The sequence below is a fragment of the Gymnoscopelus braueri genome (assembly GCF_963280865.1).
Source record: "Gymnoscopelus braueri genome assembly, chromosome: 18".
Taxonomy (NCBI): domain Eukaryota; kingdom Metazoa; phylum Chordata; class Actinopteri; order Myctophiformes; family Myctophidae; genus Gymnoscopelus; species Gymnoscopelus braueri.
The window spans coordinates 23963158-24107336 of NC_137618.1; the positions used below are offsets into that span (position 1 = coordinate 23963158).

General features: G+C 42.8%; 6 protein-coding genes across 29 annotated transcripts; 4 read left to right on the forward strand and 2 right to left on the reverse strand.

Moving 5' to 3' along the window:
- Positions 1–7180: 7180 nt before the first annotated feature.
- On the forward strand, positions 7181–89729 carry mycbp2 (MYC binding protein 2). 24 transcript variants are annotated; one of them, XM_080413074.1, is made up of 83 exons: positions 7181–7924; positions 12049–12124; positions 19657–19872; positions 22473–22626; positions 22788–22984; positions 25049–25291; positions 25744–25815; positions 26288–26384; positions 26523–26596; positions 29641–29779; positions 30039–30115; positions 33129–33333; positions 33949–34113; positions 35147–35305; positions 35619–35823; positions 35919–36064; positions 37689–37799; positions 38208–38312; positions 40226–40345; positions 40607–40688; positions 40827–40944; positions 41120–41478; positions 41662–41834; positions 42199–42324; positions 43118–43245; positions 43603–43694; positions 44113–44247; positions 44377–44460; positions 44683–44779; positions 44887–45079; positions 45369–45643; positions 46317–46538; positions 46879–47070; positions 51608–51814; positions 52271–52408; positions 52571–52749; positions 52834–52976; positions 53102–53202; positions 53327–53545; positions 53795–54017; positions 54844–54962; positions 56007–56094; positions 56688–56737; positions 56853–57025; positions 57425–57569; positions 57798–58001; positions 58701–58756; positions 58857–58972; positions 59117–59214; positions 60198–60314; positions 61039–61179; positions 63930–64154; positions 65284–65416; positions 67039–67164; positions 68559–68738; positions 70669–72357; positions 72482–72651; positions 73874–74118; positions 74713–74880; positions 75034–75191; positions 75992–76191; positions 76442–76600; positions 76721–76881; positions 77873–78050; positions 78176–78400; positions 78571–78636; positions 80779–81018; positions 81411–81500; positions 81759–81839; positions 82633–82899; positions 83561–83844; positions 84057–84153; positions 84313–84432; positions 84528–84629; positions 84762–84890; positions 84994–85126; positions 85576–85679; positions 85852–86040; positions 86189–86296; positions 86922–87131; positions 87527–87634; positions 87755–87920; positions 88359–89729. In XM_080413074.1, exons 1-83 carry the CDS (start codon positions 7623–7625, stop codon positions 88472–88474), a joined length of 14283 nt encoding a protein of 4760 aa, XP_080269200.1. In that variant the 5' UTR covers positions 7181–7622; the 3' UTR covers positions 88475–89729. The 24 variants fall into 24 exon arrangements, with proteins under 24 accessions (XP_080269200.1, XP_080269213.1, XP_080269219.1 ...); XM_080413087.1 differs by having other exon boundaries at positions 76442–76591; positions 77873–78029; XM_080413093.1 differs by having other exon boundaries at positions 63930–64046.
- An 850-nt stretch (positions 89730–90579) lies between these two features.
- On the forward strand, positions 90580–98755 carry fbxl3a (F-box and leucine-rich repeat protein 3a). Its single transcript, XM_080456896.1, has 5 exons — positions 90580–90834; positions 92576–92954; positions 93212–93334; positions 94899–95070; positions 95520–98755. The coding sequence occupies exons 2-5, from the start codon at positions 92577–92579 to the stop codon at positions 96158–96160; spliced, it is 1314 nt and encodes a 437-aa protein (XP_080313022.1). The 5' UTR covers positions 90580–90834; position 92576; the 3' UTR covers positions 96161–98755.
- An 831-nt stretch (positions 98756–99586) lies between these two features.
- On the reverse strand, positions 99587–102953 carry cln5 (CLN5 lysosomal BMP synthase). Its single transcript, XM_080456897.1, has 4 exons — positions 102756–102953; positions 101591–101765; positions 101265–101490; positions 99587–100762 (listed from the first exon to the last, which is right to left on the reverse strand). The coding sequence occupies exons 1-4, from the start codon at positions 102866–102868 to the stop codon at positions 100275–100277; spliced, it is 1002 nt and encodes a 333-aa protein (XP_080313023.1). The 5' UTR covers positions 102869–102953; the 3' UTR covers positions 99587–100274.
- A 794-nt stretch (positions 102954–103747) lies between these two features.
- On the forward strand, positions 103748–106271 carry LOC308105863 (glutamine amidotransferase-like class 1 domain-containing protein 3, mitochondrial). Its single transcript, XM_080456788.1, has 4 exons — positions 103748–103983; positions 104615–104786; positions 105162–105360; positions 105480–106271. Exons 1-4 carry the CDS (start codon positions 103876–103878, stop codon positions 105673–105675), a joined length of 675 nt encoding a protein of 224 aa, XP_080312914.1. The 5' UTR covers positions 103748–103875; the 3' UTR covers positions 105676–106271.
- A 654-nt stretch (positions 106272–106925) lies between these two features.
- acod1 (aconitate decarboxylase 1) lies at positions 106926–109266 on the reverse strand. The gene is made up of 5 exons (XM_080457133.1): positions 109233–109266; positions 108888–109049; positions 108599–108688; positions 108222–108421; positions 106926–108062 (listed from the first exon to the last, which is right to left on the reverse strand). Exons 1-5 carry the CDS (start codon positions 109242–109244, stop codon positions 107033–107035), a joined length of 1494 nt encoding a protein of 497 aa, XP_080313259.1. The 5' UTR covers positions 109245–109266; the 3' UTR covers positions 106926–107032.
- A 3165-nt stretch (positions 109267–112431) lies between these two features.
- kctd12.1 (potassium channel tetramerisation domain containing 12.1) lies at positions 112432–113820 on the forward strand. The gene has a single exon (XM_080457134.1). The coding sequence runs from the start codon at positions 112470–112472 to the stop codon at positions 113337–113339; it is 870 nt and encodes a 289-aa protein (XP_080313260.1). The 5' UTR covers positions 112432–112469; the 3' UTR covers positions 113340–113820.
- The last annotated feature ends 30359 nt before the right edge of the window (positions 113821–144179 follow it).

A 144179-nucleotide genomic window follows, 5' to 3' on the forward strand; every position in this document is an offset into this window, starting at 1 on the left:
CATTTAACTCATATAAGTGTGTAGGCTACAAATGGAACCAAATGGACCAGTAGGTTTGCTTACATTGTACACTCTTCAGAGTTAAATTAACATTGAGGATTTTACATTGTATATGGCCATAAATGCATCTCTGCTTGGCACTTGGAGATGAATTGGTCCTATACAGTTCATTATCTATGGCATTAACAAAGCTAGGATTATGGATTTTTCCCCCATATACTGTAGAATGCTTATACAGGATATGTATGAACTCATGGTAATGTAAGGCGCTCTGAATAAAGATAATAGTATCCACCAAATGACACATATTCTATATTAATATTGATTTGGGGTAAGCCCTCACCAGACTGGCATCTTGTCCATGGGAGGTGTATTTGTACAACTAATCTGCTTCAGGACACGTATACAGGATTGGGGATTGTGAATATAATAAGGATGACTTAATAGAATAAATTGCATGTTACTTGGTGAAGACACTTTTATTGGTAGTAGAGGTAGATGAAAAACAGGGTTGAACTGTACACAAACAGTTCTCATGATTGTATGGACATTTTTGGGAGTGTCTGAATGTGCCAGACTGAAACTATGAAAGGTGCATAGCATGCAAGGGTGTGACAGAAGAATAGATCAATATGCCACCCCTCCTAACTCCTTAGGAATGCAGGCATTACACAATTAAGTTGTCCGTGTTGAGTGTACAAATGGACAAATGAACACTGAGGATTTGACTGTGTACTGACAACTGTACCACAGTCAAAATATCACTACATTAAAAAGATTCAACTGAGGGAAACCGAATAGGGAAATATTTCTAAGCCAAGAAGACTTTTGTGAATGACTTTCGTGAATGAACATTTAACTTACAGGGTCCATTGCCAACGCTCAGTTTGTGGCTACCTTCAAGCAATTGGACATCCATATGAGAAATGTATTAATTTGACAGTCTGGAATTATGTCTAACATAAAAGAAATGGTACAAGTAGTAATAATAATACTGTGTTTCAGTGTTTAGTAGGAATAAGCAACACTAGGGGGCACCAGTGTCAGCTAAATCAAAATACAATTTATGCAAGAATATATAGAAAACATTAAAATCCCCTTGTCTAACCAAGAGAGGGGAAATGAAGACAAATGTTATATTGTGTTATACTGTGACCACTAAAAGAGGCAGTATTGAGTATATAAATATGATACCACTCCTCTGATGCCATGGAAACAGGGCTTCCTGAACTCAGCATCTGTATTTCATTTCCACATTAATGCATGTTGTCACATTAATTTCACACCCACTTATGGACATCACTAGCACAACTATATTACACATTAGGATACTAGAATCGCAACAACACAAACAATCCTGTGGATCAATGTCATATACACAGTACAGTACTGTATATATGTGTGTGTGTGTGTGTGTGTGTGTGTGTGTGTGTGTGTGTGTGTGTGTGTGTGTGTGTGTGTGTGTGTGTGTGTGTGTGTGTGTGTGTGTGTGTGTGTGTTTGTATATACACACACACACACACACGCACGCACGCACACACACACACACACACACACACACACACACACACACACACACACACACACACACACACACACACACACACACACACACACACACACACACACACACACACACACACACACACACACACATTATATATATGTGCACATATATATAATATATCTCTCTCAAAGCTTTATGCAGTCCCAGTTCCTGAATGTGTGGACAATGGACAGTAACTGGATACCATCTCTGCAATCCTAGCTCATCATTTTGACACTCTTGACTGACCTGTGCTGTCCTCTTGACAGAGAGGGGGCTATCTGCCCCCCAATCCCTCCATTATCTCATCTTAGTTTCAACCATGGAACAGTTATAGGATAACAGGAGATGTCGAGCAGCCTTTGCTCCATTTGCAACAATTTGATGCCAGTTCCCTCTCACTCTATAACCTTCATACCCAGAAGTGTACTGTATTGCATGACAGTAATTTATGACTCAGGGTGTATAGTACAGTACATGTATGGCACTGCCTCCTTGGACTGCCGTTTGTGGTGCCAGATTTTTGTGTTTGCTGTAACTTAATTCAATCATTATTCACATTTGAATCATTCTAACAATTCTATATGCCACCATCAATCACTATTTAAATACATTAATGTTGTGCTTTATAACATGAGAATGCTTCCTGGGTTGCTAAGAGAAGAGACTGCAGACCTACCCCTCTTTCCTCATTGGGCCACAGCAATTCCTAACAACCAATAAAGCACCACTATGGGCTATGTAAACCTAAATTTCTCTCTCTCTCTCTCCCTCTCGAACACACACGCACATGCCATGCACACACTCTCTCTCGCCCGCGCGCGCACACACACACACACACACACACACACACACACACACACACACACACACACACACACACACACACACACACACACACACACACACACACACACACACACACACACACACACACACACACACACACACACACACACACACACACACACACACACACACATACACACACTATTTGTTACACTATGGAAAGTTTACCTTGAATTTAAGTAGACTGACAGAACAGGCAAGCAACCTGGGCACAATTTGGATCTGGAAGTGCAAAGAATGTCAATAAAGATGTGTGTGCTTGTAGTAGGGACATGGGTCAAGTTATTTCACTACTACACCATAGTCTGTTACTGTTTTGAGTTCTGATGTGTAAAGTATGTATAAGTTCTGATGAGTAAAGCCATCTTTCCCAGCAGTGCCTTACACCCACCACATGTGCCATCTCTGTCAGATTTCAGTGTCATCATGTTGTTACACTGTAGGCTACAACATCCATCCATCCATCCATCTTCAACCGCTTATCCGGAGTCGGGTCGCGGGGGCAACAGTTCCAGCAGAGAGCTCCAGACCTTCCTCTCCTGAGCAACATTAGCAACTTCCTCCTGGGGGATCCCGAGGCGTTCCCAGGCCAGTGTGGAGATGTAATCCGCCCATCTGGTCCTTGGTCTGCCCCGGGGTCTCCTCCCAGTGGGACGTGCAGCGAGGACCTCCCTAGGGAGACGCTCGGGAGGCATCCGTACTAGATGCCCGAACCACCTAAGCTGGCTCCTTTCCAAGCGAAGGAGCAGCGACTCTACTCCGAGTCTCTCCCGGGTGACCGAACTTCTCACCCTATCTCTAAGGGAGATGCCAGCCACCCGTCTGAGAAAACTCATTTCGGCCGCTTGTACCCGCGACCTTATTCTTTCGGTCATGACCCACACTTCATGACCATAGGTGAGAGTAGGAACGAAGATTGCTCGGAAGACCGAGAGCTTTGCCTTCTGGCTCAGCTCTCTTTTCGTCACCACAGTGCGGTACAGCGACTGCAATACCGCTCCTGCTGCTCCGATTCTCCGGCTGATCTCCTGCTCCGTCCTCCCCTCACTCGTGAACAAGACCCCGAGATACTTAAACTCCTTCACCTGGGGCAAAGCCTCATTCCCTACCCGGACTGCACAATCCACCGGTTTCCTGCTGAGAACCATGGCCTCAGATTTGGAGATGCTGATTTTCATCCCAGCCGACGCACACTCGACTGCGAACCGATCCAGTGAGAGCTGAAGGTCCCGGACCGATGGTGCCATCAGGACCACATCATCCGCAAAAAGCAGTGACGCAACCCTTAGCTCACCGAACCGTATACCCTCTCCGCCACGACTTCGCCTCGAGATCCTGTCCATGAAAATCACAAACAGGATAGGTGACAAGGCGCAGCCCTGTCTGAGACCAACCCCCACTGGAAAATAATCCGACTTACTGCCGAGCACACGGACACAGCTCTCGCTTTGGGCGTACAGAGATTGGATGGCCCTCAACAAGGTCCCCCTCACCCCATATTCCCGCAGCACCTCCCACAGAAACTCCCGGGGGACCCGGTCATATGCCTTCTCCAAATCCACAAAACACATGTAGACCGGATATGCATACTCCCAGGCCCTCTCCAGGATCCCTGCCAGAGTAAAGAGTTGGTCAGTTGTTCCACGACCAGGACGGAAACCACATTGCTCCTCTTGAATCTGAGGTTCGACTATCGGCCGGACCCTCCTTTCCAGTACCTTGGCATAAACTTTCCCAGGGAGGCTGAGTAATGTGATACCTCTGTAATTGGCACACAACCTCTGGTCCCCCTTTTTGAAAAGTGGGACCACCACCCCAGTCTGCCACTCCCTCGGTACTGTCCCAGACTTCCACGCGATGTTGCAAAGACGTATCAACCAAGACAGCCCCTCAACACCCAGAGCCTTCAGCATTTCTGGACGAATCTCATCAACCCCCGGAGCTTTGCCACTGTGGAGTTGTTTAACTACCTCAGTGACTTCCTTCCGGGAGATTGACGCCGATCCCCCATCATCCTCAGGCTCTGCTCCTGTCAGGGAGGGTGGGTCTGATGTCATTGGGTTTAGGAGTTCCTCAAAGTGTTCCTTCCACCTCCCTACGACTTCCTCACTTGAAGTCAGCAGAGCCCCATCCTTGCTGTATACAGCTTGGATGGTTCCCCGCTTTCCCCTCCTGAGGTGCCGTATGGTCGTCCAGAACAACTTTGGTGCCGCCCGAAAGTCCTTCTCCATGGATTCCCCGAACTCCTCCCACACCCGCTGCTTAGCCTCCGTCACAGCTGTGGCTGCCGCCCTTCGGGCCTGTCGGTACCTTGCAACTGCCTCTGGAGTCCCCTGGGATATCATACCCCGATAGGCCTCCTTCTTCAGTCGGACGGCTTCCCTGACCACCGCTGTCCACCAGGGTGTTCGAGGGTTACCGCCCCTTGAGGCACCTAAGACCTTCTGACCACAGCTCACAGCCGCAGCTTTAGCAATAGAGGCTTTGAACATTGCCCATTCCTGTTCAATGCCCCCAACCTCCACAGGGATGCCAGAGAAGTCCCGCCGGAGGTGGGAGTTAAATTCCTTCCGAACAGAGGTCTCCTCCAAACGTTCCCAGTTCACCCGCACTACACGCTTGGGTTTGCCAGGTCTGTCCAGAGGCTTCCCCCGCCATCTGAACCAACTCACCACCAGATGGTGATCAGTTGACAGTTCCGCCCCTCTCTTCACCCGAGTGTCCAGAACATGCGGCCTCAGATCAGCTGATACGATTACAAAATCGATCATTGATCTTTGGCCTAGGGTACTCTGGTACCAAGTACACTTATGAGCATCCTTATGTTTGAACATGGTGTTTGTTATTGTCAGTCCATGACTAGCACAGAAATCCAATAACAAGCCACCACTCAGGTTCAGATCAGGGAGACCGTTCCTCCCAATCACGCCAGTCCAAGTATCCCCGTCATTGCCCACGTGTGCGTTGAAGTCCCCCAGCAAGACTATGGAATCCCCCACCGGAGCCCCATGCAGGACCCCATGCAGGGTATCCAAAAAGGCCGAATACTCTGAACTCTTGTTTGGCGCGTACGCACAGACAACAGTCAGAGTTTTCCCCCCATCAACCCTTAGGCGGAGGGAGGCGACTCTCTTGTCCACCGGGGTGAACCCCAACGTGATGGCACTCAGCCGGGGGCTTGTGAGTATCCCCACACCCGCCTGAGACCTCACACCCTGAGCAACTCCAGAATAAAACAAGGTCCACCCCTTGTCCAGGAGTTTGGTTCCAGAGTCCTTGCTATGTGTGGAGGCAAGCCCCACCAGGTCTAACCGGTAGCGCTCTGCCTCCCGCACCAGCTCAGGCTCCTTCCCCACCAGCGTAGTTACGTTCCACGTCCCAAAAGTCAGCCTCTGCTGCCCCTGATTGGTCCGTCTGGAACCTCTGCTGTCACTGCCACCCATCTGACAGTGCACCCGACCCCACTGGTTCCGATCGCGGGTGGTGGGCCCACGTGGCGGCGAAGATCTGCCCACGTTCCTTCTTCGGGCTGTGCCCGGCCGGGCTCCGTGGTTAGCCCGGCCACCAGGCGCTCGCTGACGAGCCCTTCCTCCGGGCCTGGCTCCAGAGGAGGGCCCCGGGCTTCCTCCGGGCCGGGTCGCATCACTTCGTCTTGAATTGTCCATGAAGTGTTTGGTGAACCATTCTTAGTCTGGCCCCTCCCCCGAGACCACTTTGCCATGGGAGACCCTACCAGGAGCACTAGGCTCCCGACAACACAGCTCCCAGGTTCATTGGGGCACACAAACCTCTCCACCACGGTAAGGTGATGATTCATTGGAGAGGTTGACATCACATTCATTGGAGAGGTTGACAGAAAGGCTACAACATATTCTTATATATTCATACGCACCATTATGACACCTCTTTCTGTATGTTGAAGTGAAAAACAAAGGAAGTAACATCCCCTTGGACTTGTGTGACATCTTCTTCTATGTCAAGCCTTTTTGGCAACTGCAATGGCCTGCACAGTGAAAACAATAAGGCTTGATCATTATAACAAGGAGGTTAATGTGGCTGTGCAATCCCTGTATCTTGCGTTCAGTCAAGATACACGGATTCAGTGCATGGCTAGTCATTAATTAATTGATAACTTTTCCTGGCTCAAGACCTAAACAGATAATGGCAATGGGAACCCACACTCACATCATCAATCAATTGCCATTGGTAAGATTAATGAAGAGAATGAAGAGAACAAATAAAACATAAATTGTGGTAGCAGCTCCGGGGATTTGCATTGTGCTTTTACCTTTATAAGTATTAAATTGTGATTTTCAGAGGCCTAAGACCTATATGTAGTAAGAAACGCGTCCTCCTCTGTTCGTCATGATAAATTAATGATATACTTAGATGTATGAGCTGTCAGTTTGATTACAGTTAGTTGAAAAAAAAAGTACAGTTCCATACAAAAGGATGCTAAAAGGATGAACCCAAGAAAGCACTATGGCTTGTTTTCATTGGGGTCCTGTGTATTCATTTTCTGTTTCATTATTATAAATAAAAAAATATTATCAATTCAACTATGCAACCTTTATTGTGATAAAAAAAAAGGATATTCAGCCTTATAGTCACAGAAATATGCAAGACATGTCAAAAGTGACATAGTAATAGGTAATATACAAGCGAAACTATTTTTATGTTTTTAATTTTGCAATTATAGTGGCGAATAAGCCTTTGGTACTTGGTTTAGCCACATGGAAATATCCCAGCATGCTTACAGCGAAACAAGCCTGAGCCAGGCAGGCAGGGGAGTGATGATGAAGCTAAGATGGCAGCCCAACTGAGGGTGCTGCCTCTCCGGGGTCAAGAAATATTCAAGGAACAAATGAAAACTGAAGACGACCGGGCGCGTTTTGGAAATTAAAAACGGTTGTTGACGCAAATGGGAATTTCGTTATGGCTTGAGAACGTGAACTCCCCCCGGAGATAAGGACCGTGTTGACGCTCGCATCGGATCGGATCGGAAGCCTCATCTAGTACAGTTGCACCACCAGTGGCTACAATTTACGCCGATAATTATTGGGACATACTGGATGCTAATCAATCAATTTCTGCGTTTTGTAACGGGACACATGGCGTGACTCGTGGCGTTTCCAGTGACTAAATGGGTTACAATTGTTGCCTGGTTATCATCTAACGTTAGTGGTCGTATCTTTGATGTGATATATATGCATTGTTCTCCAAAACGATGATGTGTGCTGCTGCGGCAGCGGCCGCCGCCGGTGGTGGTGGTGGTGGTGGGATCCTGCCCTCCTCCTCGTCGCCGTCAATGGGGCTGGGTGGGGGTGTCAGGGTCGGTTCTGGAGCCGGAGGAGCCGATTTCCCCACCATGGGTTCGGGATTGGGTTCGTGTCCGACGCCCGGAGGAGCCCAGTCCGACTGTCGGAGTCGGTACCAGCTCCTACTCTCAGGGCGAGCTTTGGCAGAACGATACAGAAGGATTTATACCACGGCTATCAGTGACAAAGAACAAGGGATCAATCAAGGAAGGTGAGTGGTTGAGGATTGTGTCAAATATAGCTTAGAATGGTTTGACAATAGCTAACGATCCGTTACAATACACAGCATTTTGAGCTGGAATGTTGACTTCCCTAGCTTGTCTTCAACTAGCTAAGCTAAAGCAGTGGTGGAAAGTAACTAAGTACATATACTCAAGTACTGTACTTAAGTACACTTTTGAGGTATTTTGACTTTACTGGAGTACTTCCAAATTTCAGTACATGTACTTCTACTCCACTACACCTCAGAGGCAAATATTATGCTTTTACTCCACTTCAATTATTTGAAAACTTATGTTACTTGTTACTTTGTAGATTTTGATTATTATTACAAAACATACAGTAACCACTTCAGCCCTATATACATTTCGGCCATTTGAAAATAGCCGATCTACAAGTTAATCTGCTATTTTCAAAATATTTTTATACAATTCATACATTTGAAAACTTGTGAAATGGGACATTCTGCATAATGAGTACTTTCTACTTTTGGTATTTAAAGTACAATTTGATACCAATGCTTTTGTACATTTTACTCAAGTAAATACTGAATTCCAGACTTTTACTTGTAACTGAGTATTTCTATATTGCAGTATTGATACTTTTACTTAAATACAATATGAGTACTTTTTCCACCACCGAGCTAAACTAGCTTTGACTCACGGGGCGAGTGGTTTGTTCACCCCAGTAGCCCGGGTGCGCTGAATTTCGCATTTCGTTGCATTGACGTAAGCGCCGAAAACCCTAACTCCGCCCACTCAGACCGTGGCGGAAGTAAAAACGAGGTCTCATTAAGCAACCCCTTTTAGACAAGGAGTGTATCGACACAAATGACGTTATTTCAACTGGAAAAGAGTGTCGACGCGAGTGGCGTCGACGCTTTCTTCAGTTTAATATTGTATTTTTGTAGAGCAAAAGGCTCATGTGACGAAGTAAGCCTCTTCAAAGCAAAGCTAACTGGCTAGCTGTCATGATGACAGCAAGCCGTATGATTTGTCTTGCGCTATTCTTTTTTTTTTTTTGGGTGGGTGGGGGGGGGGGGGTGCAGTGTACTAAAAGAATAAAACACAATCAATCTCAGACCCAAATATTGCTTTTCGTTTGTTGTTAAATTTATAAAAGCTATTGTTGATGATGTCAACAAATGCATTGATACTACATAACACTGTATTTACTAGGGCTGTCTAGGTGGGCCCAACCGCGTCATTCTGTCCAGTGTTGCCAGATTTTGCGAGAGAAATAAGCAACCAGGTCTATGAAAACAAGCCCAAAAGAAGCTATAAGCTTGTGACGCGTTGTGAGCTTGTAGATCTGGTATTTTCAAAAAAAAGGAAAGAATACTCCTGAAAATGAATATTTTCAGATGGGTGGGGGGGGGGGGTGGGGTCTGTGGACAAATACATATTAATTTGGGGGTCCTTGACATGAAAATGTTTAAGAACCACTGGTTTAAACAACATTAGGAAACCAGCCCAAATAAGCAACAGAAAAACAAGCCCCAAGTCGCTTATAATAAGCGGACATGGCAACCCTGATTCTGTCTCTACCAGTACCGACCAAGAGCATCAGGCTCTCAACGCAAATTGCTTGATTTGTCTGCCTTGGTGACGGTCTGTCTAAAAAACGCACAATGGCACAACATTATTACCCTCATGTGACCACACACCCTACTGCGTTAAGCATGAAATTATGCGTGTTTTTTGGACCAGGACTGTGTTGGGAAATGTGTGAACTCTGCTTTTCTGGCACAAGCGGGTATTAGACTGACGTCATCTAGCAAGTCAGGTTGTGGAATGAGAAGGTTGATCATTGCAGACAGTGTTGCCATATTTTGTGAGATAAATGAGAAGCCAGGTCTAGGAAAACAAGCTCAAAAGAAGCAACTAGGCCACATCATGAGCACTTTAAAACTATTATGCATCGGCTATTTGAAAATAGCCGATCTACTGAGCTTGTAGATGTGCCAACTCTTCCAATAAAATGTGGTATATTTTGAATATTTTCGAAACATTCTAACAACACAAATGCTCCCTGACACACAACATTTTCATGAAAATATTTCAGTAACCACTGGTTTTAATAATAATTAACCCAACTTTACAGAAAAAGAAGCCCACAGTCGCTTATAATAAGCCGACATGGCAACATTGATTGCAGAACCCGCCCTCATAGAACCGTGTTGTTTTTCTCATCCTCCATGTGCCTCAATGTATAGGCTGCCACTGCAGCCCCACAGCCAGTTTCATAACACATTTCAGCAAGAATTGTAAAATAATTGAATGCTGCTTAAACTATTAGTCCTACATTTGTGAATATGATTTTAAGTTGTTTTCAACAAGAGTGATTGATTGATTGATGTAGTTTATTTAGAAAGACATGAGAATAGTACATGACAGTACATGGAAGTACAAATTCACAATACAAGGTCTACTAAACTGGAAACCCTCATTAAGCACTAAGCTTGTTTAAGATGAGAACCCCATGCACACAAATCATGATGAGTGTTGCTGATATAATTTCTAAATATGATACCTGTATGAATTACACAAGCAGTGCCCAAAGAGACAAAACTGAAATAGGTTTTAGGCAATTGTTGGGGGAGGCTGTTTGTCACTCACTGACTTTGCTTGTGAATAAACAGACTGGATTTGGCTGGGATGTTGGTGAGAAATTTTAACACCCAGAATGTCATTGTATGCTTAGGATGACCACCATTTCTCAAGGCAGTGTTGGATTTCAAATAGTTTGTATGTTCATGAAAGTGGAATACTTTTTGGTTTGTATCTAGACTGCCCCAACGCTCCTGATTTCGTGTATAGAGGGGCGGGTGTAAAGAGCCGGCGAGAGATTGCGGCTGATCCCATTGGTTCACCGATCTGTCCGTCAACCCCCGCCCCGTTAACACAACATTACAAGCGACGCCCACTGCACTCTGGTTGGTTGGGAAGTGAAACACTTCCTCATACCGAGTACACCGACGCGCTGGGCCAGGCTTTTATTTTTTAGCAACACTAAACAATAAAAGCCTGGAGATCGAGGCTAGTTTGTATCAGGTCAGCACATGGTGTAAAGAATTAACACTGATGGTGATTAGTTCCAAAGAAGCGCCCAGGGTGGTTATCCTTGCAGTGCCTGCATTGTAAATCTATAATTATAAGTAGATGTCTCTAGTCTACATGAAACAATATCATTGTCAAAAGCTTAAGAAAGGGAATTCAGTTGACCACTAATACTAATTTATGTGTTTAGGGCCATGTCAAGATGTTCAGCCTCTAAGCTGTGACCACTGTAAGCTTTGTGATCTATCTCAGTATACTGTATTTAAAACATATAGTCTACTGAAAACTGTGACACTTGACAAAAACATAGGCCAGCTTATAAGGTGAAATTGTAGAATGATACGATAGTAGGGTGTTCTTTTATTAGTTTTTTGTTAGTAACTTGTGTTGATTCCCATGGAGAGATTCTTTGTCTAAATTTGACCCAATCCTAACTATTAAGAGCAGTGGACGTCCTAGCTTCTCTGGGAGGGATCAGAGGTTCAGCGTTTTGCTCAAGGACACTTTGACACAAAAGCAGGAAGAGCTGGGGATCGAACTGCGGACCTTCTGGTCATCCTCCACTGTTGGGCCACTGTTGTAAATGTAGTTGTGGCTACATGTAATTTTTCAACAGACATAATGGTCATACGATGCAGGATAGTTTCCTTTTTATGCCTAGCCTGAAGTTAGGGTTGAGGCGATATGGACAAATTAAAATATCACTGCATTTTTGACCAAATACCTCGATCGATATTGTGACGATAATATCGTATTGTGACGATAATATAATAAAAACAATGTTTAAATAGATCTACAAGCTCACAACGTGCCATGATGTAATGTGTTTGTATGCTTGCCTTGTAGATCTGCTATTTAGCTATTTTTGAAAACCTTTGAAAGTATGAAATAAGACTTACGTGATTAAAACCAGAAAAAGACAACTTTTTTGCCTTATGATATTACGATATCCAAAGTCTCATATCCCAATAGAATGGTATTAACCTTGGGTTGTGGCTTTATCCTATGCAATACTTATTTCAATAATACTAATATGCTGATCTTTATTTACTTTCAGGGGAAAAAAGGCTTTGAGTAAGAAGAAGCTGAAAAGACGACAGAAGGTCAAGTCAAAAGTCAAAGCAAGAACAAAGGTAAGATCCCTAGACTCCCACACTTGATATCAGTATTAAACTGCTCCTGTGTATTGTCACTTGTCACGACATCTTGAAAAATTGGTTAAACGACCCTTCGCTAAGTATGTATTAAAATGTATTTTAAATCTAGTCAACAAGGCCTGCAGTAGCCTATGCACTGGAAAAATGTGCATGATATTACTATTCCAACAACTAAACACAGGGAAATGTTAGAGGGAGAAACAGCATCTAACTAATATCAATCAACTAGTTTAACTTCATTATCAACAGACAAGAGAGTTTGGTATTCCGCACGGTAAGTAAGACTACAAATAGTAGCAGTTAATAGACAAAAAAATGAATGAATACTTACACTGTGATTCTGGTGTGGTATTCCTATTCTTGCAATTCATGTTTTAAATGTATGTGTGTGTGGACGATTTAACATTGACAGCTATGATAGGTGACAGAAGAGTGCCAGGCCATTTGCCATTTTAGCAAAGGTTGCTAAGCTAGCATTGGACAATCGCTTAGCGAAGGATACATTTAGCTATACTAAATTTAATCTATTTGTTTTTATGCTGCTGTTCTATCCTGTGACATTCAGTGAAAGGGTTGCATATTTTTAAGGGTTGGATATAAAATAACTGGATTATTTGTAACTCTACCAAAACCTTTGTGAAGTGCTTGTTAATACGAACAAGCAGTTGACTGCACAATGTGGGCTAGGGCTGTCCCCGACTCAGGATTTAGAGTCGACTCAGAGTTGCAGGTTTAATGCAGAGTCGATGGAATCGTTTTATAAGATCACAAAAAAATCTTGTGTTAGTGCTAGCTGCTTTAAAGAGTAAACACTGGACTTTTTTAGGGTCTGTGTCCTTCATAACCTCGAAATGCTTCCAAACTTGTTGTTTTCACTTTCGTTTTCACTTTCGCTTTCACTGTCACTTTTCACCTGCGATATAACCACTCCTCCTCCACTTTTTGCAACACTGCTTCTCCTTTTTTTTGTTTTTTTGACGGCTCGACTCAAGGAATGCGAGTCGACATCAGGCTCCTCGCCCGACGCGACAGCCCTAATGTGGGCTATTGTTAACGGCACTGTTTTACGGTTACAGCTTCACCAGTAGATCCACATTTTCTTAACAGCGTTAATTAGGGCTGTGATAGTATGACTCTTCTTTCTTACCATGTTGTCCCGGCAGTTTGGTGGTTTTTCCAACACAATACTTGAACAAAATGGTCCATGGTGGTAGGCTTTTTTAAGTGTAATATTTCTTCCTCTTCTTCCTGAGTCTGGCAAACACCACTGGGTGGTTAATTCTACGATGCGATCTTTTGCGCTATTTTCCCCGCCACAATTGCAGTATAATTCGGCAGCTTCGTCTTGTCATCCGGCCCAAAGCTAAAATGTGCCTAAATAGGTGACCTAACACTTGGCTTACAAAATTAGTGTAACAACATGGCCATTGTTGAATAGAATAATATCAACTGGCTAGCATCAACTGAATGGGTATTACCACAGATTGCAAATGCTTATTGCAAACACATTTCTCTTAAGTCCAAATCTTTATTTTATGTGTCTGTCTTTTGTCTGTGTAAATTGTGTGTGTGTATATTCAGTTCAATGTTATAAGTTGATATCAAGTACACGTACCAAAGAGAGAATTAATAGACACACAAAATAAAGTCCCCATAATGTTTAATAATGGTCTGTCCCCTTGCGTGAAGCTGAATTGAGGAGCAACGTCATTTCAACCCAAGGCTCACACCGCCATTGACGAGTCACTCGTCATGTGGTGTTTTCAGTGGTTTACTGTTCCGCAGCCTGTGAATCATGATGATGATGAAGAGTACAGCCAAAGACCACATGATCACAATAAAATCAAGATGGTTTAGTTACCGTGTATAGGATTTTTTTATTTTTTATTATTCTCTGCTTTCTGTTGCTTTTTGGCGAAAACAAGCTACATTCAACTGCCAATAACTATGGAATTGATTATCGCGGCGGCACATTTTTTCCTCTGATTCTACGAGACCCCCCTACGTCTTTTAAAGCGATCGGCGGGTGGATCTTTGTGAAGAAGAATATTCTATGATTTCAAAAGGTTAGTGAAAGCGCTCGGAATCGCTGGCAAGGGCAGCCATAGACGATGTTTTAACTCGGGCAGTCAATGAGTTAAGATGCCTTTGAACATAGTACGACATTCCTTTTTTTTGCTGTGATGACGGTTATGAGCTCAACCCTGCGGTATGCAACACATAACCGAGGTAATACGGTTATTGTACCAATCCAAGACTTATTCACTGACAAAATTGGACTAAATACTATGTCTTTATGTTATATAATTAAAGATTATACATTTGAGGTATTTATGATAATAAAACACAAAACAAATTCTCAGGAAAATTTAATTTGCACAAACACATTTGCATATGCTGTCCTGGGTTTAGCTGTGCATGGTCAGGACCTTGCTTGCGAGTTTCACTCCCCAACAAAAGAACTCAGCAGATTGATGATAACAACATTAATGGATTAGGTTCCCCCCGCAATCTTTAAGTTGATTGCCAGGAACATGGTTTTAATTGGCCAGGGCTGATCAGGTGCCAGTGAGCGAGAGACAGAAGGATGGAGAGAAAGGACGAGAGGCAGTGCTGGGAGTGGTGCTGGCTTGGGCATGATGGCCTGTTGCTGAGCGACCTAATGTGTGCCACGTCTCCATGGCAACGGTTGCCTGCCTTCATCTCCATCCAAAGCATCAGATGTGTGTCTGTCTGTATGCCTGTAGATTACATATGTAGAGTGTGTGTGTTAACTAGCTGCCTACCAAACTCTGTCAACAAACATAATCCCCTCTTCTGTCACTGGATCATTCCCTTCTCCTCTTTCCGTTAAGACTGGTTGGCTGTGTGGTATTGCACATTTGTTTTCGGATTAACTTCATTGCTCCATTTGGTTTCCCCCTTGTGCTTAGACTAGAGCAGTGTGCTGGCAGAGGGTAGAGATTAATGTGATTGCCTTAGAGAAGGTCATAGACACAATACAGCCATAATCTCCTGTCCCCCTGTACCCCAAACGCTCGCTAGGCAGGCAAACCAGAGGGTTGTTTTATTGTAGCAGGAGTCCTTCAGTGAGTTTTAGGTCTCCGTACATTGAATAGAATATAACCTGGCATTTATTCTTATTCTTATTCTTATTAACCTATAGAGGCAGAGCCACGAGGAGTGAGTGGTGGAGTTAGCTGGCTGGCAAGTGGGTAGTCACACGGGCAGTCATGCTGTGTTTGGATGGGTTGTGCTCACTCTTTGGCTTTGTCACGCCTCTAACTCTGACACAGTCACAGCGTGGTTTAAAAGGACCTCGTCTCCGTCTTTGTCTGCCCCTGTGCTTGCAAACATGCTGGGGTGGAGTCGGGGCAAAGAGACGGCCTATAATTCCAACGAGGAGAATGAAGTAATGTCTTTTTCCTCTGCAGACAGGATGTGTGTCTAAATGTGCCTGTTTCAAAAGCTACTGTATCATTTAATGCTTCTAAGCGCACCACAGTGGTATCAAATTACAGAATATTATCAGCCTTGCTATAGAATTCATAAGGTCTAGAGCTGAAAACTACAGATTATTCAGGCTAGTTTTAGCATAGAGCTAAATCTTTGAAATATTTATGGCAAATCCATGGATGATAGGTTTGTCCATGAAGTTAGATGTGACCAACATTATTGACCCAAGATCATTAATCTTGATGATGTTGGATTCTCCTGTCGATCAACTGTAGTAGATTGACTAATTTGGAAATTCTTGCTGCTGTTCACTGTTTTGGAAAAGCACACATGCATCATCAGTTTTCAGTAAAGGTTGGGTTTGGCTGGTTTAATTAAAGTCATCATTTTGAAGGTGCAAGGTTGTGATTCTGCAAGTGCCGTTAGTGCTTGCGCTCATGCTCTCCTTTAGCCCTTTCCTAAGAACAATGATGTCTATTACATCATTCATTATGTGAAGACAAGACTGAATGGATAGCATCAGATGATGCAAGGGTGGCTCAATGTTTTTGTTAGTCAACGTCAGGCTCTTCATGGATTTTGCTTCTTTTAGCTGTCAGGGTGTTGAAAGATTCAGGGTGCAAAGGTTTCATTGTACCGAAAAATGTAATAATTGACTTATGTGAAAGTAGACGCATTAAACTCACTTATCATTGCCTCCAGGGAACACAACCGCTATCCGCTTCTACTTAAAACCAAAGTCTGTCTGTCAGTCCCGCGGCCCTGACGTGTGTGTGTGTCTGTGTCTGTGTCTGCGTGCTGAGCTGAGAGGTGAGAGGCGCTCAGTCGTTTTATGCTGTCATACAATACTACACGGTGTATAAATGATTATTAAGCATAAGAAGTTCACAACTGCGCAATTTGTGCTGTAAGTATAAAAAATTACTCGTCTCGTTGGTAGGTGGTGGTGTTGTTTTGTAGATGTGAGTGAGACACAGAGAGAAAGGGGAGAGATGGAGAAACGCACACACAGGCTGGCTGGCCGTGTGTGTGTGTGTGTGTGTGTGTGAGAGAGAGAGAGAGAGAGAGACAGGCTGTTGTGTAGCGTATCATATATATCTGCAATTACTCCTCATCATACTGTAACCACCATATCCTCAACGCAGGACACCCTTTACTTCTTTGTCTTTATTTATCATTTATTTAGGTGCTATTTAGCCTACTTTACTAGAATGTTCTACAATATAGTTTTCTTTTGCAAATACATTTGTCACATTTAGGATCCCCCCACCCCAGATACATTTTCAACATACATGAATATAACCATAATTCTAACCATATATGATCAAACACGAGTTATACACAGCATTTGTCAAAAACGAGAATTTCTCTGACACTCATCCCCTGGGCCACCCGTGAGTCCTGGAATGCAATACATTGAAAACCTAGCAATCACTGCCTCCCCCTCTCCCTCTCTCTTGCTAATCGAGCTCTGGTCCAACGTCATTGCGTGGGTGAAATAGGCTTGTGAGCTTATATAGATCAATTATTTCCACCGTATTTGAAATGGAGCTAAAGTGATGAATTCATAATGTTTTTTTGTAAGTTTTGGGTCCTAGCCAGGGAAACACAAACTTTATCTTTTGGGTCTTGAGCTGAAATGTTTAGTAACCCCTGGACTAGATCGACTAAATGACAGACAGCCAACTTGAACTTTATATAGTAGATAGGGGTGTGTGCAATTTTGGGCAGGATCTCCTTGTTTATCAACAGGAGTGCACTGAGGACTCTAGCTGGAGCACCATTATGACTATGCTTCACCTCATGGTTCACTGTCCCCCGTGTCCCTAAAAACAAAACTGCAGGCACCATTTAATAGACTAGTCAACTAGCCGTGCAGGTGTTTATGTATGTAACATCTCAGTTCATTTGTATAGCACATTTCAGCAACAAGGCAATTCATTGTGCTTTACATAAAAGAATAAGCAAAAGAAACGCGTTATAACAGGACATTTGAATTCCGTACAAATTAAGAAAGATTTAAAAAGAAAGGTTAAATGCCTTAATAGGAAACACCTATTCAGGACACGTGCATAAGATAAGGCCTATCATCTAGATAATTTGTGGTTGTATTGTACTGTAGGATTTGATTTGTATGTCACTAAATGTTTCTTAATTGTTGAGCCACAGAACTGGTTATCTAGTGAAATGTGGAGGACAGGCTAACTGCTGTTTCATGAAATGTCTGTATTGCTCTGCATCTTTACAGCTGATGAAATATCAGTGGATTTGCAGAGCTGATACAATTTAAGCAGAAGCGTCAATTTGCATACAAATTTCCTTTTAGCATAGTGGGATGACGTACAGAGCTGGATCATCTTAGCCAGCTTCTACATTCTACAGTTCCATGATGAATGACTGTCAGCAACTCTTGCCTTGAGTCTTCTTAGAGAGTGCTTGGACAATTGTTTAAATAAAAAAAATCCAGTTAATGCCAGAAGTTAGCGCTTTGGATTTTTAAAAATAGCTTGTTTAATAGGCTAACTTTCAGAAGAAACTTGAGAATTATGTATAGTAGAAGTTGCACTTTATTGACTAGTTGATGATTTTGTAGGGCTGACATTGGATATTATAAACTGAATAATCAACAGACTTATTGTTAATTGAGGCACTGTTATTTAGGCTATGTGATCCTCTCTATCCCCTCTCCCCTCTTTCATCCCCTTGTCTTACTTTACACTTTTCTCAAGCATGAAAAAAGCACAAATGACAAATTAATCTAAATTGATATAAAAAAAAGAAAGTTATGCACTGACTAGTGTGTCAAAATCCACCTGCTTATCGCTAGTGTCTAGATTCAACACAACACATAAATATGTTGTTGTTTTTTTCACCCTTGCATTGTGTGTTTTTTCTCCCAAGAAACCCCATTTTCTCTCAGTCCCCAATGCGCTTGGGCCATTATTACATTGCTATGTGGTAAATGGTTTTAAGTGCTCTTTCCAGGCAGTGTGGTCCTTGCTGAATGCTGTAGCTGGAAGTGCTGCCCTTGGCAGGGGGGGGGGGACAGGATCAGAGGAGTCATACAGTAGATGAGAGGAGATGTCTCCTCCCCAATTGGTGTGAGCTGAAAATGAATGACCTCTATCCCCAAATAGATGACATCACCCTCTGCCATTGCAATGCCAAAAATGCAATGCAAAAAACTTCACATGATGCAAAAGGCTCAATCAATAATAATATTGCTGTGGGCCGCTTGGTATGGGTTGGAACTTGGAAGTGGTCATCAATTATTACTTTCTGAGTAGAATTTTATTGTGATTCTAAGCAGGGGCCAAAGCTATGACATACTACAGATAGGTTCAATCTTTATCTCAATTATGTCTTGAGTTATCACCCCACCTCAATGTTTCAGACAATCAAGAACGAGCACACCATTCAAAGTAATAGGGCGACAGAAAAGAACATGGCGTCCGCGTCCATTGAAGTTCAATGGAGAAGTGGCGCCCTGTTATTATTCGGTTCCTCAAGAAGATTGAGGATTGTGCCATGTGTCTTTAAAATTAGGCCTAGTGCTTACTGTATGTGTAGTCTATTCTTGTCTTTTTTCTCTTTTTTCTCATAAATCATATAAATAATATGAAACAAAATAAATGCATTTAAAAAAGATATATATCATGATATTGCCTAGGGCTGCCCTAGTGCAGCGGTTAGAGCATATGCCGTTGATGCATGTTTGAACCCTACTCGGGGTCGACGTCAGCAAGGGCATGCAGTCGCAATGGGTCCCTAACGCCAAATCAAATGGGTTCAGATCTGAACCAAGTCTTCTGCAGGAGGCGCGTCCGAAGCCTGTCCTGGACGGGAGTCTCCAGACATAAAAACACATAGGATATATCATGATATTGTCTATCATCACGTACACATCTTGCCATAGTTACTGTACCTCTTTAGAAAGAAAAGTATTGATGGATATACCACTGGTTAGTTTGATGTGTAGCACAATGTCGCTGACCACCTGCCTCTGTTCTCTGACACACCCCCTGACCCCATCCCCACCCTTCCTACCACAGACAGAGACTCTGGATGGAGCGTTTTGCGTGCCGGACATCAAGCTGCACAGCAACCCTTCGGCGTTCAACGTCTACTGCAATGTGCGGCACTGCGTGCTGGACTGGCAGCAACGTGAGGCCTCCCTGGCGCTGGCCTCCAGGAGCTCGGTACAGAGCGGCGACTCGGACAGCGAGGAAGAAGAGGAGTACAGAGAGCCCGTCGTCAAGCTTCCCAAGGTACAAAATGGTCAGAGTATCGTGGCAGAATGAGACGATTCCGAGCTGTTACCACCGCTGCATGATGGTGGTAATAATAATATACCACCAACTGTATACCGAGATACTAGGCTTCACCTGGTGGTGCTAGACCATTGTAGCTGTCCGTAGCTGTCTTTTCAGAGTGCGTGCATTTATGTCTGACAATCAGTATTTAAAGCACCATTAATTTACCCTTAGTAAAGAAGACAGACTTTGGGTTTTGGCTTGGTGGAGCTCTTTTCCTTTTGTGTGACATACTCTGTAATATGATAAAAGACAGGTGTTCATTAATACACACTGGGAAAGGAATGGAGCTGCTTTTTATTGGCTATATCAATATGTGATATTTATTGAGACCATTATTATTAACCCATGTGATAACTTGTGTGCCCCTTTATCCTTTATTATGTTGTAACGATTAAGATGGCGTCCCCTATTAAGCGAGCCTGATGAAATTCGTATCCTGTATATTTTACAGCACTGCGTTCTGTCTATGCCTGCTCTGTCGCACCAGATCTGCGAGTGGCAATGTGATGCGTTGTTAGCTTGTAGATGTGTTCTTTTTTTGGCAAGGAACAACACTGGAGTCCATTTGAGACTTTACCAGGGAGGTATAAAGGGCTTTACCATCGTCATATATCTGCATGCTCCAGTCCAACTTTGACGATAATTTTCCCACATTTTCAAATCGAACGAACGTCTCTACCCTAAATAACCAGATTGTTCATTTTACAGTGCTGACAATCTTAACATTGCGTTCAACTCAACCAAACTGCGTTGGGTGCCTGGTATGCGAAATAACAAGACACAATGTCTTGACGTACGGTATACATGTAGACTTTTTTGCAGAACAAGCATGACAAACTCTATTCTTAGTCGACCGGAGTCCCCCAGCGCTCTATACTTGATCCTACAATTCTTTCCCTCTACATCAAATCCCTTTGCCAAATGTAGCCGCTGCTATTTTCGGCGAATGTTCGCCCCCAGAACAGGAATGTTAGGTTTCATTTCAGGTTAAAACAACATGGTTTTGGTCATTTAGAAATCGAAAGTGAAAGCAGTCTGACAGCAACATATAATATCTGCAATGTGAGTGTCTCTAGGGGCGTCAAGCTTACCCACATTGGTTGATAATGAATTGGTTAATACCATGCAGCTGTAATGAAATATTGAAACGGTAGGCAAATTAGCAGAAAGAAATCTTGACCAGGACATTATTATTACTAATATTGGTCAGACACACAGACCATTTACAATTTTAACACATTAAATCCGTGAACGCATCTACAAATGTCTTCTACATCCTAACAGTTTTCTTAAACACGTACTGTATGTTGCTATAATATCAGTGGTTCTCAAACTTTTTCATGTCAAGGACCCCCAACATTATATGTATTTGGCCGTGGACCCCCATCTCAAAATATTTAGTTCCAGGGACCCCCAGAAGCAAAGATTTGAGTTGCAAATGTTCGCTTTGAAAAATAAATATTAAAAGATTTGCACACATTTTCATAATTTTTCAAAAAATAGCAGATCAACAAGTATCTTGTATATCTGCTATTTTTTGAATAGTCAAAGTATAAAATAATGGTTAAAGTGGTTCAAATCTAAAATGACAGATACTTTCCCGGTCTTAACTCTTTCATTGCCACACTTATTTCAGACTGTCGTCCCAGTGCCAGGAAAAAGGTGCATTTTTCCTCCCTTTGTTTTTTAACATTGAAGTGAATGGAGCAGCAATTTTTTGGATAGCGTTATCTCCTAGTTCCTTTGAGATAAACAAAAAAAAACAAGACCACAAATTTAAAATTTCTTTTTTTTAATTAAAAAAATATATTAATTTCGTCATTTCCGTCCGTGGCCATGAGAGCCATAGAGCCATCGGACGGGAATTCCCGTTTTTGGCAATAAAAGAGTTAATGGGTTAAACCGTGTAAAGAAGAATCCTAGTTGTGCTTTTGTTGTAATGCTACAAAACAAACTCTTTACTAACAAGCTATCGGAGGCAGACTTTTCCAGGCCAAACTCTAATGGCGTCCCCTCGCCAAGTTGGGATTGGTCATTATACAGTTTGAGGGTTGTAAGTGGATGTTAAACTCGGTAACGATGACATATACGTAGACTACTGAGGACACTTAAGTTAACAGACAAGCATATTGTCACTCTCTTGTTGTATGGCGATGAGGGTGTGGAAAACATTCTCTCCAATACGTCCTGCTGTTGGCAAATCTCTTCCCTGGTCATGGGAGGAAGAAGAAGCCTCAAATGTCTTTTTGAAGGCAGAGATGATGACTTGAAACCAACCTCCCAAATCTGTGCATTATTAGAGTTGCGTATGGGTTTCTGTTGATGATGTGGTCCTTTTTTATCTTGTGTCAGTGGCACCAAAACCACCAAAGCACAATGTCAACAAAAGATAAATTTCTGTACTGTATTTTGGCAGTTAAAGTGATTGTGACTCTGTAATGCCGGTAAGATGTAGTTTCCATTAGCGTCTTATTCTCTGGCTGGGTGACAGTGCTGCGCTGATAGTGCCCTAACTGTGGTGTGTGTGTGCTCCTCCCCATGTGTGTCCATAGATCATTGGTATCGGACTGTGTGGGGTGTTTGAGCTGATAAAGGAGACACGGTTCTCTCACCCCTCGCTGTGCCTGCGCAGCCTGCAGGCCCTGCTGGACATGTTGCAGGGACAACAGCCTGAAGGCTTCCAGACCGAGCCACCCGATGTGCTAGGTAAACCAGTAATATACTGTACATAAATGCAAGGCGAATCGTACACACAACAAGCTCACACTGAACACACGTGCAGAAACACACAAAACACACACACACAGTCTCATCACCGGCTTGCATGAACCGCTCTGACCTCCCCCTCTACCCTCGTGTTTTCTCAGAGTCTTTGTTCCAGCTGCTCCTGGAGACCACGGTGCGGAGCACGGGGCCCAACGACCCCACAGGTCAGGCCCTCACTGCCCTGTCTTGTGCCTGTCTCTTCAGCCTAGTGGTGTCCTGGGGGGACACTGGCAAGACCCTCCAGGCTGTCTCTGCTATTCTCACCAACAACGGCAGCCATGCATGCCAGACCATACAGGTGAGACCCAATCACCCCCCCCCCCCCTGTACTGTTCAAAAGCTTGACTGTAGGGGAGGGGGAGTTTTAATTTGATGTCTTTGCATAGGACTTTTTAACACACACACACACACACACACACACACATTTGAAATATTTATTTATGTCCACATAAACAGATTCTGTCATGCCTACTTATGTAGAGTCCCCTGTATACATGGCACCCATTTAAGATGTGGGACATGGTTTCAGCTATTTGTTCATGACCATGATGTATACAGTGAGGAGCATGGTTGCCTGGAAACCAGATGGAGAGGTTAAGTTTAGATGGTAAAACCTGCAACCTCGCTTTCAGAGTAAAGACACACACACACACACACAGACAGACAGACAGACAGACAGACAGACAGACAGACAGACAGAATACTGTGCTTTCTTTTGTGGAGGATGTTCTTCTGGATTAACATGAAAACTTCAGTTGGCGGCAGAGTTAGATGAGGCTCCAGTAACCTCTGGCTCCTCCGTGCATCAGAGCAGCGGCTGAAGCACCCAAATTGAATTGGGGAAATGTCAAGCCTCTTTGAGTCTCCTGTCTTATTATGTTACCCTGCCTGCATTCTTCCGCCAATTACTGTAGCCAGCCCTCCTCTCCTATTTGCCTTTGATCTCCGTCTCTCTCTCTTTATCTCTCTCTTTCTCTCACGTGTCTCCTTTTTTTCCTCTCTCTTCCACGTTCTTCCTCTCAATTTGCATTAGCTGTTTGGCAGTGTTCTTCGTATGAATATCTTGTGTAGGTTTTATGGAATAACTTGTTTTTGGCTTCATACGAACTTCTCTGCAAATTTTTTGGCATCGCCTGGTCAGTCAGCACTTTCAGCACTTTCATTTAGTGGGCTACCATTGTCCACTTGACCGCACCCACATGCAGAATTAATGCTTCTACTTTTATGTAATTGTGCTGAGGTGACTTGTAATACCCACACACACACCATTATCACTGTGTGAGTCTAGCAGCCGATTTACCCCGGGATATTAACATGGGAGATATTTGAATTGATGAAGTAGGGGGGTCTCCCCTGCTGTCTTATGTTAATATCCTGCAGTGCTGCTAGGGTGGCCGTAGCTGAGTGGGTAGAGAGAGGCTGACTGGGAAACAGAAAGTCCCTGGTTAGCATCCTGGTCTATGTGTTGGATGTGTCTCTGAGCAAGACACTTAACCACTAACTGCTCCCTGTGCACTGTACTAATAACACTCACTGCTCCTAATATTGTTATAGGATGGGTAAATGCAGAGGGCAAATTTCACGTATGTGCAAATATACAGTGACAAAAAATACCCCAAAGGAGTAGGGTAGTAGGAGTAAAATTATAATATTATAATTTCTTTTTTTTGTTCAGTGCCATGTTCTTTGGCTCTGTGCAGCAGGAAACTGCTGAGCGTTCTTATAACATGGGAAGCAAGTTGATTGTCCAGGCCACAGAGGCTGGACCATAATTCTCCTCTGGATCTTCAGCCACCAGGCACTGACTGTAGTATGAGTCATCACAATGGCAGGCAGGCAGTCGGGAAGTGTGTGCTTTAGTGTTGTACTTACATGTGTGCATTTTTGGGTGCGCAAACAAGCATGTGTGAATGCTGAGCTCAACAGAGTGTGTAATCGCTGCCAGCAAGTGATGGAGTGTGTGTAAAACTAGTCAGGCGGAGAAAGAAAAATAGCTGGCTAGCTTTCCAGTGATACTAGAATTGTATTGTGTTAACCCATTTAGACCTGAGGCCGATTCTAAAAACGTCAAATGAGAATGTAAAATAAATCATAAAATAGCCTCTATGATTTCACAGGCCAAATCCCAGTCTAATATTGGAGGTGTTTATAGTCAAAGTGACCCCAGAACTAGTGACATAGTGAACAGAATCACATTTATTAAGAGTTATAAAAATAAATAACCGCAAATAACCACCAAAAACTCTGAAATATCCGCCCAAAACCGCGACTTCGCACAGGGCCCCGCATTTCTCCCAGACGGCTCTGCATCAGAGAGAACCTCCCTCCTCCACTCACTGCCTCTTGAACTCTCCTCCCCTAGGTACCCACCATCCTGAACGCACTGCAGAGGAGCGTCCAGGCCGTGCTGGTGGGCAAGATCCAGATCCAGGATTGGTTCGGGAACGGCATCAAGCGGGCAGCGCTGATGAACAAGTGGGTCCTCAAGGAGGTGTCCATCGACGAGGATGAGCGCTGCCTGCTACAGACCGACGGCTCCTTCCTCTACCTGCTGTGCAAGGACGGACTCTACAAAGTGGGCTCTGGATACAGCGGAACCGTCAGGGTACACCTCATAGCCCTTATGTTTGTGTGTGTGTGTATGTCTTTCTGTAGCGCAGTGGTTCTCAACCTGTGGGTCGGGATCCCCAGGGGGGTCCCCACATAATTTTGGGGGGTCCCCAGATGACAGTGAAGTGACAATTTAAGGACCTTTAAGTTACTGCATCAAAAGTAATCAACAAATTATACTATAAAAACTGGTCAAACATTGGCCAAATTGTCAAATAATATTAGAAAGAGGGAAACATTTTGAAAATGGCAATCTACAAGCTCACAACGCCTCGCAAGTGAGCTTGTAGACGTGCTATTTTCACAATGTTGTTTTAATCCTACCTGCAAGAGAATTGTTCCCGAAGTACCTCTATAAGTTCTGCCATTCCTTTTGATGTTTTTGCCAACACTCATTTGAGGTTTGTGTTTGCGTTTGTGTGCTGACATAAGATCCATGTTCTATAGGGTCACGTGTACAACTCCACGTCTCGCATCAGGAATCGGAAGGAGAAGAGATCATGGTTGGGCTTTGCTCAGGTGCAGTCTTAATCCTTTGCTTTTAGATTTTTTTTCATTTTCTTTAATTACAACACCTGTATTTTAAATTGTAATTGAATCTCAATTGTAATTTACATTTTAAATGTTGTTCAACCACGATGATGTGGTATTTGCTCGCTTCATTGATCTAATTTGAACCAGTTTGACACTAAAAACAAGGCCGGTAATTTGGGGGCCTTGGGTCAATAGTTCTTGGGATGTACTGTAGCTATGCCCTCTGGGAGAATAGGACGTATGCTTAATCATCACACCGTATCTCTTTAAAAATGGTGTGTTATTTTCAAAGGAGCTAAAAGTCTCGTGGTCAAGAACTCACTGACTAAATTGACCAATGAAATATATGCTGAGGATGAGAAATGTTTATCAAGCTACTGTCACTCCCAGTTAAAAAAAAATACATTTCATGTATCCCTTTGGGGGATTTTAATGGCATCTTTTTTCACGTCCTCAGGGCTTCCTGTTGTATCGGGACGCAAGTAATCATAGTATGTCAGCCGTCAAGATCAACCCGGAGACCCTGGAGCATGAGGGGACCGTCACCATGCCAGGTACAGGGAAAACGCCATCTAGATACCCGTGGTTTGACAAGCCCTGCAGAGGCGGAGCCCCTTAACTTACATAAATGCAAGCGCACCTTGAATATTAGATGCAATTTAAGCCAACTGTGTTCCTGTTCTCCTTGCCAGGTCAACACGCGGACGGACAGAACATTGTCTTCACCGACGGAGAGTACATCAACCAGATCGCGGCATGCAAAGACGTACGTTAACGTGCTCTCACAATTCACCATTGTCACCGTAATTGCTGTCATTGCCTTCAGCCCTGCTCCTTAAATAAGAAGAGAGGCTTAGGCAGGACATCTTAATTTGAATGAATACGTCCCCAGAGCTCCGACGACCCCCTCCCCCGCCCGTCATCCTGTATTATTGAATCTAATAAGAATCCTAGCATTGTCACGCTAGCCCCCGTCTGCCGCAGACATCATGGGAGGAGGACTGATTTTATTATTATGCCTGGTGCTCGAATGGCTCCACAATCTCTGCAGATGGAAACGCTGTTCACTTGCCTGCATCTTGAGAGCGTGCTTGCTACACACACACACACACATGCACCCTTATTGACACGCGGCACGTATCTCTGTGTGTGCCGATGCAGTGAGGTCTTTGACAGCTTTGTGATGGTGCTTTGTTTTACTGAGAACGGAGGACAGATGAGGTGTATGTTTGTTGGGGTTTCATGATCTTGCTCCTGTAAAAGTTGTTTATGCTTACTAGCAGACCTTAAACGTGTCCCACTTCACGTTTAGTAGCCTGTCACTGCTATTCTGCCCATAACGGCTGAGCCTGACTCTATAGAGGAAGGACCCTCTGAGCGAGCGCCAGCTGTGCCACAGAAGGGTAGTGGAGTGTGTCTGAGCCTGTGTGTGGGAGTGGCGATGTAAGGGTGTGAGTGTAGGGGGGTGGAACTGCATGTGGCCGTTCTCCAGAGGCTTAATCTTGCATGCAAGATATCTGCATAAGTACTAGTGGGGGGGAGGGGAGGATGTGAAATTCATACATCTACCGCCACAGCCACAGTCTTCCTCCCGGGTAGCAGCCCCTGGGCTAAATGAGGGAGCTGGATGCAGAGAGAGAGAAAGTGGGCTAAACTCCTCAGCAACCCAGCAGCATTACGTATTGGTTTGTGCAGTCAGCCAGTGCACCCGCCACACAGACCTCCTGCAGAGGTGAAAGAGGGAGAAAGAGAGAGGATGATGTGAGTGGATAAAAAGACGAGGGGACGGCAACTGCTGGGAAGAAAGGATGATGTGGATAAACAATATGAGGCGAAGGGAAAGAGAGGAGAGGAAAGGGAATGGAATAGATCCAAGGCAGCCGAGCTGATAAGAAAGAGAAGAACACGTTCTGTGCTACAGTAGTCAAAGTGCAACAGACGAAATCTGTTATCATGACCCCATGAGAGTGGCCGAGCCCTCAACGCTACCTCTCTACTATTCCCCTTCTGCCTCTTCTTTTCCCTCGTTATTCTGCTCGCAGAACCCGAACTCTCCCCTATAAATCTTCCTTCTCAGCCACGCCTCCTCCTCCAGCAGTCTGCCAAAAGCACATCCCTGCTTGGCTGTCATGGGCTGTGCTGCGTCAGTTCATGTCCAGTCAATATACTGAGCTACTACAGTTTGAGGGATATGGCTACAGTTCCCATATGCACTCTAATATATTCACTAATTGTGCTGTAGTGCACTTACTAAAAAAGAAGAATGGTTGCGGTACCAAAAGGAACATTGATAGACCTTCACCAAAATTAGAACCCGACCGATATATCTGTTTGGCTGATGTATCAACTATTATTTGACTGGTTTGATGTCCAAGGTACAGGCAAGAGTTGTGAGCTCATAGATCTGCCATTTTTGAAATTCTTTAATTGGGCTTAAGTGGTTAAAGCTCCACTAAGTAACTTTCCTGTTCTACCTCGTATTTGAACCCGGGTCTCCTGCACAAGTGCTGACATTTTTACCACTGAGCTAATGGAGCATGCCTGCTTGCTATGGGGAGAATTTGAATTGTGTCAAACCAGAAACAGGATAGTGTCAAATGTCGTGTCCAACCTAGACACAGGATCTAAATGTCTCAATAGAAGAGCAGGGAGACGAAATACAACCAACCCCAAATGTATTATATTGTATACTCTAACATACAGATTTAACAAAATAACAATGTATTCACTAAGAAAATTACATAATGGAGCTTTAAATAAAATATTATTTTTGTGTGTGTATTTAACACTTGCTTGCCTGTTCATTATATAATTATTAAAGTAAAATGTTTTATTTATTAACGTTCTTTAATTAAATCAGAGATGTTCACATTGATTACAATATTCTCCAAAATTGCGATCAGCATTGGACCCAAAGATCTGGCGTTGGTTGGGCTCTAGTAATTAGTGTAGACCCAGCCCATCTGTCTGTACATAGTCCCAGCCACGTCACCAGTGAATAGACCCTACCACCATAACCCCATCCAATTCCATGGTATAATAATTTTTTTCAGAGCCTCTCGCTACTGAAAACCACATCTCTAATCCTCACCACAGGCTGGGTCTAGCACATTAGATGTGTGCGTGTGGCATTGTAGTCCATAGGGAGAATGTGGGGTGTGTGGTATGTGCTGGCCCTGTGCTATAACTTTGGGCGTGCCCCCATGTACTGATCTCACTCGCATGCACGCACGCACGCACGCACGCACCCCACGCACACACAAAGTTCATCTGTGTTCTATAGTCTAGCAGCTAGCCAGTGCTGAGGGTTTACAGTCTGATGTCATTTTCGATGTAAGAGACCTAACATCAAAAGTCCAAACTGTCTCCCTGAGGCAAATCTAACGAGCTCTAACGCAATTTAAGCCACCACGTTCAGGCAGGTGAGCTAGAGGTTAGGTTTTGTATTCAATTCCATATCAAAGTAACTCTTTGACTTTAAAAGTGGGAAGATGTCAATGTTTCAAGATTCAATATTTCATTTGTTATATCCCTTTGTTTTGGTGAATTAATGTGTCGCACAAAAGTAGTGAAAATAGCCGATCTACAAGCTCGCACATCGCCACGTTGTGAGCTTGTAGATCGTCTATTTTCACTATTTTAATGTTTTTAAAATAAGAATAAAAAAGAGCGGTTTGGGACATGCAAGGATTCCACCCGACAACAACGATATACTGTACAGGTACACAAGTACGATTTGGCTCTTCGACATTGTAGCAACAATATAATTGTTGTGGAACTAAACAAGCCCTGTTGTCCTCGTGCCCTCAGGACGGATTTGTGGTGCGGATCTACGCTACAAGCTCGGACCCGGCCCTGCAGCAGGAACTGCAGCTGAAGCTGGCAAGGAAATGTCTGCACGCTTGTGGCATCTCTCTGTTCGACCTGGAGAAGGATTTGCACATTATTAGTATGTCACGCATTGCTTTGTTTTTGGCTGTCATTCTGAGGTCATGGGACTCGATTTGCTATTGGATTGTGCATGTGTGTGAGCTGATGTTCATACCCATGGCTGCATAACCGTTTGCTTCAAATAGTTGTAAACCGTCAATAACGATTTAAATTTGTGTTACGTAGCATATGGTTTATTAATCATGTCATCATCAATTATGTCATGTCTGTATGTTTTGTGTGTATGCTAGTGGTTCTAAACTGTGTCACTCTCTTAGGCACAGGGTTTGACGAAGAGGCAGCGCTGCTTGGAGCCGGGAGGGAGTTTGCTTTGATGAAAACTGCTTCTGGAAAGGTGAGTCAAAGCCTCTACTGTTGTGGAGTGTACATTTTCAGACAGAAAGATATGACAATGGGGCTGTGTGTGTCGTTGCAAACATTTGCTATTCCACGCATCTGCTTTTGATTTCTTCAATCTGCATTTCCTTCATCTTCCGTGGCTCTAAGCAGCTGTGCTTTCAGTGCTTTGGTCTCACTAATGACAGGGCTATGGCTTTAGAGGGTGCACCTGTGAAAAAAAAGTCTTTCACTTGATAGTTTTTCTACTCCCCTGCTGCCTTGTACCGCTAAACTAAAGTCTATCTGTCATAATTACCATTCTCCGATTTCACAACACCTGCTTACAGTTAACAGCACTGACTTACTTATTTTCTGTCCCAGGAGAAAGATATACAAAAGAAATACCCAGCAAAGGATTAAAAACTCCTTGTTTTAGTCAACCCTCTTACAGGCTAAATTGTCTTTAAATTACATCATTAACTTAATGTGTATTCATGTGATTTGTGTGTTGACAACACTTAAGTGAGCAGGCTTCATTGCGTGTGTTTATTAATACAGGACTGAGATAACTGTCTGCGTCCGTCGGTCCGTCCGTCCGTTGTGTCCCTCCCGATATCAGCCCTGCATTTATCTCTGGCATGTTTTGGGCACGTTGACCTGATCTTATATTAACATTCCTCTGGTCATTTATCAAGTTGTTGTTGTCCAACATTAAAGTATAAAAGAAATCTGTCATATATAATTTCATCGATATTGTATACGTGTATACTTAATTAATATTAATTTAGTTTGATTTGATAAACCTGAGAATACCCGTCCCTGTGCAAAAGATAAGTACTTGTGGAGTGTTGGTCAGACTATCCATTGGATTTGGGCTATCTTATGTGACACATGCACCGCTAACTCTGAATCCTGCCCTCACTTGTGATTGCAATTGTGGAGCGTTGGCACTGTGCTCTAGCTCCACAATGGGCTGCTCCCCCTCTGGCCAGGGGCTGTGAGCGTGCACTGAGCTCATGAAGGGACTTCTTTGCTTAAATAAGTGGAAGGGATTAGATTATTCCATCCATTTGAGCTAAGCAGCAGCTATGCCTATACAACATTGCTCAATACATATAAGACAAACCAGTAGCTGTCATCGTGAAAACACTGGCACTCAACATCAACTGGTACTTGGCTGGGAGGGAGGGGGTTGAACAGGATATATGGCAGAGGCGGGCCATCAGCGGGGGCTGGGGGTGCGGCTGTCCTCCGGCCTGGGACTCCAGTGGCTTGGCCCTCACATCACACAGACCTTTATTTTCTTAGGACTTGAGCGCACTTTACGGGCCCCGCCTCTTGGCATGTTGAACTGCATGCAGCAGGCCCATTTAAAGCATTATCATCATACCCTCAACTACTTTCATTTATTGTAAGCCTATGCAACATATCGTCGATTCCCCTTCAAATAGTGGAGTAGGCGTAGTAGCCTACTCACTGAACTAATGGGTCGCCATGCCAATTTTTCCTCAGCATTCTACCATTCTAATATATTGATAATTTAGCTGTTGCTTATTAGTTTTAAGTGGGTTCCAAAATGTCATGGTCGCTGTCCGTGGTGCTGAACTCAAATGCTTGTAAGCCCAGTAGTTGCGGCCATGTTTGTTGTAAAGCGATATAATTTATAATAACATTTAATTTAACTTCAAGCTTTAATTTATTATGTTGCCTTGCACCATAATGAAACGTTATTGTTCTTTTTCTGACTGGCTTGTCCACCGCGACAGGGCTGTGTATAATAGTTTGGAGGTGGGGGGGGGGCAGTCGGGGGGGGTCCCAATCATGCGCCCTGCCGACTGGGCCGCCTTTGAGTTGTTCCGTCACTCTCAACTAGGGCTTTCGTGAAGACGTTGCTGTAGGAATTTGTGCATATGGGTGTTATGGGAGGGGAATTATGTAATGTGTGTGTTTGTGTACATAAGGCTAGGGCATGGGGTTTCCTGTGTACACTACTCAACTATGTGTTGCACTGTGGGTTCTTTGTAATATGCCAAATCAGTCTGTGCACAGGGAGTTTGAAGAAATGTATTGCTTTGTTGAAAAAAAAAAATTGGCATACATTATGCATTAGCACGAAAGGCATGCTAGCTATGTAGGTGGTTAGGGTGTGAGTTGGGGTGTGCTGTTTGTGTTTGTCTGTTTGCTGATGATGTGGTGCTGGTAAGTGGGTGTGGTGCCCCTGTGCATCCTTAGCAGATATGTGTGCTGAGGCCTAATCTCACAGCAGGCCTTATCGGTAGATTACCCTCGCCAGACTGGCCCGACAAGTAAAAATAGGAGTAGCTGACCTGTGACTCGGCACAAAGTTCACTCTTTAGTCACCTGGACTAGAGACCTCGGCTCAGCAAGTCAGCCGTATCAAACCATGCCTGGGAGTGTGATGGCTAATGACAGAAGTCAAAGGCCTGCGATTCACTCTACTGTTTTATAGTCTCTAATCCTCTGCCATCACCATTACACCGTGTCATCAGGGATTATGTAATTTTGTGCGACAGAATGGTAGACTGTTCAGAGCAGCAATACCGCCAGCATCAGCCCTATAAAATGCATCATCACTGAGTGCCCCTGCGCTATTTCAATGAATGATTCTAATGACACACAGTGCGTTTGTGCGCTGACGGCAGTATATTGTTGCGATAATAATGATTGTGCCGTCGCACTTGTTCTCCTTCTCAGTGGTCCCTTGACTACAGAGGCTCTGCAGTTCTGAATTAGGCCCTGTAGCTGCAGGTTGTTAGATGCATCATTTTATTGCGAGCTGTCAGGCAGGGAGAGCTAGTGTCGACTGTTTACCCTCTCTTTACACTTTGTATTTTTGCCTATTTGTCACTCGGGGCTAATAAAGTGTAGCAAGTGTTGTGCGCGAGCTTATACCTCCAGTTATCAATAACAGCCACAGTAAGGGAAGGTATTGCGTAAGCCTCTCTGTGGTTTTCACTAACACCCACCCCCTGGCTTTCTTTCCATGTTTTTCTGTTCTCCTCTCCCAGATATACTACACTGGGAAGTACCAGAGCCTGGGCATAAAGCAGGGTGGCCCGTCGGCGGGTAAATGGGTAGAGCTGCCCGTCACCAAGTCCCCCAAGATCATCCAGTTCTCTGTGGGCCACGACGGTTCCCACGCCCTACTGGTGGCCGAAGACGGCAGCGTGTTCTTCACAGGTTCCGCCAGCAAGGGAGAGGATGGAGAATCCAGTAAGACATCAGCCGAACACAAAATATAGTATTGAGGCATATAGTTGATATTTATTCTCAATGGGAAGAGTTGGGGAATTTGATTCAACAACAAGCCAGCATGTCTTTCGGATTTCATAGCGATAAAGTTAATAATAATAATAATTTAGAGCTATTTGATCCCGCAGGGGAAATTCAGTTTGTAGCTTCAACCATCTGATCGCTGCCCAAGTGGTAAGACTTGAGCACGGGGAGGGGGGGGGGGGGGGGGGCGCAGTTAGGGGTAGCACTAGCGACACCTACAGGTTGGCCGGGGCGCTTGTTCAGCAGGAACTGGGAGGGATCGCATGTTCCTCTGTATGCGTTGCGCCCTCCTGGTGAAACTCCACAGTGTTAGCTGAAAATAAGTGGCTGGCGAATCTATGTGTGTCAGAGGAAATGTGGTTGTCTTGATCCTCCCCAAGACCAAACAGTACGTGTTGGCAATGATAGGGACTAATTTTCTAAACTAATGAATTGGGGAGATGTAAATGTAAAAGAGAAAAACCAACAATCAAAGACAAAAAAAAAGTGAAATCAGGGCCCATGCCGTAATAATTGTAATCTATTAATAAGTAATTCTTCTTCTTCTTTCAGCCAAGAGCCGCCGACAGCCAAAGCCCTACAAGCCTAAGAAGATGATCAAGCTGGAAACCAAAACCGCTGTGTACACAGCTTGCAACAATGGTAGCAGCAGTATTGTCACCAAGGACGGAGAGCTCTACATGTTTGGCAAAGATGCCATCTACAGCGACAGCACCTGTGAGTAGACTGGACCAGGGCCTAATTCAAATGCCCACTTCAAATATTTCTCCTCCCTTCCGCCTGTCTTCTGTTCTTTTTTTTATATAAATGTGTATATAAAATACATAGTGTGTGTGTGTGTATGTATGTATGTATGTATGTATATCTGTGTATATATATATATACTGTATGTATATATATCAAATTAATTAAATTGAATATTTCTGGCAAGCGTGATGGAGTAGATAAGTGATGCTTTATGAAACTACAATCTTGGGATCCACACAGGAACAGCACAGTGCATCTGTGTTAAAGTGTTTGAAAGAAGTGCTGCGCTACACAGGTGTATTAATCAGCTGGGTAGTGCATACGTGAACACGCACGTGACATTATCACATTATGGCCGATTAATTTAAGGTGTACAGTAGCTGGAAAAAGAGGATCTTGGCGGCCACGTTGACCGGCCAGGAAAATGGCTAGCGTAAACCGTGTGTGTGTGTGTGTGTGTGTGTGTGTGTGTGTATATATATATACATTTATATATGTATAATATATATATGTGTTACAGTATGATTGGAAAACCAGTCAGATTGAAAAAGGAGTGCTCGTTTTCTTTTAATTCACCCCCTGTCCCGTCAGCTTAGTGGTTTAGCTTGTGCCCCCCCCTGGCCTTCATTCCACATGATTATAAAGTTTAACGTTTTAATATAATTAATGTTTTTCCCCACACATGAATTAATTAATCACATAGCTGCTAATTTTGTTTGTTGTTGTCAGCTGTGAGCAGAGCACTCGGTTTGTACCGCGGGGACATCAAAGCCTCCCGCTTGCTCCGCCTCGCACCGAAAAACGAGTGCACCCTTTTCAATCTGACTGAGATCAATTGTTGTAATACTCTATATACAGTGTAATGCATACAGTATATGTGTTGTATATATTGAGGAAACATTTCTAATCTTTTAATATATTTTACATTTTTGTACATACATTTATGTGACATTAATTTATGATGATGGCAATTAAACTGCAACCTGCCTTCTCCCCTCTACAGGCCAGGTGACAGACCTGAAAGGTAACTTCGTATCTCAGGTGGCCATGGGGAAGGCTCACACCTGTGTCCTGACTAAGGGCGGGGAGGTGTGGACGTTTGGGGTCAACAACAAGGGACAGTGTGGCAGAGACACTGGATCCATGAGCCAGGCAGGGAAAGGTAAGATAATATCTAGTTTCTGTTTCTATCATCTCATACACACACACACACACACACACACACACACACACACACACACACACACACACACACACACACACACACACACACACACACACACACACACACACACACACACACCAAAGCATTGCATATTTAAGTAGCTTCTTATACTGTCGCAAGGAAACATCTGAAAGGTCGATGTTTAGGCAGTTAAAGCCTAAACGTAATTTCCAGTCCTGGATATCGGCTGGGTGCAGTCCTAACCGTTCCCTGTCTTCCTCATTGTGTTCTGTTCACATTCGCATCGCAGCATTTGGCGTGGAGAGCATGGCCACAGCCATGGATGAGGACCTGGAAGACGAGCTGGAGGAGAAGGAGGAGAAGAGCATGATGTGCCAGCCTGGAATGCACAAGTGGAAGCTGGACCAGTGCATGGTGTGCACCGTGTGCGGGGACTGCACCGGTTACGGGGCCAGCTGTGTCAGTAGTGGCCGACCAGACAGGGTGCCGGGAGGGTAAGTCGCACACAACTATTGTTTGCTATAATCTTGTCAGTTTTTGTGTATCCTATGTTGCACATCACTGGTATGGCTCTCTCATCCTCTACCAGTATCTGTGGCTGTGGGTCCGGGGAGTCGGGCTGCTCAGCGTGTGGCTGTTGCAAGGCCTGTGCAAGGGAGCTGGATGGCCAAGAGGCCAGACAGAGGGGCATCTTTGATGCTGTGAAAGAGATGATTCCATTGGACCTGCTGCTAGGTATTATCATGCTGTTCACTTCCTTGCAAGACCTTGTTTTCCCCAATGTTTTAGCTTGATATCTTGCCTCCATTACTTCTGGCATCTTCACTCTCTTGCATTGCTGCATTTTTGTTGTTGTCGCTGAAAACACTGGGCCAGATAAAGTATAACCCTAATTGTCTCCGCCAGGCGTTTTGCCGTCTATCCGTTTGTGAACGGCTAAGATCCGATCTATGTGAAACTGTGCACTCACACTCCCTGGATGCAAGAACAGAACCTCTTCCCCAATTTTTTCCGATTATTACCAGGCCTGTTATGTTACCAGGAGGCTGACTTTTACAAAACAAATATTTTGATATTACTCCGATTTTGTCCAAACATCATGCAAATCGGTACACAGTATCTCTATAGTCATGTGATCAAGAAGGATCTGTCCGATTTTTCGTATTCCATCCTGATTGGCTTCCAAAGTTAGCAGGAGTGTTCCGTTTTGAACAAAATGCCTCAAATCATGAACGCAGTGTGCGATTGCCTTGAAACTTTGCACGCACATTCCCACTAGGCCAAGGAAGAAATGTCACCCTACATTTTTCAATCCAGCCTCATGGTGGCGCTATAACAGGCCGATTCGCATTTTTACCTACAACTAGATCGATCAGTGTGAAACTTTGCACACACACTCCCTAGAGGCCAATCTTATGGCTAAGATTGGTATAACAAATTTGCAGGAGTGGCCCGTTTTGAACAAAATGCCTCAAATCATGAACACAGCGTCCGATTCCCGTGAAACTTTGCACTCACATTCCCACTAGGAAGAAATGCCAACCTTTTCACATTGTCCTGTTATAGCGCCTCCAGGAGGCTGATTTTTGCAAAAGGTCCTCCCTTATGCCAATTTTAATACAGGATTACTCCTACAGATTTTGTCTAAACATCACGCAAATCGGTACTTTATAGTCATTGATCAAGACGGATCTATCCGATTTTTCATATTCCATCCTGATTGGCTAAGATTGACATCCAATGTTTGCAGGAGTGGTTCGCTTTCCATCCAAAAATGTTCTGACTATAACACTATAACAAGCCACTTCACATTAATAACAATACAATTAACAGTAACTATTAATTAACAGATTGTAGAGCGATATTCTACACACCACAAATCAACATTGTGTCTATGCAATAACTTTAGCTCAACGTCAATCCCTCAACTTCTACAGATTCCACTCAACTCTATAATGACGCACAATTATGGCCCACAATAACCTACCTAACCTGACGGAGACCTGTGCTCCGAGGAGCACTTTTTCTAGTTAAAATTGTACCTATTTTGTCTTGGCCCTTCCTAAACCAGTGATTGGCAAACCGGCTGTATGTATTATTCGAGTCCATGCAAGCATGCCACTTGTGCCGTCACAGCACATTTAACATTTTGCTTTGATGCACTATTGTACACATGGTGCACTTCCTCATGCTTGGTTTTCGACCTGTTGTACAGAGTCATCGCTCCTCCATCATGTCTGCCCATCATTCATTCGTGTGTGTCTTGTCCTATTCCGCTCTGCCCCCCCACCTCCCGTCTCTCCTCTTGCCGCATCCTGTCTGGGTTGCCTCCCTCTACCTGGGGCCCTTTGTGTTTCAGCTGTCCCTGTCCCTCCCCCTCCAGGAGTGAATATCGAAGAGCACATCCAGATCCGGCAGGAGGAGAAGCGACAGAGGATCAACCGCCGGCACAGGCTGGAGGAGGGCCGAGGTACGGGGAGAGAGAGAGACAAGAGAAACAGAGCAGTGGGGGAAATGTTGAGGACTGGATATGTGCCCGTGTTGGCTTTTTGCTATGATAGAAGAGAATGTGGATACTTGGTAGAATTGGGAAGAACCCCTTTGGGACAGCGAGGGGGAAGGAAAAGGTAACCGACAAAGGCTGAGACCACAAAATGCCATCAAATGTGTTCTCCAGTTAGCATGTGATAAATCTCCACCCTCGGGTGCTGCCTTGAGTTTGGATGTTGTGCCTTGGTGACTTCCCTCTTGCTTTTGTGTTTTTCATAATTTTGCAGTGTGTGCGCGTGTAATGTTGTTGTGTTGTGTAGTATTGACATTGTGTTCTCTCCCATTTGTGAGCCTTGTGCATGCATGTGAAGGTTTCTTTCTCCCCCAGGCCCCCTTGTTTTCCCCGGCCCCATATTTATGAACCAGCGTGAGCAGGCCCTAGCCAGAATAAGACCCCTTCAGGCCCTAAGGCATAAACGGGACAAGCACAAAGGTACTATGGTCTTCACTATCTAACTCAACGGGTGCAAAGACACCTCTCCCCACCCCTCTGACTCACCTCCCAATGTGGCTGTCCCGCCCACCTCCTCTCTCACTCTCTGGAGACAAGAAGCTTATGCTGTCTTTACCACATCTTATGGTAAAGAACAGTGTAGCCTGTAGGCAGGATAGACTCACTCTGGACCAGTGCAGAGGGATGGGGAAATAGGATGAGTCTACAGGCCCAGGTTAAGACAGATCTCTTCAACGGGAGGGATTTCTTTACATTGTTGTGTATTTGAATGCTATTTGTTTAGTATGCTGTATTGACAATTATATTTCATTTGAAAAGATGCTAGTCTAGCATGAAATCACATTAATTACACATTAATCTCTCCCGGTGAAACTCCTCGCTGTTGGTGAAAAGAACTGGCTGACTCCATGTTTATCGGAGGAGATACATGGTAGTCTACATGCTCCCCAGACCAACAGTGGGGGGGTTGGCAGTGCCTGGGACTGCAGTACACATAGGGCAATTGGAAACAACTAAGCTGGGGAGAAAAAGGAGGGGGAAAAAATAGAAATCAATATATCAGTCTAACATAACCAGTAAGCAAATGATTTCTCACTTTTCTGGTCTGCTCTGCAGGATTAAAAGCAGATACATCATTGTGCATTGGGAGAGAACAGGCTTTTGGTAAATGACAATGGGACACATCTGACAGGAGTGTAGTTTGAGCTATTTTTAGGATGTGAGGAATTAATCGAACACGACTCATTTGAAACCACTTCCGAAAAAAAGTATAAATAGACATTTTTCCATTGTGTAACAGTTATATCTGAAAACAATGAAATAGATTTAAGAGCTACAGCAGTTTCCTTCCTATTGTCACTTTAGGGATTGATGCTGTACTGCTTTGCTAAATTATGATTCTTCCATGGGAGTTAAGTATTAAACGTAAAGGAGAGAAATTATATTAGGTTATCTGAAATTCTGCTGTTGAAAAGGCCATTTCAGTGGTGCTACCATTCTATGGAGCAACAGGAACAAGTGTTCCACATCCTCCCACCCTGCCACTTGACAGCATAGTGATACACTGGTATTCCCCACTGTAATGTCACCAAGGAAAAGTTAAGAGTGCCCGCAGTTTGTCAGTTAAAGGCAGTTTACTATTACTGATCGAGATCATGTCCAAGAGCTGGATCTTCAGCCCTCCTCTTCAGATTCTTGGGCCACGGACCAGCAAACAAACCTCTAGTCTTTCTATGCTTTTATGAATAAAGGGTCAACTCAGAGTAATTGAACCATAAATAGTATGAGTATATCAACTCATCAAGTCTTAATCCTAAAGGGCTGTTTGGGTAAGTCACCGATGTGAGCTGGTCCATGGCCCAAAAAGGGTGTTCAGAGACACTGTATGAGTAGCAATGCATGGGCCTGCCTCTACCTCCACTCTCCTCACGCACCACCACCATGACCTCTGAAACAGGGCTTGGGTTCAACCAGACTTTCTCATTGTTACTCATCCATCATATGAAATGGCACCTAACCAGATTCAACATACAGCAGTTGACAAATCTGTTTTTAAATCAACAAATGTAGCTATTTATCAGAGGATTTTTGTGCTTGCTATTTTAACACACGAGTGACGAGGTGCTGGTTGCCAAAAGTCTTTTTGTTTTAGACGTTTTACTTCCCTCTTTGTCTTTTTTGGCATGCCCTCCCACCTTCCTCCTATTCTTTGTTGATTCCACTCCTTCCAGCTCTCTTTTTCCCCCTCCCAGGACTGACTGTACAGAGACATCCACCTCTAGGCTCTGAAGTTGCAGCTTTATCCTTTGCTCTTCTCTTTCATGTGTTTACTGTCTCTCCCATCCCTCTCCTCTGCCACACCGCCATGTTCTGACTGAATGTTTGCCTTGTAGACGGCAGCAGCGAGCGAGGAGAAAAGGATGCCAGCAAAATCACCACCTATCCTCCGGGGGCCGTGAGATTTGACTGCGAGATGCGAGCCGTGCAGGTCAGCTGCGGTTTTCACCACTCCGGTAAGGTTGACCTCCTCAAAGCCACTTCCTGTTAGCCACTTCCTCTTCTATTTTTTTATGTCTTCCACTGTGGTGTTTAAGTATAGGATGGGACCACTTAACATGGATTAGTATTATCACTTCAGGGATTCTTTTCAAAGAAACAACAAAATCTAAACGGTTAAGAGTTATTGGCTTTACTGTAAATGGAATTATAAAAACATTTTTTCCGTTTAAAAAATGTTCTTTTTATTTATGGGACTCTTAACCTACCTCCTTTAGTGGTACTGATGGAGAATGGTGATGTCTACACATTTGGCTATGGCCAACATGGGCAGCTTGGACATGGAGACGTCAACTCCAGGTAAGTAGCTTGGATGAAATAACATGCATATACCTGTACATGTACAGTATATGCATGGGTGTAAGCACACACACCTAATACCACATGTATACTATTACTTACCCAACCCATGCCTGAATTGCTGTTTTCTGGATGTAGGGGCTCTCCCACTTTGGTGCAGGCCCTCCCGGGCCCCAGTGTCCAGGTAACTGCTGGCAGTAACCACACAGCTGTACTCCTCATGGATGGACAGGTCTTCACCTTCGGCAGCTTCTCGGTAGGAACTATGAGGGTTTTCAGTAGCATTTTTGTATGTATTTTTACAATGGTGTTGTGCTGTTTGCCCCAAGTTTTTCTAGATGTCTATGTGATTCATGGCTGCGTAATTAGCCTCTGCAATGTGATTGGCCACAGAGTGGTCTGGAAGCTGAATGCATCTGTTGGTGTTGCAGAAAGGACAGCTGGGCCGACCCATCCTGGACATGCCCTACTGGAATGCCAAGCCCTCCCCGATGCCTAACATCGGTGCCAAATATGGCCGAAAGGCCACCTGGATTGGCGCCAGTGGAGACCAGACCTTCCTGAGGATCGACGAGGCCCTCATAAACTCGCATGTCCTCGCCACATCCGAGATCTTTGCCAGTAAACACATCATAGGCCTGGTGCCCACCTCGGTCTCTGAGCCCCCTCCCTTCAAGTGCTTGCTCATCAACAAGATGGACGGGAGCTGCCGCACTTTCAATGATTCTGAGCAGGAGGATCTGCAGGGCTTTGGCCTGTGTCTTGACCCTGTCTATGATGTAATATGGAGGTACGTCACTTAATAGCGTAAGGATTTATCAAAGGATTGATTAATCGATATGGATGAATGACTTAATCCTGGTTTTCAAGATACAGAAACGAAGTATAACAAGAGTGCGTACAAACATAATGGTTTGTGTATTTGATACTCTTTTTTACCTACTTACCCTGCCACCTGTGTTGCTATCTTTAGGTTCTTGCCAGCCTCTAGGGAGATGTGGTGCTACAATGCAGTGATAGCTGACGCCAGGGTGCCGTCCGCACCAGACCTCCAGGCTCGCTGTAGCATCCTCAGCCCCGAGTTGGCACTTCCCTCCGGCACCAATGCCACCACCACACGCTCTCATGGAGCCCTGCACATCCTGGGTAATGAACATGGCTCCAACCAGTCTTTCAATACGTTTCCATAAACTTTTTTCAAAGTAAAATAACCCATTAAGGCCTGAGTCGGATTCTTAAAATGTTTTCTAAATCCTAACAGATTTTTGAAAAAAATATAAAAAATATTTTTTTACTAATTTAAAAAAATAGCAGATCTACAAGCTCATAGCGCGGCACTCGGTGCCGCGCTATGAGCTTGTAGATCTGCTATTTTTGAATAGCCAAAGAAACCTAAAGTGACACAGATGCGTTCCAGGTCTAAATGCATCCCTAATAGTAATGATGAGTGTACATACTTAATGTATGCAGTCATGTTGAGGAAGTATACTTGTGTGTGTGTCGTGATTAGGTTGCCTAGATACACTGGCGGCCATGCAGGAGTTGAAGATGGGCGTTGCCAGTGCAGAAGAGGAGACACAGGCTGTAATGAAAGTCTATTCCAAGGAAGACTACAGCGTGGTCAACCGCTTCGAAAGTGAGTAGACACGGTCTGTGTTGTACTGCACTTGTTGGGAAATGCACTGAAACGTGATTAGATTACATTTTACATTTTGTGACATTTTAAATCGTGTAAACTAGGGATGGGACGATATATGATATAATTTATTGCGATTAAAAAATGCAAAAAAAAAAACAGATTATCTAATAACACAGTTTTACAGTAGGCAGGCTCTATGCCGATGCGCCGGCTGTCTACGTTCAGAATAGCTTTCCATGGTGCAATTTTGTCCATTTACCATGGTGAAATTCTCAATAGACAAATGATGCAGCTACATTCAAATGATACAGATTTGTCTGCAATGGCATTTGCATTGTCACCATTGCAAAAAAAAAAATTGCCCTCGGCAGATTTGGTCTGGCACCGCTAAGTTGTGATTGGATTTCACTCCCTCCGAAGTAGTGAGTTGCCAATCAGGGCCAAATATGGGGCGGGTTTATCACCAGCGATTTTTTTTTAAATCCGCCCCTTAGAAATGCAGGTTCCACACAGAGATTCCAGACTAATATCTACTGATATATCTAATATCTAAAGTGATATTAGTCTGGCCATGCCAGTCTAGTTACATTCTGTGTGTGTGTGTGTGTGTGTGTGTGTGTGTGTGTGTGTGTGTGTGTGTGTGTGTGTGTGTGTGTGTGTGTGTGTGTGTGTGTGTGTGTGTGTGTGTGTGTGTGTGTGTGTGTGTGTGTGTGTGTGTGTGTGTGTGTGTGTGTGTGTGTGTGTGTGTGTGTGTGTGTGTGTGTGTGTGTGTGTGTGTGTGTTGCTCCAGGTCACGGTGGTGGCTGGGGTTACTCAGCCCACTCTGTGGAGGCCATCCGCTTCTGTGCAGATGCAGACATCCTACTGGGTGGGCTGGGCCTGTTTGGGGGTCGAGGTGAATACACTGCCAAGATCAAGGTGAGCATTCCTTCCTGACGTGTATCTTGTAAGGTCAAACACATGCTCCTTCCGACGTCGGAAAAAACGTATGTTTCGGACGAGCTTTCCGAACTAGTTGGGACAATCAGGACATCTGGGGGTGCAGGGGCATCCGAAAAAAAGCAGAAGTTCTGAATGTCGTCAAAATGTTCTCAACGTTCGGACATAAGGAGCATGTGTCTAATTCATACTCAATACTTGGTTTGTTTTTTCAGTTGAGAATGTTGTTTTCGTCATACAACACGGATGTTCATAGAAGCCTTTTGTGTTGTGATAGCTCTGCATTAGGCCAATATTTGCGGCGGCATTTGTTGACCGTTATTGTTACCCCTGTAGCTGTTTGAGCTGGGGCCTGACGGAGGAGATCACGAGACGGATGGGGATCTACTGGCGGAGACTGACGTGCTGGCCTATGACTGTGCTGCCAGGTACATTATCATACAGTGCAATATCAGCCTCTCATTTCCTTGCTGTCTGGCAGAAACCTTGTATCTTATATATTTTTTCGTAAGGTAATGCCCTACTTCGTCGTACAAGAGTGTTGCGCAAAAGTAGCGAATATAGCCGATCTGCAGCTATTTTTGGAATAAAAATGGAAAGGCTGTGTGTGGGTATTTAACCAAAAATATTAACAAGAGCTTGTGACAAAATAATGATATGCTGTGTCCATTCTTTTCCATTTCCTGAAAAGTAACTGTTTTGGAAGTTTTTGACCCGACAGCAACACTTTCAAATCTGCAGGCTTTTACTTTTTCCCTCTTGTTTTTGGTAATACAGCTTGGCACACAGAGGTTATGATGTAATGTTGATGTGACATTTGACCATGCATCTATTCTGTTGTCTTAGGGAGAAATATGCCATGATGTTTGATGAGCCAGTCCTGTTGCAGCTAGGCTGGTGGTATGTCGCATGGGCCAGAGTGTCCGGTCCCAGCAGTGACTGTGGTTCCCATGGCCAGGCTACCATCACTACTGATGACGGGTAACACAGTGGCCATACTGTATAAACCTATATAATGTGTCTTTTGTTCTTCTGCTTTTGATGTTCACATGTATTTAATGGACTTGTTCAGGCTTGATTTGTTGTCTTGTCTGTCCCCCCCTTCTTAAGTGTGGTGTTCCAGTTCAAGAGCTCCAAGAAGTCAAACAACGGTACTGATGTTAATGCAGGTCAAATACCTCAGCTACTGTACAGGTACGCATCTTGTTATCTCAGTTGCCTCATATTTAACCGCTTTCAACCTCCGTCCCTTTTATGGGCATGTCATTCTAGGCACTTTTTTTTTAAACAATCTCAATTATTATTTTAAATAGCAGATCTACAAGATGCAACAAGTTGTTAGCTTGTATTTCGGCTAGTTGATAACCACAGAGGCAATCTATTTGTTGGTTGATATTTATGTTCATTTAACACCAGGCTTCCATCAAATGACGGCAATGCATCTAAAGGGAAACAGCAGACTAGTGAACCAGTCCACATACTCAAGCGCTCGTTTGCTCGCACAGTCTCAGTGGTAAGTACCGTCTTACTTGTTTGCACAGTGATTACCCTCTGTCTGCCAAGGAGTGATTTTTGACAATATGCATGTCTCTCTCTCTCTCTCTCTCTCTCTCTATGCAGGAGTGTTTTGAGTCTCTTTTGAGTATTCTCCACTGGAGCTGGACCACCCTGGTTCTGGGGGTGGAGGAGCTGCGAGGCCTTAAGGGGTTCCAGTACACAGCCACCCTGCTGGACCTGGAGAGACTCCGCTTTGTGGGCACCTGCTGCCTCCGCCTGCTCAGGGTCTACATCTGTGAGATCTTCCCCATCTCTGGTAAGGATACATAATGGTTACTTCCTGGGGAGGGGGAAATATATATTTAAAATCTGCAGCGCTCCCATGCAAAATAATTCAAAACGTGAGATAACATATACAATAACAAAAGCTCTTGTTCAAGAGTTCCAGATATAAACACAGATTTACTAACACTGCTTTGATTGAAAATGTATTTGTAAGTAGCTCCCCAGCTCACCCAGACTATAATCTAATATCGTCTAATCTCTCTCAACTCTTTCTCTCTTTCTTTCGCTGTCTTCATCTCACTTTCTCATTTGGTCTCCAGCCAGCACCAAGGCTGTGGTGGAGGAGTCCAGTAAGCTGGCAGAGTGCGTAGGCAAGACACGCAGCCTGCTGAAGAAGGTCCTATCTGAGGGCATGGACAACTGCCTGACCAAGCTAGACAACGACCCCGAGGGCTACCTGTCGCAGCCACTCACCCTGCTGGAGGCCGTCCTGCAGGAGTGCCACAACACCTTCACCGCCTGCTTCCACTCCTTCTACCCCACACCGGCCCTGCAGTGGGCCTGCCTCTGTGACCTGCTCAACTGCCTGGACCAGGTCAGGCTCATTGTAATTTACTATTGATGGTTAAGATTAGACACCATAGACTCTTGTTGACATTTTTTCTGTTGCACACAACATGCTAGTGCTGGGCCTATACTGTACGTATAACATTTTTCAATATGAATGATATATTTTGATAAACGAAACAAAAAATGTAGTATCGAGGTATCAATACGGTTCCACAGATGTAAGAGTAAGTAATTAAATGATTCTGTTATTTAGGAATGTCATTAAATAGTGTGTATAAGACACAGAGGCACAGTCTTGTTTATTCACGTAAAGCAGGGGTTCTCAAACGGTGTGCCGTGAGTCAATTCAATGTGTGCCTTGGGATTTTGACCAGCACACATTATTACTGCATATGCAGTATACAACTATACAAAATGTTATGAATTCTTTTAATTTCCTTTATTAGTACTTTGTGCACCCTCATTTCCCAACACTAAGGCAAATTATGTACCCTAAAAAAAAATATATATATATATGAACTTTTTGAACCAACTGGTGTAAACGAGGCAAGTTGAGAAAAACTTAGCAACATCTTGGCAGCATATCATTTATAAATATTTCCTTTTCGTCCATAATATTATGTATCTCCCATCTCCCCCTAGCTCTACAGATGGACTAATTCTCTCTCTCACACCTCTCCTCCCCCCATATACTGCAGGACATCGCTGAGGCCAACTTCCGCACCTCCAGCAGCCGCCTGCTGGCGGCGGTGATGTCGGCCCTGTGCAACACCTCGGTTAAGCTGACCTCCATCCTGCCCATCGCCTATGACGGCGAGGTGCTGCTGCGCTCGCTGGTCAAGCAGGTGAGCACGGAAAACGACTCAGCCCTCGCTCACCGCTTCCCTCTGCTGGTGGCCCACATGGAGAAGCTCAGCCACGTGAGTGCATGGGCACGTTCGCGCGCACACTGACACACACACACACACACACACACACACACACACACACACACACACACACTCTCCTCATCAGGTATTCTCACTTCTAAATGCAGAGTCTAAGGCCGTCAGTGGAAAGCCCAGGAAAGATGGTCGTGTTAAAAGTGTTTTATGCCCTGTCAGAGATATTTTATGCAAAGGGGGTTTATTTATAATCCTGTCCATGTCCATGGCTGTTCCTGAAGTGCATTCTCGGAAATATGACAAGGTGTGATTTTGTTGTAGCGTGTAACAACACGAGATTTACACTTTTTCACTCCCCTTTGCCACGCCTGCCTAGACGGAGGAGAACCTGATGGGGATGACCAGTTTCCGGGAGGTTCTGGAGAAGATGCTGGTGATCGTGGTACTTCCAGTGAGGAAGAGCCTGAGGAAAGAGGTGGAGCTCTTCTCTCCCCACCTGGTCTCCAACACCTGCGGCCTGCTGGCCTCCATTGTCTCTGAGCTCACTGCCTCTGCTCTGGGATCCGAGGTTGGCTATCTTTTAAACTAACTAACGCACACACACACACACACTAAGGCTGTCAGAATTGGCCAAAATTACTTCAGATTATTCCTTTTAAAACACCACGTGGGTCCGAATTATTTTTTATATAAAATATTGTATGCTCAAACACAGCAAAAGTCTCTTCCTTTAATGTGCTGGCCACGGTTGGTGCTGAGAAACGTGCTCTCTTGCGAGATCAAATGAATGATTCATACTTTTTACTGTCTCCTGTACTATGTCTACTTGTCTTGTATTGTATTGATATGTCTGTTTTTGTATGGATAGTTTTATCACCACTTTTTATCAGCCTGCTCAGGGACTACATATGAAAATTAGCTTCTGGCTAACTGTGGCTCATTTACCTGGACGTGAAAACCGACATGTTGATTAATGTGCATATATACGGTGGCGGCGGGGCTGTGGAAAGGGGGTGTGTTTGGTAAAAAAGGCTCTGCAACGCGTCATGATTGGTTGCCATGTCTGCTTATTGTAAGCGACATTGCCCTTGTTTTTCTGTGAAGGTGCTTGTAAATACTGGTGGTTGCGGTTTGTCCCCGTTTCTAAAACGTTGTTGATATTTGGTATGAGTTATTGGTTGATATATTGATATATTTCACACACACACTCTCACATTGGATATGTTATCCAATTAATTATAGTTTTTTGTTTAAATCAAATTAAGGTAGGCTTCAAGACAGAGAAATGTGACATGGAGGGAGTTTTACCGTGAGGGACAATCCATACATAGTTTCTACATCGCGTTTTCGGTAGAGTATCGTTGTAAACTGTCTGCCATTACTACCAAATGAATCGCCTGTTTCAGCTTGACCTGTTAGCATTTTGAATCAATTAAACGTGTTTTCTTTCTAGTACCGAGCGAGTCAAGTTACTGTGTGTGTGTCTGCGGTGTGAAGTCTGTGTGTGTTCACAGCGAGGCAGCTGATTTATCCTTCATCGTATGATGCTGTCCCGTGGCAAACACAGCTAATCTACAACGCGTCGCATCAGCAAAGCATTGAGGACTTGTAGATCGGCTCACGTTCACGTTGTACGATGAAGTATAAACTGCTGCTTGCGGTCTCTCCGACTCTGTGATCTCGCGAGACCAGCTGCCGTTAGGTTACATGCTACATGCTATGTTACATGGAGTCTCGCAAGAACTCGCATGGCAGATATATATATATTTTTTTTAACCTTAATTTTTATCGTAGAACATTCTTTTTTATATTCAAAGGAATATTAAAATATAGAATATTTGTTGACAGCTTTAACACACACACACACACACACACACACACACACACACACACACACACACACACACACACACACACACACACACACACACTTTTGTTTTGCATGCACACAACTACCATCATATCTAATGTGCTCTATGCCTTACCTTTGTCCTAGACATTTACATTGTAATCACCCACCACCAACACACCCAATCAAATTCATTTCTATTCTTGGATCAGCCACGATCACAATTGAATCAGCCCCTGCCCCCTTTGCTGTGCCAATCAAATTAGAGTTGGCGCAGAGGTCTGTGTCGGAGAATGAGACCACTGATGATGAGACTGTCATTCAGAAAGCATCCATTTTCCTCTGTCTTCTCCCTTCCTCTCCCACCACAACAACAAACAAATGCACGCACGCACCCTCCAGTGGCTGCATTGTTGTTTATCAGCCTTTGCCGAAGGACAAGTCATGCTTTGCAGCTGGCACCGTCCTCATTGTTGCCAAATGTAGATAACAGAAAGATGGAGCACCGGTTTTGTTTTTCTGGGATGCTGAGTCACGAGGGGGCAGGGTGGGGCGTCAAAGTCTAGGCTAAGGCCCTGATCAGGCCCTGTGTTGGTGTTTGTCCCCCCCTCTGTCCCCTCGTTTGTTGATCACTCCCATCACCTTCCCTTCACCCACATTTACTGCATTATGAACTCTCGACTCCCGTTGCCACGGTAACCGTCATAGGCAGGTTGCATAGGCTGGGTGCCTTGACGACAGCCGTAGCCACGACTGTGTTTTTTGTGCCCCTCCTGTCTGTGTTGTCAGGGAAACGACTATTCTGCTCTAAAGCACCTGCATATTGTCTCCGTAAAAGTGGTTGTCTTTCCCTCGCTCTCTGTGGCCAGCAAGTTGTCATAAATAGAGATCATAATAGCAAACACTGACCACACATCCTGTGTTATTTTTAGTTAAAATTTACACTGCAGATATTCTTTCCATATTGCCTTTCTACGATCAAATTGAGAAAACTCTGTCCCTTCTTCTGTCTGCATGCATTTCTCTCATGCTCGTGATCATTGAGCATTGGCATAGGCAGGGACTGATGAAGCTGATTTTTCAATTTCCCCCAAAGCTGTTAATTAGCATTTTGCCATGTCTGTGTAGGTGGGTTGTTGGATCTGTAGTCCCTGTCCCATAGCCCAGACTGATGGCTGTGTGGTGGTTTTATTGGTTGTTGGTTAGTTGTCAGCAGGGAAACATCACAACCGATTGACGGATTGGCCCTGGGCCCTCGGGAATGAGAAAGAAAAAGTCAATGGCAATTATGTAATGCTTTGGTGAAGATCAGTTTACTCTGGTGTGGACATTTATATAGTTCTGTGGCATGGATGGAAAAACTGACCAAAATCCAAATAGTATTCACCTGTTTCCTAGGCTTTCCACTTCCTGTGTGTTTTCCACTTCCTGTCGATTTGATCCAATGAAATCCAATGAAACTGGTCAGATGACTAATGATATCCAATGAAATCCGACAGGAAGTGGAAAACACACAGCCTAGGAAACAGGTGAATACTCTACTGCTCTGGCAAAGATTTTTCAACTCTTCGAGTAGCACTAATGCATGCTTGTCAACACAATGACGTGACCCTGCAGTAAACGAATGGACGGTTGGAGGTTTCGCATCTCACAGCTTATCTTTGACCATGACATAACATTTCCGCATATTTCTCTCTCATGTGAAAATGTTGCAACGCTTTCCGTGTGATCTTGCCAAATTTTGTTAAAATTCACAGAATTAATGTTATCACGTTGAGCGCCTATATGGTTTGACTCGGAAGACGAGCATAAATGAGAACAAGACTATGTATTCTACCATTTCATTGAATGTTTGTCTTTTGCATGTTGTGGGCACTGGTGTCTGTGTGTGTTTAAAGGTATCATGACATTCATTTTCACTTTTTTTATTTTCAATGTTTTATTTGGGGTTTTATGACCTCAATTACACCCAAAAAACCTGAACTTAAAACATTCAGTGGATTTTCTGTGGTCTGGGGTTTTCTGAATAATTAGGCTGAAAAGTAATCTGAGCTTGGCCCTTCGACAGTGAGGTCACTGTCGAATAATCCCGCCCACTCGCCCCTCCCCTCCCCTATCCTTTCCTTTGGGGGGGGCGGAGCAGAGGCGATGATTGACAGGCAAGAGAGTATGTTTTACCCCCTGTCCGTCCGTCCGTCCGTCCGTTAGCAGCTAATCTCCGGCACCGTTGGCCCGGTCGCTCCGAAACTGTGCACACACACTCCCTGGATGCCAATTCAGAACCTCTGCCCCAAATGTTTCACATGGGCCTGTTATAGCGCCACCAGGAGGCCGATTTGTGCAAAACCCATTTCTTTATATTACTCCTACAGATTTTATCCAAACGTCATGCAAATCGGTACACAGTATCTCTACAGTCATGTGATCAACACAGATCTGTCCGATTTCCCATATTCCATCCTCATTGCCTAAGGTTGGCTTCCAAAGTTTGCAGGATTGGTCCTTTTTGAACAAAAAGCCTCAAACTATGCACGCAGCTTGCGATTTCCGTGAAATTTCACACGCACATTCCCACTATGCAGAGGAAGAAATGCCACCCTTTTCACATTGGTCTGTTATAGCGCCACCAGCAGGTCTAATTTAGCAAAACACATTTTTGGAACAAAATGCCTCAAATCATGAATTCAGTGTCTGATTGCTGTGAAAGACCTAACAATAAATGGCACCCTTTTCACATTGGCCTATTATAGCGCCACCAGGAAGCCAGAATAACGTACCTGACCTGGCTGAGACCTGTGCTCCGAGGAGCACTTTTTCTAGTTTTAAAAGTTATTGGCATTCGCCTTAGGGAACAATTCCGTTTTTGAGAATTTTAAGTTGTTTATTAATTAGCCAAGTCTGCACATATTTTGGGTGCACGCATACCCAGGTATGGCCTAGTTGTTGACATTGGCTAATTGACTTTGGCAGCAGTATTTTATGGATGAGATCCACTGCATTGTACAGCTATGCAGAAAACAGCCTGCTGAGTTGTTTAGGGTCCTCACTTATTCCACCTGGTGAATGATGTGGCAGTATCTTTTGTTTTTGGAAGAACTTTCTATCTGGAACATGGCTTCTAATTTGCAGTCAATGTGTGAAATATTTCATTACACTTCCCCCATGGGTTTCATCATGTTTCCAGTTGTCCCTCATATCCACATAATGTGCTTGATGTGTGTGGCATCTATAAGCTTGGTTTGTTGTCCCTCTCCAGGTGGACGGGCTGAACTCGCTCCACTCAGTGAAGGCCACTCCCAACCGCTTCACTAAAACCAGCCAGGGTCGGAGCTGGAACACGGGCAACGGCTCCCCTGATGCCATCTGTATGACAGTGGACAAGCCTGGTGTGGTGCTGGTGGGCTTCTGCGTCTACGGAGGAGGCGGCATTCATGAGTATGAACTGGAGGTGCTCGCCGATGATGTAAGAGACAACTGCACCTCTTGTGTTCTGCCATTCATTTACATTTTATTGTTTATTGTTTTCTACTTTTACCAGTGTTTACTGTTTTGTTACAACACCATTCTATTCTTCAAAAGTAGGAATGAAAAAAATCCTAAAAAGGCGGCACATCCAAAATTTCAAATAAATGGAGGACAAAGTACTCACATTTCCACTTTTTTTATTGGCACACACCAATAAACGAACGCTTACGCGCTTTGAAATGTGAGTACTTTGTACACCATTTATTTGAAATTTTGGATGTGCTACCTTTTTGGGGTTTTTTTTATTCCTACTTTTGATGTGTATACTGGATTTTGGGTCTAACACTCCACTGAGAAAACCCATTGTTGATGCGCAACCTCTTTTTCTTATTTACCATTTTATTATTCTGTGTTCTTTCTCACTTTTTAATTTCTTTTTTTTTATCTCCACTAGGCCCAGACGGAGCACCCAGGAGACTCAGCCCACACCCACAGATGGACGTCTCTGGAGCTGGTGAAAGGAACCTACAGCACCGATGACTCACCTAGTGACATTGCTGAGATCCGCCTAGACAAGGCCGTGCCACTCAAGGTACGCACAGGACATTGCGTGACAGGTCACATACCCACTTGACATGTAAACAATGGCTTTTCACAGGAAACTTATAGAACATGAAATAATAACAACAGAGCTGATAATGTAATTAGTAGATATGTTATGGTTGTTCTGATTAACATGTTTCCTTTGTCGCAGGAGGGGGTAAAGTATGCCGTCCGTTTACGAAACTACGGCAGTCGCACAGCCAATGGAGATGGTGGGATGACCACAGTTCAGTGCTCTGATGGCGTTGCATTCACGTTCAGCACCTGCAGCCTGAGTAGCAATGGAACAAACCAGACCAGGGGTCAGGTCCCTCAAATCCTCTACTACAGGTACACCCGCACACATGCACATACTATGTATTCTACCATTTCATTGAATGTTTGTCTGACCTTCCTGTGTCCTCTTGGCTGTAGGAGTGAGTATGATGGTGATCTCCAATCCCAGCTGCTAAGCAAAGCCAACGAGGAGGATAAGAACTGCAGCCGGGCTCTGTCAGTGGTCAGTGCTGTGGTCAGAGCTGCCAAGGACCTTCTGCACAGAGCTTTCGCTGTCGATGGTGAGAACATGATGACATGCTTACCCTTACACTTTGGTCTAGAGTCCTCTATAGACAATGAAGCCACTTTTGTTGAATCTGTTTTTTTCTTTTTTTTTAAATAAAATGTCCTTAATTGTCTTCAGCTGAAGACATTCCAGAGCTACTGAGCTCCTCCAGCCTGTTCTCCATGCTGCTGCCCCTTATCCTGGCATACATCGGCCCTGTGGCTGCCTCCGTACCCAAGGTAAGAATACAAGCCAGGAACAGGACCGGAAACTTTGTTCACCTATTGTCATGGTAGTATGAATTGTGGTACTTTTGATGTAATATAGTGGTTTAAATCTACTGTACCTTCCTCTCTCCTTCAGGCTGCTGTTGAGGTCTTTGGCCTAGTCCAAGAGCTGTTACCTGCTGTCTCTGCCCTCAACCAGAAGTATGCCCCACCCACCTTTAATCCTAACCAATCGACAGATAGCACTACCGGAAACCAGCCTGAGCAGGGCCTATCAGCTTGTACGACCTCTAGCCATTACTCTGTGATTGAGAGTGACCACCCATACAAGCAAGCTGGAGTCACCCAGTACAGAGTACGTTATACCTATCACCATAAAATATTTAAGCAGAAAGCTTACTTAAAAATAAGTCAAAAAAAATGTCCTGCTGTGATAGAAATTGTTTTATACTTGAGTACGTCAAGTTTCAATGGCTGACTTAATTCTTCGCTTAATTCGCTTAATTCTTTTGTGTGCAGTCACTGCCATTGAATGTGCGACACTTCCAGGAAGTCGCTGGAACACTGATTAACTGGTGTTCCATTTGCTCAATTGCCCTCTCAGGTTTCCTTCCCAGACTGTGTCCGTTGGACCACCATAGAGTTTGACCCTCAGTGTGGCACGGCCCAGCCTGAGGATGTCCTACGCCTGCTCATCCCCTGCCGCACATTCCACCTGTCCAGCCCGGGGGGCAAGCCTCTGGCCCATGACACCATCAACACCTGGACAGAGCTCAAGAAGTTCTCTGGTGCCACTGGCTGGCCCACCACTGTCCTAGTGCTACCAGGTACGAAAGGCCCTGCATTTGTAGCAGTTTGGTTTGCAGGCTCTCCCGTTGCTTGATGTGACTTATCCACTTAAACCCTATATACTACGTCGACCGGGTTCCCCCAGGGTTCTATACTTTTCCTCCTGCTTTTTCCCCTCTACACCAATTTCTTTTGCAGCATATAGCTGTTTTACAAGCTCTGATCTTGTTGATCCTGTTACTTTGACTGAATGTTCATCTATTTTTGCAGAATGTTCGCCTGTTATGAAGACACCCAGAATAGGGACACTAGGTTCATGTGGTTACATTTAACCCATTAATACCTGGGACGTATCTGTGTCATTCTAGATTTCTTTGGCTATTCAAAAATAGCAGATCTACAAGCTCATAGCGCGGCACCGAGTGCCGCGCTATGAGCTTGTAGATCTGCTATTTTTGAAAAATGGTGAAAAAATATTTTTAACATTATTTTCAAAAAACTGTTAGGATTTAGAAAACATTTTTAAGAATCGCCTCAGGTCTTAATGGGTTAAATACTATTTTTTTTGTTTTTACAATCTTCTGTAAGATTAAGGGAAATTGACATTTCTTGTATACTGGAATATGGATGACATGGGAGACCGATCTCAGGATGGCAGTGACTGCATCCTGCAGTTCCGTTTCAGTTCATTGATTTTCATTATATTCGCATGTGTGTATTAATGTCCTTAATGAACATTTTCTAAGACACTGTGCCCAGCTGGCTTTCTTTGGTTTACCCATGACCACCTGCAGCAGTCTGTCCGTCTGTCACTCTTCCTGTTGTGTCAAGGTCATGATTTTCCACCGTCTCCTCTCCTTTCAGGAAATGAAGTTCTGTTCTCGCTGGAAACGGCGTCTGATTATGTGAAAGATGAGAAGGCATGCTTCTATGGCTTCAAGTGTGTTGCTGTGGGATATGAATTCAACCCTGGGACTGATGAGGTAGGAGGCCTGTAATACATTCTGCTGTGAGGTCTATAACATTTCTATCTATGATTTATTATTTAGGTAATAAACTATAACTAAATTAGCTCAACATGTTTGTGTATATATAGCTATATATACACATGTGAATATGCAGTATTAGAACCACTGTTCTGTTCAAACAATATCCAATCTGTAAGACTGAACTAGTGTGACTCCCAATCGAGCAGTTGTCTTTTCATGTTTTTCTTTTTTGCTTAGTTTTTTGTGTCCTTTTGTTTAGTTTTTAGTTTTGGACTTTTTCTCTGTAACAAAAAAAAAAATACAACTTTTAAGTGACAATAAAAACAAAAACAATATCCAATCAAGATTGTTAAAAGCCATCCAGTCAGAATCACTGATACATAAGCATCCAACCATCCATCTACAATTGGTATCACTGTTACAAAGACATCCAGTCAGATTCACTGTTGCGCCTCAGTATGCTGTCACTAGGAAACGCATCACAATACAGAAGTTAAATACAGCTCCACAAAAAAAAAGCCATTACATAAATCACCCATGTACACGTATGTCGTTGCTGTCGGCCAGAAACCTCATATCTCCATATTTCAACTTTTTATGTTTTTTCATAAATTAATGTCCTACATTCATCATTCAAGAGTGTCACACAGCGGTGCAACGCTTTGTGAGCTTATTGCTATTTTCACTACCTTAACTGATTGACTGCCAGTCGCGTAGATCTACGTGAACTTATTTTTTTGCAATTTAACCCAAAGACCAAGGAGATATGATTTTTCGAAGATCTAGACTCCTATCCACTTCCTTGTTAACTTAAAACTGAAAAATTCGGTATCTCGGCTCCAGATGCTTTTTTTTTTTTCAATGAAAAATCTCTGGCACTGGACAGAAATATCCAGAAATACTTCTGGCAGTTAATGGGTTAAAATGAAAAATTTAAAAGCGTGTTTTGGACATAGAAGACAATGTGCTGATTGTGGTAGAAAATAAATAGTTCACCATTAAATAGTGTTTTGACAAAGTATTTTGTGTGTGTGTCAGGGTATCATCCAGCTAGAGAAGGAGCTGGCCTACCTGGGCAGTATGTGTGCTGCAGCTCTAATGAAGAAGGACCTGGCACTGCCTATAGGTAAGGAGGCCACTGGAGGTTAGGACATTTCTTCTGGCTCGTGTAGAATCGGATTGCCCCTTCAATGCCTCACCATTCTGCTCTGGTACTGTACACCAGTGGTTCTCAACCTGTGGGTCGGGGACAAATACAAATCATTGCGGGTGGTCCTTGACATGAAAAGATTTGAGAACCAATGATATATACATGTAGCAACATTATGTAAAAAAAACTTTAAAAAAAACTGTTAGGATTTAGAAGACATTTGTAGAATCCCCAGAAGCAAAGATTAGAGTTAAAATTCTTGCTTTAGATTTGCCCACATTTTCAAGATTTTTCAAAAATAGCAGATCTACCAGCTCGTAGCACGGCACTCGCTATGTGCTTGTATATCTGCTATTTTTGAATAGCCCAAAGTATAAAATAATGGTTATGGCAAAAAATCTGAAATGACACAGTATGCATTCTCGGATTGAATGGGTTAACAGCCGAACACTTTCGACTTTCGCGATTTTCAAGTAGGCCCAGATCCAGAAAAGGTTGAGGAACACTGCTGTACACAGTTGCTTGAATGTCAGGTCAATACATTTATTATTCTATTTAATTTTTTACAGGGAACGAATTAGAGGAAGATCTCGAGATTCTTGAGGAAGCCTCTCTCCAGGTACACATCATTAGCTGTGATCTGAGATAATTATAATAACCTCCTTCACAAATATTGTCCATGTCTTCAACCCTTTCCTCTTTGCATTCTGCTTTCATCGCCCTTTTATTACCAGGTGGTCAAGTCCCACTCAGGTATACTGGGGAAGGGTCTAGCCTTGTCTCACTCCCCCACCATCCTGGAGGCTCTAGAAGGGAATCTGCCTCTGCACCTCCAAACTAATGAACACTCCTTCCTGGAAGATTTCATCACCTGCGTGCAGAGCTCAAGCGGAGGACGCCTAGCTAGGTAAGAGTTTCTGATAAAAATGTATGCAAAAGTATTTAAGCATTTGATTTCAGCTGCTAAGTGATGTCTCACCTGCACAATATTCTATATCTATATATCTAAATATCTATATGTCTATAATCGTCGTTGGAAACCTTGTATGTCTAAACCGATTACTGTTCAAGAAATGGAAAAAATAACCTTTGTTCCAGTGGATGTAGTGATTATAAAGAATTATAAAATGATTATAATGTATTAAAACTATGAGAATTAACATGGGATGTACAGTATGCATAGGAAATAGGAAGTATTGGCACCTGTTTTCCTTGTTTATTTCTTGCTCTATTCTTTACTCCCTGATTCTTAGTGCTAAAAAAAACAGACATTGACTTTGTTCCTATTTTCTTCTGCTCCTCGCAGGTGGCTGCAGCCAGACTCGTATGCAGACCCCCAGAAGACATCGCTGATCCTAAACAAAGATGACATTCGCTGTGGGTGGCCCACAACAGTTGTTGTACAGACCAAAGACCAATATGGAGATGTGGTGCATGTCCCTAACATGAAGGTCAGAATACCTTTTTTTACATTCTGTCTTGTAATTTATTCTTAAGTGCTAAATACTTCATACCTGTATAATAACCCATCTGAAAGTAGATAATTAGCCTGTGTGAGAGTAGAGCCACTGTGCGGGCATTTAGCTGTTATATGACAGTGCCGGCTGGTCTGTTTACCTTACTCACTGTACCATTGTTTCACACCCCTAACCCGCGGTTCTCGTCAATTCCCCATCCAGGTGGAGGTGAAGGCTGTGCCAGTCTCCCAGAAAAAGTCCATCCAGCAGGAGAACGTGAAGCTGCAGCGGCTTCCTGGAAGCGCCTCCGCTTCCACCCTGGGCACCGACCTGACCTTTGGAGGTCTGCCCACGCCCAAGCTGGAGGCCACCTACGAGCCCATGATTGTCAAAGAGGCTCGATACATCGCCATCACCATGATGAAGGTCAGAGCGACCACTGAACAAATTTAAAGCCCTTCTCCTACCAATTTTAGTGCCTAGTTTTCTCATCAAACCGCGGTTGTGGTTTGAAATGGTCTATTCACAGTGAGCAAAGCAACATCTCAAAGCATAGTTTTGAAGTGGAATGTTACTCTTATCCACTTTCACCTATAAAATCAAAGCCAACCCAAAATGGTAGTGAAAACCAACTACCCAGTCACAGCATGACCATCCCTCCAGACAATGGGAATCATACAGTATCTGTGTCTCTTTTAGTCAAATACCATTTCATGACATGCTTAAAATGTTGAACTTAACACTCGAAATGCACTTCTTTGGTTACTCTGGAATCAATATATTGGACTAAAGTTTGGCATTGAACAACTTTAAACAGCTGAAAAATGCTAAACAAAATACATTAATATAAAGTACTGGAGTGGGGCTTTAATTCTGAAATCAATTTGATTTAAATTAAAAGATGAGTAAAGCTGTCACAGATGCAAGCATCTGATTTCTCATTCTCTCCGTGACCTTAGCACTGTACTCACTTAACTAAAATAGGAGTTGTCAAGCTCTGATATTCCTGGTCAGGTCCCAAAACATTTAAGGGCGCACACTCAACGAAGTGCCGATTGTTGGGCAGGAAACTTTGTATTTTGGATGTTGTTGACTTGGTGCATTTGTTTTGTGGTCACTTTACAGGCGTATGAAAACTACTCCTTTGAAGAGCTGCGTTTTGCCTCCCCTACCCCGAAGAGGTAAGCAAGGGCAGTGCAGGAACGAGAGGTTTTTGCTCATCCAGATGTATTGTGACATAAAGTCCGCTCACAGTAGTTGGATCATTTTCTCCCCCTACAGACCCAGCGAGAACATGCTGATCCGGGCCAATACAGACGGAACCTACAGTGCCAACTGGACTCCTGGAGCAGTAGGCCTCTATACCATCCATGTCACCATTGATGGCATTGAAATAGGTGATTCAAAAGCTGTTGCAGCCATTGGCACAGTAGCACTCCTGTCTGCCCTCAAACATCTCTTAACAGAGAGAATGCTATACATAATTGATGTTGCATTCTTTTACAATGCTTGTGTGAAAATGTAATTTTGTTGTTTTCAAGATGCTGGTATGGAGGTGGAAGTGAAAGACCCTCCCAAAGGCATGATCCCACCCGGCACTCAAATGGTCAAACCAAAAGCTGAGCCTCAGCCTAACAAGGTGAGCCATTAGCTGTTCTACACAAATGCATTCATGAATGCATGCATGCACACTTGGGAAGGTCAATTGCAATGCAATACAACACAACAGAGACAAAAGCAAAAACACTCAACCATGTCGTGAATAGCCTCGATCTCCAGGCTTTTATTGTTTAGTTTTGCTAAAAAATAAAAGCCTGGAGGAGCGCGTCGGTGTACCCGGTATAGGAAGTGTTTCATTTCCCCAACCAACCAGAGTGCAGTGGGCGTCGCTCGTAATGTTGTGTTAACGGGGCGGGGGTTGACGGACAGATCGGTGAACCAATGGGATCAGGCGCAATCTCTCCGCGCCTCTATACACCCGCCCCTCTATACACAAAAACAGGCGCGCTAGTGCAGCCTATGACGTGAATGGTTGAGCAGTCAAGCTACTTGTGAAAAAGTAGTTGGATAAATATTTTGTTTATTGGTAAAGTCCAAGTGCTAAAGATGAATACATCCATGTCACAACTCACGAGAAGAGCATTTTGAATGAGGCATAATTCCTACTGACATTTTGCCACTACAGTTATCTTCTTTTTGTGAACTTTTCACAAAAACACTTGACACACCTTGGGGGGGAAACGAGCAACAAGGTGTGCATATTGAATCAGCACTATGTTATTTCTTTCTGAGAGCATGTTGCACAGAAACACCTGCACCGATGTACAGTAGCTGGATAACAGGATTCAAAACAGAGTTCATCCAACTGGCACTGTTGGTGGCGGGGGGACTCCTGCTCTTTCTGCGGTTTCTGCTGATGGTTTTGCTTTGTGTGTGTGTGTTTGCACTGAACGCAGAGTGTGTGTGTGAGAGAGAGTTAATGCGTGACCCCGCCCCCCCACAGCTGTCAATGTGCTCTGCTTCTTCCTTCCTTCCTTCTTCTGCAGCACTTTGTCTTATTTGTCTCTCTGTCTGTCTGCTCCGGCGGCTCACTGTTTCCCTGTCTTCCTCTGCTTCTCTCAGGTCCGCAAATTTGTGTCCAAGGACAGCGCAGGCCTGCGTGTTCGTAGTCACCCCTCCCTGCAGAGTGAACAGATAGGCATAGTGCAAGTCAATGGCACCATCACTTTCATTGACGAGGTAATCAACTTAGACCAGGCAGAATTGAACCTGTGTTTTAGAAGCACTGTCCACTTTTGTTGAGCTCCCATTTCACTATTTGCAATTCTTTCAGTTAGCAAAGGCAGATTCATAACATTCCTTTTTTATTGTTAAAATGTCTTCGGAGTAAATCTGACACATTTATTACATTGCGTATATGTTATTATTGATTACGACCTCTGTTCTAAGCTCACAGATTTGTTGCTTTTCTTTGATTTTGCTGCATACCCATGTGAGACTTTTCTGAGGCTGCAGAGAGAGATAAAAAAATAAATAATCAAAAAGCAGGAAAGGCATAAATGCCTACACAGCATGAAAAACTTGCTGTCTTTGAAATTAAAGCATTTACTAAAAGCCCCCCCACAACACACACACACACACACACACACACACACACACACACACACACACACTATTCATTGCTATCGTCTTTTTTGGCTTCCCTATCCTTAAAACATAAACTCTGTGCAATTCATACTGAATCCCAGTGCACTGTTTGCTCGCCATCTCAACTCGGCAATTGTGATTTTTTTTCCTCTTCTCTTTTTGACTCGGTGTAGCCCCCCTTCCGTTTCAAATTGACCTGGGTCTCTCCTGCAGCCGCCAGAGGTGTTCTATGAGAGGGTTCTGCCCCCCTCCTCCTGTTTCCATAGTAACAGGAGGGGCATGGCTCTGCTCTGCTCTGTTCCTTGTTTTCCCATAGATGCACAATGATGATGGTGTGTGGCTCAGGCTGAATGATGAAACATTAAAGAAGTATGTTCCCAACACGAATGGGTACACTGAAGCCTGGTGCCTCTCTTTTAACCAGCATATGGGTAGGAGCCTGCTGGTCCCAGCTGACGTAAGTAAACGGGCCTGCTCAACGGTCTTGAATTGTGCAGTGGGGCAGAGGCTTCCTGCGCTGCCCATCTGGGGAAAGACACTAGAGATCACCACCCCTGTTGAACTCAATAGGGAAAAGGCAATCATAAGTCTTCGAGTCAAGAGAACCCTCCCCGACACACACCTGGCACCTCTTTTCCCAAATGCCCCCTTTAAAGCATGCAACGCATTGAGAACCTCTTCAGAATAATAGGACTACTGCAGGGGGTGTGTTCTCTTGCATGATGTGTTTACCTGAGCAGCACTGCCAAGTGTCCCAACTTTCACTAACAAGACAGCAAAGGAGCCGCAGCAGCTGAGTGCGTGCATGCCTTAACTCATGTGCAAGGGAGAGACGTTTACTGCAATATAACCATGACGTGTCTGTGTGTGTGCGCCCGTGTGTGTGGATGGACTTGACCCTTGTAAACCCTCACGGAACTACAGTAGTTAGTACGTGTTCAGAGCACTGAAGTCAACCTCCCTCCCACCTCCCAATGCAGGAATTGTCCGAAAAAGGGAGAGGTAGCAGTTGAGCAATTTCTGTGTGTGGTTTAGTGGGTCCAACCGAACTGTGTCGTTTCCTCACCGTTTGCCCTCTCACAGTTCACAAACACAGCAGGTACTGCAGCACAAAAGGGTCCATGTGTTGTTGCTCCATGGCGCAGAAACCCCTAAAAAGGCCATATTCTGTAGATACAAATCTGGGGATTTGGTGTGATTGTGTTTGAACAATGTTAACCACTTGTTAAGTCCGATTTTATACTTCGTTGTACGACGGTGTCGCACAGTGACAAATTGGTGAAATCTAAAAATGTCACCTATAATAATTGCCCAAAATGCAGTCACGAAGTTGAAAGTGGTTAATGTCCGTTCCAACAAGGTATCACAATCTGGAGTGCGTTTGCTGAGTGAGTATCAAAATATTAAGGTGGTTTTCTGTCATGAAGCAATCACTGGCTCCACACAACGCTTCTGCAGTAAATTGTACCTCTACCACTCCACCAATTCCACCTTTGCATTGGGCTGCTTAAGGTTCTAAGAGGCTTCCATGTCTGAGATCGTTGTCTGAACAGCATGACACACTACATCATCCAAGTGGGGAATTTTTTTGGAAGTTCTTTTCTGGTGTATATTTATTTAATTCCTTTTTTCTTTGTCAAGTTGTTTTGCTGATTGAATCATGTTTGCAGATATTCTGACCCTAAAAGTTTAAGTTCAAAGGGAAGGTCCATATTATCTCATGAATGCAAGAAAGCATTTGATCCCACTTGATGCCAAGCGATCAGATATTTAACAGGCTTTGTCCGTGTTCCCAGTTCCTCATGGTCACCCGCCATCCCTGCATCAATGCCTAACTAACAGGCCTGTTCTTAACACTGGGCAAAATCTGTTACTCTCTTCTCTCTTCTTCGCCTTCCTAAATCACTTTAAATGTGGTAAAAATTCTGAAGAGCCAAGCCAAATATTGTTTTCCTTCCAAAAAAATCAGCGTCTCCCCCTCCCCTCCTTTGCTCTCTCATCTCGAGTCCTGTGCCGTTTCTTGACTGTCTTACAATCTGTTGCTCAGAATGTCTTTAATGCTAGCCAAGGAGTCAGGGATATCGCCTTTTTGTCGTGGACCCCCTTAACTATATTCCCACCACAGGTGAGTTGTGTATGAAGGAGAGATGTATTCAGCCTGGCTGTCCTGTAGCTTTGCCATGAGTTTTTAATTTCTACTTCGAAACCCCTCTGTGATGTTGTAGACTTCCCAAAAGGGTAAACATTCAGGCCAGAGGAGATCAAACCACAATTGCATGGTTGTTTATTGTGTTTGGTTTTTAGAGCAGTGATGGAAGCTTAAATATCACTGCTATTCCCCTAGACTCCTTGACATTACAAAATGGGATATGTTGTAGTCATTACTGTTACCCTGTCTTGAAACCTTGATTCAACATGATTGGAAAATGAAAGTAGTGGGGGACGAAGCAGCCTAAGTTTGTATGTTGCATGAGGATAAAGAAATATGGAACTAATCTGTTGCATGAGGGTTGCCATGTATTGTACAGTGCTGTATCCCTGTGTGTAATAGCATGCTTCCCTGTAGATTATATGGAAGAGGTAAAGCATTCACTGAATTTGAGCTGGTCTATTGTCTACTGGTCACTTACCTGCATCACTGCAATGTTGGAACGTTGTGTTGAATTTTTATTTTGTATAAATATTGCAGGTGTTTTTGATATATAGCTTAGTTGTTGTGCATAGATAATTTACATTTATTACAATTGACAATTACAGTGTAGACATTTGGCAGATACTCTTATCCAGAGTGATAAGTGCATTGTAACTGTCATGTAAATGACATAAACCCTAGTCAAGAAATGACAGGGTACTGTAAATAGTACAATGTAGTGCTTCAAAGAAACTATGATACTGGGTAATCATCAAACCTGCTTGTCTAAACAACATGCTATCTAAATAGTTGTTCTAGCAAATTAGTTGTGGAAACATACATACATTTGAAATCTCTGCAAATAACTTATAAAGCTCAGACTTGCCTTAAGCATGTTGTTGGCTCCCTGAAAAGAGTGGATTCACTGATGGGAATAATTTGAACACTAGTACTTTGACTCCCCTCCATCACGTTAACTCACAACTCATCACTCTAACTCAGTCCTGCTTTCTTTGTTGTTGTCGCACTCTCTGTGTACTATCCTGTCTCTAACCCCGTGTCATTCCCTGTTACAGGAGGCCAGGGGCCAGTCGGAAGAGAACATAAAGGAGGTGAGCAGCCGCCCCTCCCATGAGGCCCCCATGCGGGAGCAGAGCAGGGCGGGGCAGGGCGGCGGCCCGGGGCTTTATAAGGTAGTCAAGACCGGCCCCTCTGGTCACAACATCAGAAGCTGCCCAAACCTTAGGGGTATCCCCATTGGAATGTTAGTACTGGGGAACAAGGTCAAGGCAGTAGGCGAGGTACGCACTCAACCCCCCACTCCCTCCCTCCCTAAAAAGAAAACGAAAAAATAAATAAAAATGCTTTGTGTTTTTGTGGCTTCAGCTGAATAAATCTAAATTGAGATCACTGTAAATACTAAAGTTCTTGTTGCCAGATATTGCCCTTTCCTCGCTAACAAGTTAGGAATCAGTATTTCCCTCTTCGCTTAGATTTTTCAAATGATTTGAATGTAAAGAATGTAATTTCTTTTTGCAAGGGGAATGAATACACACGATGCTTCTGGGTGAGGGTGTGTGCTCTGTATCTTTACACTCGTTGAAGACTTCTCTTTTATCAACTTCCCTGGTTACAGCATTTTGACCGTTTCCTTATTTCTTTCAGCCTGTCTGTAAACTCACTTCATTCTCATGCCATGATACTCAAATGCCTTGAAATATTTTATTTTGAATCACAAAATGCTGGAGCCACACTGTGACTTGCTATATCCTTTTTTGCACTCTTTAACTCCTGTGAATAACGGCACTTTTGAGCTCTCTAAACTGCCTCTGACCCTATAACTGAATGGAGCCTCCCCTTATCGGACCTGACCTCTCATTGGCTGCTATAGTGTGTCATGCTGTTCTAGAACTTCCTCTCTGAACCTGTTCTGGAATGCCCTGTCTGGATCTGAAACGTGCAACCCCCACTCACTAACGCTTCCTCATCTATGTCTGTTTGTCCAAAATGATGATATTTCAGGGAGTTAAGAAAAAACAACCCCATGCATTTACCTTTCAATAAGCTACCTTTTTAGAGTAAGTTTTGTTCATCAATTTTGTCCCCTGATGTCTGTTAATGCCATGAAATCGATTAAATCAAATCAATGTGATTTGCCACTGTAGGGTGTGCTTGTAAATCGGATGATAATGGATTGTGTTTGCATGGACTGATCTCGTAGTGTATATGTCTGTGTTTGGGTGTGTGTGGTTTTGAAGATGTCATGGTTGTTTGTTATGGTTTTCATACCTTGTGGTTGCACTAAGATACGATTTTAGTTGTATGATCCCGGTTAGCTGTAATGAATGAATTTCAATTGGACTTGATGTGTGTGAGGATGCTTCACGACATGTGAGTATGTACGGATAAAGAGGGTTGTCTGTGCATCAGGTGGTCAACTCGGAGGGAACGTGGGTGCAGCTGGATAAGAACAGCGTGGTGGAGTTTTGTGAGAGCGACGAGGGAGAGGCCTGGTCGCTGGCCCGAGATCGCGGGGGAAACCAGTACCTCCGCCATGATGACGGTAAGTCACCTCTTGTCTTTGACAACTGAACGCCACAAAACAAACAACATTTAACTTGATTTGTCAGAAATAGGTTCACCCTAAAGTCATCCCACCAATCAGTAGGGAGCTGCACGTGTCAGATAGGTGTAGTCAAAGTTATGTACACTCTATAAAGCTCCTTACACACCGGGTCGTTTTTTTCATGCGAATAGTAAGTTTTTTTTAAAAACCTTATAAAGTCAATGCAAGCTTCCATGGAGCGAAAAAAGCGTCTTTTAATTATTCGGAACGAGTCCGAATTTTGCATATATTCGCATAATCGCCGGTGTGTAATGACCTTTAGTCTTGCCCAGGTGCAAACAAATAAACTTTAACAAGACTGAATAATTCAAATATGCACAATGTATAAATGTAGATTAAATGCAAGACACAATAGCAGGAAATATACAAAATTACAAAAAAAATACATTTAAGACAGTAGTGGGTTCGAACACCTGAGGCCTCAGAATAACAATATACAGCACAATTATAATATAATAAACAGAGGACAGAAAACTCTATTTTGGTAATGAAATACAGACATTGGTACTAAACTGGACACATCACCCTTGAAAGAGGTTAAAAATGGGGACAGAGACTAAATAATCTGAGGAGGTCAATATTTCCTTCACTGAAAGACGAACAATATAAAGCACACCTAGTTATCATTGTATAATAAATACATAATATTGTGGAACAATGTATTTGTGGGTCTTGGTTTAGCCTACAGTGTAATATATTTGTATGCCATTACTGCTTTGTAATATTGCAAGAGTCCTAGACCACCGATTACCGATGTTTAGATTTTTATTTATTTAAGTAAAAAAACAAGCAAATAATTACAAATGAACAAATGTTTTGCAAAAGATTAAATCAAATATATATTAAATAAATATATATACAGATTATCCGAGTGGATCAGATTTGGATTTTAGGTTGTTCCAAACCATCCAAAAAGACTGCATTAGGATCACCTTGATATCCAATCTGTGACCATAGAATTATCTCAGCAAACATAATGTTAAAAAAAAAAAAATGTAAGTTTTATTAATCAAATATCTTTAACACCCAATTCCAAATCTCATCCACTTTGATAGGGATTAAAAGTTTTGAACTCTTTGGCCCAGGGAATTCACCATTATCCATTCAAGGGCCAGCGTAGAGTATCTGCTGATGCAGCCATACTTTGTTCATCACATAGCTACAGCATAGTCTTACTTATTAAAAATACTTAATTTTAGAATTATATAAATGGATAAATGACTGTCATTGAGGAACTGCTCCATAATGGGATTCCCTAACAGTTTGGAGGGAGTTGGCTGAAAACACGGCTGGTGCTGCTGGCTGCCTGCCTAGCCATTCTGTGGTCAGCTGCCATATATGCCGATGTGGCAGATGACCAATAACCCTCTCAGTGCTTTTATCATCCCCTCAGGGCAAATAAAGCCTAATGTGATAAAATATAGTAGCATGACCCAAGCCAATATAATACATTTTTAGCTTACTGTAACAGAATGGAATACAATACCACCCTATATGTTTGATCCCGATTTAGTTGTTGATTTTGTCCAGAGTTGATGTTAATTTATTTGCTCTTGTAGAACAAACTCTACTGGAGCATGGGGCTCAGACACCACCGCCCAGCCCTTTCTCTGTTCAAGCCTTCAACAGAGCCACCACCTCCAATGGAGCACAAGGCTTTGACTATGGCATCTCCAACAACAAAGGTGAGATCAGCTTATGGGGCTTTGTCCCTCAGATATGACTAGATTTTGTCTGTATTCCTCTCCGACTCACTAGATTGACTACTCTACCTGGCATGAAATCACCTTTATTTCAACATCCAAACGTTTTTGTTATGATGATCACTTTTGTTATGGTTGTAATCAGTGTCTTTTCATCAACCACATTCACACAGTAGCCATTTTGATCTCTGTCATGCTCTGGGGTGGGCACCCAGTCTGGGTATGGCAGAAGACCAAATGGCCACCGTGTGATTATGGTCAGTAGCGAGTCGACACTCCTTTCCTGATGCATATCTCACCCTGCACTTCTCTCTGCCTTTTCGTTTACTCCCTGCTTTATCATATCTGATCTTTCCCTAAGGTTTTGAATGGGACCTTTCAGTTGGATGCTTTGTCCCATATACATAATGCAAAAAAAAACGTTTCAGCCTGGGTAGGTAAGGTTTCTAGGCATACCTTCAGTGTCTAGGAACAGGCAATGAAAATCTGACACATTTTCACAATATTCTTTCGCAATTTTTAGTTTAACCACTTAAACCCTATATACTGTATGTCATTGACCGGGGTCTCACAGGGGCCTGTACTTAGTCCCCTCCTTTTTTCCCCATCTACAGTAAATTTCTTCGCCAAAAGTAGCCAATCTACAAGTTCACAACGTATCGTGTTGAGAGCTTGTAGATCTGCAATTGTTTGCCAAATGTTTGCCTATTATGACATGCCCAGAATAGGGACGCTAGGGTTCATGTGGTTAAGAGTTAACTTGCCCCAGGGTAGGGCGAGGCATTTATTCTATTCTAAAAAAGAAAACACTAACATTCTCCGCACCACTTGTGGTGCACACCTTCATACTGTATGCACGTGATACAGTATGAATCGATCAATCTCTCTCTAAAGTCACAAATGCCATCATTTAGCCACTGGGCTATCATCCATTTTTTTCCTCTTCTTTTTTTGCGCATGGTTCTTAATGCGTGGTTGTATCTTGCCTAACATTACTGCAGTGTAAGGCATGTGTGTGTCATGTGTCGCATTGTGCATGGACCAGTCGGTGTGCTTCTGTCCAGTCGGCCTGGGCATCTGTCCAGCTGCTGCCGCAATTCACCCGTCTGATAAGACGGACCGCCCTAAACACTAGTCTGTGATGACATCACCCATTATCCCACCTCACTTAAGTTTACTCCCCAACAAAACTGCCACCTCACCCCCCCCTTCCCCCCAGCATACCCTCAACCCCCGTTACCTGATTGATTGATCGATGGATAATAATCCAATGGTTAATGTTGAATGACTTGACCCACCCCCAACCCCCTCTTTGGAATCCTAAAACCGTAGTGTAAGCTGTAGTTTTCCCCTTCCTCTGTCTCCCATATTTGCAGGTGACCGGTTGAGTGCCACACTGAATCCCATTCAGTCTGGGCCCTTCCTCCCGGCAGCTCCCACCTCCTCCTCCGTATTTGAGCAAGCCGCCCAACCTCCCTCTTCCTCCCTTGTCCACAGCCCATTTGTGTTTGGACAATACCCCTCCCAACTGTCTCAGCCGCAACCACAGCTTCCGAGTAAGTCTGTCCGTCTGTCTGACAGTGTCGGCGCTTGCTTGCACAGGTGCTGGTCCTCCTTCCTCCCAGCTTCTCCCCCTCATTGGTTTTGTATTCCGTTTTCTTTTTTTTTCTCCTCCCCCTGTCTTTTCTGTTCCTTTTATCTTGCTTATGTTTTTTTATTTTTTTTGGGGAGAGGGGTGGGTGGGAGGTTCGACATGTGACACATAACATTGCTGTTATGTTGCGCTGAAGTTCGTTTTGGGCTGAGCTGCTCGTCTTATTCAGCTTGATTGTTTTTCCATGTTGAAGTCAGCGTTTTCGTTCTTCTTCCTCGTCATCATGTTCATCCCTGCTTTGGCTCTGCTGCTTCCATCCTTGCTTGGCCACCTGTCTCAACCAGCCCAGGGCTACACTGCAACTTTAAATGACAGCTGCCTCCTTAGTTTGTCATTTTCGGGCTACAATTGCCCAAATTGCCCAAACAGCGTAGCTAAAACCACTTTTGTACATCACTGGGATTCATTAATTTCAAACTAATAAGAACACTTTAATTGAGTGGTCCTTAGGCCCGGGTTCAAAATATCTGTTGAACTGTCTATCTATCTGTCCTACTCTATCTCCCTCTATATATATCTGTTTGTCTCTGTCTATCCTAGTCTATCTCCCTTTATATTTTTGTCATTGTCTGTCTGTCTGACTGTCTGTCCTAGTGTATCTCCCTCTATATATCTGTCTCTTTGTCTGCTTGTCTGTCTCTTAGTCTATCTCCCTCTGTCTGTCATAGTCTATCTCCCTCTATCTGTCTGTCAATCTGATGATCTCTCCTTCTCTCTTCCTGTCGCTCTCTATCTGTCCATTGACCTGATCTGCCTATGGCTCTTTATCCTTCATTGCCCCAATTTCTTGGAATTTTCTCACCACCATTATATTTCAAACCCTGATTCCTCTATATGCCTCCTTTCTCTCTCTGTGATGGCCTCCCTGCATTTCGTGCCTTGTTTGTTTACCTGCCTGCTGTTTTCTGCTGTAGATGGTTCATCATGCAGCCTTGCTTCTCACGAGCGTGTGCATAAAAGCAGTTCGTCTGTGGCTGGGCACGGTACTGCTCTCTCATCTCGTGCTCTCAGGCAAAAGGGTGGGTAACCACAAAATGCATGCCTACTTTAGACTGAACAATGGGTGGGTAGAAACTTACTTAGCCCCCGAAACATAATCTATTCCCTATTGCACAAAGTGCTTCCTTTTTTTGTATTTGCTGAATAACGTGTTGTTAGTGTAATGTTAACCCTTAAAAAAAACGTGTCCATAATGTAGGTCGTAAATAGGATAATCCACTCAGTAGGAAAAAGAAAACAAAAACATGGGAAAGAATACTGTCTCCTTAAGTTGGTAACACAAACCTTTTGTTACTGAATTTCGGTTGAGATCTCTATCAGGGGGAATATGTTTAAATTGGGACTAGATTCCAAGCTTGTTCAGATTGTTGGGATTTAAAAACAACAATGGCCTTCGACAGGATCCATCCTGGCATACTGGTTAAAAAACTACTTCCGATTTGTTGGTATAGGTCTTAGGGCTGGGCTAGACACCATCTTCAGCCTCTCCATTATCCATTACCTATTTCCATCAACATCAGACACTTATACTAAATTGACAGAGTGGTGGGAGAAATACATTATAAAAGTGAGTAAATTACATCCAAACTCATTCATTGGAAATAGTTTAGTCTTAGTAATGCTGCTTGTTTTTCAACGTGTGAGATCTCATTCACCCTTGCGGTCTCAGTTTCATTTAATTTCTTCCTTCAATTCTGCGTTTCCTTTCCATTACTAACTTTGTTTACTGCTCAGAGAGCTTGAATGTTGTGCCCAGAGATAGAAGGACGTGCCATCGTCCCTAAGTCAAACAACTTTTCCGGTGTAATTGTTTTTGAATTGTGAATGTTTAGGTGAACGAGGTAACCTGATGCCCGGTGCACGCCCCATGTCTCCAGCCTCCAAACACCGGCAAGCGAGCCGCTCACCAAAGCAGGAGAATCGGGGTAACCGCTCATCAGACCAGAGCAGAATCAAGACGGGCGAGGGCAGCCTCTCTGCCAGTGAGGCCCTTATCCTGCGTTCAGACACGGCCAAGCTGAGGTCTGACTCCCACAGCCGCTCCCACTCACCCAACCACAACACCCTGCAGGCTCTGAAGGCAGACGGCCGAAACTCAGGACTTCGTGCAGAGTCCCCAAACTCCAGTTCGCGCTCGTCTTCCCCTAAACAGAAAGGCCTGTCCACCTCTTCAGGCAGGTCCAGCCCTTCCAGCACACCCTCTCAGCGCTCTTCCTCGCCCCACCATGACAAGAACCTCCCACCTAAATTGAGCCCGTCATCCAAGACCAAACTAGACCCACCCAGAGAGAGGTCCAAGTCGGACTCGTACACCCTGGACCCGGACACACTGAGAAAGAAGAAAGTTCCACTTACCGAGCCGCTCAGGGGTAGGTCCACCTCCCCCAAACCCAAACTGTCTCCTAAAGACCCAAACAAAGGAGGCATTAGTAATTTGGAGAATCGTGCACCTTCTCCACACGTGACCCAAGAAAACCTCCACAGTGAGGTGGTGGAGGTGTGTACCTCTAGCACGCTCCTCTCCAATGAGGAAGGCAATGATGAAGGCAATGAGAATGTGGACGTGCAAAACGCTGAGAATGCTGAGAACGTTGAGAACGCTGAGAACGCTGAGGAGGGCTCAGGAAAGGTGCACTTCAGCATCGGCAAAGCGCCCGTCAAAGAAGAGCAGGAGAGCCGATCCTCACCGAAGGTCAGCCGCAAGACCTCCAGTCGGCATGTGCGCCCCAAGAAGGACAAATCCGGGCCCCTGTTTAAAGGCGAAAGCACATCCAGGCTCACAGAGCCCGCCAAGCAGGCCATGTCACCTTCAGTTGCTGAATGTGCCCGAGCGGTCTTCGCAGCTTTCTTATGGCACGAGGGCATAGTCCACGATGCTATGGCCTGCTCCTCCTTCCTGAAATTCAACCCAGATTTGACCAAAGAGCATGCCCCCATTCGCAACTCCCTAGGGGGGGGACAAGCGGCAGAGGAAAAGGAAAACAAGTTGAAAAACCGTCACTCCTTGGAGATCTCCTCTGCACTGAACATGTTTAACATTGCTCCGCATGGCCCCGACATCTCTAAGATGGGAAGCATCAACAAGAACAAGGTGCTTTCAATGCTGAAGGAGCCGCCACTGCCAGAAAAGTGTGAGGACGGTAAAGGAGATGCTGTCTCCTATGAGGTGACCTCCCACCCCTCAATGAGGGCCAAGTCAATCCTGCCGCTGACCTTGCAGCATCTGGTGGCGTTCTGGGAAGACATCTCTTTGGCCACGATCAAGGCAGCCACGCAGAACATGATTTTCCCCAGCCCAGGATCTAGTGCCATCTTAAAAAAGAAGGAACATGAGAAAGATGGTAAAAAGTCAAAGAAAGAGAAGAAGAAGAGGGAGAAGGCGGAGGTTCGTCCCAGAGGGAACCTATTTGGGGAGATGGCCCAGCTAGCCATGGGTGGACCAGAGAAAGACACCATCTGTGAACTGTGTGGGGAGTCTCACCCTTACCCTGTCACCTACCACATGAGACAGGCTCACCCAGGTAAGTCTCCACATTGCCTCTGTTCTTAGCCAAGTCGTTTACCTGACATTGACGTCATTGTCTTGATTGTCTTTTGAGGCTCTTTTCATTCAAAGTGTCATACTTGTCTTTATGCTTTTGACAGGCTGTGGTCGATACGCTGGAGGCCAGGGCTACAACAGCATAGGCCACTTCTGCGGAGGTTGGGCTGGGAACTGTGGAGATGGAGGCATAGGAGGCAGTACCTGGTATCTAGTGTGTGACCGCTGCAGAGAGAAGTACTTGAGAGAAAAACAGACCGCTGCCAGAGAAAAGGTAATCTACTATGTGTTTATAAAACGCTAATCAGTCCATGTGCATTGATAATCACATTTCTCGGACCATACCGATGGTCTGGCATGTTTAGTCCATTGACTAAACCTTACAGTATACTTTACTACTTACTATTACAGCTGAACATTTTTCAAAGCATATTGCGGTTTCTTACATTTTTGTAATAGTATTTATTCGTTTTTACTTATAGAAGTTGTCGCTATTTTCATTTGGCGGCAGGAGACAGACGGGTAGAGAGAAAAGTGCTGTGGTGAGACTGTCAGAGGGAGGAGGGTGGGTGAGGCAAATGGGCGGTGCAAAAGTCTAAAGAACCTGTCTTACAAATTATGTAAAGTGCAGCGTAAGAGTCATTGCTAGTTTACAACTGACGCAGTTGTCATTTTCACGCCCAGTGCCCACGTTGTGCAAGTACTTGGGCCTATATGTTGGTCTCAAAATTAGGTGTGATCAGGGAAATTCACACACACTCTGCTGTGAAAACCCCTCCGAATTCCTCTTAGGTTTTCGGTATGTGGAGAGTTTTGTTTAACCCGTCTCTTGGCATCATTATCACATTAATTCTGCTCCTGTAGCTAGTCGTACGCTTTCACTTTGCACATGAACAGATTGTTTCCTCAGCAGAAAATTGTTGGCGTCACCTCCGACTTGCCAAATCTGTCAACGGCGTGCCAGGTGCACCTGGCTCTCAAAGAGAATGGGAGACGGCACTCTGCTTGGTCTAATTTATGTTTTGTCCAAAACGCCTATGACTAATTCAGAGATTAAATACAATCTCTTTGTGCCTTGCACTTTATTTTGAGAGTAGATTATCCGCTAACTGGCAAAATCGGAGTTGGACATGTTGGCAAGGCATTTGCACAATGCGCTTTAGACCATGCAACACCATGTGCTGTAGATCATCTGAATAATGCTCAAAATCAGTATAGTTTGAATGAATGTAGATCCACTCAACCTCCAAATGAAATTAAATATCCATGACTTATTAAATGCACAATGATGGTTAGCCAATATAGGTTCAGTGGTACATTGGTTCTGTAACATTTTATTGACGAAAGAACATTTTAATAAACGCTAAATCTAAAAGTGAAGCCATTAACGGGACAATGGCGTTCATGTATAATATACTGTATGGCCATGACAATGACATGTCAATGACACTGGTATGGTCCTTTAAACCACTACGCATCTGCATTTTCCTCACCAGGTGAAACAGTCCAGGAAAAAACCTCTGCAGGTAAAGACGCCTCGGGCGCTGCCCACCATGGAGGCCCACCAGGTGATCCGGGCCAACGCTCTGTTCCTGCTTTCCCTGAGCAGTGCTGCAGAACCCAGCATGCTGTGTCACCACCCTCCTCGGCCCCTGCACTCACAGCTACCTAGCCTCAAAGAGGGCGTCTCTGACGAACTACCCAACAAAATTGGCTGTCTCTACCTGCAGACGCTAGCAAGGTACCTAGCAACTAAAATACTAATAGGTTGCCTCGTATAGACTAGAGCGGTGCCGACTCGAGGAACACGCAATTCGGGAACGATGTGTAGTAAACTAGTACTAGTACTCTGTCAGTGTCTGCGATACGCACAACGAGTTTGAGGTCGATTGGTTGGACGGTTCTTGAGATATGTGGGATACAGACGGACTTGCACTCACGCACGCACACAGAGATTGCATCTCCATACTGTATATTCACATATATGGGTATCACCGTATATGGGAAATTGGGAATATCAGTCTAATCGGCGGTCCTGGACAACTGGATTTCCATTATGCCTATATATGGTTGGATCTGCATTTCTGGACAACAGCCTATCCGACCGACTTAACACCGAGCACTGCACTCCCTTGGGTCTTCGGCGATATGCGGTTATCGTTCAGGCGGTTCTCGGCTCTCGAGATACATGAAGGACAGATATATACTCACACGCATGCACGTACATACGCAGAGATTTCGCACAGTTATAGTAGGATTGTTGATGTTATGATATATATTGAAACATATTGAAAATGTTTGTGTGTGGTGACTCAAAAAAACGTTAAACTTGCAGGCAACACACAGAGAACTATGGCGCTTACCAAGATGACAACCTTTTCCAAGATGAGATGAGGTACCTTCGCTCGACCTCGGTTCCTGCCCCCTACATCTCAGTCACCCCTGACGCCTGTCCCAATGTGTTTGAAGAACCAGAGAGCAACATGAAATCCATGCCTCCCAGGTAACACAAATTCTGACTTGTGGGCATGTCTCTTTCCCTGCCACTTGCATGACTGAAGCATTTTCCCCTTTATCCTACATCAAGAAATAAATTAGAATTCTAATGTCTTCAGTATTCATTTACACTATATTTATAAACTTTTATTTTCTTCAGTTTGGAGACGAGCCCAATCACAGACAGCGACACAGCCAAGCGTACAGTGTTCCAAAGGTCTTACTCAGTAGTAGCCTCTGAGTATGATAAACAGCACTCAGCCTCACCAGCCCGAATCAAAGCCGTACCCAGACGCAGGGTCCACAGTGGTGATGCAGGTGAGCTAAATTATCAGTTATTTTCATCCAAGAAATTAGTGAGCGAGCTCTAAATAGCTTTAATGTTTATGAAAGAGTTCTTTTTTAATGAATGACTTGTACTGAGTCAATTTATTGGGCCAGTGATTAAAGTAATACTAGGTAACGTTTTCAACAAAACTAAAGTTAAATTGTATATCTTTTGCGAGTGGCAAAAGTTTCACAACACCCACTCCGTGAATTTCACCCCCGGAAGCCTTTTATTTATATATTTTCTATTGAACGTGTACGGGGGGGACTTTCCCGGGAAAATGACGTTCCTGGCCAACGTCATGACGTCGTGGCCGACGTCCTCAGGAACTACCGCAACGGTTTCCTGTTTGGCCAGGAACTACCGCGCTATTAACAAAAAGGAACCTCACGCTGATTTTAAGATAATGTAGGATTGGAAGATCGAAAAAGAACAGAAAAAGAAAGCACAGCTCATGGTAACTAATGCTCCACTGGCTAAGAGAAACGATCCGTAGATAGTATAAAACAATTAAAAGATCGCTTTTTGAAACGCTTCCGGCTTCCGGTGAAAACGAATGGAATTCTGGGTAATCGAGGATTACGGAAATTCTATGCAGTGACGGTAGTGACCAGCAGAGGTTGCTAAAAATCGTTAGTTGTGATTTTGCATTGTACAACTTTAAGTTAATAGGAAAATAAATGTTATTTTTGTAATTCACTGAAAAGTTACTTTTAGAGATGTGTAGTATTTGTCCAGCAAAAGCGTTGTGTACAGTATTGCTGACTTACACCCTCCTCCATTCATCCAGAAGTGGGCTCCTCTCTGTTGCGCCATCCATCTCCGGAGCTGTCCCGGCTGATCTCGGCCCACGGTTCCCTCAGTAAGGGGGAGAGGAACTTTCAGTGGCCTGTCCTGGCCTTCGTCATCCAGCACCATGACCTGGAGGGCCTGGAGGTGGCCATGAAACACGCACTGCGGAAATCTGCCTGCAGGGTCTTTGCCATGGAGGTACAGCTGTCTGCTTTGTTGGTGTCTCTCATTTCATCAGGCTCATGCTTGTGAAACTGTTAACAATCAGTCCTAATTATACATCAATGAACCACGGTCGTCGGTAATTAGCTGGCTGTCGTTTGTTCATCTCTCTGCCGGTTGAGTGTGGCCATAGTTAGAGATGGTATCTTACCATTACAGGTTTGTTTCATGTGTAAACAATGTGGTAGGACTAATTAGTAAGATTTAATCTCATTCTTCCCCATAGGCATTCAACTGGCTGCTGTGTAATGTGATCCAGACCACGTCACTGCATGACATCCTTTGGCATTTTGTAGCGTCTCTCACCCCGTCACCCTTTGAACCTGAGGAGGAGGAAGAGGATGAGAACAAAGGGAACAAAGAAAATGTGGAGCAGGTGATGGTGGTCAGTAGATTATTTTATTATTTTTTAGAACCAAGCGAATTATCAGTGCTGCATTTGTCATGCTCTGTCCATGTTCTTTAGTATTTTAAATTATTGTTCCACAAAATAATTTCCACACAGGAGAGAGACCTCGGTGTGTGTGAACACCCTCTATCGGACATCGTGATCGCTGGGGAGGCGGCCCACCCCCTCCCCCACACCTTCCACCGCCTCCTCCAGACCATCTCTGACCTCATGATGTCACTTCCTAGTGGCAGCTCCCTTCAACAGATGGCTCTCCGGTACTGTTTGTAACACCAAGGATTTTTACAATTTGACAGCATCTTGAGGCTCATATAGTCCAAATCACTTAACTCTCTCAGTGCCACGCCCCGAGATATCCCGAGTTTTTCCCGAGTACCCTCAGTGCCAGCACGAGAAATCCTGAGTTTTTACTTTTGACTGTGGTCGCGCTATTCTGTTTATTTTTCATGATCACTTTCGCTTCCTGACTCCTTCAGACTCACCCGGAGCCGGATGTAAAAAAAAATAATTCATTTCCGGGTCACGTTGTTTTTCTCCGGTGATTTTCGGCCAGAATAGGGAAAGTCACGGTTTTTCACACGGTATAAAAAGCGAACGGAGAGGTCCACGTCTACTCTCTTTGGTCTGGGTGACGATCAGTCATCGTAGTCGTGTATCGCATCGTAATTTAGCCCCATCAACGATTGTCGAAAATGTCAACATCCGGTTATGACCGGATATGACGTGAGCCTGTTTGGGAGGGGGTGAGTGAGCCAGCGAGGTCATCAATGTGTCGATTTGTTGCTCTCTACTGGTAGAACTGTATTATGGGTTTAAAAACCCAATCAGATCATTTATTTGAATGAAAAATTACAAAATTAAAAAAAACAAAAAAACGCAAATTGCTGGCACTGGGGGAGTACTTTATGAAAATACTCTTGGCACTGAAAGAGTTAAATACACTTGTAAAATTAGAATTGTGTTTTTATGTAGAAAGAATAATTGTACAAGAACCAATTAAGCATTTGAAGGTTCCAACTCTATCCGTTTAAAAAAACAGACTATGGCAATAAATCATTAACACAGTAAAGCAATGTGATGTTTTGGCTGCTCTGACCTTTGTTAGACTTCAGAATAGTTAAATGGTTGACAAATGACACATCATGCAAGATTCTGCCTGCACATTAATTCAAAAAGTGAATAACCTGTTTGCTTGACAGTTTAAAACTAGTTGTATGAGAATCTAATGCATATTCATCTCTCTGTCAGGTGCTGGAGTCTTAAGTTCAAGCAGTCAGACCACCAATTCCTCCACCAGAGCAACGTTTTCCATCACATCAACAATATACTGTCCAAGTCAGATGATGGAGACAGTGAAGAGAGCTTCAACATCAGTGTGCAGTCAGGCTACGAAGCAATGAACCAGGTGACCCCAGCCTTTCACTCGGTAGTCATGTTTATTCAAACCCAATTATTCCCACTAATGTGGACATTTGCGTGCATGAAAAACACTGTTTTAGCACATGACGTGTGCAGCTTAGGTGACGCTAAGCTCTCTGATGTTGTTGGCAGGACCTCTGTCTGGTGACGTGTCTGAAGGATCTGACCAGCGTGGTGGACATCAAGACATCCAGTCGCCCTGCCATGATTGGCAGCCTGACAGACGGCTCCACCGAGACCTTCTGGGAGTCCGGAGACGAAGACAAGAACAAGACCAAGAGCATCACAATCAGCTGTGTCAAAGGCATCAACGCCTCCTACGTGTCCGTCCATGTGGACAACTCAAGAGACATCGGGGTGAGTGGGCAGTGGGGACGGTGGGTGGGTCGGGGCTGTCATTTAGGGAACGTATCATAAATATGATGGTGGCTTCAATGACAAAATTAAGTTGTTGTAAATTATGTTTATTTTAGTTTCCTTTCTGATTTTGTATTTCATTTTCTGATTTCTATTTGTCTTCTCCACAGAACAAAGTCACATCAATGACAGTCCTGTGTGGAAAAGCGATAGAAGACCTCTGCAGAATCAAACAGGTACGGGGCATTTGATGTTCCTTTGACTTCACAGTGAGGAAGTCCGGGGTGGAATAACCAATATAGCCTCTGCTTTAGTGGATTATGCACTGCCCAGAGACTGGGGCCTATCTCTGCATCCAGCGTTTGAAGCGGAGTTTAAAGAATACGTTTGCATCAAAGCATTTTCCTACCAGGAAATAACTGCTGGCCTATGGCCCATCTGTGGCCTGTCTCTTTTCAGCTGTGCTTAATTTAACTTAGCTGTACATGTATATTATCTAGGTCCTCCAGATCATAATGTTATTTTTGGATGGACCAGCGCAATAGACAGACATGTCTTTGACTGACTTACAGACTGACTGATGAAGTCACGCCACTGGTCAGCCAGTTGGCCTAACAATGGAATGGACTAGGGCAATCAAAACTAGAGTAATCATACCACCAGGCTATGGGATGTAGTCTATCCTCAGAGGCCTGTCAACTGCAGACCTTGTGCTATTAGCCTGTGTACATGTCCAAGGCTACTAAAAATACGAAATCATTAGTTGACACCTAGCCTAGAAAAGAGGACGCTGGCCACAACAGACTGCTGGAACATCGGCAGCATCCTGTTACACATGCCAAAGGACCTGTTTCTCATCAGGAAGAACAGTTGGTTGATTGATTGAATATTTTATTGAATGTTTTAAAAGTTGTAAAACAAAAAAGGCCAAATGAATAATCACAAAAAAAGCCAAAGACTTGTTTCCATTGTGGATCATAAACATTGAAATATCTGGACAAACAACCATACAAATATACATAATACAAATTTGGCCCTGCAATCTGACGCACTGTGGTCTGCAGTTGAGGTATGCTGTGTCTGCATACAACTGTTGACAATTTGACTAATGCATTCAGTTACTTGTACAGAAGAATGCATTAAACAATGTGGCTCATGACTTGGCTGGGAACCAAAATTGACATTGTATTTAGTCAGAAGAAACTGAAACCTTCATTTTGAAAGACAAAATTTCCTCTCCAATGGTAGCATTGCTGAACATAGAATGGGAAAGCGAGTGATCAGCAGATGTCACACGCCATCTTCCCCAGAAGCTTTAAACTAGTCCAATATTCTAGTTGATGGTTTACTTTTTAGACCCAAAAGCTTGGCTCTTAAGCTTTCTGTTGGAAGCTTGCATGGTGATCCGTCACCGTCAGTAGAAGCCTCTACGAGCTTTGTTACGTGTGATATGTCCTGTTATGTAATCTTTTGGTGTGACACCAGGAAGAGTAGCTGCTACCTAGCAGGCAGCTACTGGGGATTGAAATAAAGAAATGCATGGTCCGTGATAACCTTAGTAATACTGACCATTTCAGCACCACAGACAGCGCCGCTACACAGAAGCATGTTGGTTATTGCTGACTTATGCAACATTACAAGACATTCAGTGATAAATTAGACATGACTGTACAGCGAGAGGAAAGAAAGAGGGTGGTGAGATATTTTTTTACACTCAGATATTGCAGTGTAGAGGGCTTACGAAGTTTTCACCAAAACAAATTTAATACAGTGCCTTCTTCAAATCACTTACAAAGTTGCCGAATGAGCATGCTAGATTTGAAGTAAGTTTGGGATATCCAAACTTTGTTTAAAGTTATTTGCAGACTATCGCTCGACAAAAATTACGAATTATCAACTGAAAAAAATGGTATGGACACTTTCTATTTTATCGCTGGACACTTTTTGCCATGTTATAGTGTGATTGTGGCTTTTCTCTCCTCCATCTCATGGATATTGTCACAGGCCACATTCAGTGTCAATTGATGCTCCTTTGTCAGAACTCAGAATATGTACATTTAATTTTCGAATAAAATGTTTGTGAATAAATTACTCATTTGGAACTTATATGGTGGAGTAAGAATTGAATTAAATACGGAAGAATACTGCACACTCGATGTATCTCCATTTTGATTATTTTAATTACCAATGTTTTGACAAGTTGTCTTCCATCAGATGATATGGACAACTTGTGAAGACAGCTTGTCGAAACATTGGTAATTGAAATACTCTAAATGGAGCTACATTGAGTGTGAGGTATTCTACACTATTTGAATCTCGAACACGCAAACAAAGAGGCGTGTACCGATACATGCTGATATTTGCCTCTTCACTTCCAGGTTGACCTAGACTCTCGTCACATGGGCTGGGTGACGAGCGAGCTCCCTGGTGGGGATCACCATGTGATCAAGGTGGAGCTGAAGGGCCCAGAGAACACTCTGAGGGTGAGGCAGGTGAAGGTGCTGGGCTGGAAGGAGGGTGAGAGCATCAAGATCCCAGGGCAGATCTCTGCCAGCGTCGCCCAGCAGAAGAACTGTGAGGCAGAGACGCTGCGAGTGTTCCGCCTCATCACCTCACAGGTCTGTCCATCCGTCAGTCTGTCTTTATCTAGAGGCTTAGATGAAGATAACCAGTCTGTCTTTATTTAAATTAGACTTTATCCAGCTGCTTAGATGAAGATAACCAGTCTGTCTATATTAGCTGCTTAGATGAAGATAACCAGTCTGTCTATATTAGCTGCTTAGATGAAGATAACCAGTCCAGTTTCTTTCTTTGACTGTTTATAATTGTGTGCTTGCTAATATTTAACCACTTTATATATATATACTTATATACTTTTACAGGGGTACCCCAGGGCTCTATACTTCCCCCCCTCAGTATTTTTAGCAAAATGTTTGCCTATTATGCTTTTGGCAAAGGTTGCATTCAGCTTGAATCTGTCATAAACAGTACACATGTCTTGTATGTTCAGGTGTTTGGGAAGCTGATCTGTGGAGATGCAGAACCAACTCCAGAACAGGAAGAGAAGAACCTGCTTTCGTCACCTGAAGGAGAAGACAAGGTCTGCACTGCACCAGTAGATTTTTAATCACATGAACCCTAGATCTGCAAGCTGTTGCAATGTGTTTTGGGCATGTAGATATTTTCGGCAAAGGGATTAAGTGTAGAGGGGAAATACGAGGCGGCCTAGTAGACCCCATGGGGACCGTGGTCAACAAAGTATGTAGGGTTTAAGTGGTTAACTGGTATGTGGTTAATCATACTTTCAGTGCATTGACAATCTCTTGATTTGACGTACTATATGTATCCTTTTCACCAGGCACCATCTGATGCCGACCTAAAAGAGCACATGGTTGGAATCATCTTCAGCAGGAGCAAACTGACCAACCTACAGAAACAGGTCAGTAGACGACTCCACACATTCCAGTTAAAACAAGTAAAGGTCCCCTTACACATGGCAAGTGAACAAAATGTCTGAGATGTTGTTTTGCTACAGAGACTAGTGGTTGCCACCACCGTGATGGCTGCGCTGCGCCTAAAGTTCTCATCTCCACGTTTCCTCCCTTCGTTACACATTAATTTCAAATTAGCTGAATGTCACTGACTTTTCAATGAGTTTTCAATTTAATTACAGCTTGATGTGATGATGGAGGGGAAATTGTACTTTTACTGTGTGACATTATGATAGTTTTGATACATAAGTAATACTTTTGAAAGAGCTGTAGTTAGTCTCTTTGTTTTTATATAAAACTTGAACTGAAATTAGGACCCAGGGTCAAATCCCGGGTAGGACATGAATATTACACATGAATACACGTTGAATATAAGAAATTCTAACTTTAAAGCCTCACTATGTGACTTATTTGAATGAATAAAATGTCCTTTTGTCCAATATTTATGGTAGGGTATGTTAAATACAATATAACTACAATTACAATTAAATACAATTGTGGTGGTTGTATTTTGTCTCCCTGCTCTTCTATTGAGACATTTATATCGTGTCAAAGTTCATGACTCCGACACAAATTTTGACCTGATTAAATGTATCTCCCAAGCGAGCAGATCTGCTCTATTAGCTCAATAGTAAAAAAATGTCAGCACTCGTGCCGGAAACTGGGTTCAAATCTGGGGTAGAAGACGAAAGTTACATAGTGCTGCTTTAAGCTCATAAACGAATTTCTTTCCCTCCTCAGGTGTGTGCACACATTGTCCAGGCCATCCGTATGGAAGCCACACGTGTGAGAGAGGAGTGGGAGCACGCCATTTCCAGCAAGGAGAACGCCAACTCCCAACCTAGTGACGATGATGCCTCCTCGGATGCCTACTGCTTCGAGCTTCTGTCCATGGTCCTGGCTCTCAGTGGCTCCAATGTGGGCCGCCAGTACCTGGCTCAGCAGCTAACGCTCATGCAGGACCTGTTTTCTCTGCTGCACACCGCTTCGCCGCGAGTACAGAGACAGGTGGGGATATTGAATATTTATACAAGCACTCACAAATTGAGATCCAAACGATGAAGTTAGTAGTTCATTAACCTCCGGTTTGAACTTATTTGGATTCTGGCCCCGCTAAATGGTATAACTCCGACCTGCTCACTGCCTATGTGTAAGCCAATCAGACTTCTTAGATCTTCTGGCACGGGTCTCTTAACTTTACCTAGAATCAAATCTGAATCTGGTGAAGGTGTATTCGTTGTGGTCCTACTCTCTGGAACAAATTGCCTGACCACCTGAGATCTGCCACAACTCATCTTTTAAAAGCAGACTTAAAGGGAAACTTTGCAGATTTTCAACCTAAATCCCTCCGTTGTGATGTTTTCCTTTGGTTAGCTAGTGTATGTGTGTGTGGCGGGCAGGATTGGGGCATTGCTGTATCCTGTGGGGATGTATGTGTGAGGTGGAGGGGGTTAATGTTGGGAGCTATAAATGCTGTATTTTATTTGGGTGGGAGGGTGAAGGGTTCTATACTGTACTTTGTATATCTGTTTGTACAGGTACATACTGTATTTTCTTTGTTGTCCTTTGATGTGAAGACCATTGAGTTTATTGTGCGGGAAATGTACTATTCAAATAAACTTGTCTTAGGTAAACATCTCAGCCTGACACCATTTTATCCCATGTTAAGGTGACATCACTGCTCAGGCGAGTCCTTCCAGAAGTGACACCCGTGCGCCTTGCCAGCATCATTGGTGTGAAGTCCCTGCCGCCAGCAGACATCAGCGACATCATCCACTCTACGGAGAAGGGCGACTGGAACAAGCTAGGCATCCTTGACATGTTCCTGGGCTGCATCGCTAAGGCCCTCACTGTGCAGCTGAAAGCCAAAGGGACCACCATTGTGGGTACAGCTGGTATGGCTGCGGGCAAGGGAGTCACCACTGTCACCCTGCCCATGATCTTCAACTCCAGGTTGGTTTATTTCTGCTACATTTCTTTGAGAATGCAGATATCCTATAAGATCAAATACATTATATATATTTGACTGATCTGCTAAATATGACCAGTATGTTTTTAACCTGGTCTCTGCTGTCTACCATGTCCAGTATGTTTTTAACCTGGTCTCTGCTGTGTACCATGTCCAGTATGTTTTTAACCTGGTCTCTGCTGTCTACCATGTCCAGTTACATCCGCAGAGGTGAGAGCCATTGGTGGATGAAGGGCTCTACACCTCCTCAGATTGCTGAGATTATCATAAAGCTGGTGAAAGACATGGCAGCGGTGAGTTGGCAACACCTGGCTTGAACATTGCATTGTCACTTCAAAAATAAAGTTAATAAATTAACATGCAATCATCTTCACCATTAATGTTTTCCATTTAATATATAAATATTGCCCGAGCGGGTTTAATAACCTTTTCTATTGTTGTTTTGTTTTTAGGGACACCTCTCAGATGCGTGGTCCAGAGTCACAAAGAATGCCATTGCAGAGACCATCATTGCACTGACTAAAATGGAGGAGGAACATCGCTCTCCTGTGCGCTGTATAGCCACCACCAGGGTATGACCTCAGTTCACATAGTACACAGACATATGTCTGCTTGTGTTTGAGTGTGTCTACGTTAATCACTTGGCCTTTACTTTTCTCTGTCTCAGCTGTGGCTTGCCCTGGCCTCGCTGTGCGTGCTGGACCAGGACCATGTAGACAGGCTGTCCTCCGGACGCTGGATGGGCAAAGACGGACAGCAGAAACAGATGGTAAAAACCGCAGAAGCAGAACACCTCTATAACAGCTACGCTGTAGAGGAATAATAATGATAGGCATAATATTGGGATGCTGGCAGACCATCAGACAAATAACACACCGTTGTGTTCTTTTTCCATAAACAGCCCATGTGCGACAACCACGATGATGGCGAGACAGCAGCCATTATCCTGTGTAACATGTGCGGTAACCTTTGTACTGACTGTGACCGCTTCCTGCATCTGCACCGACGCACACGCTCTCACCAGAGACAGGTTCGTGATCAGCATCTACCTGAAGAGGGCACTCTCCCTTACGTATCATATAAATGTTGAAGTACATTGTGGTGTTTAAATTTCTTCTTCTCGATTGGTTCAGGTGTTCAAAGAGGAAGAGGAGGCGATCAAAGTGGACCTCCATGAGGGATGTGGGAGGACCAAGCTCTTCTGGCTCATGGCGTTGGCTGACTCCAAGACCATGAAGGCGATGGTGGAGTTCAGAGAACACACAGGTAACAGAGACTCCGGTTGAACCCCTCTCTATGAGACAATAGTTTTGAAATGGCTAGACCTCAATGTCTTTGTCTCTTCAGCTCCAGAGTCCAGACTTTGCTGCCTAGATGTTTTCACAGTGGTCTTCTTCCTGTCAACTCCCTCACTCAGTTTCCCTTGTGTTGAGTTAATACTTTGTCTGCAGAACATTGTTTTGCGTCCAAAACAGCTTCCCATTCGCCACATTATTCGCCTACATTATGTACATATACTGTATATATACATAACCACACAAAGCATGCTGTTTTTTATTATTGCATGGTCTGGTTGCACTTCCCTAGCTGTTGCACATGCGGTGGACTCTATTGCGGATCCATCAGCTTAATTACATGCGAACAAAGGAGTTAACTTTTAGTTTTGCATGTATGTTGTACTATCTTTTTTATAACAAACCCATATATTTGTGTAGGTAAACCAGCCTCCAGTAGCTCGGATTTCTGCAGGTTCTGTGGAACGAGGAATGGAACAGAACTCTCTTCCGTGGGTAGTGTCTGTTCAGACCCAGACTGCCAGGTACCAAACATTGCCCCTTTACATGTCTGCACAATAGTAATACGCACCCAGCAGTTTTAGCCCACCCATAGGATATTAGTCTGTTTAAATTCTTGTCTGTACTCTGGCCAACACAGCAAACTACGCTCAAAGGTTCAACTCTGTGGTATTTTGTCATGTTGTCTTATTTTAGGAGTATGCCAAGCTGGCATGCTGCAAGACCCATCCCTGTGGACACCCATGTGGTGGAGTTAAGAATGAGGAGAGCTGCCTGCCATGTCTGCATGGCTGCGACAAGAGCACTGGCTGTCTAAAACAAGATGCAGATGACATGTGCATGATATGCTTCACGGAGGCGCTCTCTGCTGCTCCTGCAGTGCAGGTAAATGTGGTCCTACCCAGGAGTACATTTTTACACTCTCAGAGTTAAATGAACACTCGGGACTTCACTGTGTTATCCGTACATTCTAAGAGCTTGGCGACACAGCCCAGCGTTCTCATGCATTCAACTCCATTGCTTTGTTTCCCAGTTGGACTGCAGTCACGTGTTCCACCTTCAGTGCACTCGCCGTGTCCTCGACAACCGCTGGCTTGGACCCCGGATCACATTTGGATTCATGTCATGTCCTATTTGCAAGGTAATGTGCTACCATGAACCTAGTGGGATTGATGTTCTATTTGCATGGTAATGTGCTACCATGAACCTAGTGGGATTATTAGCTTAAAGGAGCACTTCACCCATTTTCAACCGTATCTTCATATCTATCCAGTGACATCATTGGTAGGCAGGTTTAGGTTCATTTCAAACAATATTCCAAACTTTATTTCATTTGACTTTTTATTGATGCAAGAACAATACTTTCTATATATTATCTTGGAATCCCCACCAATGATGTCATTGGTTGGCAGGTTTCTGAATTGTCCTCAGCCCATCTCAAGTGAGTAGACAGAAATGGTTATGGTATCTTATAATGAGCATTAGTGAGGACCAATTATATGAAGATAATGTTGAAAATAGGTGACGTGCTCCTTTACCCAGGGAATAAAGGGCTTGACACTGTATTCACCATGCCTTGAAATTGGTTTAGCCTTATTTTGTTAAGCTTTGTTAAAAAGAAAACCTGTGTAGTCTCTCATTGTGCCATATTGATTATTCAGTGAAATGTCATTGATTGCCACTGTTTGTCTTCAGCATGTGAAAATATCCAGTATGCCTCTGGGATGCTGAACAATAGCACTTTTTCCCTCATTCATTTCCTCCAGAACAAAATCAATCACTCGGTTATTAAGGACCTGCTAGACCCCATTAAGGAGCTTTATGAAGATGTAAGGAGAAAGGCTTTGATGAGGCTGGAGTATGAGGGCCTCCATAAGAGTGAAGCAATCACCACTCCAGGAGCACGGTTCCACAATGACCCTGCAGGCTTTGCTATGAACAGATATGCATACTATGTCTGCTACAAGTGCAAAAAGGTACCGTATGAACAATCATGTATGACATGTACAGTGAGGAAGGCTGTGAAGGGGCAGCAGCGGCTCAGAAGGTAGAGCGGTCGCCTGGGAGTTGGAAGATTCCCGGTTCGATCCCGACTCCTCCTGGGTGTGTGCCGAAGTGTCCTTGAGCAAGATACTGAACCCCTAACTGCTCCCGATGAGCAGGTTGGTGCCATGCATGGTTACCCCTGCTGTTGGTGTATGAACGTGTACCACTGAATGTGTAATGGTGTTCCACCATGGCAGTGTGTGGAGGGGGAATATGAAGTACATTTTAAAGGGCTTCTGAGTGGTGAGAAAAGCCTAGAAAATTCACAATATATATGCAGTCCATTAAATGTGGTGTTGACTGATGGCGCTTTCCTCATCTGCAGGCGTACTTTGGAGGAGAGGCACGCTGTGATGCAGAGGCAGGACAAGGAGATGACTATGACCCCAGTGAACTGATATGTGGAGCATGCTCTGATGTCTCCAGGGCTCAGGTGGGTTTTAAGGAAGCTTGGTTAAACCTCAACTATAACGTCATGTGGCTTTTTTGGACTTGGAGTAATTCAAATTATTCCATGTTTTCTTAATTTTCCAATTTGTTTGTTCTTTGCTAGATGTGCTCCAAGCATGGCACAGACTTCCTCGAGTATAAATGCAGATACTGCTGCTCGGTGGCTGTTTTCTTCTGCTTTGGTACCACACACTTTTGCAACGCCTGCCATGATGACTTCCAAAGGATGACCAGTGTCCCCAAGGAGGAATTACCCCATTGCCCTGCAGGTATGTGTAACAATGATGGCTGTTACGATCATGAAACTTTACTTGACGATCAATTGTCACACAAATTATTCCAATTAACTTTTTGGCATTGAACATTGGAACTAAATCAAAATTACATTTCTGTTTGCCCAGATTAGGACAGATATGACAAATAACAAAGAAATGACAGGCATAAATGACTTTATACTTTTTGGAAGAAATAGCGTTTCAAAATGGATGTACATTCTTCAACATGGAAACGATTATGACGGTTGTGTGAAATAATAGCAATTATCTCAAATAATTGTGATTAGGGATTATGTAATAATTGACTGGCCTGACAATGATCACACTGGTCCAATCTTTTCAAATATTGTCATGGAACTCCACCAGTTGCTCACAGGCATTCAAAGATGCACAGACAGATTTCTGTTCTCATGATCGTACTTTCCATCACAGGTCCCAAAGGCAAGCAGTTGGAGGGTACCGAGTGCCCTCTGCACGTTGTGCACCCAACCACTGGGGAGGAGTTTGCTTTGGGCTGTGGAGTATGCCGGAATGCCCACACCTTCTAGACATCCAGAGACCCCTACTGAAAGCTTGTTCAACTACTGTGATTTCGGGCTGCTGCTGAAGCTCAGCCTCAGGGCTCGGCTCCTGTGTTGTCAGAATGCCCTGGACACAGGACCAGGTTTCTACCGTAGCCACAAGCCCTCAGATCCACTCCTCTACCAACGCGAGTGTCCAGGATCTACCATAAACATGAGAGAGCCACGGCTCTTTTGGATAAAGAAGAAACTGAATGAATAAAGAAAAAAATATTAAAAAAGGAAAAAAACTTGTGACGTGTTTGCATGCGGCCGTTGTATCCCCTCGGCTTCCATAGACGTTGCACTCCTCCTGATCACTGAAGTGTAACAATATATTGAAGATTAAACATTGAAATAAATTTGCTTAAAGGCAACTGTGGATGAACGTGGATAGAAAAAACAAGACAGGCCGTATTTCCAGCTTCCTAACTATAAATTTAAAATATTGTTGTATGTAAACTAACTTTTTCGTAATCCTGTACAGTATTCTCCACTGTCAAGTGCATCATGGGTTGACGGACAAAACAATTAAAAGAGGAGTTGGTTAATAAGACTGTTAAGAATGTCACGTTTGGGAGGAAAATAGTGTACGATTTATCTAATCTTGTATATAATGATAGTATCCAAAATAGCTGTATTCCGAAGTTGCTACTCTCCACTTCAGTTTTGTTTGATATTCTGGGTTATGTTTTGAGCCAGAACTTTTAATGAAGTGCAATACTGGGTGTGCCTCCTATCTTGCAGCTGTTTAACCTATGGAATGTATGTCAATAAATGCCACTGTACATTTTTATACAGTAGACACAGTTGTGTTCCCCCCTCCAAAATGTCAGTCAGATCACTTCTCTTTGGAAATATTAAAGAGCCCAGCACCTGCAGTGAATGATGGTGGCTATGAACCCCATTTAAATCTCCATATAAAAAAAGATAGTGGTACCAAACCATTCTAGATGTAAAAAAAAAAAAGAAGAAAAAAAAGAAACTACTCACTAATAATATTTCAAGGAGTGACTACTGAAGGTTTTGAGGGCTAGTGTTCACACCAAATATTGATATCATTGTGAATCTGTAATGCTTTTTCCCTATTAGGAGGCAGGGGGAGTGGGGGGGTCTTGGGAAAGGAGTGTGACAAAAACAGCTGCTGTTATATAAAAAAGCTTATACTTGTGAATCTGCTCTGTAATATCTGTGGTGGATGGAGTTGAATGGTAATAAACCAGGTTCTCTGTTTCGCAAAGTACACACTGTCACTTTTTTATGGTTTGACATTTCCACAAAAAGACCCTAAAGCCTGCCTACCTTAGTCACAACTGTATTGCTTGCCAATAATTACAGATGTTCAAGTGAAAGACATAGGGTGTTGAGTTTTTTCACTTGTGTCAGTCTTATGATGAAATATAAATTAGGCTTAACTGTTAATATTACGTAATAATTTGAGAACACTAAATTAATTCACGCTGCTTCATTCGGAGACATACCACAATTGTAAATGTACAGTTTTAAGTTTAATAAAAGAAAACAAAACATTTGAGACTGGGCTGTCTTAGGGCTACAGATAGTTATTTTTATTTATTTTTATATAACCTTAAATATACAAATATGATTCAAGATTGAGATAACTTTGGCAAATTGAATATCCAGGCTTTTACATAATGGCCAAGGTAATACATTATGAAGTCCACATCTTAATTGTACAAAACACCTTAAATAATATTTACAATCTATAGTGCAGGGGTTACCTTGCTCAACCATTAATTAAGTCTTAATCATTCATTAAAGTGAGAATGTAATGCACATTTCTTCTGTTGATTTCGTCCAAAACTACTGCGAATAGATGAGGTTTGAGGTGGAGAGTCTGGTGACGCGAGGTTAGATTAGGCTCAATTCACTTTGAAGGTTGCAGATCCGGTTTGGAGCGGATACGGAAACGATTGGTGTGCTTGCATATGTATGCGTCTAAATTACCGAATATAGTAGGCGGGCTCTAGTCCGGATCTGAGCACTGAACAGTAAATGGAAAAGCGAGGTTAAGCGCGACTCAGCCATTTCAGAATTCAGATTGCATTTCTTTCCCATGATGCTTGGCTACTGTCACCACAACAACTCTTCGCCATTTCAGTGAGAGAGGGGGGCATTAAACTCCCGCTAAGGAATCAGGCCAACCGACCTGCAGCACCAAAACGCATTATTATTACAATTGCGCGGGTATTTTTTTTATGAATTTTATGCCCGACGCGCGTCTCGTGCGTTTGAGTTTTAGTAGCGCGAGTCCGGGTTGAATAAGTGTCGTTGGGTGATATAACAGCTAAGTCAGCTAGCCGAGTAGCGGAGTGTAAACACCTCAGGTACAGTAGGATGTATCTCCAAACGTTCTGGTTAACACTCTGTGAAACTAGCTAGCATGCACTATACTTACACACTGGTTCAACCAACACTGTGAAATAGCATGTTAAAACTGTGAAACTAGCATGTTGTTAGCACTGTGAAACTATAGCATGTTTACTGTGGTTAACACTGTGAAACTAGCATGTTGTTAGCACTGTGAAACTAACATGTTTACTGTGGTTAACACTGTGAAACTAGCATGTTGTTAGCACTGTGAAACTAACATGTTTACTGTGGTTAACACTGTGAAACTAGCATGTTGTTAGCACTGTGAAACTAACATGTTTACTGTGGTTAACACTGTGAAACTAGCATGTTGTTAGCACTGTGAAACTAACATGTTTACTGTGGTTAACACTGTGAAACTAGCATGTTGTTAGCACTGTGAAACTAACATGTTTACTGGTTAGCACTGTGAAACTAACATGTTTACACTGGTTAACCCTGTTAAACTAGCATGTTTACACTGGTTAGCACTGTGAAACTAGCATGTTTACTGTGGTTAACACTGAAACTAGCATGTTTACTGTGGTTAACACTGAAACTAGCATGTTTACTGTGGTTAACACTGAAACTAGCATGTTTACTGTGGTTAACACTGTGAAACTAGCATGTTTACACTGGTTAGCACTGTGAAACTAGCATGTTTACTGTGGTTAACACTGAAACTAGCATGTTTACTGTGGTTAACACTGAAACTAGCATGTTTACTGTGGTTAACACTGAAACTAGCATGTTTACTGTGGTTAACACTGAAACTAGCATGTTTACTGTGGTTAACACTGTGAAACTAGCATGTTTACACTGGTTAACCCTGTTAAACTAGCATGTTTACACTGGTTAACACTGTGAAACTAACATATTTACACTGGTTTGCACTGTGAAACTAGCATGTTTACACTGGTTAACCCTGTTAATTTAGCATGTTACACTGGTTAGCACTGTGAAACTAGCATGTTTACTCTGGTTGCTGTGTTCACTCAAATGGTTAAGACCGCCGAAGTCTGACGTCATTTACACATCCTTTGTTTGTCTACCTGGTTCGCAGTTTTCCACCCCCGTTCTGAATCCCATAGACGTATTTAATATCGCGTCAAATAAGAACTGTGTTCCAAAAATAAACAAATGACCCCGGCGTGTTGACTCTTATGGATATGAAGCATCAACTGACGGTGAGAAAACGCTAATGTTACTTCCGCCGAATTAGTTACATTTTCGCCAGAAACAGACTGTATCAAATATAAGTGACTGACTATCATAAACGATACAGAACCCCCTCCCTGATAATAACGCCGACACGCGGTGTTTATTTTTGGACCACAATTCTTATATGAGACGATTCTAAGATGACCCAATGTTATTCTCCATAGAGAAATTACTTCCGCAAACCTGGGGATGAACGAGTCACGTCAGGACTTCGGTGCTGCATCTAATTTATTTATGCTGGGCCCCATCCCTAGCCCTAGAATGTCTGTGATATTACATACATTCCATGGAATGTATGTAATATCACAGACATTCTAGGCCTAGGGCTACCCCATCCCATGAGCTAGCTTAACATTATATATATATATATATATACACAGTATATTGCCATAGATATTTGTTACCAAAAGCTGGCTATCACTCGCAGTCGGCAGAAAGCTGCCACTGTGTTTACCAGAATATCACAGCCATGTTTGTTTCCTGTACTGTATGTAGAATGAAACGGGTGAAGGGGGACGAGGAGGATGGTGACAGCTCCTCCAGTGAGAGCCCAATAGAGGTTTCTAAGAAGATGCGGAACGAGCCCAGTGAAGAGACAGAAGAAGAGGTGGCTGATGACTTTAACAGCGACTGGGCACTGCTACCACAGGAGATGCTGCTCCACATCTTCCAGTACCTTCCACTTTTGGACAGAGCTTATGCCTCGCAGGTGTGTCGGGCCTGGAACCAGGCCTTCCACATGCCAGAGTTGTGGAGATGCTTTGAATTTGAACTCAACCAGCCGGCAAGCTCATACTTTAAGGCCACACATCCCGACCTCATCAAGCAGATCATAAAGAGGCACTCCAAGCACTTGAAGTATGTCAGCTTTAAGGTGAGACGAAAGCTGGTCCTGTATAATGCATTAAAAGTTGTGAGACTGTATGTGCATGATATGCATCAGTGTACTGTATATTTATTGGTTTGAATTGGAAATATTAAATATTTCCAATTCAAACCAATAATGGTGATGAATGTTCAAATACAAATTTTGTATTTGATCATTCATCACCATTATGGTTTTAAAATTAAGTGGCTAGTGATTTGTGATAAAGATGCTTTTAAAGCTGCATTTGTTTCTGTATTCCCCAGGTTGACAGTAGCACAGAGTCTGCAGAAGCAGCCTGCGATATTCTGTCACAGCTGGTGAATTGTTCACTGAAAACCCTGGGGCTCATCTCTACAGCCAGACCCAGTTTCATGGAGCTGCCAAAGGTATACTTATAATGTAAAAACTGTACCTATGTCTGGATAGGATAGTGACAAGGAAGTCAATTAACAATTTAGGCATTTAGCAAGGACAACACAAGGTAATACATCCAAGTTTATAGAAATCGTAATCTACAATACATAAGTAAACCAAGAATCAGTCTAACCGTAGAATATCCAAAACAATCTATAATCTTTACATTGAAACTATACACACTATAGGATGCCAGGTCAACAATGACCTGTCTACATAACATGCTATCTAAGTTACATTTTAGCCTTTGCATAAGCCTGCAAGGTCGTCAAGGCTAGGGCAAGTGCTACGGGCTAAGGTGGAGTCTGAAGAGGTGAGTCTTCAGATTACGGCTGAAGAGTGGGATTGAGTTTGCAGTTCCAATTGCAATGGGGAGTTCATTTCATAGTTTCGGAGCCAGAAGGGAGAAGAGTCTGGGACGTGTGGAGCGTTGTCCCGGATGTTTTAGCGAAGGTTCTGACGGCTTCCCTGTGTTATCTGAGAGAGCGGGAGGGGTTGTAGGGTTGGATCAGGCTTTGAAGATATGGGGGTGCCATAACTTAAGTTGTTTTGTAGGCCAACATCAGTGTTTTGTACTCTGTGCGGGCAGTAACTTGGAGCCAATGGAGGGAAACATTTTGGCTGGTTGAAGACCAAGCGTGCTGTGGCATTCTGGATCATTTGGAGAGCCTTAAGTCATTAACAGCTCTAGTTTTTACGTTTACTTCTCAATTCTGAGTATTGGGAGTATTGACCATTATTCAGTCTTCTATCTATCTTGACCTATCACAAGTCAAAACTATGACTCAGAAAATGTGTTGGCTAACTGGATAGTTTCTAATTAATTAGATGTTATGCAGTATTACATTGGGAAGGAGGATGTAACTGAAAGGGCAGAACTTGTATGAAAAATAAATAATAACTTTCCTCATGTACTGTCAAGGAGTGGGGCTGCCTGGCGACTCAACCAGTTAGTGTGCTCTTTGTGAATAGCGAATAAGACTCCCGGCACCTTGTCTCCTGTGTCTTCCTTTTCTCTCTTGTCTACATCCACATTAAACTACTACTAAATGAAACAAGCATGGTGACTGCAGCAAGTAATGTGACCAGTATAGAGTTAACATTAGTGTCTGCTGGTGAAGCAGTACATAAAATGTGCCGGAACTTTTAGACTCATGTTTCCTAGAGTCGTGTGCCCTGTGCTATGCAGGTGTGGCTAGAACCCAGTCATAGCTGCACCTCAAATGTTGTATTATTTCAAGGTACAGGCTTATTAACATGTTGGTTTACTGTCAGCCAATATATATATATATATATATATATATCAGCCAATCTATAAGCTCAAAACGCATCACATTGTGAGCTTCTAGATCAACTATTTCTTTTTAAATTGGGCATACGTGATTAATAATGTGTTTTTGTAAGTTTGGGTTTGATTTATTTTTGGGTCTTGAGCTTAAAATGTTTGGGAACCCTCGTTACATACTATTACCTTTGATTACCTTTTGAGTGGCATGCATCATCAATTGTGTATTTAATTTTTTTTGTGTCCTACAGTCCCATTTCATCTCAGCCCTGACGGTGGTGTTTGTCAACTCCAAATCGCTGTCATCGTTGAAGATTGATGACACACCAGTGGATGACCCATCTCTGAAAGTACTGGTGGCCAACAACAGTAACACTCTGAAATTGCTGAAAATGAGCAGCTGCCCTCACGTGTCTCCAGCAGGTACACTGGGATTACTGAAACACTATAGTTTCCACAGTGGTAACGGATAGGTATTCCATTTTGTCAGCATAATTCAAAACCATGCTATTGTCGCATTTTAACTCTTGAGCCTCAAGGCAGTAAGTGTTTTTTTTCTTCTATCCAGTGGATCATTTGTGGCCTTTAATTATCTTGTGTGCCGAGAGGACACGTTTTGTTTCATCTATTCTAGCAGATTGCAGACATCACACAGCATTTAAGAATGAGTTGTATGTGGATGCTTCTTTCTCCTCCTTAACTGTGCGCTGTCCTCTAGGAGGCATAGTGCAAAGTAGAACATTTAATTTTCCTCCACTTCTGTAATATATGTATACGGTGTCTTCAGGAATCTATGATCCTTTTGTTTAAGAATTTGGATTTGATGATTGGTGGTCCTACTCGTACAAATAATTGCTCTCTGGTGTTTGTAGGCATTCTGTGCGTAGCTGACCAGTGTCACGGACTGAGAGAACTGGCGTTGAACTATCACCTCCTGAGTGACGAGCTCCTGTTGGCCCTCTCCTCAGAGAAGCATGTTCACTTAGAACACCTGCGCATCGACGTGGTGAGTGAGAACCCTGGCCAGCACTTTCACACCATCAAGAAGAGCAGCTGGGACGCCATGGTACGCCACTCGCCCAAGTTCAACCTGGTCATGTACTTCTTCCTCTATGAGGATGAGTTCGGCCCTTTCTTCTGTGAGGAGATGCCCGTCACGCACCTCTACTTTGGCCGCTCAGTCAGCAAGGACGTCTTGGGACGCGTGGGCTTGCATTGCCCCCGTCTGGTGGAGCTGGTGGTCTGTGCCAACGGGCTGCGCCCACTGGATGATGAGCTGATCCGCATTGCTAAGCGCTGCACACAATTGTCAGCCATTGGCCTGGGCGAGTGCGAGGTGTCCTGCAGCGCATTCGTTGAGTTTGTCAAGACGTGCGGCCGCAGGCTGTCCCAGCTGTCCATCATGGAAGAAGTGCTCATCCCTGATCACAAATACTCCCTAGACGAAATCCACTGGGAGGTGTCTAAGCACTTGGGCCGGGTCTGGTTCCCAGATATGATGCCCACGTGGTAAAAGCAAAGCCACAGGGGCACACATAGTTCGGCAAACTCACATGGTCCACATGTTTGCACTAAAGGTCCACTGACTGATCAGCAGTAGTGGATTTGTTGGTGCCAACATGGAGGTCACACACTTGCTGAACTCCATGTAGGGCAGAGGTTGTCACTGATTCTCTCTCTCTCTCAGGAGTCCGATAGGGAAGAAATGCCCTGTTTTACTTAAACAACTGACAACGTCTTAGTATTGTTAAGAAATACAAACATTTAATACACCTCTGCCTGTTGGCTCCTCCTGAGAAAACTAGACTGGCTCATTTTGGACAATTATTACACACAGTAGCAGGTGGGGGGGAAAACATCTGTAAACGTTTTTATAAGTTTGTACATTGAATTATATGGACTACAAAGTCCAGTTAATGATAATATGTATTTTGCGAGATATCAATTTATGTACGTGTAAATATATTTGAATCCCCTTTTTTCATACATGGTGAAGTCATTTGGGGGGTTGGACAAGTTGTTTGTAGAGACACTACCACTCAGTTGACTTAAATTCAGTCTGATAACGGCTGCAGCTCTGCACTCTCTGCAGCCAAAAGTCTGAAGACTGTGAACGGCTACAATGTTATTTGTATGTAGCTGGCAGTGTTTTGTAAAATACATACCGAAGCTGTTGGCTTGGCGATATGGTTATTTCCTGCTCCTTATTCAAATTAGTTAAAAATTATAATTATATATTTCCTCAGCCAAGCTCAATCATGTAACTAAATTAACTGGACCGTAGACATACTGTATTGTTTTAGTAGTGGAAACATGATGGTAGGTTACGTTAGGTTCAGAGTAGAAAGCATGTGTACAGTATATAAGCTAATCTATTTGTGAAATGAAGGTGTACAGAGATTATTTCCCCCTCGCCCTCTCTCCCTGTTAAGTAGATTTGTTTTTACTTAAAGGTAGTTGGTTTAAGGGATATTTTTTGGTTGGATAAAATTGGTGTCCAGAAAAAGTCATTTTCTGTTTACTGTTTAGAGATATCAGAATATAGAGCTATTTAACATTTATTTTAACAAAGCAATGTCACTCAATGTCACTTACTGCACTTACGTGGCTTATGCGATAAATTCCCCAGCTTTAACGATGGGTCCTGTACAGACCGTTTTACTAAGCACCTTCGGTGAATACCAAATGACGGCTATTGCAAGTAACTTACAGTAACTTGTTTGTGCAATAGGATCTAATGCCCAGATGAAAGCCAAAGGGTAATCTCTTTCTGTCCTATGTCTCATTTGGACCTTGGTTCTTCTATTATTTGGGATTTGCATTATAATATGAATACCCAGGCCAGGACGCATGTAAACGATAACTAAATCAAGCAATAATCATGAATTGCATAAATCATGATGTGTAAATACAGATGCTACGTAATGGCAGAATGTGGTGGTAGATGTCAGGAAGTCTCTGACAACTGTGGACAGATTGCTTTGTTTTCATTTAATAACAATTGTTGCAATTTGGGATTTCAAATTCTGCCATTCAGGTGTGTCGAAGCTTATATATATATATAAACTAGGTTTCATTTTTGTCTTCTGCTATTTGCCTGTTGAACTCTGAACCTCGACTGTCGTAAATATCCACCCTCCTATTCGCCCACATTTGCATCACATATAGGAGAGGAAATTACATTGCAGGCATCGCTGTTCAATCCCAACAATAACATCCATTAAGTTTCAGTGCAAAGAGATTTGGCAAGTTGGATGAGGTGAAACAAAACTTTTCCTTAAGAAGGAAGTTCAATACATCTGTATATAAAACGCTGTGTGTTTTATTTTATGAATAGAAATGTACTTATTTCTCTATCATGCCCTCTGTCAGGGTTTTAAGTTTACTTAAGGACAAGTCCAGACTACATAGCCTTTTTTTCTCCCCCTACTTATATTGATCCCAAATGACTGGCCATGGGGTCCATTTGCAGAATTGCCCCGTCGTCTTTTCCCGGACTTGGCCAGGAAAAGACGCGCTGTGATTGGCCAGTAGTCACTTTGATTGGCAGTTGCTGCGCCAAACACTCAACCCAAAACATGATTTACGAGACTGTGGCGGCTCGTGTGGGACAACCAAGGCATGGATGCGTGTGTAATGACTACTAATAACAGATTCATTAAATTCACGTTTGACCGTTGGAGAAACTGGACGACCGGGGCAATTCTGCAAATAGACCCCATGGCCAGTCATTTGGGATCGTATAAGTAGGGGAAAAGGCTGTCATTTTAGTCCGGACTTGTCCTTTAACTGAATGTAATGTATTTTTATGCCGGAGTGCGAGTTATCCTTTGCTAGATGGATATTTTTTTTAACCTAATCACTAGAGATGATTTTGCCATGTAAAATTTATTAGGGGTTCAAGCCCAAATGGTTTAGAAAATTCCTGTGAAATGATAATTACATTTTTAACAAGGATTGGAAGTTGCTGCATTACTTGCACATGATGCATTTGGAACTTTGAAGTCATTTATTGTATGCTGTGCGAGTCAGATTTAAACTTGAACTTGCTACACACGCATCTATCCTCACTCTACAAATTTGCCTCAGAACTATATTTTCTGCCATTACATCTTTTTTTTTTTTTATGCATTTTTGACATTTCCTCCTAAACCGTAGGTCTGATTGTTATCAAACGTGTTCTATTTGATTCTGCTTTTGTTATTAAATGGTGGTATTCAGTTGTGTTTGTTCGGTATGAAAACGAACAAAATACTTTCTAAATGCTTCTCCCTTGATCAGCATGTTTTGGACATGTCATTAGGATATGCAGATAATGTGGATTTTAAATTACTCATTTGTTTTATGCCATCGGGACTTCAGAGTGGTCTCATTTATCACTTAAGTAGATAACCTTGCTGATTCTTTTTAACTCTAGTATGGACATATTTCCAAATTACTTTATTTCGCAGTGAATAAACATTTTACAGCAGCTTAACATAACTATTTTGGTTTCTTTTGTTTATGGAAGGGGACCTCTCAAGTCATTAAGAGGGAAAATTATTTGCCTTTAATCACTAAGATGGTCCTTGTCAGATATTAATAAATTACAATCCATGTTTTGTTACTTTCACTTTCCTGCAGAAAGTAAATTAGGAGTGAACTGGTATTGACAATGCTGTTCTTAGTTTTGCTTAATTATGGCAAATGCTTTGTCTACTTTGCTTTATTGGTCACCTGTCTTGAAATCAGAATATTGCTTTGGACATAAATGTGATTGTAGTTTGTTATCGTCTAAGCACTGCAATCAATAAATGTTGGGTAATAAAAAAAAGAGCACAAGATCAAAAATGTTTTACAAGAATACATTCCAGACATGTTTTAAAATGATTACTATTAAGAAAACATTGACTCATGTATGGAACAATGGAGATTCATACCTTCAAATCTATTGAAATCAGGTGTCCCATCAACATTTTACAAAATAAATAATTCATGTCACATAACTCAGGCCTTCTGTAATTACAGTTCAGACATAGAAAGGATGTGTAAACAACGCTAATAGGAGTGAGTGTGTTCCAACAACAAATACTTTTCAATTAAATATCCAAAACAAAATGTACGTTTCCTATCTTTTATCAAAAGATTTCCAAAAATGTTCAAAAAAGTACCTGCATAATTATGCATACAAATCTGCATAATTAGATCAAAAGAATATTGTTTTATAGACCTTAATTACCGAAATTACCAGACAATGTAACTATTCATTGAGTGATGACATTTTAAAGCATACTGTATAAGCCGCCATTTCATTTCACTGAGGTCATGTTTCACCTAGACACAGGATCTGACACGAATTTTGACCTGATGGTCAAGATTCAATTCAATTCATCACAATTCACCCCCAAATCCAGGGTAGAGAAGGAAAGTTACATAGTGCAGCTTTAAGTTTTCTTGATGACATAAGTTAATTATTTTAATAGATGAAGTATTACGACTTCTACAGCAGGTTGCCCTTGTTAGTTCTCACATTTGAAGACAAAAGCAGGTGGAAAATGGAACAGAATCCGGGAAAAATACCAATACAAATCTGATAGGATTTCTATTGTGAGATTATTGTTTTCCTGCTTTTCGTTGTACATTGTACATTAGGGTAAAGGCACTTCCTCAAATGTGATTTGCACATAGGGAGGTTTCATTGGCAGAAGCCAGTACTCAAAGTTGTAGTAAAGGTAGAAACTCTTTTCCAATACAATCTTTTCATAGGCCTCCATTAAACTGATGGGAAAGTCTAAGTAGGACTGGTGCGGTCGGAAGTTGTGGTAAAATTTACGGATGTCTGTCGCCAGATTCTTCAAGGCAGGCTGTTCAAATATGGTGCTATCATTGCCCAGGTAGACGGGTTCTCCACTGTATAGGTAGATCTTTGTGTAGTTGGTCTGGGATCGACTTGAGAGTTTGGCCCCCAGCTCAGTCAGTTTCCTATATGTGCGGTGGACAAACTGGGAACAGTCATATGAATCAAACCACACTGTGGCATTAGGACTGGGCTCAGATCTCACTGTCCAGGTCTCATAGTAGATCCCAGTCTCGTTGTCGTCCTGCACCCACTGGGCCATGTCACTGAACTGGTTCCCTGGGAAAGGAAAATGAATGGCTTTATACTGATTGAATTGTATAAATGGAACAAAGACTATTGATTCATGGTCATCTCAGCCGAAGACCCACTGTACATTTGGTCGAAGATTCCCATCCTCTGCTCTATTAAAAGCCGAGGATAACGCCATCAGCCAAAGATAGCCCTATAGCTGTCCCTGAACTCACACATAGCTGCTCTTCACCTCAAAGATACCGAAATGGCACTGTTTGAGGGATACATTTATAGATGCCAAGACAGCAAATCGACGTTTTCGTGTCTACTTTTCCCAAATTCGCCTTCCCCAATGTCATCAAAGAGACATCAACTATGGTATGGTTCTTTAAACAGAATAGAATTAATTTGTCAACGCACGAGAACAGCATACTTTAATGTGACCCTCAAGTGTTCAGAAGCCAATATTCACAGTAGCAAGTAAATAGGAACTAAATAGTGCCTCTAGGGAAGTAACTGTAAAATTCCGCAGAAGGCACATTCTTACCAGTGATTTCTCCTATTTTCTCCAAAGTGCCATTCTGAGACCAATGTATGTCATCAATTCCCTCAAAGAAGCATGCAGCTCCCTGGTTGCACCAGAAAGGTGGGTCGATCCTGGGTCTTAAGTGGGGGAAGGTGCAGTTTCCCAACTGAAATAGCTCATACCACTCCATGGTATAGTTGGTCCCTGTCTCAGCACTGCTGAAGCCAACAGCATCATGCATTATATGCTGTTAATGAAAAAGATACAAATTTGACTTTGGTATTGGTGAATCATATGGGGAGAGAGAAAGAGAGCCGTTTCCCCGTTTCCACTTTTATTCTACTCACAAGTTTCCCCAACACATCTCCATACTTAAATTCCCAAACTGGTGCTTGCAGTCGATACACTGAAATGACATCAGAGTCCCTCACATAGGGTATGCGTCCATCTCTGTCACCAGTTGGGCAGAAGGGGTACAGAGCCTCGCAGTAGGAGTCCACATTGGGGCGACGATCAAACCGCCTGTCCAAGAAATGCCACACATTGTAAAGTCATGAAGCCAGCCAGGTTATGTCAGTAGTATTGCACAAGGGGGGCGGTGTTGGACAGACAAAAAGCAGAACCACGAGGTTCCTCTATGAGTTAAAAGGTTCAACAGTCACAATGGCAGACTCTTGTCACATGATTGAAAGGATGATGGTATTCATTTAACTCTGACAGTGTACAAATGGAACCAAATTTGGTTCGATTTGTACACTCTCAGAGTATGGAGGGAGTATGTTTTGCATTCAAGAGAACATGTACCTGTCAGACTACTTCAATAACGTTAAAGACACACACAGGCGGGAGCTCCACTGATCCTCACTCAACCCAGATTCAGCACAAACATGGGGACACATTTGTTCTACTGCTATGCCACCAAAATGTGGAATGCCCTTCCAACAAACATCAAAAGGTGTGACTCCTTAGCCTCCTTCAAAACCACCATAAAAGAGCACCTGTCACCCCAGGCCCCCACTGCTTACTGTACATATACGTGTATTGCTACTAGTGTAGCTGCACAATGAGTACTTTTACTTTTGGTACTTTAAAGGAGTAGTTCACCCCAAAAAATACTTATTTCCTATCAATTACACAAATTTTTTAGTTTTTGTCGCATTCCTAAACCAATAATTTGATGATAATAATAAAGATGCTAATGTATCCGGTAGGAGACACAAAGAGTCTCCTTTCTGTCTCCTACCGGATACATTAGGGTCTTATTATTATATTGGCATAGGAATGCGACAAAAACAAAAACATCTCCATGAATTCAATGCTTCATGGGGTGTGTAATTGATAGGAAATAAGATTTTTTTTGGGTGAACAACTCCTTTAAGTTCATTTTGATGCCAATACTTTTATACTTTTATTAAAGTAAATTTTGAATTACAGTAACAGTGTTTCTACATTAAAGTATTGATACTTTTTACTTAAGTAAAGTGTGAGTACTTTTTCAACCACTGATCGTACCTGTACGGAACGGGCCACTCTTGCTGTTGATGTACATTATTCCTGACATGTGCGACAACATGATGAGCGAAGACGAGGTGCATTAAAAACACAACAGCCTCCAGATGTCTCATCGTAGAGCCTCTTCTCCTCTTGCACACAACTTTACAAACAGCACAACTCAGCGAGCCTTTAGTTTGCACAACTCAGGAAGTCATGTTGTTTTTCACAAAATACTTCCTTGGTCGCACGTGACGTGGGGTCACGTGGTTTTGTTGATATAATTAGATATCACATGACGCGTCTGCTGCCGATATTCTTTAATTAATACAGTGGCGGAAGACGTACTAAAATGTTGTACTTGAGTAAAAGTACCAATACCACAATGTAGAAATATTCTGTTACAAATAAAAGTCCGGTATTCAAAATGTACATGAGTAAAAGTACAAAAGTATTCGCATTCAAATATACTGTACATATATAATGTATATATGTATACATTATATATATAATGTATATAATGTACTGAAAGCAAAAGTACTCAGTTTCCAAATGTATAAAAACGCTTTGAAAATAGCCTATAGGGCTAAAGTGGAAGTGGTTAATATATGTCTTGTAATAATAATAATAAAAATCTACAAAGTGACGAGTAACTAAAGTTTTCAAATAATTATAGTGGAGTAAAAGTACAATATTTGCCTCTGAGATGTAGTGGAGTAGAAGAAAAGTATAGAAAATTGGAAATACTCCAGTAAAGTAAAAGTACCTCAAACTGTTACTTAAGTACAGTACTTGAGTAGCCTACATGTACTTAGTTACTTTACACCACTGAATTAATAAGAAATGCATGATGATAAAATCCCAGTAAAGTCATTATGGATTTTTTCATCTTCTACATTTATTTTCCTCGGCTCCTTCTGTGCGCACGCGTGCGTGCCACAAACACTGCGTAGAGTGGCTGTGTGCATCTTCCGCGACAGCAGAGGGCGACTGGGACATTTTGACGGCGCATATGGGCCATGATCACCTCTCTGCTACAGTGACAGTCAGCAACACATGACCGTCCGTCCCTAAAGCTCTACGGTAGTGACTTTCTGCCTCTCGCAAGGTGAATACAACTCAAAGTGACTGTATCATTATCATGGCTAAGCGGGTCGCTGTGGTGCTGGCAGGCTGCGGAGTGTTCGATGGCAGTGAAATCCACGAGGCCTCCGCTGTTCTGGTCCATCTAAGCAGAGGAGGAGCGAGTGTAAGTGTTGTTAGTGTTACACTTTATTAACATTTGTATTCACACTGTCTGATTCACTGATATTGCTGCACCCGTTGGTAGTGTGTTTGTCTGCATGATGCATGACTTCAGTTCACACAGTGTCAATGTCAATGTGCTACACTTGGGATCATGCAAGTTGCATGATCCCAAGTGTAGCACAATTGCCCTATTTTCTATTTCAGTTGGGCATGCATCATGTTGCATCATGCAACATGCATTGCCACTAAAGCAATGTTTAAAGTGAAAGGACCATCAGTGTTCCTGGCTTCCTTTAGGGGGTTGCAAAATGGACCCTTACACTTACAGCCAGGTCTGTAACTCTTGACACCAAATGAACCCTTATTTGTGTCCATTTGTACACTTTCAGAGTTATGGGGAAACAGAACCACTGTACTACAATCAACTACTGGTTTTGAGTATTAAAGGGGGTTTAAGTATTAACTGTACTGTAGTGAGGTTGTGCAAGTGAGGGGCACCATGACTTGTACAAATTCATGCCTGCAATTAATGATGTGCAAAACACACACCAGAAATATGCTCTTGTAGGCAATATTAGCGTTTGCAGCAAGAATTCTCAATCTCACACTTGAAACTTCTATATTAATTGCAGGTAAAGATGTTTGCACCCAACATCGATCAGATGCATGTGGTGGATCACTTGAAAGGCAGCCCCACTGAGGAGAAGAGGAATGTGTTGGTAGAGAGTGCAAGGCTGGCACGTGGGGAAATCCAGGATCTTTCTAAGCTCAGTGTCGAAGACCATGATGCCATCATATTCCCAGGTTTGATTCAGGCTGGGGGTCACCTGTCAGGAGGAACACACAAGTCTACTCTAAACCCAGGATCATCCGCATTTTCGTGGGTTGTTACTGTGCTTTGATCAAAATGCACTCTGATCCAAACTCAGTTTAGACATTTTTGTGACAGCTAGTTTGGTTTTACCTCGCTGTAGTTTTTTTTTTACCAGAATTGGAAAACAAACTACAACATCAGCCTAGTGTTTCATCCCCCTTTAAGTGGTTAATAGCTGTTAAAACGTAAAGCATGTTTAATTTCCTCCCGCAAATGTAATGCCCCGCATAGATGGAACTTACTTGCTGACATCACTACTTATTATGTCTTGCCTCTCTCCTACATTATGCTTCTGTGTTAAACAGGCGGTTTTGGGGTAGCTAAGAACCTGTGTACCTGGGCAGTGCAGGGGAAGGATTGCTCTGTAAATGAGGAGGTGAAGGCGACCCTACAGGCGTTCCACAGTAAGGGCAAACCTATAGGTCTCTGCTGCATCTCCCCTGTTCTGGCTGCCAAGGTGTTCCCCGGCTGTGAGGTCACTGTGGGGCTTGAGAATGATGAGAAGTGAGTCACACACTTGAGCCTAGTTTATGTGTCATTGCACAATGGTGTCGCTTGCCAAAAATCTGTTATTTTCGGCAAGCACCGTCCAGTTTTGCATTGTTGTGATTCGCCGTTCGCAGGTATCCAGGAACTACTGACACTGCAGCGGCCATCAACCAGCTGGGCTGCAAGCATGTGAGCAAGAGCGTCAGCGAGAGCCACGTGGATGAGAAGAACAAGCTGGTCACTACTTGTGCCTTTATATGCAACGCTCCCCTCCACGAGATCTTCGATGGAATTGGATCGATGGTGCTGGATGTGCTGAGACTTGCCTGATGATCTTGTGACTCAATGGTTAGAAAGAGAGAAGAAGAGAAATGTAGCCTCTCTTTTTTCACTACTAAGTTTTCATGTGCTATAGATTTCTAATGAACTGTAGAGGTGTTAATGACATATGCCATATCAGGAAACCCTTGGAAAACATGTCACTCAGAGAGCTTCCAGTCATTTTGTTTAGCACGTAGATATACTAAACCAGTTTGACTGAGCAGATGTCAAATCAAATGTAAGGCACCAGGTATTTAATGTGTATACTACCACAGCTGTGCTCCCAGTGGTTTATTTATGTTGTAATATACCTTGAATTCTGACCACAATTTAATTAGATTTTCAGGCAGCTGTGTCCTGACAACTGTTCATTTTATGTATTGTAATTCCCCAAAACGATCCTTAAATATATTTTTGGTATTGCAAGAAGCACTCCCAATAAAATGCAATATAATACAATACCTTATTACCTCATCCATGGTGGAAAATATGTGTCTAATGTACAACAACATGGGTCTAATAGCAGGCTAGGGGTCTAATTTTCCTATTTTGGTTCACCTTGGTCTCCTTGTGTAATAATGCTCGTACACCTCAGCCCTGTAATGCATCAGTAAATAAATACATCTACTGATGCACAAACTTGGACACATCATCAGTGTTGTTTCCTGGAATCACTGGGTGTTTCGGGTCTCGCAACAGACACCCTCCTCCAGGCGACCCGACCGAGGCTGATCAGACCCCGGTCTGTGTCCAAGTGGCACGCTATTATCAAACATCTAACAACAATATGAACTATAGTGTTAACAGAGTGACAATGACATATCACATGAGTCATTGTGAAACAATTATGATTCATGGTCACACTCTATTTCAGTAATATAATTAAATTGATTATATCTTATTGTATTTATTTCATTTTATTTGAATGCATTAAAATGAGTCCATATATACATTGATTGATTGAAATTGATTGATTGAAATTTTTATTAGGCAAAAGATATGTAAAACAACACAGTTACATTTATAATACTTTTGTCTAAAAGGTCCGACCAAAAAAGTCCTTGCGGAGTTGTTTCCGTTGGGGTCCTTGAATAAATTTCATAGACATATATAGTAGCAACCAAACAGTTCAAATATCAACATAAAAATACAGAGAAAAAATTCCACTATGTACAAAAAAAAAAGCGTGAAAAAAATAATAATACAAACACATAGTTGAATTAACTGTGGAAAAACTTGAAGAACAAGGCACTGGATTAAGTAAGCTTGGCTGTTAGCCTGGTCCCTACCAGGAGGAGGAGCGGGAGCTCTTAATGAAAGTGTCAAACTCTGTCTTTGTTGGTGCTCTCTATAATCAATTCAAGCATCAAACACAGCTAGCTACCTGTGACACCTGTCTGTCAGAGAGGGGAGGGGGGAGTATGTTTGTAGTACACACATGGCCCAGATTTCTTACATAGTTTCCCTTTTGATTTCCCACCATTTTCAGATATGAAAACAGTTCTGAGTTATCTCTTTTTCTCTCTATGTTTCCTATCATATCAACTACTCCTTCCACCCCCTCCATGGACAACACCACAGAGGCATTAGCCTTGAACTTCCCTACAAGATCCTCTTGGCTCAGTGGCTTCCTCCAGTGGCCATAAAAAGTATCACATTTGGCTGTACAACTCTGCCCCTGTTCTGTTTCTATCTCAACCTCACAGTACATCTTGTTGAAGTTAGGGTGGTTATCTGCAGGATTCTCCACCTCCACTCTGGAGAGGAGCTCCTTCAGAGCAGGCCTTTCCCTCTGAGCTCTAGTGAAAGAGTCTACTGTCACTTGGTTGTCCAGCAGAGCTGAACAGGCATTGAATTGGAACGAGTGCCTGGCCTGATGTTCTGTGGCTGGGAAAGGACAATTGATATAGTTGGAGGGAGGTACTCTAAGGACCACCCTATTGATTTGACTGGGCTCAAATATTCCAGCTTTGCTTTTAAGCTTATCTTTGGCTGCCAACACTGCATCCACAACCCAGTGCATTCCCAAATGGGCAGGGAAGCGTTTGGTGGCGACGTTCTGCTCTTCCAAAGTCCATTTGAACCCACCAGCGACAGAGCTAACCAGCTCTGTTGGACAGTAGTCTGCATAAAAAACCCCGAAACCAGACTCCAGATCTAGGATACCTGGATTCCCCTCCAGTCCCCTCCATGCCAGCTGGGCTGCCTCCAGGCCTCTCCGTGCAGCATTCCCAATGTGAAGAGGTTTGGTCTGGGTGGCAGCATTGGCCAATGGAGCCCCAGCGGAAGAGGCTGCAATAGCCAGGGCATGGGCACACTGGGTTGGGGACAGGCCCATGAGCTTAGCTGAGGCCGCAGCGCTTCCCATCACCCCCACAACAGCAGGAGGGTGGAATCTGAGAGCAAGAGATGTCCAGATTAGAATGTGATTCTAATCTATAGTGAATGATGCATTTGCTTCAGATGCAAATGTACAAGAACCTGATTTATAGCAAACAGTGGAGTATTGCTAATTCAACTCAAGTGAGTGGGAATAAATTGCTACCAGGCCTCACCTTTTGGGGATGTTGTAGGCTTCCTTGGAGAATCTCAGGAGTCTGCCCTGCACATCAATACCAACATTGAAGGCCAGCAGCAAGTCTAGTCCAGAGGGCTGGTGTGGCAGGGTCTCTGCCAAGGCCAACAGGGCAGGGAGCACTGCTCCTGATGGGTGTGTGGCAGGGTACCAAGTGTCGTCAAAATCCATAGAGTGCACCTACACACAATAAAATCCCCAGCGTTGATTGAACAGTATAACAATTTTGTATTTAAAGGTTGTACAAATTGTTCCATAAGGATGATGTTAGTGGCTATCAGAGATCAAACTGGTGCAACATGTTGACGATTTCCTCAAATCTATTCTATAGGTATTATAATAGACAATCTTCCTTACCGCTACACCATTGACAAAGGCAGCATAGTGAGGAGGAAGAGACACTCCTGGTTTTCCCCAGACACTGCTGTTTCTTTCAGACTTATACAGCTGTAATTAGACAGGAGAAAATATTTGACAACGATGACAATGTAAAACGGTGTAAATTATGGATGCATCTGCATCCTATAAGAAAATACACACACACACACACACACACACACACACACACACACACACACACACACACACACACACACACACACACACACACACACACACACACACACACACACACTGTATACATTACCTGGCTGTAGTGAAGAGTCTTGTTGAAGACAGATGTCCTAGTTCCAAGTAGCCCCACACCCAGAGTGTCCAGCATCATTCTTTTGCTCCTAGAAATCACCCCATCTGTCAGCTGAGATGCATTCAGACTGGAGATGGCTGCTCCAAAGCTTTCTGTGACACCCTGTGACCACAAACACAGTTAACATAACACAATTTACGTAATTATTTGTTTGAATTCACTAAAGACCCACTTTATATTTTATAGGTGTGAATTTGTATCATATTTTATATTGCCAAGTTGTCTTTTTTTTTCTATGGTCCGTGCTGATAAAAAATATGCCACTAATAATGGGATGATAAATACCTTTCGTAGCATTGTTCTCTCTCACCAGTATCTTGTAACACTGACAATTAAGAATTTTTGTACGCTTTTATACACTTTTTTTTTGCGTGTTTGTACTTTCCAGAATGACCAAATCCAGGCATGTTGAGAAGTAGGAAGTTTCACTATGAGCTTGATTGCCAGGTGACTTGGTGAATCAGGGATTTTTTGTTTTGTTTTTGTAAATATACAGTACACATATACAGTAAATATACAGTATCATTGTGGATGTAATTGTGCAGCTAGGCCATTTAGGGCGTGAAAAAAAAGAAGCACAATTTTAAAATCTATTCTACTGTACAGTGTATTTCACTGGTAACCAAAGTAGGGCCAAAACAGAGGTCATGTGTTCCCTTTTCTTTGTTGCAGTTAGCAGCTGCATTTTGAACCATAAATGGGAAACGGTGGACTGAGTCAACCCCAAATACAGGGGGTTACAGAAGTCCAACCAGGAGGTGATAAAAGCATGGATAACTGGAAAGGTACTGTATAGTTAAATAATACATAATGCAGTGATCAATCCAAACCCCCATCTCCATAAAAAGGATCTTGATGAAAAGAGGAATCTGTTTTGGGTGGAACAGAAAAGTTGGCCAATAGGGAGTTTTTGAATAGGGAAATGAGACACCTTAACCAAACGCCAATGCAAGCATGTGACAACATTTGATTTTCTTGAATTTCCCCAAATTTCAAACATTTGGAAATCCTTGCGTTGCTTGTTCAATATCAGGTAAAAAACGAATGGTACTTGCGTTTACTAATAGGCCTACTCCTACAAAATAATGTTCATTATGTCTCCAGATATAGGCTTTTGGTCTTCAGGCAGACAGAGGCTCTGCTCTGAGCCACTATGCTATATAGTCTCCAACATGGGTGAAAAAATGTACCATCACTTGAACTTTGAAGCCTGTAAACTCCTTTTACCACCTCAGGAACATTGTCAAACTCTATCCTAAAGATGCTGAAAGGCTTGTCCTTGCCTTTGTCTCCGCAGGCTTATATGCTTTTGTGTGAATTTAGTTATTATTATTTTTCCTATTATGTTTTCACTTTGTGAAAATAATAATAATATATATATATATACTGTATACACTATTGAGGATGGTGAAGCTTGGAGGACAATAATGTTTCTGACCATAATGATCCTAGCTAGCCTATCGTGTGACTTTCTTGGGTTATCCTTTTGGCATCCTTTTGTATGGACTTCTGTGCTTTTCTTTTTTTGCAAACTGTTAATAAAGTATTCAATCAATCAATCAATGACAACGAACACCTTGATGGAACTCTCAACTCTGAACTAATAATAATCCAGACGACAGAAAACTCACTAGGTGTCGCCCTGTCCATATTTTATAAGTAATATCTAGTCTACTTTGATTTCAAACTTGCAACTCAAAGTCGGTTGGTAAAAGGTTTTGGTGGTGTTTTGATTGATTGAATATTTTATTAGGCAAAAAAATTTAAACATCACAATTACATTTTGTAATACTTTGTCTAAAAGGTCCGTCAAAAAAAGTCCTTGCGGTCTTCCATTGAGGTCCTTGGTATTCAGTTCATAGACATATTATATATATTTTAGTAGCAACAAAACAGTTCAAATATCAACACAAAATACAGTGAAAATAACACTATATGTACAAACAAAACAAAGATGGATAAAGATAAAATAAAACAATTATAATAAATGAATAAACTGTTTACTGTTGAGTAAAAAGGGCCATCACCATGTTGTTTCTTTTTTCTACTTTCTTCTATTTTCTATACCACACTTACACTTACTTACATACACGGCTGAACTTGGGAAAACACTGTCGAGATCGAGATACTTGGGAAATGTGCAAGCGTGTTAATTTGTTGTGCAGCGGGCCAGTGTTGCGGTGATTTGGGGGAATACGCGCGGCACCGGCCGGGCTGTGTTGTACGTACCTGAGTGGTGTAAAGTAACTAAGTACATTTACTCAAGTACTGTACTTAAGACTTAAGAACAATTTTGAGGTATTTTTTACTTAAAGGGATACTTCACTTTCAGAAAAACTTTTGGTCATTTTATCGTCTACTCAGGCATTTGTGAGCCCCCCAGACAGTTTTTAAGTTGCTCGATTCAGTATTTAGACATTTGATATTCATTTGATCAGATACGCCCCCTTCCCAAACCCATTGTAACTTCAAACTCATTTTAACCATGTTAGATTCATCAAAAACACCCGTCCTTGGTTCTGGTGACTCACCCTGTGCCCCCCTAATACGTGAGGGGGCCGTGTTTTTTCAATAACTTTTTTCATTTATTTAAAAAAAAAAAGGAAAATTAAAAAAATTAAATACAATAAAAAAATTAAATAAAATAAATGAAAAAAATAATCAGATAAACACGGCCCCCTCACGCATTAGGAGCGCGGGGTGAGTCACCAGAACCAAGGACGGGTGTTTTCGACAAATCTAACATGGTTAAAATGGAGTTTTAAGTTACAATGGGTTTGTATAGGAAGGGGGCGTGTCTGATAAAATAAATATCAAATATATAAATACTGAATCGAGCAACTTAAAAACTGTCTGGGGGGCTCACAAATGCCTGAGTAGATGATAAAATGACCAAAAGTTTTTTTGAAGGTATTTCCAATTTTCAGCACTTTTACTTCTACTACATCTCAGAGGCAAATGTACTTTTTACTCCACTACAATGATTTGAAAACTTTAGTTAGGCTACAAGTTACTTTGTAGATTTGGATTATTATTACAAAACATACATTAACCACTTCAACCCCATATAGCCTCCATTTCGGCCATTTGAAAATAGCCAATCTAAGCTCACAATTTCTCACAATGAGCTTGTAGATCTGCTATTTTCAAAAGTTTGTTATACAATGTATACATTTTAAAACTTGTGGAATGGGACATTCTGCATAAAGAGTACTTTCTACTTTTGGTTCTACATTTACATTTTTGGTACCAATTTTGGTACCAATACTCAAGTAAATGTTGAATTACTTTTACTTAAGTAAACAATGTGAGTACTTTTTCCACCACTGGGGCGGGGGGCTCTGTTGTAGCCCACCTGGCAGCTAAACAGTTAAATGGTACAGCGGTCAACATCCCCTCCTACACCCACTTGCCTGGGAATAGGATAGGCTACATAAACAACCCACTGACATCCTCCGCTCCAGAGTCTCTATGTGAGCATCAGTGAAAACGCAGCAGCGCAGACCGTGGCTGCTGGAAGAGATGGCACTGGCGGACACAGAGCGCGGAGTATCATCTAATTCTAACGGCACAGAGTCAGGCTCTCCATTCTCTGACATCATTGAACTGAACGTCGGTGGACAGGTCTATGTCACGAGACACACCACTTTGGTCGCCGTTCCAGACTCGCTACTATGGACCATGTTCAGCAAGAAGTCCCCGAAGGAGTTGGCCAGAGACGGCAAGGGGCGATTCTTCCTGGACAGAGATGGCTTCTTGTTCCGTTACGTTCTAGATTACCTCCGGGATCTGCACCTGGTCCTTCCAGATTACTTCCCCGAGAAGAGCCGGCTGCAGAGGGAGGCTGAGTTCTTCCAGCTGCGAGACCTCTCCAAGCGCCTGCTGAGCGGCCCCAGCATGAGCAAAGAGAACTCCATTACAGAGGACTCGATCGGCCCGAGTGACACCGAGGAAGGAGCGCTTCAGATGGACACTTTACGCATGGTGTCCGCGGTTGCCAGCAGCGCCCGTTCTCCCTCGCTGGACTCCAGAAAGTCCGGCTACATCACGATCGGATACCGAGGCTCCTACACCATCGGAAGAGACATCCAGACCGACGCCAAGTTCAGGAGGGTCGCTCGCATCACGGTGTGCGGGAAGACGTGCCTGGCCAAAGAGGTGTTCGGAGACACGTTGAACGAGAGCAGGGACCCCGACCGGCCCCCAGAGAGGTACACGTCCCGGTATTACCTCAAGTACAATTTCCTAGAGCAGGCTTTCGATAAGCTCACCGAGGTGGGCTTCCACATGGTTGCGTGCAGCTCCACAGGGACGTGCGCCTACACCAGCAACGATCCGAACGAGGACAAGATCTGGACGAGCTACACTGAATATGTCTTCTGTCGAGACTAACTTCTGATCATAATGTCAACTGGCCAACACAAATAAACGCTGATTTGTGTTGAACATAAAGATGTAAATAGACATTAGTATGCTCTTCTATCAAAATATATAGGCAGATAGTAGCCTGTTATACGTATAGCACAGTGGTCCACCAATTTAGCACAAATCCTTTTCATAAGTGACAAAATAGCCGTTATCAGCTATGAAATGTGTAATTTACATCTTAGTTAACTGCATATCAATATCATGTTTCAGTTCAATATGACTGAGTGGGAGATAGATGTAGTGGGCACTATTCAAGCACAGAAAGAACCTTGCAATTACTATTCAGTGTTATTCTAAACTCGCTTGAAAATAGTTTGGTCAAGTTTTGTATTTTCTAATAGGTTACTACTAGCAGTTTCTCAATGATATGATTGCAACTGTGTAAATTTGCTTTGTAGAGTTGTATTTGTTAACCTGTTCATAAGAAATAAAGTATTCTACTGTCTTCTGAGCCTTTAATCATCCCAACTTGCTCACCAGTTCAGGTTTACTAGACATACATGATAAGGATAAAAGGTTTCCAAATCCAAAATGCTATTACAGTTCACACAATATCTGTGTAAAGTATAGTATATATGAGTCTATATAGGAGTGTATTGTCATCTTCAACAAAGGATAAAATATATTAAAACAAAAATCTTTTTTTAAGGTGTGATCTATAGAGAATATGTTTGGTGAATATCTCATTCCAAAGCCCTCTCTCATTTTAGAATTGTATTCCATGCATGGTGAATCAAAGATAACAAATGCACTATAGTGAACTGAACATCAGCTGATATGACTAAAAGCTGCACCAATGTTAACACAATTCTTCTAAGAATTCTAAGACTTACCTTTATATCACAGGTCATGATTGACACTTAAGCCCTCATTATAACAACATTTGAAGGAAAATATTTCATACCCTGTGTTGTGATCTGTGGACATGACCTGTCTTGGTTTACTTTATTGTCTAAAATTCGCACTTTAGTCATATCCCAGGATGTACCAACTCCAACCTGTTATTACATTTTACGACCAAAGAAATCAACATCTGAATGCAGTTACACCTATCAGTTTCCAATTCCTCCCACTCCTTTTGTCACATATTCAAATGCATGATTTCTAGATGCAAAAAGCACAGCTGTGCACATGCACATTATGATGTCATTACCATTTCAACTCAAGTGTACATAATGAAAGGGTCCAGCTGCACAGGAATAGGAGGGCTCCGTCTGCCAGAGATCATGAATTAATGCAATGACAGTAAAGTGTTCTTGTTTATGAGTGGCTATGTACTGTACAGCCTGGGGTGTGTACTTTTGTCAAGAATTAAAAAGGCTAAAGGTCTCTTTAAGTTATATTTGTGGGTACCAAATAGGCTACTAAGTCGAGTTACGTCCATTGATGAATAACTTCAAGGCAGGTATTTCAGGTAACATATGTCATTAAAGAATGTATTTGAGTACAAATTCATCTGATATACAATATCATTATGTTTTTTAGTTCAAACAAAAAAAAAGTTAAAAAGTTGAAGCTCTATTCTGAGAGTAATCACAGTTTGACCAGTAACAAGGGTCTCCCCATCTCTCCAAAGCTTTAGTAAACAAATAAATAAATGTTTAGGTGGGTCCCAATTTCATCCAATCAGGAAAGAGAACCCATACAGCCTTAATTTGATCCCAATTCATTTTTGAATCGCTTCCAATTTCACTTGTTTATCCTAGATCATGTATGAGTTCTCTCTCCTAATTGGATGACATTTATATCCCAACCTGAGAATGTATTTTCTTTTTGGTAAAGAGCTAGAGGGAGAGACTCCTGTTACTGAACAAATAACCTACCCTATAGCAATGATTACTATCAGAATAAGGTTATTTAACACTTATTTTAACTTAAAAACATCAGTTACATCCCATTTAAACCATGTTGTCAATTTGCCATTGATGAATGTCCGGCAATATACAATATTATATGTACTTATGTAGTGCTTCTCTGTTGGGTCATATATGTTAAAGATTAGTAGCCTAATGTCACTCAGCCGTGCTGTCAAGTGTAACACAAGACTGATCTTTAGATCTGCTTTTGAATGACTGGCTGCCATTTCAACATACTTCCCCCTCATTAAAACTTGAACTTTTACTTGTTTCCAGTCATGTTTTCTATTATGAATGATAAACTGGATATCGTGTTCACTTGGTTGTAGTGTGGGACAGTTACATTTCAGTTAGTATTGTTTGTGTTTATTGTTGAAACAATGTTCATGCTACTCTCTTGGCTAGGTCACTCTTTTTTTCTTTGACATTATTTTTCAGGCTTTTCTTGCCTGTATTGATAGTTACAGTGAAGAGAGACATGAAACCGGGAGAGAGAGTCAGGGAGTGACATGCAGCAAAGTTCCACCCAGCTGGGAATCAAACTGGGAGATGTCCGTTATTAGAGCCTACGATCCTACCACTTGGATATCAGCGCCCTTGGAAAGGAGATTTTAATGTCAATGAGACTTACTGGTAGAATCGATTGAGGTAGGCTACACTTGTTTGAAAGACACCCCATCATCGATGCAATCTAGTAACCAAATTGTTTAGACAGGCCTAACTGCAGATGTGATCTCTGCAGGTTGACAATTAAACCAACTTCATAGAGAAACGGTAATATACTAAGGGCCCCATAGCATATTACTCAGTAGTATGTGTGTCTCAATCGTCATTCAACAATCTGCTACAACACACTCTCATACAGTCCCATTTGGCACTCAAATCAGTATCAGGGTTGACATGAATCAGTGAAATTTGGTAATGAATTAATATGGCCCGAGGCTACATAGTATTAATGAAAAAATAATCAATTTTCTTTTACTGAGATGCTGATCATAGAGTGGAATTATATATATATTCATTTTTTAATGTTGCAGTTCTCTTTTTTTAATTGACCTTTTGGCCTTCTCCAACATCAGTTGTCATAAAGTGGTGAAAGTGATAATGATGAATGGCACCTGAGGCTACGGTATTACTATTAATGTCATCATCAGTATGTTATGATATTTTCATGGGGCCCAGAATGACTGAGAATACCCTAGGATTAGATATGGTATATCTGTGTTGCTTATTACTTTTAACCAGGAACTACCACTAGCTATTCTCTACTCCAGTTTTGTTCTAGTTGTCCATTTTAGTACCGTGGCATGCCCACAACAATGTATGGCAGAGTATCCATTCCTATTTGTTACCTTGTTGGACGGAGGTTGGACAGAGGTTATGTTTTCACCCTGTTCTGTTTGTATGTTTGCCAGTTTGTTTGAAAAATCGAATAGAAATAGAATTTCATCAACCATGGAGGGAATGATCAGAAGGCTGTCGTGAAGATATAATTAACTTTTGGGTCAAAAGATATGCACACTCATGGTCCCAGTCACGGTCTATCACCATCTGGAATTGCTGGGCGGATTTCATGAAATTTGGTGGGCATGATCAGTATGCTGCCCCAAAGATATGATTAAATTCTGGGTTGAAAAGGTCAAAGGTCAAGGTAACAACTAATATCTCAGATGTGAATGGAATATCTCAACAGTTGTTGATGGAGGTATGCATGCTGGTGAATTGTTTGTTTGTTAGCATGATAACTTGTGAATGGGTGGGCAGAGTATGACATTCAGAGGGAACATGTCTAAAATAAATTCTATATTGTGCAGCTCTGTACCCGCATATCAGTTTCGTGTGTGTGTGCATGCATGCGTGCGTGCGTGCGTGCGTGCGTGCGTGCGTGCGTGCGTGCGTGTGTGTTGTGAAGACTGATCGAACCAACAACAGAGGCAAAGTCAGTTCAAGTGCACAATGTGACAGTTCAACAGCAGGGTGGGGGGTAGCCATGGTTCACATGACGCTTGTATACAAGCGTCATGGTGCCGAGTCCCCCTGGTCTAAAGTTGTGTTCGATTTTTTCACATTGCCATCTCTCACATAAACATAAACGTTCAGATTTCAAATATAAAGTGCTTACCACCGAGCCACGGATGTTACAAGGCGATGCGGACCGCGATGAGTACCCGTATCTCCCGTATTGTTCAATAAAAAGCATTTTAATCCCATCGCCAGCCATTTTCTCCAAATTGTCTCCGATACTTTCAACCATGCGACACTAATGGTTGGGAGGTGTATTGCACTCTGATACATTACAAAAGAAAAAAAAAAGAAAAAAGAAAATGGCCGGCGATGGGATTAAAATGCTTTTTATTGAACAATACGGGAGATACGGGTACTCATCGCGGTCCGCATCGCCTTGTAACATCCGTGGCTCGGTGGTAAGCACTTTATATTTGAAATCTGAACGTTTATGTTTATGTGAGAGATGGCAATGTGAAAAAATCGAACACAACTTTAGACCAGGGGGACTCGGCACCATGACTGTCATGGTATGACAGTCATGTTTCAGGGCTAGGTGGGGGGAACAAATTCAATAAGCAATAACTTCAGCAAAGAATCTTCCCGGTCTGGGGCAAGAACAAGGTCAACAGTTTAGGTCCTATATTGCCTACAACACAAGAGATAAGAGAAACGTCAGTTCTGTATCAATTCAGCTTTCAAGCAATCAAATAAGTGGAGTGTGTCGCTCACCGCCCTAGGACTGTGTCCTTCCACCGTGGAGAGCCAGCAGAGATCTGAGGAAATCTCAGCAGTATTCATAATTCAAACTTGATCAGAACCAACACAACGCAGCTGTCAGCACTTGCTTGTCAGAACGCACAATATCATATAAAGCAGAAACAGAAACAGAAACAGAAATTGGCACACACCTGCCCTCAGTGAGCTGGCCAAGGGCCCGGCGCTGGCCGTGGTGCTGAACTCTTTCCTCAGACCTCTGGCCAACCCGGTGGAAGTGCTTGCTTGTTCGATTAAATAGCGACACTCCACTGTGTGTGTGTGTGTGTGTGTGTGTGTGTGTGTGTGTGTGTGTGTGTGTGTGTGTGTGTGTGTGTGTGTGTGTGTGTGTGTGTGTGTGTGTGTGTGTGTGTGTGTGTGTGTGTGTGTGTGTGTGTGTGTGTGTGTGTGTGTGTGTGGACCAATCAGCATCAAACTCTGCATACACACTCCCTCCCAAGGAAGATTTCTTTTTTCAAATCGGCCTCACTTTGCCAGGTCACTATGCATTTTGACCTACAGTATAACTCTTGAACCATAGATCATACATTTTTGTACTCTGGATTCCTTAATAATGCAACACCCCATATAGGCCATGACCATTTCCAGCAAACTTGATTGTCCACTTAACCAAAACTCACATGCATAACCAACACTGCTGCCAGGATAATAGGTCTTCTTACACAGCCCCACAGAACTAAACAACAAAGCCATTGCAGGCATTGCAATCTCAATAGCATCATCTCACACACACACACACACCCACTCAATCACTACCTTATATAGCCTAATGCCCCGCTCCGGGCGCTGGAACAGAACATTATGGTGCAAAAGGGCTCGCTTTGTGAAACGCCTGATACCTGCAGTCATAGCCACCTTAAACAGCAGGCCTCGCTGAACAGCCCTGAGCACTGCTCTTTTTCTGTTGTTATTTATGTTGTATTGCTGTTACTGTGTGCTCATGTGTACTATTGTCTGTCAAGTACAGTGCTGTGGAAAGGAATTCCCCCTTGTGGGAAAATTAAGTCTAAAGTCTATCTATAAAAACATCATGAAAGTGAAATCAATTGCTATTGTATAGCACCCAAATTCATTATTTGATGCAGATGCTACCTGTAAAATTTCCTTTGCACTTTTTCCTTTTTTTATATGAATGACAATGGAATAAAAAAAAACTATGACTGAAGTTAAGCATAAATTACATTAGCTGTTGGACCAGGGAGGTTTGGGCATTCTTATTAGTCTTCCACAAACTGGCCATACCATTCAGAGCCCTCCATCCAAGCGCTTTACTCACTTCAAGGTCTTGCTCTGTCGAGATGACCCAAGAGCCCAGGTTGGGCAATGCCCCCTGTTGTCATCAGAGGTAAATGGCCTTGGAGGATAGGTGATAACCTGAGTTTTCTTAGTATTTAGCGCAAGACCAACCTAGGCATACACTGTCTCCACTCTGGTCAAGAGCGCCTATGCCTGCTTCACATGGTCAGATACTGTAGCGGGCAGATGTCATCTGCATTGTACAGGTCCATTAGGGGCACAGCAGGAAGTCGTCTAGACATCCTCTGTGTAATAGTGAAGTGAAGTTCTTGCTACCATCCACTGATGGCTTGCCTAAGTACAAGTTTTTTCTATTACCTGTTCTATCATTATGTTACATACTTGTCTGCCTGATTCATAATGACATTGATGAAAAAAATACTTATACTAATAGCTAAAACTAAAATAAAAGAAACTGCAGACACCATGGTTTGAGGGTGTACTTCCATTGTGAAATTAAAAAGGAATTTGAGATAATGAAAGTTGAAAAGGAAAATGTATTCTTTGACCATTAAAACCCTGTAGAATCGATCCTAAAACACCCACAACGTACCTCAGGGTAGGGGGAAGAAAGGATTAGATAGGGTTATCAGTCCTTAGTGCCATTGCCATGCACTAAAACTCCTGTGCTAATTGTTATTACTCCAACAACAGCAGACTAAGCAGATACCATGTTGGAAAATGTAAGTGTAATTTAAATGCCTCCGTTGATGCTGAGCTCACGAGGTGTTCTTATTTTTAGACCACCCTTCTAACTATGCCATCATTTGCAATCAGCAACCGCCTGACTAATGTAATGGCTTCTGAATGATTCCCTGGCTTTAAATGATGCTGCCATTCTGTGGAAACATTTTACCTCCTACCTTTTAAACCTCAGCGAGTTCTTTGAAAATTACAGTCATCAAACACAAGATGCCCTTTCCACAGCTGCTATGGATGAACTTGGCAATGGCACCCATTGTGGAGGCCCCTGTGTAGAAGCTGTTTCAGCCACTGGTCTCATTTGCAGGTTGGCAGTGGTGGGTTGATTTGAGAGTTCTCTCTCTACATTCCCAGGGTTGCTGCCAATCAAATGGCACCTTTTAGCAAACCTGTTTATTCTCTGCTTCGTGCTGTCCAACAGTCAACAAGTTCAATTCCGCTGTAGCCCTGCTCGCTGGCAAGTAACCCCTGTGCTGTTTCTCTTTCATTCCCACATCAAACAGTGATCCCTGCTCTGGAAGTTAAACCCTTTTCTTCTGTACACGGCCCAGTTTCCACAAAGAAAACTCCCCCTTCCTGTGCATTCACAGTAAGGGCTGTCACGATTACAAATTTAAGTTGATGATTAATTGTCACACAAATAATTGCGATTAACGATTTGATTGTGTTTTTGGCATTGAACACGGGAACATAATACAATTTAAATTTCAGTTTTCTTTTAAATTTGCTTCATAATCACAAATTGCACATGCAGATATGACAGATAACTTAAATATACAGAAAATAAGAAATAAATTCATTACTTTAAAAAAAATTGCAGAAATAGCTGATCTACAAGCCTACTTTGTGACGTGTCGTAAACTTGTAGATCAGATTTTGGAAAATGTACGATTTCTTTTCCACATGGAAACTATTATGACGATTAAGCGAAATAATTGCCATTATCTCAAATAATTGTGATTAGACGATTATTTAATAATTGCGACAGGCCCATTCACAGTCTCGCCTTTTCTGAATCACATTGCATGATGTGGTTTGTGGATACTATCTTGGCGGTGGTGATGGTGGTTGGGGGATAACAACAATTAGGCTTACCCATATTTTCTACTTTCCTTTAAGAACATTCCTTCCAAGCCTCTAGGATTGTGCTGACAGAGTGTATATTGTTGCACTGCTCCTCTTCTCATTTCCTACTGAGGTTTTTCCACGTACTGTCTAAGTTACTCGGAGTGGCAGTGAACTTGATCAGGGTTCAGCCCTGTACACTGTGGTTTCATTTCCAGCAGTAATCACGAGGTTTCAGGAGAAGATTATTGCGTACATTGCTCTAGTTTCAGGCTTTCTATACATCTCGGTTGTCTTTTTTTGGTAGAACAGCACTGTTATATACAGGCTGGAGGCTGGAGCAGTACAAATGTAAAGAATCAAGTTGGAGTTCCTTTTTTGGAGTCAAGAAAAAGCTATGAGCAGAGATTCCTTTGAATGGGAGAATAAAGTGGAACCGGTTTTTGCCTGAGGTATGGCTGCTATGCAGCAGCAGCTTCATATAAAATTCAGAGTCATTAATTTGCTACTGTGGAAAAGGCAATTAATTCTTAACAGCATTTTCCTGACCCCAGAAAAGCGCACCACTGATCATTAGCCTTTTCTAGCTTACTCAAAGGAGCATGCATAAGTACTTATGGTCCTATCAAGGAATAGCAACAGTATGCTTGCTCCTGTAATACACTGAATAGTAATATAAAAGGCAGATACCTGGATGACAGCATGAACCAGTAAGCTTTTGTTTTTCATTAGTTTTCTTTTTAGTTGTCTATTTTATCACCATCTGGCAGCAAATATCTCAAGATAGCTTGTTAAGAAGTGCCCAGTGTACAACAGACACTGCATGCTGGATTCATATATTTTACTTATAGTAGGTAATAGGCTGCTCAATATGAATCTGTGCTATTGCAACATGCCAAATGCCAAAAGAAAATGTAGTTGCTGTGAGATATACAGTGGTGATTCCTCCAGTGGTTCTTTGATCTAGGAGAGGTTCTTCTACTGTATTGTTGTGATTTTCATCCATATACAGTTGTACAACTGTTAATGGTACTTATTTATATAACTGTTATCAGCTCTATATGTTATTGGAATTAATATATTGGTTCATCACATCAACTCCCGATTGAAGTATGGTACGGTTGTGAGGTGGACTAACCATCAAATGACAACTTACAGTATAGGCTCTCATGCTTGAGTCAGTCTATAATTGGGAGCATCTGGTGCTACATATCCTGTAAGGACATTACTATACCCTCAATTACTTTTTCAACATTTGAGCTGGGCCCCAATGGTGTACCAAACTATTCTTAAGATTATGATATTGAATGTTTTGACCACGTTATGTGGCCACGGCCTCCGCCAGCCTTTGCAAAGTAGCCTTCACAGTGAGGTTTGGACTGAGAGCCAAAAAAAGGTTCTGAAATTGGATCCCTGGAAAAAAGAAAACACTTAGAGTGTATTGTTATAATATAATGAACAAACATGTCCCTGTTTAGTTTGAGTTTGCTTAGCTTTGGAGGGCAGAATGTCTGAGTTGTCCCTAAAAGGCAATAAAAGTGTCAACTGAAATGTTCTTGGAAAATACGTCAGCATCTGCAGTGGACGCTTTTAAACAAATAAAATTCTTAAACAAAAAGGCCATGCTGACCTGACTTTATTTATACAGATATTATTTATACCCTTATAAAACAGACTTCCGTTCTGTATCCTTTCATTCTTTTACTTTATGTCCCCAATGAGAAAACCCATATTCTAGTTTTAGACATGGAGCTGTTATATAATTTGAATCTGTACTGTAGCTTAGTTTTTGATCTTCTGCTGTAATGTTGACCCAATGTCCCTCTGATGATTTCTTATTACAGCCACTGTCTAGTTACTGTATGTGTAAGGTGGAAATTGTGAAGACACATCTGGATTACCTTAAAGAGCAAAGAAGAAAACAACCATACTGTCATATGTTCGTCCCTCACTGTCAGAAGAATACAGATCTTTGATGTTTCAGCTGAAAATATTTATTTACCCTTTTTTCTTTACGTTCTTTGGTTAAATCAAATTCTGTCAAATTACACATCACATATTGACCATATTCACAATGATGGCCATTTTATTACATCATACCACTGGTGGGTGGTATCTCTCTTAAAAAATGTGTCTCGTCTTTCATTTTCAAGTTGCTTTCTTATACAATGTGTTAGGCAAGGTGCAAAGACAGACATCATCACATCTAAAATACTCTCAGGAGTTTATACAGGTCTATGAGAAAGCAGTTATACTTGAATAAAAAGAAAAAACATTTCCATATCCGTATTATATTATAATGTTACATTCAAAGATTTTTTTTTGAGAGTCATTCTTTTTATATGTAAGCAATGGAAAAAGGGAAGAAGAAAAGAGACCACTTGAACCCTAGTGTCCCTATTCTGGTGTGAACATATTATATTAAGCGATATAATAGCAGATCTCACAATGCATCTGTGAGCATTGTGAGCTTGTAGATTTTCAAAATTAGAGGGAAATATTAGAGGATAGAGTCCTGGGGGACCCCGGTCAACTACATAAGTATATATGGTTTATTGGCTCACAGAAGCACACAGAGCATCATATAGTATGCTCCTTCTGGAAAGCGTGGGTCTCTTTGGGTATCAAATTGGGTTGTTATTATGCAGCGAGCGAGTCTTTTTCTCCCAATTTTCCTTTATATGGTTGTTAAAGATAATTTCGCTTTCACAGTTGTGATATGCATAATTAGAGGAATATTAGTTCTTCGTCTGAAATATCTATTCTTTTCAGTTGAGTGTGCTTTGGGGAGGGAGACAAGCAGGAGACATTTTGTTCCCTGCTGAGAGAAAAGAAGGGACTTGTTTATACCAGCAAACTAGACACTGAACCATGCCACATTAACCCTGGCATCACTATTTTGGGCATGTCATTATACAGTATAACATTTTCACAATTTTCATTACATTTTCAATGATCTTGTGGATCAGCTTTTTCAACTAGGAAAGGATCAAATATGATATCACCCATTCTTGAGAATTGGGACAAAACCTTTATTTCTCTTCAATTATGCCGGTAAAAGATATTTTAAAAGATCAAAGTGTTGCCTATTAAACCATGTAATGGGCCAACCTCCCACAGTTTTTTTTTAGACGTCAACTCCATAAGATGGCATATCTGACAGAGTTGATATCTAACGGAGTCTGACGGAGCTGACAAAATGTTATGTTTATTTCATTCCACAGCACAGTCATAGTGAGTAGACAATTTATTTTTCAAAGTTGCTTAGAGTTCTATTAACTCTAATAGAATTACACATTCTTAGTTTGGATTTAGAAGGACTGACGGAGTTGACATGTTATGGTTGGGACACACACCAGATAGTAATATTATTTAGTGCATTTATCAAAACCAGGAAGTGAAACAGGGGACCTTATAGATATAGTTTTAAAAATCCTGATTGAATAATGTTTTTGTAGAAATCTGATGGAGTTGACATTAATCTTGGACACAACTTTAAAGGGCAAAAACATTTACAAAAAAACACATACAAAAAAAAGATGATATTAATAGTACATTCTTACACCTATGTTATCAATACACATGGTTAGTTTTTTTCGAGCGCAAGTTTAGATGTAAAAAAAGAAGAAGAAGGAAACCAGACCAAAACATTAAATTATGTGATAATAAATAATAATTGGAAATGTTTTGGTAGGACATGATTTGTCCCAATTCTCAAGAATGGGTGTGTGACCACAGCTATAACGGCTCCCTTGCTTTGGAACAAACATATCGAGGCACTGTTCTGTGCAGGGCCATAGGGAGATGTTAGATTAGTTAACATCTGCTTGGCTATTTCAAACAGACAGATGTACTCCTACTCCTCAGCAGCCATTGTTTACAGGTTACAGCTTGATTAGATAACTAGGACAAAGAGATACGGCAAGACACAGCTTTTCATGTTCTTACTTAAACATGCTTGCAGATATACTCTGCTAGTCTTGCAATTAAAAGGTATGGCATTATATCTGGACACTGTGGCGTATGTCGGTCATCAAGGACATGCTTCAGATCAAGGGTTCCCAAACTTTTCAGGCCGTGACCCCCAAAATAATCACATTTGAACTAGGGACCCCCACCCTGACAAGCACTTGGAATTGTAGTTTTTTATTTAGTTTGACTCATTTCCACAGATAAATATTGGGAAAATAGCCAATCTACAAGCTCACAACGCCTCACTAGATCGGCTATTTTCACAATGTTTGCCTCTTTCTCTTTATTAAATTGTAACTTTAGAAATGTGCAGATACCCTGTATCCACTTATACTGTATGTTGGTTTGTTTACTGTTGAGTGAGAAAACAATGTTGCACACTAAGCTAATCATCTGGGGACCCCCCAAAATAATTTGGGGACCCCCCTGGGGGTCCCAACCCCCTGTTTGGGAACCATGCGCTAAATCAGTGTTCCTCAACCTTTTTTGAGCCAGTGCCCCCCCATCTCTTGCACTAGATTTGATCTCTTGCACTAGATGCGCCCAGACTTATGTTTTATGCTATGGTGTTTCATGTCTGTTGTTGTCCTGTACTGTCTGTATGTTTTAAACCACTACTCTTGCTGTAAACCTAATTGCCCTTCTGGGACATTAATAAAGACCTTGAACCGTGAACCTATCCAATATCCAGGTCCCTTACCTGATGTGACAGGGCCTGACATCCCTGTGACAGGGCTGTGACATGATACCGACCATGATTGATTGATTGATTGAAAATTTATTAGGCAAAAGAATGTAAAACAACACAGTTACATTTATAATACTTTTGTCTAAAAGGTCCGACCAAAAAAGTCCTTGCGGACTTGTTTCCGTTGGGGTCCTTGAATTAATTTCATGACATATGCTACTGACCATGCTACTGACATAATACTGACCATGATACTGACCATGATACTGACCATGATACCGACCATGATACGGACATAATACTGACCATGATACTGACCATTAGCCTGGCATTGGCCAGACTGATAACGTAGATTCACTCTCACGTTCCTCCCCGGTATCAGTCTGGACTTCAGCCCATAGGGAGCGATTATGAGAAATCAGAAAATGATCGGGCCAATCAGTGACTGCGTTTCAACTGCTGTCCGTACAACAGTGAAAAGCATCAAAATCCTTTTCTGATTTCTCATAATCGCTCCCTATGGGCCGAAGGCCAGACTGATACCGGGGAGGAACGTGAGAGTGAATCCACGTTATCAGTCTGGCCAATGCCAGGCTAACTGACCATGACACTGACCATGATACTGACATAATACTGACCATGATACTGACATGATGGTAACATGATAACATGTTACCATAGCGACCCTCTGACAAGGTCACATCTATGCCAACAACGCATTTCATCGTCACAAGTTGTTGTCTTTCAGATGTGTTATTTACGGCAAGCAACACCGTCGTACAACAGAGTATAAATAAATTAGGGCCTTTCCAGACATACTTCCACCTGTACAAGCCCCATGCAACACTTAGAAATTTTGCCAATCTTCCATCATCATCCCAATAAAAAACGTGCAACTACACACAATTCAGAAACTGCGCCTCATTTTACTACAGAGTTAATGAAAAAGAAGTCTAGGATGAAATAAGCGTCCCCCTTTAAAAAATATTGCTTCCAGCTCCCCCCAAACTTCTCTGTACGCCTGGGGGTAGAAACACTACTCTAGATAAATATTTGACTTAGGCTACCTGAAATTTCATCACAGCCATGTTGTTTTAGAAAATAATTATTTATTTTGTTTAATAAATTGTATAAAGCTGCTCCACACAAGCGACTACCCTGAGGCAAATCTTATTATAATTCTGGTTGGAGTTATTTTGACACTAGAAAGAAATTGCATAAAATAAAAACGTGCGTTGGCATGTCTACCATTTTGCTGCTGCCACAAAGGCACAAAGGCACATGTGAATGCATTCATTATGTGTCTGAATTTCCTGTGATACCTCCACAGTGCCTCACTCCTTAATTGTTTTCAGGGCCACAAGCCTTTTTTTTGTCAGATGTAATGTGGTTTAGACCACTGGTTCTTGACCAGGGGTCCTTGAGGCTGTCCCAGGGAGTCCCCAGCTAAAAAATTGATTGTTAGGACCGACAATGACCCTTGCGGTTTTGTAACTCAGACCTGTTAGGTTCTAGTTGGTTCTATTTGTACACTCTCAGTGTAATTAACACTGTTTTCAGATGAAAATACATTTTGTCAAGTGACATGTTGACATGATATGTGAAGTTGAAATACCGCTGTTTTACTAATGAAGTGTGTAAGAATGAATGAATTTGGATAAGACCCTGCAGATTCTGCTTGCATGGTCTGCTAGCTGATGGTGTGTAGAGGAGATGTGGTGCCGTCTCAGTGTGCCAGCTATTTACTTGATACTATTTTTACATGACCACTTCATTACTCAGTAAGCTGTTGTGGAAGGAACGATAAGCTTTGAGAACACTGAAAGGATATGTTTGTAGTGTTACTTTGGAAACGGAACCGTAAAATATATCAAGTATATATACACTGTGTGGATCTAATGGCTCACGTAACAGGCGCTCTTGCTCAGTGGAACTAACCAACGTTGTTCTGCCCTCTAATGGCAAGTGTTGCCAGAGCCACCTACTGGCCATTCAATTTATTGGCAAGTGTTGCCAGAGCCACCTTTATACAACAGGTGTACTGTATTGCCCTGATTAGGAGAAGCACACAGGTGTATGTGCTCTTAATTATGTATGTGCTCTGAAATTCTTCATTACACCATCTCTTGTTGACCAGTCGACAGCATTGTCTGTAAGTGTGATCTGTTCCTTTTTTATTATGACAGGAGAATGTAGTTCTGATTTGTATGCAACTTTATTTCATGCATAATTGATTTGTTTTACATTTGCTATGGTAGATTAGGACTTTCACTGTGTAGATTTGGTTGTTTGTTTGTTTTATAGAGACTGTCATTTTCTTTCTTTTTCTCTTAGTTTTACTCCATTTCTGAATGTACAACTGTGACAATAAACACCGGAGCTTGGACGCTACTTCCTGACTCCCATGTCATTTTTGAAAGGAGTTTGGCTGACTGTCTAACTATGTACACTAATGTACACATAGCAAGGACAGTACAGTAAAAAGACAATGCTGCAGCTGGACAACAAGCATTATAAGTGCACCACAGTGCAGCCATGGCTGATCAGAACAGTCCAGATGAGAAGCCATCTAGTGTCAGCTCGAAAGGCACACGCTCATCTAGAATATCTGTCAGTTCTGCAGCAGCTCTAGCACGAGCCAAAGCTGAAGCAGCACAGGCTCGTGTTTCTTTTGCCGCAAAGCAGCTGGAAATTAAGAAAGAGAAGGTCCGACTGCAAGCAGAGGCTGCAACACTGGAGGCCACACTGGAAGCTCTACATGTGGAGGAAGAAGCAGCAGCTGCTACTGCTGAAGTGGAGATACTGGAAGCTGCTGCAGCAGAGGAGGCAGATCACCACAGCAGTGCTCGTCGTAGCTCTCCATCACGCCAAAGCACTCACAGGCGGACAAGCGAGTATGTCCAGAACCAAGCTAGAATAAAATCAGATTCACTTTCCTCAGGGTCATTGCACGAAAACACAGAATCATCGCCACCAGCCCAACATGAGGTCACTCAGGTGAATCATTCACGCTGCACTGATGAGGCTCAATTCTCTGTTGTTGACGAGTGGACATCTGGAGAAGAGTTCCATCTCCTTCCGTCTATCCCATTGAGACCTGTCCCTCAATCTACTGCTCCCAATGGCTTGGACAGTAATCATGCCAATGATCAACACATCAACAATCAAATCCAGTCACAGTCTAACATGATGATGAACAAACCATCATATCAGACTCCCATCCAGTCACAGTCCAAAATGATGATGAGCAAGCCATCATATCAGACTCCCGGTCAGTCGCAGCCCAACGTGACAATGAGCAAGCAGTCCCCCATCCAGTCAGAGCCCAAGGTGACATTCAGTAAACCAGCCTGGCAGCCTTCCAGCCATTCACAGCCGTCCCAACATGATCACACTCAAACAACTCATGCACAGACTCCTAACATGACAGACTTCGCTCAATATTTAGCACGCAGAGAACTTGTAAATACAGGGCTCACAAAATTTGATGATAGGCCCGAGAGCTTTAGAGCATGGGAATCATCCTTCTTTAATGCTACTGGTGGCTTAGGCTTGAGTGCTAGTGAGGAGTTAGATCTATTGTCATCATGGCTCGGAAAAGAATCATCAGTACACGCCCATAGGATCCGGTCCGTGTACATCAATAATCCTATCACTGCCCTTACAATGGTCTGGGCAAGGCTTAGAGAGTGTTACTGTGCCCCAGAAGTAATAGAGCAAGCCCTCTTTAATAAGCTAGATAATTTTCCTAAAATAGGTAACAGAGATTACTCCAAACTTCGAGAGCTTGGAGACCTCTTAATGGAATTGATGGCAGCCAAAGCAGATGGATACCTACCTGGGCTTAGTTATTTAGATACTCCCCGTGGCATAAACCCAATTGTAGAGAAGTTGTCCCACCCTCTCCAAGAGAAATGGATTTCTGTAGGCTCAAGATTCAAAGAAGACAACAGGTGCTTCCCCCCTTTTCATTTCTTTGCACATTTCATTTACAGAGAAGCCCAAATTAGAAATGATCCAGCCTTTGCCCTGTCCAGCTTCAGTAGTGGACCCTCAAAGTATGAGAAATCCATGTCAGGGTATGGAAACACGAGAATGCCCATATCTGTGCACAAGATAGATTTAGGTGCAACAACTGACTCCAGCACAGATGCAGCAAAGGAGGAAGAGGATCCTGGAAAACAATGTCCTATCCACCTTAAGCCTCACCCACTTGCAAAATGCAGAGACTTCAGAAACCAGACCATTGATGAACGCAAAGCCTACCTCAAGGACAGGGGGATATGCTTCCGTTGTTGTGCATCTGTTTCCCACATTGCAAGAGACTGTAGGACAGTGCTCAGGTGCAGGGAGTGTAACAGCGAACGTCACAGCACCGCTATGCACCCAAGTCCTGCCTCTGAAACCAGTAAGCCGCCTATCGAAGAGCCTCAGCCTGATGATGAGGATAACGGAACCTCAATCACTACACCTTCAGTGAGCTCCTTTTGCACTGAAGTGTGCGGTCACAGTTTCACGGGACAATCGTGTTCCAAAATATGTCTCGTAAGGGTCTATCCACAAGGGCAGCGTGATCGTTCGGTAAACACATATGCCATAATCGATGACCAAAGTAACCGGTCATTTGCACGACCAGACCTTTTTGACATATTTAGCATTAAGAGCAGCCGAGCCCCTTACTCAATGAGAACCTGTGCTGGACACTTAGAGATGGTGGGAAGAAAGGCAGAAGGGTTCTGTGTGGAGGCAATTAGTGGAGGGGTGGCTATAGACTTACCACCACTGATAGAGTGCAGTGAAATCCCAAACAACCGATTGGAGATACCAACGCCTGAGGCAGCACTCCACCACGCCCATCTAAAGCCCATAGCACCACACATCCCAGCATTGAACACAAAGGCACAGATCCTCCTCCTGCTAGGGAGAGATGTTGTGAGGGTGCATAAAGCGAGAGAGCAAATTAATGGACCTCACGATGCCCCCTTCGCCCAAAGATTGGACTTGGGTTGGGTGTTGGTGGGGGATGTTTGCCTGGGCAAAGTCCATAAGCCTGAAATATGTACCTTCAAGACAAACGTGTTGGAGAGCAGGAAGCCATCTTTCCTCACTCCCTGCCCAAGTCTCATCCTCATGCGAGAGAGGGCAAGCTACGGCGGGGAGCAACAGGGTGCTTTCTACCACACAGCATGGGGGTACTCAGCTAACATGGATGAGCCAAAGACAGTGAAGCCAAAGCCCCTGGTGATCAGAAACACCATGTCCAAATCTGCCAGCACAATGACATGCCCACCCGCCAAGAAACTGGCCCAGTCTGTTCAGAAGGCCAGTTGCAGCACTGCTGCTCAGCCCCTTATGCTAAGCCAACCTTTCACTGATCCCCTGCAGCAACCTCATTCCCTCATCTCTGCCTCACCCACTTACGCACATAGAGCTGGTCTATTTCATCCAAACAAAGTACAATCGCAACCTAAAGCTCATGTCATCTTAAATGGACCCCTCAAACAGCAGAGCCTTCATAAGCGGTCCTTTCACTCTGCATCACAGAAACCAAACACCAGCCGTATTCACGGTCTTTCTCCAAAGGAACCCACGTCTTCAAGCAGACCCATTTCCAGTCCCCAGAAGCCAGACCTCAGCGGCTCATCGGGACAAACTCCAGGTCAACTGTGGAAGAGGAAGAAAGAACGCCACTCTGAGGTCAAAGGCCACATGGAACCCATGGAACCTGCCAGCCCAAAGAAGTGCAATGGATCGACGTTACAGTCCAAGGGGTAGTCAAGGAGTGTTTCAAACCCATATCAGATACCTGAAGACTGCTCTGTATTTCTCAAGTCATTATAATGTAAATATTGTAGTGGTGTCTAGTAGACACCAGGCGGGGAGTGTTCTGCCCTCTAATGGCAAGTGTTGCCAGAGCCACCTACTGGCCATTCAATTTATTGGCAAGTGTTGCCAGAGCCACCTTTATACAACAGGTGTACTGTATTGCCCTGATTAGGAGAAGCACACAGGTGTATGTGCTCTTAATTATGTATGTGCTCTGAAATTCTTCATTACACCATCTCTTGTTGACCAGTCGACAGCATTGTCTGTAAGTGTGATCTGTTCCTTTTTTATTATGACAGGAGAATGTAGTTCTGATTTGTATGCAACTTTATTTCATGCATAATTGATTTGTTTTACATTTGCTATGGTAGATTAGGACTTGATCTGTTCCTTTTTTATTATGACAGGAGAATGTAGTTCTGATTTGTATGCAACTTTATTTCATGCATAATTGATTTGTTTTACATTTGCTATGGTAGATTAGGACTTTCACTGTGTAGATTTGGTTGTTTGTTTGTTTTATACAGACTGTCATTTTCTTTCTTTTTCTCTTAGTTTTACTCCATTTCTGAATGTACAACTGTGACAATAAACACCGGAGCTTGGACGCTACTTCCTGACTCCCATGTCATTTTTGAAAGGAGTTTGGCTGACTGTCTAACTATGTACACTAATGTACACATAGCAAGGACAGTACAAACGTGTATCAACTCTTCGATATACATTGCATTTTATTTCCCTCACCTATAAGGTCGAAACGTTGCACCATTAAATAAAATACGTTTTGGGAGCTTTAAACCAGTGTGCGAATGTTTTACCTTCTTCTCCTTGATTCTTGCCTTGATGTCCAGCACCTGGCCTAATCAGTACAAGGTGTGCATACAATCTCCTCTGTGAACCATATTATAATGAGCATTACTGAGGACCAATTATATGAAGATAGGTTGAAAATGGGTGTAGTGATCCTTTAAGGGAAAATGTTTTTATGTATTACCTGGAAATGTAAAGCTCACAAGATGTATATTTCGTGGTGTCTTTTTTCATGTTTAAATTGAAATTATATCATCTGGTGACATCAAATCTTCATGGCAATATAAATGGACCTGTCAAAGAACCATTCCGTTAAGATAGACATAAAATTGTCAACACTTTGATTATGCATGACATCTCTTCATGCTGCATTACACACAGGCAATGCAGAGTTTCCAGATTTTCTAGATGGTGTCCAAGACATTCCATAACTGCTATTGGGAATCAATTCAGTCTCTCAGCTGCCATTGTTGTCAGGTCCATTAGTTCCATAACTGTCTTGCTGTGCCATTGAACTATGCACTCTTTCTATTCTCCACCAAGTAATCAATGACCATTGGAGCACAAAACCCTCATGATTACTGTACATGCTGTTCTCCAGCACTTACATCGGGTGAACTGACTGGCCAGGTCCTGTTCTTTTTGGCACTTAAATTCTAATAGTAGTCTTCTCTGATCTCATCTTCTGTCTGTCTGCCTGACTGTCAGAGGGTTTACTGACTGATTCATCCTGACAACCCATTGGGAACAGCAGTGTCTGGCTATTAAAACGATTACAATTACAATTTAGGCATTTAGCAGACTTATGCAGAGCAGCGACTTACAAAGTGCGAGATCAGAGTAAATGGAAAGAACCCTAGTCACGTTTTCTGACTTAGTCAAGTCAGAAAACAATTAAGTATAGTTAAAAGTAATTACAGTGCAGTGGGATACCAGGTAAAAAAAAAAAAACTATCATCGGTTTAAACAACATGATATCTAAATAACATTCTTAGCATTTGCGGCCAAGCAAACAGTAAATCTAAATAACATAAAATGTGTGAAGTAACCAACAAACATCTACAATTTAGGCAACAGGAAGTTATGATGAGTGTTGGGGGGGGGGGTAAAGTTTGAAGAGGTGAGTATTCAGACTGCAGTGGAAAATGGGGAGCGTCTGCAGTCCTGACTGAGTGGGGGTTGACATTTCACAGCCTGGGAGCCAGGAGGAGAGTCTAGGACGCTTGGAGCGATGGCCAGGGCCTTATAGGAAACAGCTCCTATAGAGGAGGAAAAAAACACAGCACACAGTGGAGTCAACACTCATTGCCTATATGATATGAAAATATGGTATATCCATTACAGAGCAGCCATGTCGGTGTACGAAGAGTTATTTACATTTAGATGCGATGCATTGACTGATGCTTGTGGAATAAGATGAGGTATTTGGAAAACAGAAATGTGAAAAATTGCAATTCTGTGGCCAAGCTTAGTTTGAGTGTACGTGTAGTGTACGCTTTATTTGTATCGTTATCTTCAAGTGCAGCCATGACTTAATGCATGATACACATGATACTCTTTCTACGACACTCTCTCAATAGCACTCACCCATTTATGTATGCTATTGCGTGCAGGATGTTGTGTGTGTGTGTTTGTGTGTGTGTGTGTGTGTGTGTGTGTGTGTGTGTGTGTGTGTGTGTGTGTGTGTGTGTGTGTGTGTGTGTGTGTGTGTGTGTGTGTGTGTGTGTGTGTGTGTAGAATCAAGGAGAAGATAAAACACCTGCACACTGTTTGAAGCTCCAAAAACTTACTTTATTACTGGCGCAATGTTTCGACCTTTCAGGTCTTCTTGTGTGTGTGTGTATGTGTGTGTATACGCCCAGTGGGGATGTAAGACCTGCCAACACAAACTGCTTTGATGCTGAGCGCTCACTTGTTGTTGCTTGTCTGGCACAGAAACGTGGATCTGTGTCCAATAGGAACAGTGCTCCGCTGTCTCTCTCCCTCTCTACCTGAACGTAGCTTGAGTGTAGCTTTGCTTTTCCTCTCTGAGCCTGAGATCGAGAGTGTTGGTGCTTTATAAATGTCGACAAGAGCTCCACTCTTCATGGTGAGGGCTGGAAGAGACGGTTAATAATTCATCTCAAATTAATATCCATTTTAAGTGCCTGATTTATGAGCTCTGCAGCTTGTGTCTCACAAACTAATGTTTGTTTGTCCCCCTGAGGAAGTCAATTCAATTTGCCAGGACCCAATTACCGGCCTCTGTTTCCTTACACAGCTCGGTTGTCAGAGAGTTGCTAAGGATCCTGCTATTTTACATTCTTTTGTCAAATGACCGTATTCAGGTTTGCTGACTTTACCTAGAATGTTGTGATCATTACAAATAAAGGTTAAAGGTTAATCTTTATTGTTCCTGAGGGGAAATTAGTCTTGGGCACAGTGGTGCAGCCCATTGCTTCTCATACAAATAAAGGTGTCACCTGGAACCGAAACTGGTTCTTCAGAGTGATGTCATAGAATAACTATTTTTGGTTCCAGAAAGAACCTTTCAGACCAAGGTTCTTTGAAGGTTTATTCTATAAAGAACCCATAAGCACTCAAACCCTATATACTTAATCAACTGGTGTCTCCCGTTCAACCAACCGACTTAAAATTGGCGTGTACATGGAGATCCATTTATTGACTGCCCAGATATGGACTCCATATATGGGCAAGCCTGATGCGGAACTCCGTTATACACTATGGGCAGAAAAGAGACATAGACAGACAGAAACAGAAATCTCCATATATGGGCCTAAAAGGGACACAGACAGACTGACAGGTACAGTACAACGGTTATTGCATAAGCGTGCAGGGCATGCGCATTTCCAACAGTCATTGTTCCTGAGTAGGCCAGTGCACCAGTCTAGTACTGTCTAGTACTGTGAATTAGGCTTTAATTTTCTTTTAACATGGCAAAAGTAAAAGACTTCCACCTAAAGGGAAAAAGGCCCTATGATGTCCACTGTGTGTTACAAGCATACGTGTCGTGTTCATCATATTATTTAATTCTAAATGGACTGTGCCAGAGAGCAGGTGTACCAGGGCCCCAGTACCCCTGCTGTGCCCTGATCGATGTTCAACGGAAGAAGCGGTGCATGGTAACAGTTTCTCAGCTTACCCGCCTAGAAGGGAGTAAGGCGCTAATCAGCCCCTTCAGATCGAATGCCAGCCTCCTGCACCCAGGGTGGGTTGTCTGCCTCTTCCTGCTCACTTAACAGGCTTATCTCCCCTAGATTGGAAAGGGGTGTGTGCACGCTATGATCATGCCAGAGGAATGCCTGCATGGGTAGCATATATAGGATATTGATTAGGTATTGATTGAAAACCTGGGTGGTGACTTGAAGGCTAGCAACTGTGCTCCTCCAGCTGGTGAATCAGCAGACAGTATCGCACAGAACGTACAGCTTACAGGTTTAAAAACAAAACAAAGCTCTCAAACCAGAAACCCATCGATGAACTTGAGGTCAACAGCTGCAATTTCTCGGTCAGCAAAGACAGCTGTGGGAGATTGCTGAAGGACATAATATATGTAACTACATTAGGAAGAACGTGACTAATTCTACTCCCCCTACATACAAATAGTGGTCGTGGATTTGTACTGGGAGAAAGTTCCTTCTAGGACATGTACTACTGGTGCACCAATTTCAACTACAATCAAACAGCCAGAAGAAATACTATTGACACACACAACTCTTCAATAAATTATGGGTAAAGTTGTTAAAGTTACTGCTTTTTCACCACTAAGAATGGAGCACTTGAAATAGCCACTATGTAGATATATAAAGGGGATAAGCCCTTGGAAATCAATCAATGGCTCAGAGAAACACGTTGAGTCTGACAGAGTCAAGCGGATTGCATTACAATGAGACGCAATTTACCAAAATCTCAGGCTGCCTGGCTTAGCAGCATTGTCGATTAAGGAAAAGGATTAAAAAGGTTCCCCCAAATCATTCAAAAGCAGAGAAGCAATGTTACATCACCTGAACCGCCTTGACAGCAGATACGTGCAGTGGTAGCAAGATGAAGACAGCAGTAAGGCTACTAAGGTGGGGAACAGCCCATGGAGAGATGCTCTGCGGCACTGTTTCTTCCATTAGTGGTCCATGGCATAATTACAGGTGGTCTAAAACCTGCCCAGTCCTGAATGGCCTGGGCAGGTTTTACGTTTTTGCCCTGTGTGTGTGTGTGTGTGTGTGTGTGTGTGTGTGTGTGTGTGTGTGTGTGTGTGTGTGTGTGTGTGTGTGTGTGTGTGTGTGTGTGTGTGTGTGTGTGTGTGTGTGTGTGTGCGCGCGTGTGCGCGCGCGTGTGCGTGTACAGAGATGGTCAGTATTTTAAATGCTTTTTTGTATTTTGTCATTTGTATTTGGCTGGGACGGCTGTAATTTGTACCAAGATACTTTGAGATCTTGATACTTCTTCTTCTCTTTTTTTTAAAAGAACGATGATGTAAGTTTATCATTGTTTTCTTTAGGAGTCTTAGAATTCTCGTAGTAATAGTATTTTGATCTGTTAGGAACAGTAAAGGCCCTAGTATACTTCCTTGAGGAACGCCGCAGCTCACTGGGAGGGGGGACGACAGGGTTCCATTCACATCCACCACATGTTCTCTCCCCTCCAGATTTCATCCAGTTCACTAACAAAACCGATTGCTGTCAACTTATCTATCAGTATTGAGTGATTTACAGTGTCAAATGCCTTTTGGAGGTTCAACATTGTGTGAATCCAACTGCGAATCCATCACAACCTCTGTCACCCATGGTGTCCCCCAGGGCTCGGTACTTGGCCCTTTCCTGTTTATTCTTTACATTCTCCCCCTCGGTTAGATCCTTCACCGCCATGGCCTTCGTTTTCACTGCTACGCCGATGACACACAGGTCTACCTCCCCTCCAAAACCTGAAACCAATAGCCTCCTTCACGGTGCCACCTCCGAAGTTCTCAAGAAACTTCAATATGTGCAAAACTTTGCTGCCCGCCTCCTCACCAGAACCCGATCCAGAGACCACATCACCCCAGTCCTCCACGACCTTCACTGGCTCCCAGTAAAGCACAGAATCGATTTCAAAATACTGATCACCACCTACAAGGCCCTCAATAACCAGGCTCCCCGCTACCTCTCTGACCTCCTCCAACGCCACGTCCCCTCCCGCTCCCTCAGGTCTGGTAATGCCAACCTCCTGGAAATCCCCCAAAAAACAAACAAACGCACCTGGGGGGACAGGGCTTTTTCAGTTGCAGCCCCCTCCCTTTGGAACCCACTCCCACCTCACATCAAAGCCGCTGAAAGCCTCCCTCAAAACCCTCCTTTTCAGACTTGCTTTCCCCGCCTAACTCATTTCAAATCTCCCTTTCTGCCTTTTAGTCTTAGCTTAATGTTTTTCTCTTTGCTCAATTCTTAGCCTTTTAACTATTTCTCTCCTAGTAAAGTTTATTTTATTTTATTATTTGTTTTGTAAAGCGACTTTGGGTACTATGAAAAGCGCTATATAAGTTTGATGTATTATTGTCTCCGCCGAAGGTGGAGAATATGTTTTCGCTTTGTGTGAGCAAACATTGTTAGCCAAGCTAACATTGGGCAAGCTCCACGTGACACGTGTCAATTTGTTGACACCAATGCCTCTGATTGGCTAGAGGGACGCGTGACGAAATAAAATTCTATAAATAGGTGTGTCACTTCAAAAAGCCCTTACTTTTTGAAGTGAGGTAAAACAGGATCAATCAGACTTGATTGGAACAGTACCTTCAGTAAGTCCAAGTCACCCGTCTGTGCGTGTGTGTTTCCCTCTGAGAACACCTAACATTGGTCAAGCAAAGGCGCAGAAGGCCAAAGCTAAGAAAGCATACTCATCTACAATTGTAACGTAGAAGAGGACTAGAGTTGAAATGATCCCACAACAAAGCCGAACTCTTAATACGTGTCAATATGTTGACATCAATGTCTCTGATTGGCTAGAGGGACGCATGACGAAATACAATCCTATAATAAAAAGGTGTGTCACTTCAAAAAGCCGTTTACGTTTTTGAAGCGAGGTAAGACAGGATCAATCAGTCTTGATTGGAACAGTATCTTCTAGTCCAAATCACCCGTCCGTGCGTGTGTGTGTCCCTTTGAGAACACCTGACATTGGTCAAGCAAAGGCGCAGAAGGCCAAAGCTAAGAAAGCATACTCATCTACAACAGTAACACAGAAGAGGACTAGAGTTGAATTGATCCCACAACAAGACCGAAATCTTAATACGTATTAATATGTTGACACCAATGCCTTTGATTGGCTAGAGGAATGCATGACGAAATACAATTCTATAAATAGGTGTGTCACTTCAAAAAAACGTTTACGTTTTTGAAGCGAGGTAAGACAGGATCAATCAGTCTTGATTGGAACAGTATCTTCTAGTCCAAATCACCCGTCCGTGCGTGTGTGTGTCCCTCTGAGAACACCTAACATTGGTCAAACAAAGGCGCAGAAGGCCAAAGCTGATCAAACACACCAATCAACTGCTGAAACTGTTCAAGACAATGAAGATGAAGAAGACAGACAAGTATTTGAACAAACCAGTCAATTATGACGACTCCCATATGATAGATTGCTTCAATGTAAACAGAGCATTGCTTCAATTAAACAGAGCTAAGAATCATAAAGAAAGAATGAAATTAATAGAAAATGGTGGACACAATTTTCAAGAGCCAATTTAACCAACGCCTTTTGCATTATGATGATGATATTATGAAATTAGAACATTCCTAGAGAACTATGGTTAAAGATAGGGTAGGTGATTTCATTTGATTAAAATAGCACGGGTCCGCTGGCGGAGACTTGTGCTCCGAGGAGCACATTTTCTAGTTATTATTGTCTCCGCCAGGCCGAAAGGCATGGCGAGAGAGTATGTTTTCGCCCCTGTCCGTCCGTCCGTCCGTGTGTCCATGTGTCCGTCCGTCCGTGTGTCCTGTCTGTCCGTTAGCACCAAATCTCCGGCACCGTTGGCCCGGTCGCTGCGAAACTGTGCACACACACTCCCTGGATGCCAAATTTTTCACATGGGCCTGTTATAGCGCCACCAGGAGGCCGATTTGTGCAAAACCCATTTTTTCCCATTACTCCTACAGTTTTTAACCAAACCTCATGCAAATCGGTACACAGTATCTCTATAGTCATGTGATCAACCCTGATCTGTCCGATTTCCCATATTCCATCCTCATTGGCTAAGGTTACCATCCAAAGTTTGCAGGATTGGTCCGTTTTGAACAAACTGCCTCAAATCACGAACGCAGCTTGCCATTTGCATAAAATTGCACACGCACATTCCCACTAGGCCGAGGAAGAAATGGCACTTAAAACTTTTCACATCAGCCTCATGGTGGCGCTATAACAGGCCGATTTGCATTTTTAACTATAACTGCACCGATCTGCGTGAAACTTTGCACGCCTACTCCCTAGAGGCCAAGGAAAAACATCTGCACTGCATTTTTCACATCTGCTTTTTACAGCGCCACCAGGAGGCCGACTTATGTCAAATACATTTTTGGATATTAATCCTTCAGATTTTATCCAAACATCACACAAATCGGTACACAGTATCTCTATAGTCATGTGATCAAGACGCATCTGTCCGATATTTCATATTCCATCCTGATTGACTAAGGTTGACTTCCAAAGTTTGCAGGATTGGTCCGTTTTGAACAAAATGTATGAAATCATGAACGCGGCGTGCGATTTCCGTGAAAATTTGCACGCACATTCCCACTAGGCCGAGGAAGAAATGCCACCCTTTTCACATTGGCCTATTATAGCGCCACCAGGAGGCCACAAACACTTTTTCTAGTTATTAGTGCAATGCCAATCAAAAAAGTGTCCATTCGGTCAGTGCAAAAGTGTGAGAAGTGAAAGTGTGCACAGCTAAAAACAGCACAAATAACCCTAGGAATGTCATCAGTGGTCAGAGTCTTTGAAACATTAATCATAAATCTAAGAACAATTTGAGGTCCCTATGTGGTGATCTGAAGGACCTGAAGGCTACAGAAGCTGATCCAGCTGGTGAATCAGCAGACAGTCTCATACCATACATAAAGCTCACAGATTTAAAACCAACGAACGAACCTCTCAACCTCTCAAACAACCCAAAGATGAACTTGAGGTCAACAGCTGCCATTCCTCATTCAGGAAAGACAGATGTGGGACATCGTTAAGGACATCAGGGAGATTTAGCCTATAACTAGGAAAGATGTGAAATGAGCCAATAGTTGCACGACAGCTACTGTACTCGGCTACTTCTAATTTCCTCCACACATAAAACCAGTGTAGTATGTGTACTGGAAGAACGTTCCTTCTAGGACCTGTATTGGGGCACAGTGTACCAATTACTGCAATCAAACTGACTGAGAAATACTATTGACATCTCGCACAACTTCTAATCGCTTCAATAAATGATGGATAAAGTTAAGTGTAATGTTACTGCTGTCACCACTGAGAATTGAGTGCTTGAAATAGCCACTATGATGTAAAGATATAAATGGGGTAAGCCCTTGGAAATCAATCAATGGCTCAGAGAAACATAGAGTCTGGCAGAGTCAAGCAGATTGCATTACAATGAGATGCAGCTATTTACCAAAATCTCAGACTGTCTGGCTTAGCAGCATTGTCTATTAAGGAAAAGGATTAAATAGGTTCCCATTCCCATAAATGTTTAAATAGGTTATGTTATTGCCATTATAGTGAGTGTTAATAAATGTACAAGCTGCTAAATAATGAGCATCCCCTAGCCTTTTTCAAAATTGTCCCGTGACGAAGATACAGTGGCCATTGGACTGAGAATGGAAGTCCCTCTGTGATTTTTTAAACTTTATCATTGTCTATGAATAGTTCTACTCATTCAACAAATAAAGTAACAGAACTGAAATGCTCTTGAAATGACCCATTACAAATGATTTAATTATGTGGGTGTGCAGGAATATCTCTCAAAGTTCTGGATTAACCTGGGCAAGTTTCACTCAGCCCTGTGATAGCCACTGGCCTGGTTTGTTTCCTTTCAACCAACTTTTAGCTATAGTATAGAGCACATTAAAAGTGCTTATGGATTTGAAGGTTACAAAATAACGGACTCCATAACATACCCATGCCACCCTGTCAGGGCACATGTGATCCTGCATGCTTGCTCAGTCTGCTTATCTCCTTCTCCCCAGGACAAAAGCATCAGCTCAGGAGAGCATGAAATTGAGTTTAGAAACAAACGGACGTAAGTGATGGTTTTATGGTCACCTCGAGCAAACACCCGGACCATTAGCAAGTTAACAAGCCAAACATTCTAATAAGCTCAGCATTTCTCTGTGCAAGGAGCCCTGAGCACTTACTGGGCTTAATGATGAGCAGGAGTAATGGATGGACTGCAAACAGACAATAAAAGGAGGAGGCAGCTAGCCCAGGGCAACTGAGGGGTTAGTTGATCTCAGTGTCTATCAGCTGTTCTGACGAGCTGCCAACTGTGGAATCCTTAGTCAGTTCTGTTGTCAAGACAAAAGTTTAATTAATTTTACATATACAGTAGGAAAAAGACATGCCTGGCAGTGGTTATTGTTGAAGCGGAACAGTGCAGCATACATGCACAGTTACCAATAATGGGCCAACAAAGTGCACAGCGAGGATCTTCGTGTATTTATATTGCATTTACATGGATATGACAAGGGAGGGTATATTATTATAATCTTTTGTTTAATATCTGTGAGCAGTGCCTGACAGTTTGAATATGAATGATGATCATTCATCCGAAACAAACAAGTTGTTGAATAGTGATAGAGGAGCGAGGGCTTCGGAGTATTCCCCCGAGGAGGGTCCTATTCCAGTACCAGATTCATCTCCATTCCCACTGGGCCTGCAGTCAAGTATGAAGAAGATAGCAGAGCAGCTGGCGTATCAAACTCCCATACGCTTGGGACTCAGGGGCAGAAACCCCAGAGTTGTCTGAGCTGACTCATTTGCAACCTTAAACTCCAAATTATGTTTACTCTGTCGGTATGTGAACCTATAGTGTCACTTATTAAGTCAAATTACATTATAATTTTTGTTTTAACAAAACCATAACAGATGTACAGCATAAGGTTGATTTCATGATGGTTTTTATTTATATATGTATTTAATTTTTTATTTATTTTGAAAATGTTGCTTATCACTAAGTGCACATGAAGTTGAATCTTTACTACAGTATGTAGACAATATAGTCGGGAGCCTTTCTACCCCCATATTCTTGTGGATTTCTCTTGTCAGAATCTTTTCACTTGTCTTCTTTGTGAATGTGTCAATGGTAATTGGCAAGCTATTGGCATGAGCTTACAATTGTGAATGTCAATACAATAACAATGGCTCAGCTCCTCTGCTGAAGGATGGACAAAACAAGGCACTTACTCTACAGTTCAGAGGATCGTGGGTTTTGAGAAACTACAGTAATTACTGTCTGCACTGCTATGGAAACAATTATATTGAATGGACCACAAAAAAAGATTGCGATGACAATTTCATGTTCTAGTGGCACATAGCATTTTACTCTGCTTACTGTAGTTGCAACAAGAAACCCCCATCTTGACTGTCACGTTATTGCTCAGGAAGCCTTGCAGTCTATCAATACGACTCAATATTCATTTGGACCAAAAATTGTTATTTAGGGAAAATGAGGAGAACATAAGCAATATATAAATTGCTATATTCACAGCTGCTGACAGAGGAATGAGGACAGGACCATTGGTTTCTTTAGGCCTATACATGTTAATCTCAATCAATCATTGTTCAAAACACATCTGTTTTAATCATATAGTCTAAAATGAATGATTTTCACAAAACATCAGTTTCTCTGTCTTTTGGGTTGTGCAAAAGTCACAGGGTCAGTAATGACCAAATCCCATATGTGACTGCGAGCGTGACATCCAATGATTTATGCAAGTTACTGTGAACTTTGAACAGCCTTGTTCAGCCTGCACAAAGGCAATGAGGATAAACACAGCACATCCTAAGTACCATTTACCAGAATGCAATTGTCCATGTTATTTGTGCTTTGCCAGTTTCTGTGATCAGATTTCCCACACAAATAGAACATAAACAGTTTCATGTCAGCGAGAGGAATCTGTTCGCCCTAAACCACAATGGTACACATTTTGTAAGGCGTTATTAAAGTCATGCTCAAATTTCAAATTAGTAACTAGAAAATACTGTTCCTGAAGAAATGTGGGCTTGTTGTGTTGGTAGCCAGTATCTAGTAGTTAGAATGTTGGCAGTGTTACTTATTGATAGTGTTATAGTGTTGATATTTAAGTGGGGGCGGCAGTGGCTCAGGTGGTGGAGTGGCAGTCTTGGAATCCGAAGGTTCCAGGTTTGGTTCCCGGCTTCTCCTGGCTACGTGTCGAATGTCGTTGAGCAAGACACTGAACCCCTAACTTCTCCCGATGAGCTCAAATCTAGTTTATATTTGGGTTCCGATTACTGGATGAATTGACTATATTATCTCAAAATTAAAATGACAGCCCAACATCTCCATTGCCACACATCCTAATCACATATTAAATCAAGATTAGAATTGATCATGTATTGATGAATCTATTACCTACAATAGCTACAGTGACTGACCAGGCACAATTTTAGGCTCAGACACATTCGCTGTTCATGAAACAGTCTGGTTGGAAATGTACAGTGGGAACATTTTAGGGGCAAATATTAAACAAATGTTTTGTATATCAAGTCTCCTTTATCTTGTGTATTGGGGAGGAGGGGTGCATGCCATTTCTGTCTTTGTACCGTTATGTCAAC

Bases quoted from the DNA above. Each gene is read 5' to 3' on its own strand.
- mycbp2 (XM_080413074.1), top strand. From the start codon at position 7,623: ATGATGTGTGCTGCTGCGGCAGCGGCCGCCGCCGGTGGTGGTGGTGGT. The intron at 45,080-45,368 runs GTAAGGATACAT...TTTGGTCTCCAG, and splicing joins TGAGATCTTCCCCATCTCTG to CCAGCACCAAGGCTGTGGTG. The intron at 54,963-56,006 runs GTAGGAGGCCTG...TGTGTGTGTCAG, and splicing joins TCAACCCTGGGACTGATGAG to GGTATCATCCAGCTAGAGAA.
- fbxl3a (XM_080456896.1), top strand. From the start codon at position 92,577: ATGAAACGGGTGAAGGGGGACGAGGAGGATGGTGACAGCTCCTCCAGT. The intron at 93,335-94,898 runs GTATACTTATAA...TGTGTCCTACAG, and splicing joins GTTTCATGGAGCTGCCAAAG to TCCCATTTCATCTCAGCCCT. The intron at 95,071-95,519 runs GTACACTGGGAT...TGGTGTTTGTAG, and splicing joins CCCTCACGTGTCTCCAGCAG to GCATTCTGTGCGTAGCTGAC.
- cln5 (XM_080456897.1), bottom strand. From the start codon at position 102,868: ATGAGACATCTGGAGGCTGTTGTGTTTTTAATGCACCTCGTCTTCGCT. The intron at 101,766-102,755 runs GTACGATCAGTG...TTTCTTGGACAG, and splicing joins GAGTGGCCCGTTCCGTACAG to GCGGTTTGATCGTCGCCCCA. The intron at 100,763-101,264 runs GTAAGAATGTGC...TTCCTTTCCCAG, and splicing joins GAAAATAGGAGAAATCACTG to GGAACCAGTTCAGTGACATG.
- LOC308105863 (XM_080456788.1), top strand. From the start codon at position 103,876: ATGGCTAAGCGGGTCGCTGTGGTGCTGGCAGGCTGCGGAGTGTTCGAT. The intron at 103,984-104,614 runs GTAAGTGTTGTT...TATTAATTGCAG, and splicing joins TAAGCAGAGGAGGAGCGAGT to GTAAAGATGTTTGCACCCAA. The intron at 104,787-105,161 runs GTTTGATTCAGG...TGTGTTAAACAG, and splicing joins TGATGCCATCATATTCCCAG to GCGGTTTTGGGGTAGCTAAG.
- acod1 (XM_080457133.1), bottom strand. The intron at 108,689-108,887 runs GTAATGTATACA...GTCTAATTACAG, and splicing joins AGACTCTTCACTACAGCCAG to CTGTATAAGTCTGAAAGAAA. The intron at 108,063-108,221 runs GTGAGGCCTGGT...TCTTGCTCTCAG, and splicing joins GCCTACAACATCCCCAAAAG to ATTCCACCCTCCTGCTGTTG.
- kctd12.1 (XM_080457134.1), top strand. From the start codon at position 112,470: ATGGCACTGGCGGACACAGAGCGCGGAGTATCATCTAATTCTAACGGC.